The 112,955-nt window shown below is 43.7% G+C and overlaps 2 protein-coding genes across 18 annotated transcripts; both read right to left on the bottom strand.

Moving 5' to 3' along the window:
* Nucleotides 1–1,720: 1,720 nt before the first annotated feature.
* Nucleotides 1,721–75,722, bottom strand: AGBL2 (AGBL carboxypeptidase 2). Of its 13 annotated transcripts, none has more exons than XM_043973355.1 (22): nucleotides 75,588–75,722; nucleotides 74,815–74,904; nucleotides 73,699–73,762; nucleotides 66,972–67,106; nucleotides 64,425–64,523; nucleotides 60,559–60,744; nucleotides 59,398–59,505; nucleotides 53,192–53,342; nucleotides 50,468–51,250; nucleotides 48,902–49,058; nucleotides 46,690–46,816; nucleotides 45,600–45,700; nucleotides 35,440–35,558; nucleotides 32,066–32,132; nucleotides 19,736–19,855; nucleotides 18,892–18,987; nucleotides 16,105–16,248; nucleotides 15,004–15,076; nucleotides 10,024–10,239; nucleotides 6,316–6,358; nucleotides 4,615–4,698; nucleotides 1,721–2,830 (listed from the first exon to the last, which is right to left on the bottom strand). In XM_043973355.1, exons 2-22 carry the CDS (start codon nucleotides 74,845–74,847, stop codon nucleotides 2,698–2,700), a joined length of 3,039 nt encoding a protein of 1,012 aa, XP_043829290.1. In that variant the 5' UTR covers nucleotides 74,848–74,904; nucleotides 75,588–75,722; the 3' UTR covers nucleotides 1,721–2,697. The 13 variants fall into 13 exon arrangements, with proteins under 13 accessions (XP_043829290.1, XP_043829292.1, XP_043829291.1 ...); XM_043973357.1 differs by having other exon boundaries at nucleotides 10,024–10,236; XM_043973356.1 differs by having other exon boundaries at nucleotides 75,419–75,712.
* A 4,879-nt stretch (nucleotides 75,723–80,601) lies between these two features.
* Nucleotides 80,602–108,724, bottom strand: FNBP4 (formin binding protein 4). 5 transcript variants are annotated; one of them, XM_043969979.1, is made up of 18 exons: nucleotides 108,508–108,724; nucleotides 108,101–108,321; nucleotides 106,272–106,367; nucleotides 101,284–101,420; nucleotides 100,855–101,041; nucleotides 100,198–100,345; nucleotides 99,971–100,091; nucleotides 98,892–99,230; nucleotides 97,150–97,360; nucleotides 95,970–96,094; nucleotides 93,960–94,064; nucleotides 92,435–92,568; nucleotides 91,264–91,454; nucleotides 85,800–86,110; nucleotides 85,401–85,545; nucleotides 84,606–84,901; nucleotides 82,645–82,802; nucleotides 80,602–81,727 (listed from the first exon to the last, which is right to left on the bottom strand). In XM_043969979.1, exons 1-18 carry the CDS (start codon nucleotides 108,672–108,674, stop codon nucleotides 81,637–81,639), a joined length of 3,183 nt encoding a protein of 1,060 aa, XP_043825914.1. In that variant the 5' UTR covers nucleotides 108,675–108,724; the 3' UTR covers nucleotides 80,602–81,636. The 5 variants fall into 5 exon arrangements, with proteins under 5 accessions (XP_043825914.1, XP_043825913.1, XP_043825916.1 ...); XM_043969978.1 differs by lacking the exons at nucleotides 108,101–108,321; nucleotides 108,508–108,724 and adding exons at nucleotides 106,484–106,589; nucleotides 106,758–107,872; XM_043969981.1 differs by lacking the exon at nucleotides 108,101–108,321 and having other exon boundaries at nucleotides 106,272–106,395; nucleotides 108,459–108,723.
* Nucleotides 108,725–112,955: the final 4,231 nt, after the last annotated feature.

Below are 112,955 nucleotides of genomic sequence, written 5' to 3'. Positions count from 1 at the left end.
CAAGGCCAGTGCTTTTAGCCACTGGGCCAACTAGCTGCCCCCATGACTTAGCTATTTTGAGCAATACAGTGATTCAAGACTTCCAAAGGTCTTATGATGAAAAATGCTATCCACCTCCAGAGAAAGAACTGATGGAATCTGAATGTAGATTGAAGTATACTTTTTCACTTTATTTTTCTTGGGTGTTTTTTTTTTCTGTTTTCTTTTGCAACATGGCTAATATGGAAATATATTTTGCACGACGTCTTATTCATTTCAGCTGTCATTTTTTCAGTTGTCTGACTCTTCATGACCCCATTTGGGCTTTTCTTGGCAAAGCCACTGGAGTGGTTTGTCAGTTCCTTCTCCAGCTCATTTTACAGATGAAACTGAGGCAGACAGCGTGAAGTGACGTGCCCAGGGTCACCCAGCTAGTAAGTGTCTGAGTTAAGTGTCAGGAAGATGAGTCTTCCTGGCTTCAAGGCCCAGTGCTCTATCTGGTGCACTGTGCAGCACCAATATGTATCATCTCTATCAAATTGCTTGGCTTCTCAAGGAGTGTAGGGAATGAAAGGAGGGAGAGAATTTGTAACTCAACATTTTAAAAAATGAATGTTTAGAAAATCTTTTTACATGTAATTGAGAAAATTAAATTTTTTCATCTCTCATTCTTTTCCACTTTTTGTTTTGCTTTTTCCTCTTTCTCCAGTTTCTCCCCTTACATACTCTTTACTCTTCCTTTTATTTTATCTTTTTCCTCTTCTAATCTTCCCATCTCTCTTAAGTCTCTGTTTCTTCCCCCTTCCCTCCCTTCCATACTTGCAACTGGAGGTAATATTGGCACATAGGAAGGAGCCAAGTCCTTCTCTGGATAATTTTTTTTGGGGGGGGGGCAGGGCAATGAAGGTTAAGTGATTTGCCCAGGGTCACACAGCTAGTAAGTGTCAAGTGTCTGAGACAGGATTTGAACTCAGGTCCTCCTGACTCCAGGGCCAGTGCTTTATCCACTGCGCCACCTAGCTGCCCCACTGGATCATTCTTAGTGTTTCCTAAATACTGTGGGTTAATGACAATCCCAAGGCACACTGCAAGCCACTCTTCAGCTAAATGGCTAAATTTCCCATGCTGCCCTCTTAGAATTCACTTGTAAACTTTTTTTTTTTTAGTTAGTTGGGGTTAAGTGACTTGCCCAGGGTCACACAGCTATTAAGTGTTAAGTGTCTGAGGCCGGATTTGAACTCAGATACTCCTGACTCCAGGGCCGGTGCTCTATCCACTGCACCACCTAGCTGCCCCTCCCTTGTAAACATTTTACTTTACTAAAGACTCAGTTCTTTTGGGCAGTTGGGTGGTGCAGTGGATAGAGCACTAGGCCTAGAGTCAGGAAGACCTGAGTTCAAGCCCAGCCCCAGACACTTTCTAGCTGGACTTAACTCTGTTTCAGCTTCCTCATATGTAAAATGAGCTGGAGAAGGAAATGGTAACCCCCTCCAGTATCTTTTCCAAGAAAAGCCCAAATAGGGCTACGAAGAGTTACATAAAACCAAACAGCATTACACTTACTAGCTGTGTGACCTTGGGCAAGTCACTTAAGCCTCATTTTCCCCCCCAAAAAACCCAAACGGCAACAAAAATAATTGTTATTTAGTCCTTAGTACATTTTGGTACTTCACATTAAATAAGAATAATTGGTATTAGATTAACATAAAAACACTATGTATTCCCAAGCAAAACAGGACTTTATTAAAGAAAAAGGGAGTACAGTTAGAGATGGCTCACTTCCCTAGAGAAACAACTGTAATTAAAGGAAAAATGCAGTGTGATAAGAAAAATACATTTCCTGAACAGAGAGGAAAACAGTGTTTGTCAAAAACACAAAATGATGGACTGTCAAAGGAAAATGACTTCCTTGGTCATCTTTAATAACAGTTGTAGGAATTGGGTTGGCCTGGGAATAAAGAGGACAGGTTAATATAGAGTCAATTTATTTTGACATCATATTCTACTTTCAAATGATCCTTTTGTTTGCTTGGTTGGAAAAATGAAGTTCTTTATGAAAGTACTTGAAAAAAGTCCTATGCCCCACACCCTTACTTTAGGGGGAATGACACAAACACTGGTGATGAGAATGTTATGAAAGATACGTGAGGAAAAAACAAAAAGCAAAACATCTCAAAATACCACACTGACATTTTTTTGGATCAAGACCAAAGATTCCTGTAGAGAAGTGTTTTCCCCATCCTGCCTTCTCCACCTTGAATTCGAGGTTTTCAAAAACATTCCAATGTTAGGGGAAGATTACAAAATGGATCCTTTTTGTTTTATGTTAGCCCAAACCTGGTATCAAGTGAGAGAAGTTTTCAAGCAAGCTTTCGTTTCAACTTTGTCCAACCAGCAGTTCGAGTGACATTTGCCTTGCTTTCTCAATCCTTCACAACTTGCCTTCTGAGTGTTCGGATCTTGTGAACTGAAGCTTTTCCTCCAGAGGACATCCTTCTGCCAAGCTGTCAGTAATAGAGTCTTACTTCTGAGAAGTTACACAGAACCTTCCAGTAATACAGAGTCTTACTTCTAAGAAGTCAATGTTTTTCAAGGAATTTATTGTCCTTTTGAGGGGTTTGGGTTTTTTTTTTTGATATCACTGAAGATTTGAAGCCATATTTTCTGTTTGCATTGTTTCCTCCTTTCTCCAAGTAGACTGTGCCGATGTCTCTTAGGCTAGGCCTTGCAGAAGTTTCCATTTTTTTCTCTTTCCCTTTTTACAGGATTCTGAGGGATCTTAGGGGTCAGAGAGAAAGTTTTACCCAGCATCGTGGACATAGAAGTTACTTTTGGAATCCAGCACAGGGACCTGATAGAAAGGCACAAATAATTGTCCTTCAGCCTCATTCCTCATTGCCACTGTAGCTGCCCCATCTCCCATATAATACGAGGCCCCTTCCAAAGCTGCCTTTCAGGGGGGTGGGGGTAGGGGTGAGGATGGGGAGGGCTTTATCTTGATTGACGAGCAAAAGCTAACCTTCATACTTGCAGCCACAAGTATTTTTAAGGCCATATAAGGCTTCCCTTTTCCTCCTTTCCTAGTTCACAGACTGCTCTTGGAAACCTCAAAGGCTAACCTGATTTGGGCGTGTTAACTGTCTTTGTCACCTGGACACAATTTTATCAGAACATTTAGAACTAGAAGGAGTCTTAGAATTGACCTAGCCCAACCCCCTCATTTTCTAGATTAATAAATTGTGACCCAATGAGGTAAAGTAGTAGAGTATTATCAGAGCCCAGATCCCCTAAGTGCAAATTCACTGCTCTTTCCATTGGACTATGCAGTCTCATACGAAGTATCCATGTTTCTCAAGAGATCCTGCCTGATGGGAACATTTCAGCAGATTTCTAAAGTCCCCAGATAAGATTAGGACAGAAACAAAAATGACCTCTGCTAAGGAAGAGCCCTACGTGGTGCACAAATCAGGTTTTCATAATGTGAAATTCACATTGGCCAATTGAAAAAATGTGTTCAAGTCAGTGCTCACCTTCTTGTCAGGATCTACTTTTTAACTGTTCCTAAAGTCCTGTGGCTAAGTGTGAGAGTGCTAAACAGAGCACAGAAAGGAATGCTGCTACTGACTATTCCCTGCTTGGATTCTTAAAATGAAGATGAATGGGGGTAGGGCAGGGAGGGGAGGGGCAAGGAGGGTGGTTCCAGTAGCCAGCTGAGAGTGGTAAGAACCTGGCCAATATCAATCAACCCACTGATAATGCCTTAATTATTGAGCTGACCATATGAAACAGCCAACTGTTGGGCATTACTGGTGACTAGTGGACTGAGCAATACGACATCATACAACTGGACAGAAGGGATAAGCTACTGGAAAAGGGATGAATCACTTATTACTGAGAGCCTTTGGATGGCACACAATCCCAACCATGGATGTGTAGCGTCAATCTCCAGGAAAAGGACAAATCTCCATGGTGTAACTAAGGCAGTCATCTGGATAAAAAGTGTCTCTTGTCCCCAAGCCTGTGTTGTAACCCTTTCAGTGGAAGTAGCATGGAGGCTGGGCTGTAAGAAGAGAAGGTTGGGGTTAGGGTTCAAATCATACTTGGATAGTTCATTTCCCCTTATCCAGAACCCTGAGGTTTGGGGCAGCACTGCCAGCTAGATGGGGGGAAGGGGAGATGACCATGCCCTCTAAATCGAAGACAATGAAAGTATAGGACTCAGGAAGATAATGGAGGGATCTCTCAGGAACTGGTTTTGTTACCTGGTGCAACAAAAGCCCTTCAAGGCCTTTGGTACTGAATGGGGTTACTTTAAATTAGAAAGGAACCTAAGGTAAAAGTGACTAATAGCTATGAAAAAAAGCTTCTTGGAGGAAAATTTCAGATATGACAAAATACTCTTTTCTTCAATAACTCATATCAATAGAGGGTTAATTTTCTTGAAATGATCAAGGATTTTGAAGCATAGGAGACATTTCAATTTAATACTTGAACACATTAAAGGATGTAGGTTTAAGATGACAGACATATATATTAGTATCATGCTGAGTACACTAATATTTCGACATAGTCCAAATCAGAAAAGGTTTCTGGAATAAAGTCATTACCACAGAACCAATGAGAGTTAACACTCACTTTGTTGTTATATTCTTAAACTCCAGGACCCAGGTGCTCCATGAGCCTGGTTTTCCATCTCTGTTACTGGAAGATAAAGGCTTCCTACAGCAAATTAAAAAAAAAAAAAGGTGGGGGGGAACTTCTAAAGGACTGGTCTCTCCCACTGGAAACAAATGTTATGGGTCCACTTGGTATAGACTATGCAGAGGGGAACAACAAAGATTCTTATTCCCATTTACTGTTGAGAAAACTGAAGCACTTAGAGGGAAAATGACTTGTTTAGTATAGGAGCCCAGACTTGAAGTTACCCCCATTGCCTTTTTGCTTGGGGTACATACCCTCACAATGTTTTAGATGGAATAATTCTCTATGTACACAAGGCTTTGGAGAATGATAATAACTATTCTCAAATCACACAGACTCCTGGGTTCTTGATTCCAGAGTTGAGTGAATTTGAGTAGCAAGCCCCAGGAGAGGGAAAAGCCTTTCAAACACAGGTTCTAAAAAATCTGGAAACAAAGTCATCACAAAATAACTATAATTTATTGGCTGTCTCATACAGAAAATAGTAAACTCTTCTCCCACAACCCACCACCCCAGGACAGAAATATATATATATATATATATATATATTTTTTTTTTTAAACACATTTTACTCAATTGCCAGTAATTTAATTTGCCTCACTGGGATTTCTGGCTTCATTTTTTCTTCCTGTCTATTTGTGACTAGGAATATTCTAACATGGTAATAATGCCTGATTCTGCAAGTACTATCTCCCTCCTGCCACACATAAACATTTTCATGAACCACCATTCAGTTTCCTGTCATCTTTGTTAAGTCTCTGGTTAGCATCACATGTTCAGCATCACAAGCTCAGCTCAGATGGTGCCCACTGTGGTTTTTCCCTGTCTCACACGGATGATATTTGCATTACTGGATCATGCAGGAAAATCCCGAGGCTTGGATGCTGTGGGTTGCAATCCAGTATAATGATTATTAACCAGTAGAGATAGTAATTAGTACCCAGTATATCAACATAGATTTTGTAGTCTCATTCTTTCTTTCTTTCTTTCTTTTTTTTTTTTTTGGTGAGGCAATTGGAGTTAAGTGACTTGCCCAGGGTCACACAGCTAGTAAGTGTTAAGTATCTGAGGTCGCATTTGAACTCAGGTCCTCCTGAATCCAGGGCCACTGCTCTATCCACTGCGCCACCTAGCTGCCCCCAGATTTTGTAGTCTCATAAAAGGATATTGTTAAATAATGGTGGTAACTGATCACTTGTCTTCTACATAATACTTCATACTTTAATAGCACTTTCACGTACATCATTGAAAGTGACCCTCCTAAGCACCATGGGAGGCAGGGAGGGAGGGCATTCTCCTCCTCCTCTCACAGGTAAGGAAGCTAAAAACTAGTCGGCACAGCTACTTTGCAGTAGGGGTGTGTGTGACTGGAGTCTTTGTCTCCTGCCATAGCGCTCTTTCCACTGTGTCACTGGTGTTAATCTTGCACACATTTGGGTTAAGATCAAGAGCAATATTTGGAATATTTTTTCACCTGACCAGAAGCTAAATCACACTAACTCTCTGGGAGCTAGCATAGGGTCACACACATGGTAGACTCTGTTAAATGGAAGGAAGTAGGATAATTAGGCTATCCATGGGCAGTATTACTACTAGGGAATGCAAGTTTAATTTTCTCACATATCTCTGTAGTACCTGGATGTTATAGTAGATGAACCTTGTGATGGTATCCACTTGCCTGCATGGAGTTGAAGAGAGGAGACAGACTTAATTAACATGGAGAAACAACCCAAAACTTTGCATTGCCTCTTCTATAAAATACAGTGCACCATATGCTCCCAGTATAGTCCTTCAGACTATACTTGTGATGGGTGAGAAATTAAGATTCTTCTAATGATGAACATCATAATAGGTTGAAAGAAAAATATTTTATCCATAGACCTTTTTGAGACCATTCCAAAAGCGACATTTACTCCTTGCCATAGCACTTAATATACCGTGCTAGACATACAGTAGATGTTCAATATTTGTTTCATTCACTGAACAACCATTTATTATTCGCCTGCTATATGCAGAGCAGTATGCTAGGAACTGGTTGGGGGAATGAGGGGAGAAAGAATAAAATTATAATTAATAGTTGCTATCCCCAGGGAGGTTACAATGAATCTCATCCTAGGACTCTTGTCACTTTTTACATTATAGTTATTTAAATATTCAGGTTTTTGGCTTGATTATCAACAAGGTTCATACATCTTCACATTCCACCTTAGTGTATGGAGGGGAGAATTGAGCGCATTAATAATTTAGTATCACAGAACCATTTTATTTCCTAAATTTGTAGGGAGAACTGACAAACCAGTATCTTCCAATGGGTGCCCAATTATAATGAGGTACGGGCCCTAGTGAAGAATGTTAATATATCTCTGACACAAATACCCTTAGTAATACTAGGCACTGACACAGTACAGGGTTGGAGGAGGAGGAGAAAGATGCTTTTAAACTGGTATAATACCTATAATAAGTCCTATCTTCTCCAAGTTTGTTGTTTGTTTTTTGTTTTTTTTGGTGAGGCAATTGGGGTTAAGTGACTTGTCCAGGGTCACACAGCTAGTAAGTGTCAAGTGTCTGATCCCAGACTTGAACTCAGGTCCTCCTGAATCCAGGGCCAGTGCTCCATCCACTGCGCCCCCTACCTGCCCCTCCAAGAATTCTTGAAAGCTCTCTTTACTATGACAAACCATGGTTATCAATGGATTTAGAGCTGGCAGGAGCTTTAGAGATCTTATCCAACCCCTCATTTTAGAGATGAGGAAACATCTAGAAAAGTGAAGTGACTTTCCTTTGGTCACACGATTAGGAAGTAAGTAGAGGTGGAATTAAAACTCAGGCCTTTTCCTGCTCTGAAGGCCTATAGCACTAATGGTGACTATTTCCATGTAGTAGCCCCTCTCCCAATTATATATGAAAGGTCAAAATGATATTTCCTTTCACTGTAGTTATCTTGTACTGACATGTAAAAATAAGGCTATTTGTGAATACTACTTTAGAATTAGCCTGAAATCAACCTATAGGAGACAGTACATACACTAATGCTAAAGCCTGGGGCTGAGATGATTCAGGGCATTAAGTATGAACCAGCCAAGAGGTGACTAAAATAAGCCAGAGAAAAAGAAATGAGGTTATTAGCATTAGCATTTTTAGCCAAGGGAACTAGAAAGTAACTTGACTTAGCCAATATAAACTGACAGAACATGACCTAACTTGTGGGTCTGGAAAAGCGATTTCCTGTCAGAGAAGGCAGAGATTAAGATGCAGCCAGGCCAGATGGCTGTGGAGAAAATTATTTTGACCTGAACTTGGGAGTTTACGCAGAAAGGACTTCATTTTCCTTAAGAACCAAGAGTAGAAATTTTGAGAGAAGACAAGACTCAGTGTTAAGCACTGCATCAGCCTGGACACAATTGTTCTGTGTGAGTTGTCTATCTAGTTTTGTTTGCTTTTTATCTCAAAAACCCCATACTGTAGTGGTCTGTGCATGACAGACACTGGAGAATACAAGGTTCTGAGGGGTATGACACCGCCACCCAATCCCAGGCTCTGAAGAGTCATGAAAGATCTCTACTCTTGTAGACATCGGTTTAGCCTACCTAGTATTTTCCAAACCAATAGGCGATGTTCCACATGCTATGGCAAGGAGTTCATAAAAAAAAGATGCCAGTCCATTTCCCTTCTAAAATAGTAAATATGCAACTAGGGGTCTGTCTCAAAGGAGGCCGAGGAGGAGGGGTCCTGGGCCTGCTGTACAAGACTGGGTACGCAGGAAAAGAGAGGCAAGAAGGAGAAAGGAGCTCTAGGACAGCAAGCAGGGCCGGAGTGGGCTGATGTGCTGAGTGGTAAAGGAGATAGCCAGAGCAGACCAGAGCCGGGGCTGTGGATACGCATGCGTCCTGGCCAGCCAAGCCTGGCTGGGCGGGGGAATAGGAAAGAGGAGCTGGAGGGAGGCAGACTAGGGACTTGGGTCCTAAGCTCCTCTTCGTGTCCTCCCGCCAAACAGCCAGTGCTGCTTCTACCTTCACTTCAGGGTCACTTTGCAGAGAGGGAGATAATCCCCCCCTGTGCTGTGGGAGGTTCTGCTTCACTTCTGCTTTTCCCTTTAACCCGACCCTCTGTCCTCTCTCTCCTGACAAATGGGAGGGATCCCTGACAAGATGAGGGCAGCGAAGGAGCTATATGTTTGTTGCTTTCTTTCCCTCCTTCCTAGTCACACTCCCCACAAACTTCATTTAGAAAGGATTCCCCCACTCTGACCAGGGTGGAAACAAAGCAGGTATGGTCTACAGGCCCAAACAGCCTAAGCTGGAAATGAATCCTTTTTCTTTCAGTTACACTGGCTAGAAATGCCTTGTTTCCAAAAAACATCAGGTGCCTTGGTTAAGAACATTCTATTTCTCAAAATAGATAAGAATCAGCGTGTCAAGGGCAACCTATATATATATACCCTTTCCCCCCAATATTTATTTTTTTTTGGGGGGGGGCGAGGCAGTTGGGGTTAAGTGATTTGCCCAAGGTCACACAGTTAGTAAGTGTTAAGTGTCCGAGGCCAGATTTGAACTCAGGTCCTCCTGACTCCAGGGCTGGTGCTCTATTCACTGTACCACCTAGCTGCCCTTCCCCCCAATATTTTTAAGAGCAGACAATACAGTTCAAACTCAAATGTTTTATGTGACTAAATGACTTTGAGAAACACTGACCTAGTCTAACAGTCTCACAGGTTACACAGCCATTCAGGGCCAGCAATGATCCTTATACGAGTCAGACAGAAGAGGGCCATCCGAAGCTTAGCTTTAGAGGTGGAAAGATCCCTAAAGGCTGTCTAGTCCCACTGGGGCTCAGACTGCTGAAGCAACTTGTCCATGGGCACACAGCCACTTAATGGGTGCAGCACAACAAGAACCCAGCTCTTTCTGAGTCCCTGTTCCAAGAGCCAATTCATCTATCCTTCCACCGCTGCTGCCTCTGGAGGGGCAAAGCCTGCAGATCATCATCTAAAGAGATTCCTTAACTGGCGACTCTGGACAAGCCCCCTTTCAGCACTGGTCCTCTCTGGGGGTAGGTATCTTGTTCCTCCCTGTCCTTGTCACTTGTGGGGGGTTCAGTCTTGGGAAAGGACTCCTGGTGTGTGTATGGGTGCTTAGATACCGACAACAGTTCCATACTGACAACTTTGTGTTATTTAGAGTGTGAGCGAGCTGCCGGAGGCAACTGAGAGGTAAAGTAACTTACCTGAGGTCACACAGCTAGCAAATGCCAGGTCTCAGGCCAAAGCTTGCTGACTCCAAGATTGGCCCTCGGTCCACTACGCCATGAGCTCTCTCGTCCCTATCACGCATATGAAATAATTACCTTGCTGAATCAGACTACGTAAAGCGGCCTGTTTCTCACAGCCCTCTTGGCTCAGCTGTAGGTAGAGTGGAGGTGGATACTGTTTAATCACTATAGGAGTCTTGTTTCGTTCTGGAGGTACCGAGGTGATGAGTAAAGGCTGATGGTGGGTGAGGTCTTGCTGCATTAACAGACAGTTTTGGTACCTGCACATCTTTTCCTTCCATGGGTACACTGCTAAGAAACAAACAGAAATGTCACCTGTACCATTTACTGCTAATCTGGAACAAACCCCAGGGACATCGAGTTTGTCTTTGCAGTTCAGAGAATGGCCAGGTTGGTTTTGTTCTAAGACGCATCTCTCACACAAGGCCAACCTTTTGTGCACTGGAAACATATGTGTCCTTTGAGACAAGAAAACCATAATCTATGAGAGAAGCCTGGAAATTTCTCCCACAGCAATGCAAGAGCTTCCCAGGTTACAACTCCAACCAAAATCTGTGAGCAGACAGTTAAAGGCACTGTCACCTTTTTATGTTAGGCAAACTTCTTTGTTTGGTGTTTTGGTGTTTTTTTGTTTTGTTTTGGTGAGGCAATTGGGATTAAGTGACTTGCCCAGGGTCACACAGCTAGTAAGTGTCAAGTGTCTGAGGCTGGATTTGAACTCAGGTCCTCCTGAATCCAGGGCCGGTGCTCTATCCACTGCGCCACCTAGCTGCCCCAATAGGCAAACTTCTAACTGTTCCCTCCAAGAATATATCTGAATTGGAACACTAAATCTAAAGTTCCAGTCAAAAAGGTTTTCTTTTGTTATTACATTTGCTTTCATCGCTTCACACACACACACACACACACACACACACACAATTGGAGTTCACTCTAAAAAAATTATAATCATAACTTTTTGTTAAAAGCGAACTTAGGGCAGCTAGGTGGAGAAGCAGGTAAAGCACTGGCCTTGGATTCAGGAGGACCTGAGTTCAAATAGGGCCTCAGACACCTGACACTTACTAGCTGTGTGACCCTGGGCAAGTCACTTAACCCTCATTCCCCCCCCCCAAAAAAAGCAAATTTAAAGCAATATTATTAAGTACTGAATATAATGATGATATAGATGGAACAAGACATAAGGGTACAATTTAGAGCCTTTCATTCACACATGCATGCGTCCATTACTAAATAAAAACAAAGTCTAAGGTATAATTTGATCCTTTTCTCCCTCTGTGAACTTGGAGAAGTTCGTTAACTTCTCTAGCCCTCAGTTTTCTCATCAGTAAATGAGGAGACGCGATTAGAGCTGGGGCTCTTGACCCTTTCTTGTGTTATGGAGCTCTTAGGCAGTCTAATGAAGCCTATGGACTCCTCAGAATCGGGTTTGTAAACACAAAATACAGAGGATTACAAAGGAAAACAATTATATTGAAACAGAGTTATTGAAATAGGAAGAAAACAAGTCAATGGACCCCAAGTTAAAAAGCCTTAGACTAGATAATCCCCGAGGTTACCTTCTAGCTCTAAATTTTGTGATTCTATCCATCTTAACCTTTATCTAGTCAGTCTTACCCCTACACTTGCTTAGAATACTCTTCTCGGGGCAGCTAGGTGGCGCAGTGGATAGAGCACTGGCCCTGGAGTCAGGAGTACCTGAGTTCAAATCCAGCCTCAGACACTTAACCCTTACTAGCTGTTTGACCCTGGGCAAGTCACTTAACCCCAACTGCCTCACTAATAAATAAATAAATAAATTTTTAAAAAGATACTCTTCTCGGCTTTAGAGGCGCTAGGGGGCGCCACATTGCATAGAGTACTGGGCCTAGAATGAGGATGCTCTGAGTTCAAATCCAGATTCCGACACTAGCTGTGTGACCCTAGGCAAATCACCTACCCTCTGTTTGATTCAGTTTCCTCAGCCGTGAAGATCAAATGTTCAGTACAGCCTCTGGCTAGATAAATGCTTATTCCCTTCCCTTATTTATTGAATTCTTAATATAGAACTGAAAGCTTGTATGTTTAGTTTACCCTCAACATTCAGGCTCTTAGAAGTCAGACTATTCACATGCTGCTTTCCAGGACTGATGTGTTAGGGTTAATGAGACATAGGCCCTTTTTTTTCAGCTTCTATTTGAGTAAATGAGATTTTCTGACTAATAATAATGATAATGAAAGTGTTGTTGTTGTTGAGTTGTTTCTTTTGTGGCTGACTTTCTGTGACCCCATTTGGGATTTTCTTGGCAAAGATTCTGGAGTGGTTTGCCATTTCCTTTTCCAGCTCATTTTACAGATGAGGAAATTGAGTTAAGCAACTTGCCCAAGGTCACATAGCTAGTAAATGTCTGGGGCCGAATTTGAACTCAGGTCTTCCTGACTTTAGGCCCAGCACTCTGCACTGTGGTGATCCCTACCAGCTTCTCTAAAGCAGAGAAGAGTATTCTAATCAAGCGTTGGGATAAGACTAGCTAGATGAAGGTCAAGATGGTTAGAATCACAAACTTTAGAGTTAGAAGGTAACCTGGGGGCAGCATCTAGCATTCCCTCCAACGTGCCATATAACAGCCCTCAACAACAACAACAAAGAATTCTGGACCAATAATAAATAATAATGGCTTAAAAACCAGTTATTTACTATGAGAAATGTCAGGAAAAAAACAATGAAAATATGTAGTGTATTACAATAGGCTGAGAAAATGTTAGCAGCTATTGAATATCTAGAAAGATATGACCTGGTAGCTAGACTTAGGACATCAGAAGCTCATCAGCTTTCTTAAACTAAGAGATGACAAATACTAGCCCCAAATTACCTTTGAAAACTCAATAAAGGAACCACATTAGAGCAGCATTACTGGCAAAACGGTTTCTCATAGCTGCCCAGACATAATGTTGACCCATAAAAATTAAGAACAATGTTTTTTAATGGATGTTTTGCCATACCAAGTACTCAGTCTTCAAACAATGTGGATTGAAAAGTCTCAAAATATAGAGATCTTCTGGGAGAAAGCAAAACCATGTTGGAATAGGATGAAGTACATATCTTTGGTATCTTGGAGACTACTAGAACTGTCTCCAAGATCTTTCAGGGAGCCTACAGAAGAGGATTTTACCTCCCAATACTTTTGGGGGGCGGGACGTGACAATGAGGGTTAAGTGACTTGCCCAGGGTCACACAGCTAGTAAGTGTCAAGTATCTGAGGCTGGATTTGAACTCAGGTCCTCCTGAATCCAGGGCCGGTGCTTTATCCACTGCACCACCTAGCTGCCCCCCTCCCAATACTTTTATGCAATTAGGAAAATCATTTTACCCACCCTCACTCTAGTCTGTTCACTGAGCAGTAGGCATCAAAGAATAACATCACTTGTCCTATGGCCATTTCTATCTAAACTCCATTGAATGAGATTAAAATAATAATAATAATAATAATAGTTCTTTCTGTAGCCAAAATACAAAGAAAAAGATGGCGGTCTTAGAGGATGCCCCTTTCTAGGGCATGTTCTCTTATGGCTCTTTTTGCCTTATCACAAGGAATCCAATTTGTCCTTTTTAATGAAGAGTGAAACAGGTGGCACCTTCCCTGGTGTGGCTCATCGTGGCCATCCAATGATCCTTCAGCAACTCTAGCCCAGATTCCTTTCCAAAGTGCTTTAGGCCTAGTAGAATCATGGAGCAAGGAGTCTCGCAGGCCACTGCTGCTGCTCCGGCAGTGGTGGGGGCTCTCCATCCTTTGTGCCAAGAGCTGAAGGTCTCTTCCAGTGTTTGGAAGGCCACCCACCTCTAACCAGTGGGGAAGTGGTAGGGAGGGGTGGGGCAGAGAGGAGAGAGAGAGAGAAAGAAAAGAAGAGAAAGGAAGGGAAGAAAAAAGAAGAGGAAAGAAAAGGAGAGGAGTGAGAGAGAAGGAGAGGAGAGGAAAGGTGGGAGGGAGGGGGAGAGAGGGAGAGAGAGAGGGAGGGCAGGAGGAAAGGTGGGAGGGAGGGGGAGAGAGAGAGAGAGAGAGAGATTGAGCAAGAAGAATGAGAAGGAATTATATAATGCTCAATAGGTGTAGTAGGAAAACAAGGCAAACTAAATTTGGAGGAACGTGCATAGGTGGGTGATAATTTCTTACCCTGATTCTGGTGGTATTCTAACTCTGTATGATTATACTTGGAATACTTAAGAGGATATGCCCAAATGAAAGTAGTTTAATCTTTTCAATAGACGTACTATGCAATAGATAAAATACCAGCTTAAATAAATAGGAAATTACAAATATATGGTGTCAACAAACCAAAGACAACTACTAGGTAAGGGAATGAGTAAGCTGAACATAGAATTTTAATTGAGTCATAAAAGCAATTACATTATTTTCCAGCATAACAGAGGCAAGGTTCAAATTTGAATAGCATATGAGTTGCCTACTCTATCTAGAGGTCTACCTTGCTTTAAGCAAAGCTGTGCAGGATAACCTGATCTAGGAAAAAGAGGAACTCAGGAAGTGGGGTAATTATTAACTAGATAGGAGGATTCACCACAGGATTCTTTAAATAGCATACTTTCTAAATACATATGGCTTGATACACACAAACTGGATTTACACACTATTTTTAGGGAACACTTTATTACATAAAGCGAGGTAGACTTCTATTGGAGTTCAGTAAACATGTATTTCAATTCCCAAGAAGGAAATTTTTATGTACATCATGATCACATTTAGTTTGATGGAAAATAATCCATAAGCTATGATCTTAGGTAACATACAGATGGATTAAAAACAAAATGTAAAACAAGTGCATGATCCATACAGAATTGAGTCCACTGTAATACACGAGCATCATTCCTCCCAGGTTACATAATGTATCCAAAGACAAACCGATATATCTAGCAGGAAGCACCCATGGGCTGTTATTTGTGCCGCAAAACATCAGAATCCTGCGGGTATATGTGTATGTGAAAGGAAGTCTGGGACAGAGAGAAGACTTGATGGGTCTTGTTTGCAGGGTATCTGCCCTTACACCTCATTGGCTTCATACCTGAAGTTACCTCGTGACTGCTGCTTGGGCCCTTCCTCCGAGGGTCTGGGATTTTAAAACCTGGCTTCTTGCTCTGTATAAACAAAAGATTGAAAATTGAATTCATTCTATACTGAGGCCCCTCCTTGTCTTACAGGCTCCAGTCAGGCGCTGTCTGCCCCATTTCGTCCCTGACTCTTTTCCCCCCTGGCTGAAAGTGAGCTTTCCTTCCCAGATTCCCTTTAGCACTGACTGAACTCTTTCCCAAGATCCCTTGCTCTCCTTTGAATCACAGGTGTCCATGTTCTTACTGGTCTCATTAGACTGTGAATTCCTGGAAAGCAGAGCCTGTGTCTGCCTTTGGATCCCCGGAGCCTAGCACAGTAGGTTCTTAACTGATGACTGCTCAATTAAACTCACATAAATGGAGCAACTTCTAATGTCACACCTAGGGCTGGGAAGGGCTAACATCTAGTAACTGAGAAGTATTTGTATTTCTTTCAAGTATCTACTATTCAATATACTTGATAACATGTCTTAAGCCTTATGATTCCCCAATGAAAGACACATCAGGCGTTGGTCATTGGACCCTTCCATAGGTAAATGGAAAATCCTGGGTAGAATGTCATTCACAAGAACCAGAGAAGCCAGGCCTGAGATTCCCCTAAAATTAGCTACAAAAATGACAACAAAGAAGAAGAGAGGACAAATTTTCACCTATGTGAGGCAATTGGGATTAAATGACTTGCCCAGGGTCACACAGCTATTAAGTGTTAAGTGGCTGAGGGCAGATTTGAACTCAGGTCCTCCTGACTCCAGGGTCGGTGCTCTATCCACTACACCACCTAGCTGCCCCAGATGCAATCATTTAAAGATCCAAATATTTCTTATGGCACCACAGTAACCAAGAACACAAGAGGAAAACCAATGAGACAAAGACAACATTTTTTTTTAAGTGAGGCAATTGGGGTTAAGTGACTTGCCTAGGGTCACACAGCTAGTAAGTGTGAAGTGTCTGAGGTCTGATTTGAACTCAGGTACTCCTGACTCCAGGGCCGGTGCTCTATCCACTGTGCCACCTAGCTGCCCCTTCAAAGACAACATTTTTGCAACAGCACGAACCCATTCTGTAGCTCGTCGGTCCACTGAGGTGTTGCTGGCATTCACAGAGTCCTTTAAAGTTTGCACCATGCATAATTTACTGGGCCTCCCAACATCTGACCTTTCCACGCAGCGCTGGAGGGAAGTGCTGTGGTTTTTATCATCCTGTGGGAAGCAGTGTGTTGTGGTGGAAGAAAGGCGACATTTGGAGTCAGAGGATTTGGGTTAAAATCCTAGCAAGTATTACCTAGTATGACCTTGGACAAGTCACTTAACTTTTCTTCAGTGAAATTTTCTTCAGCTTCATCAAATGCAAAATAAGAAGGCTGGACTAGATGTCCTCAAAGACCCCTTCCATTTCTATGGGCTTGTGATTCCCCCTTTTACAGGTGAGGAAACAGGCTGGGAGCTATTAAGTGACTTTCCACAGCTAGTCAATGTCAGCAGTGGGATTTAAACCCAGGTCTCTGCTGGTTCCAGGTCCATTATTTTCCCTGCTCTACCACGCTCACCTCTAAGGAAGTGGGCCATTTCATAGCCTAATTTTGGGCAATACTTCAAGAATTTCGCTAATGACAAAGAGCAGACAGAACCCCTCTGTCTCTTTTTTGTTTGTTTCTGTTTTGCTGGGCAATGAGGGTTAAGTGACTTGCCCAGGGTCACACAGCTAGTAAGTGTCAAGTCTGATTTGAACTCAGGTCCTCCTGAATACAAGGCCAGCGCTTTTAGCCACTGTGCCACCTAGCTGACCCCACCTCTGTCTCTTTATAAACCATCTTCATGGGTTACTGTGGGCTTCCCCCGCCCCAATCTGTTCCCTCCTGGCCAGCTTTCTGGTGATGTGCCTTCCCATACTTAGGAAGACTGATCTTTGGATGGGTCATGGTCCAGTCCATTCTTGCTGCTCTAACCCAATCTTCTGCCACACAGCAGGGCTTACTAAGGCTTGTGCTTGGCTGACTTAGCCTTTGGAATCCCAGGCTCACTTCCTCAGCAGAAATTTTCAGAAGAAATCAGAGTAGGGCTGTTGTTAGTGTGTGTGTGTGTGTGTGTGTGTGTGTGTGTGTGTGTGTGTGAGAGAGAGAGAGAGAGAGAGAGAGAGAGAGAGAGAGAGAGAGAGAGAGAGAGAGAGAGAAGGACCATCCCCCCTGGGCTACATTATGAATAACATGGAATGCTAGGGTGTGAGTGCTGGAGCGGGTCAGAGACCTAGGCTTTGTCTTGCCTCTCTGACACTTAATGGGGACGACCGCATGACAAGCTACTGTCAATCAGTGCGATGGTGAGAACCTGCCTGTTGAATCTACTTAACAAAGTTCTTGTCAAGACTGAATAAGAAAACGTGTATCATCAATTTCAGGGCCTGGGAATTATCTGGTGCCCCTACTTCCTGCTTCCTACTGCCCCAGAGCACACTCCGAGGCTGGTTCCCTTCTCTGTCAGGTGGCCAGTGCTTAAGGAGTGCAAATCTATCTGACTGTAACATAATTTCTAACACACACCTAGCCCCCATTCCAAAATTTCCTTAAAAAGCCAAATGTAAACACATTTCGGCTTATCCATCTTTGGGGATAAAAGACGTGGGACTTTATCCTTAATCAGAGACATGACGAGCAATTTTGCTTGATTGAGGGGGGGCTGTTTCTTCCATTTAACTGCAGTGAAAAAAATGGTATCTAAAATAAAATAAATTACATGTTCCATTTAATCAAGTGTAATTAGCTTGAAAATACGGATGTGCCATTTAGAATGCAAATCAATCCTTTGCGATGATATAACATTGCAAAGAGGGTGAGATACAAAAACATGAGACCAGATGAGAGGTTCTCCAGGTGTTGTACATGGAGCCAGCCCGTCTGTCTTGGTCCCCTAAGGAGAAGGCAGCTTGGATTCTTGGAAAAGACTGCAATCTTGTTATGTTGCAGAGAGGAGGATTCAGCAAAGGATAGATCACCTTGGATTCTACTCAAGAAGGTCTAGTTACAACAGAAGTGAAAAAAATTAGCTATCCCTGTCCCTGGAAAAGAGACTTCCTTTCTTTGAGGTGGGGGGGAAGGAGGGGGGCAGAACTGTATTGATTAGTTTTGCTGAACTGTTTTTTTTTCTTCCTTTATTGCAAGGGAGGGCTGATAGGTTTGGGAGGAAAGGAGGATAAATATATAGAAATGAAGATGGGGCAGCTAGGTGGCACAGTGGATAAAGCACCAGCCCTGGATTCAGGAGGACCTGAGTTCAAATCCAGCCTCAGACACTTGACACTTACCAGCTGTGTGACCCTGGGCAAGTCACTTAACCTTCATTGCCCCATCCAAAGGGGAAAAAAAAAGAAATGAAGATGATGTGAAAAATAAATTATGAATAAGTTTCTTAAAAAAGAAAAAAGTAAAGGTAGCTACTAACTATAATGCCATGCCACAGATTCCCATGAACAGCATTCAAATGAGGTCCCAGTGTCTTATTGACCCATCTCTTGTTGCCCATACTTTTTTTTCCAGAATAAATTAATTTCCTGGCAGTCTTCCTTAGAAAGCAAACCAGTATTGTGTTTGGGACTGCCTCAGCTCTGCCCTTCCCTCGGTGGGGGATTCTGGGTAACTTCCTTTCTCCATCAGCGCCTGGGCCTTTTCCTGTGCCAAAGGAGCTACTGATGCTCACTCACACCCTGCCAGAGTGTGGTGAGGAAAGTGTTTAAAGCCCTAAAGATGTGGCTGAGATTCTCGGGAATTCTACCTGCTGGGGAGCTTTTCAAGGTGAACAGGTTTTGGGGTCTGCTGGTCTCATGGAGAAAAACTTGAACCCAAATCTTACCTCATTAAACTTTAAGTTCTCATTTTTCCCCCGAGTCTCTGGACCTTTGAAAAAGACGGGCTGTTTTTTCAGCATGGTGGTAAATTCTGTTTTTTCCTAGTACAATTGATTGGAAAGAGCACCTTTTTAATTAACCTAAAACACACACACAAATTCCTATCTCTGATATTTGAATCTCTGCAGTTTCGGTCATTGAAAAGTGAGATTTTTTAAAAAGGTGCAATGAGCCTTAGAGGCTCAGGCAAGGCTGTCTGGGCCTCAGTCTCCTGCACTTGTGGAAGGAAGACCTATGTTCCCCAGCCCCAGCCTTTATCAGAACAGTGTTCTTGGGGACCCGGACTGGAGCCAAAGGCCAAACTTGCCACACCCTGGGACCAACGCAGGCTGAAGTGAGGGAAGAAGTAAATCAAGGGGCTGTGGTGGAAATCTGATCTAGAGGTGCCAGGAGAATCCCCCAACCACGGCAGGGCTTCTGGGCCCAACAAAATCATCCCCAGAAGCCTATAGATGAGTTTGGATTCTACAACTGATTCTTTTTTTTTTTTTAAATACAAGGAAACCCCTTTATCCAAGTCAATGACAAAAAGCAGAAATTAGAGAAAGTATCTCTGTGAGAATAAGTACCAGACACTCCAGGTTGAAGGAACTCTCCCTCTGGGAATGATATAGCTGAGCTCAACTAAGAGAGGGAGTCTGGGATCTCACCTAAAGGGAAATTCCCTGCAGTCTCTGGCAGGTACAGCAAGTTGGGCATAGATCAGGACACGACTCTAGCCTGGAATTCCCTTTAGTACCCTTGCAACTAGGAAACTAGGTGGGAGCACCCACATTGTATTTTTCTTACTTGGCTGTCTTCTGTTAACTTAAACTCCTGAAGCAACTTGTTTTTCTGATGCATCTCATTTCTTTGCTTTCTGGTCTCCAGTGGTTTCTTTTTCTTCTTTGGTTTCTTCTTCTGTTCAAGCTACTCCAGAAAAGGAAAGAGAAACATCTTCAAACATTTACTGTCCCACAACTAAATGACATCTTCTGGGCATTACTTTCTGCTCAGGAGACTCATTCCAAGGGGGTATTGAATACCTTCTCCTTCCTCTCCACCACACCAACAGAAGAGACATCAAGGGGAGGTTAAGTAAACATTGTTCTGATGGTTTTGCTAACGCCTTTTCTCCTTAACAAAATGCAAATAGTTTATTTATGTGGTTTTGTTTCTCTTTTTTTAATTTGCTAAGTCTAAAGTTTATGTTTTTCTTGATTATAAACAGGAATTATCAACAAAAAACATTCAAATATACAAGGGAAATTTTTAAAAGGACTGAACATGAAACTAAACTTCATTATTTAGAGATTATTTAAAAAACAGTGTAATACTCAATTGGGCAGAGTAATCTCTCTAACCCTGCAGGAAAATAGGAGGGGAAGGGGATAAAGAGAGAGGGGCAAAAGAAGGAAGGGCAGAGTGGGGGAGGGGACAGACAGAAGCAAATCCCTTTTGAAGAGGGATAGGATGAAAGAAGATGGATAATAGAGTAAAAATCATGGGGAAGGGAATAGGATGGAAGGGAAACAGTTAACAATAGTAATCATGAAAAAGAGAAAAGGGGGGAAAATTGTACAAAAAATAGTTATAACAACTCTTTGTGGAGGCTAAGAATTGAGAATCAAGGGAATGTCCATCAATTGAGGAATGAGGGAAGAAGCTGTGGTATATGATTGTGGTGGAATGGTCTTGTGCTATAGGAGATGACAAACAGGATGATCCCAGAAAAACCTGGAAAGACTAATGAACATCGATGTATGGTAAAGTGAGCAGAGCTGGGAGGACATTGTGCATAGTGACAGCAGTATTGTTCAGTGAGCAATTGTGAATGACTGAACTACTCTCAGCAGTGCAATGATCCAAGACGATCCCAAGGGACTAATGAGGAAGCTTACTATGCACCCCCATAGAAAGAACTGATGAAAAGAGCACTTGTGGATTGTACATATATAACCTGGTTGCAGTCTTGTGGAGTGGGGAGGAAAGGGAGGGAGAAAAATTTGGAACTCTAAATCTTATGAAAATGAATGGGAACTCTTGACACGATCGCTCCAAAAAAATCCAAAGAACACCATAGGAAAACGCCCGGAGCAGCAGAACTCACAGAAGAATGTGCTGAAATCATCTTCTAACCAAGAACAGCTTGGAAGGTCAGAAGGCGGGAGCTGCTGTGCTGATACAGGAGTCAAGCCCAACTCCACAGTCACCCTGACACAGATCCAGTCCCAGGAAGGCCTCGCCAGAGAAGGAGACCCCCAGAGCCTCCGAATCAGCTGAAGGCCCAGTGTCGTCTAGAACTAAGCTCACAGTCTGGTGAGCCCTGGGCAGGGGGGAGACTACAGGGGTCTATGCTGGTGCTAAGGCAGAACTTGGATTTTACACCCCTGCTGAGAACCAGGAGGTAGGCTCGAGTAGCAGTGGCCCAGGTGGGGGAGGGGCACAGGCTCCTCGGAGCTGACAACCACAACACACAAAGCTGGTTGATTGGCAAGTTGGTCTGGGGTCATCTAGGACCAGGAAACAGGCCAGGTGAGTGAAGAACCTGATTCTCCTTAAATCATACCACCTGGAACTTCTTAAGCTTGGGATACTGCAGCCTGGAAACAGTGCCCCACTTTAAGGAGGTAAAAGTCTAGTAAAAGAAAGGCAAGATGAGACGACAGAGAAAGGTGAGGACCATAGAAAGTTTCTTCAGTAACAAGGAAGACCAAGGGGCCCCCTCAGAGGAAGATGTCAACATCAGGGCCCCTATAGCTAAAGCTTCCAAGAAAAATATGAATTGGTCTCAGGCCATAGAGGGGCTCAAAAAGGACTTTGAGGATAAAGTTAGAGAGGTAGAGGAAAAAATGGAAAGAGAAATAAGGGTGATGGAGGAAAGACATGAGAAAAAAGTCAACAGCTTTGAAAAGTCAAATTGGCCAAATGAATATGAATGTTAAAAACTACCCTTACATGTAACTGGAAAAAATAAATGTTTGTTGCTAAAAAACAAAAACAAGAAAAACAGTGTAATAAAATTAGTGTCAACTAATTTCTAAAATTGTTTTTTATAAACTTAACATTGAGCAGTAATAGAATTAAATTTGCCTAATAAATAAATGTACTTCAACATATAAAACGTAACGACTTAGTGCTTTACTCCAAGATTCTACCAGGATTCTTTGTACATTCTTTGTCATTTCTTTTTCTTCATTCAGGTCATTGTGAGTGTAGCCACACCATACTGATATAGAAATAAACTCTATGTTAATTAGGTCATATCTGTGCCTAGGCAGGCAAATGAGCTGCATGGCTAAAAGAATACATTAGTGGTCCTTATAGCATGTGAAATACAAGACTATTTTTTCCAGGTCCCTACAATATGGTGTGGCTATTCTGATGAGCTTCAGTAAATTTAGCAAAAAAAACCCTTTATCCCTGTATAATTTAATAAACAAGGTGGGGCAGTGGATGGAATGCTGGGCCTAGAGTCAGGAAGACCTGAATTCAAATGCAGCCTCAGACACTAGCTATGTGACCCTGGACAAGTCACTTAATCTCGTTTCCTCATCTGTTAAATGAGCAGGAGGAGGAAATGGCAAGCTAGTCCAGTATCTTTGCCAAAACACCAAAAGGGATCATAAAAGAGTTGGGCCAACTGAAAAATGACTAAACAACAAAAAAATGTAATTCCTGGGAAAATTCTAGAAGGTTTTATTAAAAGGATGGGTAGGGGCAGCTAGGCAGTACAGTGGATAAAGCACCAGCCCTGGATTCAGGAGGACCTGAATTCAAATCAAGCCTCAGATACTTGACACTTACTAGCTGTGTGACCCTGGGCAAGTCACTTAACCCTCATTGCCCTGGGGGGAAAAAGATGGGTAGTGAATCTCTAGAAAAAGACCCATGTCAGACTAAACTCATTTCTTTTTCTGAGAGTTAGTAGTCATAGAGGGTCTGCATGGTATGGTGAATGCTAGGATTCAGAGATGTCTTTGCAGTCAGGGAAACCTGTCAAGCCTTGACACTGACTGGCTTGGTAACCCTGGGAAAGTCATTTAACCAGTCAATGCCCTGGGCAACTTTCAGAGACAAAGTTACAGAGAAGCCTCCAACCTGGGTTGGAAGAGGGCAACTAGATCAACAAGTCAGAGGAAGCCTGTAGATAGAATTTACTGACATATTAACGCAGACTTTGAAAAAGTTTCTGATGCTTTTCTTGTCAATATGGAGAGATGTGGACCAGATGATAACATTGGTCAATTCAGAGCTAGTCAGTGGGAGTCATTAAAGGTTTGATACCAGTTTAGAAAAGGCCTCTGGTAGAGTGCCCGAGAGATCTGTGTTTGTCTGTGGGTAGATAACACAGTGAATTACAGAGTTGGAACCCAAAAAGATTGGCTAAAATGCTGGCTAAATCTGTTGTTTAGTCGTTCATTTGTGCCCAACTATTTGTGACCTCATGGAGCACAGAATCCCAGGCCCATCTATCCTTCTCTTTTTCTCAAGAGTCTGTCCAAGTTCATGTTTCTTGTTTCAATGACGTTATCCATCCATTTTAACCTCTGCTGTCTCCTTTTCCTTTTGCCTTCAATATTTCTCAACATCAGGGTCTTTTCCAGTGAATCCTGTCTTCTGATTATGTGGCCAAAGTATTGAAGCTATAGCTTCACCTTCTAGTGAATAGTCTGAATTAATTTCATTTATTTGATTTCCTTCATGTCCAAAAGACTCTGAAAAGTCTTCTCCAGCACGACAGTTCAAAAGCATTGATTCTTTGGCACTTAGTATTCTTTATAGTTCAACTCTCACAGCCATACGTTGCTATTAGAAAAATCATATCTTTGACTACTCGCCCTTTGTTGGCAAGGTGATGTCTTTGCTTTTTAGTCTGCTCTCCAAATTGACCATAGCTTTCCTTCCAAGGAGCAAACATCTTTTAATTTCATGGCTGCAGTTGCCATTTGCAGTGATCTTTGAGCCTAAGAATATAACATCTGACCCCACTTAAATTTCTTCTCCCTCTCTTTGCCAGGAAGTGCTGGGACCAGTTGCCAAGATCCTAATTTTTTTTTTTTTATGTTAAGCTATAAGATGGCTTTCACACTCTCCTCTTTCATCTTCATCAAGAGGCTTCTTAATTCCTTTTCACTTTCTGCCATCAGAGTGGAATCATCTGCATATCCAAGATTGCTGATAGTCTCCTGGCAACCTTGAGTATGGACTTTGTCCAGCCTGCCATTTCATGTTCTGTACTTGGCATCTAAGTTAAATAAGATACACTTGTAAGCCTTATTTATACATACAGACTCCTTTTCCAATCTTAAACCAATCAGCTGTTCCATGTTCAGTTCTAATTGTTGTTGCTTCTTCTTCTTCTTCTTCTTCTTCTTCTTCTTCTTCTTCTTCTTCTGCAGGGCAATGAGGGTTAAGTGACTTGCCCAGGGTCACACAGCTAGTAAGTGTCGTGTCTGAGGCCTGATTTGAAGTCAGGTCCTCCTGAATCCAGGACCACTGCTTTATCCACTGTGCCACCTAGCTGCCCCTCAGGTTGTTGCTTCTTGACCCGAATACAGGTTACTCAGGAGACAAGTAAGGTGATCTGGTACTCCCATCTTTTGTTGCAATCCACACAGTCAAAGGTTTTAGCAGACTCAATGAAACAGAAGTATATGTTTTTCTGGAACTCTGTCGCTTTCTCCATAATCCAGTGAATGTTGGTAATTTGGCCTCTAGTTCCTTTGTCTCTTCAAAAAACTAGCCTGCTCTTCTGATAATTCACAGTTCACATATTGCTGAAGCCTAGTTCACAGAATTTTAAGCATAACCTTGCTGACATATGAAATGAGTGCAACTGTTCAATAATTTGAACATTCTTTGGCATTTCTCTTTTGGGACATAAATGGATCTTTTCCAATCCAGTGCCCACTGTTGCGTTTCCCAAATTTGCTGGCATATTGAGTTCAGCACTTTAATAGCATCCTCTTTTAGGATTCTAAATAGCTCAGTTGGAATTCCATCACCTCCACTAGTTTTATTATTAGCAATGCTTCCCAAGGCCCACTTGACTTTGTTCTCTAGGATGTCTGGCTCTAGATCAGTAACCACAGCATCTGTGATGTTAACATCTTTCTCGTATAGTTCTTTTGTGTATCCTTGCCACCTCTTCTTAATTTCTTCTGCTTCTGTTAAGTCCCTACCATTTCTGTCTTTTAGCATGGCTATTTTTGCATGACACATTCCCTCAATATCTCTAATTTTCTCAAAGATATTTCTTGTCTTTCTCATTCAATTGTTTTCTTCTATTTCTTTGCATTGCTCATTTAAGAAAACCTTTTAATCTCTCCTTGCTATTCTCCAGAATTCTGCATTCACTTGATTATATCTTTCCCTTTCTCCTTTTCCATTTGCTTTCTTTCGTTCCTCAGCTATTTGTAAAGCCTCGTCACACAGCCATTTTGCTTTCTTGCTCTTCTTTTTCTTAGGAATTTTTTTGTTGCTGCCTCCTCCACAATATTGTGACATTGTCCACAGTTCTTCAAGCACTCTGTCTACCAGATCTAATCCCTTAAATCTATTCTTCATTTCCACTTCACATTCATAAGGGATGTTATTTAGGTCATTCCTATCTGGTCTGATGGTTTCCCCTACTTTATTCAATTTCAGTTTGAATTTTGCAGTAAGAAGCTCATGATCTGAACCACAGCCAGCTTCAGGTCTTGTTTTAACTGACTGTACAGAGCTTTTAACCACCTTTGGCGGAAAAGTATATAATCAATCTGATTTCTATATTGTCCATTCGGTGATGTCCATGTGTAGAGTTGCCTTTTGGGCTGCTGAAAAAGACTATTTGCTATGACCAGTGAATTAGCTTGACAGAATTCTTATTCAGCTTCATTTTGTACTCCAAAGCCAAACTTGCCTCTTATTCTAATTGTCTTTTTTTTTTTTTAAGTGAGGCAATTGGGGTTAAGTGATTTGCCCAGGGTCACACAGCTAGTAAGTGTTAAGTGTCTGAGGCTGTGGATTTGAACTCAGGTCCTCCTGACTCCAGGGCTGGCGTTCTATCCACTGTGCCACCTAGCTGCCCCCTCTAATTGTCTTTTAATTTCCTACTTTAGCATTCCAATCTCCTACAATGAATGTGACGTGTTTTGGGGTTGTATTTCTAGAAGATGTTGTAGGTCTTCATAGAACTGATCAGCTTTGGCCTCTTCAGCATCAGTGGTTGGAGCACAGACTTGTATTACTGTGATGCTGAAACATTTGCCTTGGATTCGAACAGATAACATTCTATCATTTTTGAGATTATCCCCAGTACTGCTTCCTCACCCTTTTATTGATTATAAGAGATTGAGACTTTTATTTTTATTGACTATTGAGATTGCATTTCTAGACACATTTTCTTCTAAGGAATTCTTGCCCACAGAAGTGTACGTAATGATCACCTGAATTAAAGTCACTTATTCTCATCCATTTAAGTTCACTGACACCTAAGGTGTCCATGTCTAGTCTTTCTATCTCCTGTTTGCCCACATCCCACTTCACTTGGCTCCCAGATCTTACATTCCAGGTTCCTGTATTGATCTTTACAGCATCAGACTTTCCTTTCATCACCAGAAGCATCTGCAGCTGAGCTTCCTTTCAGCTTCGGCCCAGCCGCTTCATTGGTACTGGAGCTACTTGTAGATAGATGCCCTCTGCTCTTCTCCGGTGGGATGTTGGACAGCTTTCAACCTGAGCGGCTCATCTTCCAGTGTCGTCTCTTTGATCATTTTAGTGCTGTCCATGGGGTTTCCTTGGCAAAGACACTGGAGTGGTTTGCCATTTCCTTCTCCAGGGGATCACCTTTCATCATCACTCTCCACTATGACCTTCCATCTTGGGTAACCCTGCATGGCACAGTTCATAGTTTCACTGAGCTACACACAAGCCCCTTCGATGTCACAGAGCAGTGATCCAGGAGGGGAGCCAAATCTAGATGAAATTTAGTCGTGCAGGTAGCAAAGGAAGCTAAAGCAATTCCATTTTGTCTGCACTTCCTCTATCTTGCCCCGATCCTGGTTTGTATAGCAACCCCATGCCCCTCCACTCTCTCTGTGCCCTTCCTGACTGCTAAAACAACAAGGACAGTCCTCTCTATTAAGCCAGGGTTACAAGAGATAGCCAACCTGAAGAAGAATCTTTTCTGTCACTGGCCCAGCAACAGGTCTGTCTGATCATGGGACAACACATACCCTATTCCTAGCCTATTAGCCCCTAGCAACAGGCCTTGTCCTATCCTAGGATAACCCCTATCCAATTTACCTCCTGTGGAAATTAAAACCCACATAAGCCTTTTCTTTTTATTCCTTTGAGGAGTCTCTGTGCTGTGGGTGGACTCCCTTGTTGGAGAACTTAATAAACCCTTGTTCTTAAATTTATGGTACTGGGTTTGGGTTCTGGTCTTGGTTTTGAGCTCATACTTCTGGTTCTGGTTTGTTGTGGCACCAACAATTTTACCCACAGTTTAGACATATGTAAAATCTTACATTTGACTTCAAAAACTTGCTACCATTAGTATAAGGTAGTAGCTGCATGGCAAATCTGAAAAAGATCTTGGGATGGGGGCAGCTAGGTGGTGCAGTGGATAAAGCACCGGCCCTGGATTCAGGAGCCAAATTTAAATATTTGAAGGGCTATCACATGGAGCAGGAATCACACCATTTTCTGCTTGGCCTCAGAGGTCAGGACTCAGAATAGTGGGTGGGGGTAATGACAAGGAAGTTTTTGGCTTGATGTCAGTGTTGGGAGTAAGGTGAGGCCATGGTGAGGTGCAGCTGCCCCTCACAGAAGGAAGGAAGGGCCCAAAAGGAGTGCATCCTTTCTGCAGCTCCACTCCCTGGTGTTATGGAAGGAAACAACTTCCCAACAGTTAGAATGACCCCAGAATGGAACATGCCACCTCTTACTCAAAGACTTTGGAGGGGGGGGCAATGAGAATTAAGTGATTTGCCCAGGGTCACACAGCTAGTAAGTGTCAAGTGTCTGAGGCTGAATTTGAACTCAGGTCCTCCTGAATCCAGGGCCAGTGCTTTATCCACTGTGCCACTTAGCTGCCCCCACTCAAAGACTTCTGACAAAGGCTGGATGACAGCTTGTGGGGAGTATTGTGAAGGGGAGTCTGAAGTACCTTCCAACTCTTGAAATTCTTTGATTCTGAGGAGACTATAGGTAAAGATATAACAGGGTTCTGAGATGTGGAGAAGGGGAGATGGCAGAACTCATGATCGATGGTCTCAATCTCAGGCAAGGAGTGAGATGAGGGATGGGCTGGCACCAGAGTTGGGGGCCTTAGGAGGAAAAGGTTTGGAATAATCTCTTTGGAGAGTGTAATAGAGAATTAATCAAGAGAAAAATAGAAGGCTTGCTGTGCTTCCCTCGGGGGCCTTATTAGAATGGCTACTTTTATTTTTTTTTTGAGGCAATTGGGGTTAAGTGACTTGCCCAGGGTCACACAGCTAGTAAGTGTTGAGTGTCTGAGGCCAGATTTTTGAACTTAGGTCCTCCTGACTCCAGGGCCAGTGCTCTATCCACTGTGCCACCTACCTGCCCCAGAAAGGTTACTTTTAGAGTCAAGACTATGAAGGGAGAAAAGGGAGACAAGAACAAAGGGGATGGTTTGGGAGAAGAGTAAGGAATATAATTTAGCCGTCAGGGTGAGTACAAAAGATAGGCAGAGGGAGAGCAGGGAGGACATGAGACTGTGATCAGACAGGAGATTTTCACAGACTAAGATGTTGGAGATGAAACAGTTTCAGGAGATGGTGAAATTTAAAGCACGCCCACTGGAAGTCATGGGAGAAGGCTCATCCCTGAATCCCAAGGCTGAGACAGGGTGGGATTGTTAATGGAGTTGGGGCAAAGACTATAGCTATGGACCGGGTATTGAGGAATGAAGAAGAGTAGCTTCCAGGTCCACAGATAAGAGCAATAAAGATCTGGATGGAGATAGGATCAGATGGTGTGAACTTCAAAGGAACAAAGCTGTGCTGAGAGATGATCACGGAGGAGGGCTAGAAGCAGGGAGTTTGACCTGTGGACTGCAGAGTGCTGTGGGCAGCAGTGAGCGCTGCAGAGGGCGGCCAGGGCTATAGCGCCTTCAGGAGAGAGTGAGGTTTCAGGGATGGTCAGATTCAAGGAGTATGAGAGGAAGAGGTTGAGCAGATGGGACACATCAGGCTTTTAGTAAACGTGAGCTGACTGACAGAACAGTACAAGGGTTCCACGTGGCCCAACGGAAAGGAAATGCAGTGGGAGGATGGCTGGCCAAGGTGGCTTGGATTGAGCATGCCAGGAGGGGAAGACGGGGAGAGGATTTTCACCAATGCCAACAGCAGCTCTGAACGACAGGGATTGGAAGAGCAGCAGGTCCGCATTTACTTGCTAGAGGGCAGATCAAGGATGGAAAAGTTTGTAGACTAAACCATTCCAAGGTTCTAATGGGAACAGATTATACGTGGGAAGAAGCATCTGTCTGAGCCAGCCCAGGCCAGTTTCATGGTCTGTTAAATGGAAACCAAACTTTCCTCAAAGAGAAGTTGGAAGAGGGGCAGCTAGGTGGCACAGTGGATAGAGCACTGGCCCTGGAGTCAGGAGCACCTGAGTTCAAATCTGGCCTCAGACACTTGACACTTACTATCTGTGTGACCTTGGGCAAGTCACTTAACCCCAGCTGCCTCCAAAGGAAAAAAGAGAGAGAGAGAGAAATTGGGAGAATAAACTGGGATGAGAGATGAGAGACGTGTTGGGGGGAGAGGGAGTTATTGGGGCCATCGGACCCACTGGGGTAGAATGGAAACCCCAAGAGGCCAAGGAGTGTTTGGGTTGTTCTTTGTGTTCCCTTTGCTCTGCACAGTGCCTTGTGCATAAAGGGAGTTTAATAAATGCTTCTTAAATTTGTTTGTTGAATTTCTTACCAACCAAGAGCTGGAGAAATAGAATCGCAGTGTTTCAGAACTGACAGGCAGGTTTCCAGTCCAACACATACTCAAACAAAAATCCCCTCTAGAACATAACTGACAAACAGTCCTTTGGTATTTGTCTGATGACCTCCAGGTAGGCCAAACTGACTACTCTCAAGGCTGCCCAGTTACTATGTGCCAGGCCCGAGCTAAGGCTGGGGAGTCAAAGGAGGGCAAGGAGCTCATGGTCTCATGGGGAGAATCCACACAAAACAACGCTATACCAATAAGCTCCAGACTGTGAGTGAGAGATGATCAATCAAAGGGGAGGCGTGAATATCAGGGGGCTGGGAAAGGCCTCTGGTATAAAGGGGGCTTGGCCCTGAGCCTTGTAGGGAAGCCAGGAGGGGAAGGCAGGCATTCCAGGCCTGGGGGCAGCCAGAGGGAGTGTTTTTCCCACTTCTGGAAAGCTTTTCCTCAGACCAGGCCTGGGGATCCACCTGTGCAGGTTTTATAGAACAGACAGTAATGGCCACATTCTTTCTGTATGGGGCTCTAGAGCTTACAAGGCTCAAGCCGAATCAGGTTGTCCTTGGTCCCAGAAGGTAGAAGTTATGGACAGACTGGCTTAGGCTGATGTGACAAAACACCTATTCACGATGAGCACCATCCCAGGGGGTGATGGGCAAGTGGGTTATTGGTCAGGTGTGTTGTCGAGGGGATGCTTGTTCAGGTACAGATTGGAGCAGGTGGCCTCGGACGGCCTCCTGTGATCTGGTGGGGCTCCACAGTGATGACTTTATTTGACTTTTGAACCATCTAATGCTGTAGTGTTTCAGAAACTATAAAGCTAGCCTGTTGCTCTCAGATCTCACTTTCCATGTGAAGAAGCATATTACAAAACATTTTAGTTCAAATGACAATATTAAGTAATAAACGTTTATCAAGTCTAAAGCTCTCTCCAGATTTTGCCCTCTTTCTCTCAGGCCTAACCTGTCTTTTAGGAAAGGATGACAAAGGTGACTCTAGAATGTCTTGTATTAGACATATCCAAAGACATGAGGGGACTCTGCTATTTTGGACATCTCTCTTTGTAAGTTAGAAATACTTGGATTTAAAATAAAGATCAATTAATGAAAATTATGCTGTTAGACTTGTACCTAAATGCAGAGTACAGTATTAAGATTTTCTTGATTATGTAAAAAATTTGAGGAAAGTCTACAAAAAAGCAAAACTATCTGAAAAGGCTAAAATTAAGCATTTAAAAATATAGATGGGGGGCAGCTGGCACAGTGGATAGAGCACCGGCCCTGGATTCAGGAGTTCCTGAGTTCAAATCCGGCCTCAGACACTTGACACTTACTAGCTGTGTGACCCTGGGCAAGTCACTTAACCCCCATTGCCCCGCCAAAAAAAAATATAGATATATAGATATATAGATGGAAAGAGTGAAGGCTTTAAAACAAATTCGGAAATGTGTCATTTTTTCATGGCTCATATCACAAAATAGAATTTCTTACTTCCCCTAAAATGTCCCCGTGGGACCAGAGATCATTTGGGAGGGCCTGGGTTTGGGACAAGGATCCCATCATCTTTGCTCCGTCCTTGTCCTTGGGACATGACCCCTTGGGGTCCCTCTCTCCTCCTCTGTGACACTGTTCTTTCTCATTCTCCTTTCCTACCTCCTCATCCATTCCCTTCCTCCCTGCCCCAGGTGTGGATGCTCTCCAAAGCCCCATGTCCCTGGCCATTCACCCTTCCTTCTATCTACCTGGCTCTTCTCATCCCTACCTGCCAGCTCGACATTTCCACCTGCCTGTGCCACAGGTGTTTAAAATTTTAAAGGTTCAAAATGAAACTCTGAATCCTCTCCCCAAACCCGCCTCTCTCACGAACTTCACTTATTTCTGAATGAATGAAAGGATGGAAGTGATAAGGTTGGAGCTGCCAACTTTGGGATCCAATAAGTCTGTACTTTCCTTGTGATAGGTGATGATGGATTCAAATATCGACTCTTATTGGCCTCCTGAATGTTTAAAAATAAATGGCAAAGCAAACTCTCTGTGTTCAGATTAGAAATAAGGGGATTATAATTTCTTCTCTTGTAAGTATGTCTTAGGAACATGAGGGAAAACCACTTCCAAAAGGTAGTCTCACACAGGCCTCGGGTCCAGTCTACAGCAGTGACTGATGCTATTACTGCGGCTCTTACCTTATCTGCCATATCCAGTAAATGAACAGGAAGCCCATCTGAGAGGGAGCTGTCTGAACCACTTGTGCTGTTTCAGAAAAAAAAATCACGAGCGTTATTTGTAATCTCCCCAGACAGAATAACACTTGCAGATTCTCTACAGTATGACTCCTTTACTGTTCATTGTTCTCCTCTCTTTTCTACTACTCAGGAATCTTCGAACACCCCAGAGACACAATCGGAACTTTGGGCCCTTCCAGGCTCATGGATGACAGAGCTGGAAGGGCCCAAGCAGAGCAGATGTGCCAAACTCCCTGCCAGCTGCTGTGACTGAAGAACTTCCCTGGTACTGTTACCCAAACCAGATGAAAATGTAATCGGGAAAAGTTTACAAAATAAATACAACATAGATAATGTTAATTTGTGGTTTTCCAAAAACTGAGGGGCACTGAAGAGAAGCCACCCAATTTGTAACTTGGTCCTCTGATTCCAAATGCAAAGCTTTTTCTACTGGCCACATCCCTTCATGCACAGATGCTGAGGGATGGACAGATCAGAATCTCATGCTGTGAACACTCCCTGTGAGGTGGTGTGTAGTGTGGCATAGCGCATTTAGAGAGGCAGAGGATATGGGACCCCAAGGCAGTGAAGCCAGGGGTGGACCTTCGGCAGGCCCTATTGCCCCGCCCCGCCAACATCTAGGTACTCTGGGGGTATCAGCTCCCTCTACCTGACGTCGACCAATCTGAATTCTCTTCAGTCACCTTTGCTACTCGCGGGGGTGGGGGTTTCCTAGGGATTCAGCTTATCTTCCCCTTAGCCTTTTACCCTGGGGCAGCAGCCTAAGAGTGAATCCCCAGGCTGCAGCATCCCCAGGTCCCTACCAGCCCTCTGGTCCTGGTGTCTTTTACAAATCCCGTGGCCCCAGGGGTATTGGAAAGAAGCTGAAGAAAGCTCATAAACAGCACAGACATGGCGAGCCTTCTCCTAGCACAGATTCTAAGTGAATCCTGGGCCCTCCTCCCCGCAAAGTCCCATCATTCCGGCTCTCCCAGCAAGCCTTGGCTGCTAAATTTTGCTGGAAGAAGACAGCCTATAGTCCCAACCCCAGCTCCTTCCAAATTGTGTGGTGAAGGTAAGAAAAGGATCCCCACTGACTGAAGAAGTCCCTTTCTCTACCTCCTAGATCCAGTCTCTGGAGAATACTCCTTTCTGAAGACGTCCTTTCAACTATATACTGATGATCATTTTAGGATCTGGAAAAGGCAATTTTAAAAAATGCCTTTTGGAATTTGGGTGGGAGAAGGGGAAGAACATAGTGTAGCATAACCATTGAAGCTAGGCTGGGAATGGTAGTCTGATAATAACAGAGCTTCATGGGGTGTGGGAACTACATTTCCCAGTAGACTTTGCAGTCTATTCATAATAATGTGAACATCATTTTGGAAGCTTGCCTCTTAGTGAGCTCTTTTCACCCCAGTCATTTTTAGGCATTATTCTGTTTCACTGTTTTTCTCCAGAAAGCTGTTTATCTCATTTAAGGGAAGAAAAAACCAAAACACTGCGCTTAAAAGTCACAGGAGGCCTGGGTTGGAATCCTGCCTCTGACACTGACTAGTTGTGTGACTATGAGCAAATCACAAAATTTCTTTGAAACTGTTTCCTCATCCATAAAATGGTACCCTAATAACTAACACCAATCTCAAGGAGTTGTTGGAAGGAACAAAGAAGCAGATGTGTGTAAAGTGCTTTATAAATCCTGATGTGCTCCATAACCGTTCTCTCTTCTCATTATTGCTGGCAACGCTACTGGGGCAGCAGATTGACCTAAGAAACATCTATGGCCCCAGAGACACATGGGTAATTTGGAATCAGGTTTCACCGGGGAGTTCCCCACGCCACAGGAACCCTCCAAAGGGAGCAGGAAGCCCCCTCAGGGCCCTGATAATCCTCAAGACAATGTTGGTCCCAATATTTCTTCAGTAACTAATGGTAATGCTGACAATTATAGCTCTTCTCTCTGTGGCTATCCTCCTGGATCCCTGGTGCACACAAACCTCTAGTAGTAGACCACCCTCTTTTCATTGCTTCTCCATTAAGAAGACAGATCCTTTCATTCTTGAGCAAGCCCCTAAGGTTTCTTCCATGAGACAGTCTGACTGTTTTTTCTCATTACAGATTAGAGAAAGAACATACTAAAACTAATTTCTAATCATGCCGATTCGTATTTGGATCCATTTAAAACCCTGCCATCCCCATTTCCTTCAGGATGTGAGTGAATTAGAATGCAAATATCCCTTCTGATCATTTCCTTTTTAGACCCCCCCCATTATGATTTTTGCTGAACTTACACATATCTTCCTATTTTCTTATTATGATTGGATAAAACTGAGAACTACGTCCCATACCCTACAGACCACTATCTTTAACATAACAACTCACATCTGTACAGTATTTATAAGTTGACCTAGCTCTTTTCTCACCACAGTCTCATGTTTTAGGTTATGTTTGAATGTTCTTCTCATCTGACAAGTGAGGGAACTGAGGATGAGAGGGATTCCACGTTTGGCCCAGTCCCTTAACCAGTGAGTGTTGGAGCTGGGGAATCCTGGTCTTTTCATTCTAATACCCGGAGAGTTGTTTCCACTTGCCCATGCTGATCTTATCAATGATAGAGTCATAAAATGAAAAAAACTAGCTCTTTCTTTTCTTATTTGTGAGAAGGGATTGGGATGGATGATGTTCAAAGTCCTTCCTAGTCTGACCATTCTAAGTTTCTATGATTCTCCTTTTTAGCTCCTCAGCAAGGCAATATAAGGAACATGGGAGGAAAACCTTTCCCATTCTCTTCCCTCTTCCCCACTGCCCCCAAGATTAAGCCCTTTGTTCCCTCAGCCATTGGCTGGCAGCCTGTGCAGCCTTGGTTAATGATTTTCTGAGCGCCTCTAGAAGAGGGAACATGGGAAGTGAACATTTGTGGCATTCTCTCAGAGAATGCCAACCCACACACTGCAAGCTCTGCCCCAGCTGGGATTGTGTCCAGCTGTGCTTGGGAACTTGTACATTTGCACCAAGGTGCTTTGCTAGGCAGAGAGGGGAGAGTAACATCTCCTTCTCGAATAAGTCTATGGAACAAGCCTTTGGGTGGTGATGGTGGTGGGAGTGGAGGTGGGGGGAGGTTTGAGGAAGTTTTACTCCTAATCTATAGGCTGAGGAACTTGGGTAATGAATTCTTAACAGCACCCTGGAATTCTCCAATTCTCCTTCCCCAATACATGTGAAATGGCTCCTTAGTGTTTTCTTGAATTCCAGGCTCCTATTTTGACTAAGAGTCAAGGTAATATGATAGAAATAGAAATAAATGCTCATTTGTTTCTGGTGATGGAATACATTACCTAGATTCGATGTCAGACAAGGAGATGTCACTCCAATTGCCATCCAAGTCCATTTCCTGTCCAAGTTCTGAGAATTTCTTATAGATTTCCTCTTTAAGCTCTGTTAAACACTTCATGAACTATGGGACAGAAGGCAATACAACTGAATGGGATGTGTGTAAGGCTCTTTGCAAACTTCAAAACACTAAAAATGCAAGTTATTATCATTATTATTATTTTCCAGGAGTTATAAAAAAGAGTTGTTTTTAGAAACTTGGAAAAATATCAGGGCTTCAATCAGCCCTTTGATGAATCCTTTCACAGGTTTTTCCTGGAAATAAAGTCATGCCAGCATTTTGGACCATGGTTATTCAGTTACTTATCAAACCAAGAGTACTAGAGTTACTGAAAAGGTAGCCAGAGTGAAAGAACAAAGGAAAGAGTGGCCAATCCAGATTTCATCAGATGACAAAACTATGTAGCTAATCTTCATTCAATACTTAATTTTGTTAATATTTTTACCAGCACCTTTCATACAGATCATAGCCTTGTCTGAACAGTCTTCAAGGGTCTCTGTGGACAAAAAATGCATTCCCCCTGATTCCGAGGTGGTCTTTTTTTCATTAGCTGGTATCTCAATTTCACTGCTATGACTCACCTAAGTTTGAGGTGCTGATGTATGAATTTCTAAATTAAAAAATAGGCTAGGGGACAGCTAGGTAGTGCAGTGGATAAAGCACTGGCCTTGGATTCAGGAGGACCTGAGTTCAAAGCCAGCCTCGGACACTTGACACTTACTAGCTGTGTGACCCTAGGCAAGTCACTTAACCCTCATTGCCCTGCAAAAAAAAACAAAACCAAAACCAAAAAACAGGCTAAGGAACAGTTCTATTATTATGTTTTGCATCACATTTATAGATGCCATACATTTATATATGTATATAATGGATTATAATGTACACATACATATAATGTAATATCATACATTTATATATGTATATAATGTATAACATACACATATATGTGTGTGTGCATACATGTATATATATTTGTGTATATGTGTGTGTATATATGTATATATGAGACATTTACAGAAAGTGAGGTGGCACAGCGAATAAAACACTGGGCCTACAGTCAGGAAGACCTGAGTTAAAAATATGGTCTCTGTGTGACCCTAGGCAAGTCACTTAACTTCTGTCTGCCTTCATATCCTTAACTGTAAAATGGAGATAATAGTTATTTCTTCCACATTGCAACTTTCCCCACCATGGTTTCAATATATCATGGGTTGGCATAAGAAATTAAATGGGATTTTTTTTGAGTTTTATGGAAATCTCAGACAACACGCAAAGGCCAGCAGACGACACAGAACCTATGACCATACACCTAATCTAAAGTTTATGATAAGGTACTGTAAATAACCCACAAAAGGAAATGAAAATCAGACTTCTTCTCTGGCACAAAGGTGGGGCCAAAAAATTTTACACAGATTTTCCAGATCACCAGGGTGGGGGTGGAGTGGTGGGGTAGTGCTGGTGTTGACGGGGTGGGTATGGGGGTGGGGTGTCATGCCCCTGACCCCTGTGATATGGAAGGGATAACGGTAATAGTACCTGCCTCTCAGGGTGGTTGTGAGGATGAACTAGATAATATCTGTAAAGCCCTTAGTACAGTGCCCAGCATATAGCAGATGCCTCATAAATGAGTATTCCCTTTCCATTTACTTATTTTATGATGGAAGTACAAGTACAACACCCATTTGGCGAACTTTCCTAGGCAGAAGAAACATTTGTATTGAGTATGTTTTCAGAAAGTTTTCATGGTATTATCATATCATGAGGCACTGACTCATCCGAGCGAGCAAATATTTGGACTGCACAAGCAGCTGCAGCTTTCCTCTTTGTTTCTTTGGGTCATTAGAACAATTAATTTATGAGTACGTTTTTTAAAAGGACACTTTTTGCATTATTTAGGCATTCTTTGGTGCAACACAAACTTCTCTTCTCAGATACAACTAGTCTGACTTCCAAACATCATGGACATCACCCAAACAGCGATGCCATCGCCATGGTATCCACCCACCATGGCCTTTCAGGCACGCGTGTGACACTTGGAATGTTTTTGATGTAGGAGGCCGAAAGGGGTTAACAGAAAAACCTAAAGTCCAAGCTCTAATTCAGATATCACCCCTGAAAGGGATTCAGACCCGTTAATGGATGCTAGGTTCTCTTACCCACATAAATCAGTACCCATAATGGGAACATAGGGAGCCAGGCTATGAAGACCTTAAACTATAACAATGATACACTGACAGGGTATAGAAATTCTAATGAAAAATGAAGATATTTTGAAACTAGCCATGGGAATCAGAAAGAGACATGTGTAGAAAAGGCCAAATTTATCCCCAGATTTACCTTATGACGTGTAAACCCCAAAAACACACCTCCACAGAAAAAGATACCTGCCTTGGGGGTTGGTTTAGAACCCCTGGAACTCCAAAGTAGGATAAGCCCTCCCCTGTACTTCCCTAAGGTGGAGATTATTATAATAAGACTGATAATCAATTTATCTATACCATAAATATAACTATTTTTCCTTTCACTATTTGAGAGATACCTCTCTACTATCCCTGTGTTCACTCATAGTATTGCAATAAAACTTGGGAAACTGAGTCACTGAGTCTTGTAATTCTTTTGGGACAACTCTCTATCAATTTGACCCTTAATTCCATTCCACATCATTTTGAGAGGATGAGGGAAAAGTTGAAGAGAAGGAAATGGGGCGGCTAGGTGGCGCAGTGGATAAAGCACCGGCCCTGGATTCAGGAGTTCCTGAGTTCAAATCCGGCTTCAGACACTTGACACTTACTGACTGTGTGACCCTGGGCAAGTCGCTTAACCCCCATTGCCCCGCCAAAAAAAAAAAAAAAAAGAGAGAGAGAGAAGGAAACAACGTGGGTGCCTTGAGAAGAGGGGGCTCGGCTAAAATTCTGCCTTTTTAGCCTGAACAGTAGTTGGTGTAGACCTCAGTGGTATTGATGTTCTTGAATGGAAACATCTGGTGGAATCCCCAATGGGGTCTTTATTAGCCTTTAGCCATCTCATGATCATACTGAGCATGTGGCTATGAGGGGTGGGCTGGGAGTCCTGTGTCATGATGCTGAGTTAAATTTTCTGGAATGGAAGGCCAGACAACTTCTCCGTGACGGCTGCTCTGACCCCCCCCCCATATTTGTATTTGTACATATGTACATGTGTATATATGTATATGTGTATGCATGTGTGTATCCACCCATCCTAATTGGTTCTGTCATGATCAAATAACCAATAATAATGTTGACCAAAGGTGGATCCAATTCAATTTGTTGTCATTCTGGTTTATCCAAGATCACAAACTGTAAGATAGAGGGTTGGATTAGATGATCTTCAAGGTCCTTTCCAGCTCATAAATTCTGTGATTATTCTATCCTATTGATACAGTAAGATCCAAAGTCCTCCCCACCTTCACTCCCCAAGGGTGTTCTATTGTAATCTGTCTTCCTTATCTGTTAGGAGTTAATGATTTCCTTTGACCCACAGTTGCTTGTAGCCTCATCAATTTGCTTGTCTCACATGGAACAAGTTTTGGGGTTTTTTCTTGTAACATTTGCAAATGTTTAGCGCCCTTCCCGGCCAAGATAATAGCAGCTTTTGTCAAGGTCATTCTCAGAATATTTCTTAGTGTCCAAGTTAACAGGCTGAGAATTGCTACTTCCCAATGCCACTGACCAATTTTCATCCTTAGATTATAGGAACTCGCCCATCACAGGTTTTGCCACAAACAGCCTTCTGAGGTCACTGAGAGTCATTACTGTCTACCAAGGCTGAGTTACCCCAAAGACCAAATATGAGTGTGTAAAAGACTATCTATGAGTTAGGCATGTGAGCCTTCAGAGACAGTGTCTATGAGCTTGGGCACAAGGCCAATCACCATGTGATTTTTAAGATCACTTGAAGAGGGCAGCTAGGTGGCTCAGTGGATAGAGCACCGGCCCTGGAGTCAGGAGTACCTGAGTTCAAATCTGGCCTCAGACACTTAACACTTACTAGCTGTGTGACCCTGGGCAAGTCACTTAACCCCAACTGCCTCACTAAAAAATAAAAATTAAAAAAAAAAAAAGATCACTTGAAGAAAGAGGGCCTTCCTGAAAAGGTCCTATGAGAAGCAGAGTCTATGTGATCTCTATATGGTCTATATGGTCCAGAGAGATACAGTCTACAATTTTCTTGCTGCCTTAGATTTGTTTTTTCACCCTAACCTGGAGAGTGGTATTTTATTAGTGTGGAGGAGGCTAGTGAAGGAACAGACTCCTCAACTGGAATGAAACCTGCTGAGGCGGCCTCAACAGCATTCCTCCCCCTGCCCTCGTTCTTCATCCAAGCCCTGGCTGGCCGTAATTCAAATCCTTCAAACCCCACTAAAATCTATGTGACTTGTGAGTCTGGTTTTATTTTCGTTTTATTTTTTTTGGGGGGGGGCGGGTCAATGAGGGTTAAGTGACTTGTCCAGGGTCACACAGCCCCTCCCCCACCTGGGCCACTGCTACTCAAGCCTACCTCCTGGTTCTCAGCAGGGGTGTAAAATCCAAGTTCTGACTAATCCATTGTTGGTGGAGCTATGAACTTATCCAACCGTTCTAGAGAGCAATTTGGAATTATGCCCAAAGGGCAATAAAGCTGTGCATACCCTTTGACCCAGCAATACCACTTTTGGGTCTTTTCCCCAAAGAAATCATGGAAAGGGGAAAGGGACCCACATGTACAAAAATATTTATAGCTGCTCTTTACGTGGTAGCAAGGAATTAGAAGTTGAGGGGGTGCCCATCAATTGGGGAATGGCTGGACAAGTTGTGGTATATGAATACAATGGAATACTATTGTGCTGTAAGAAATGATGAGCAGGAGGAGTTCAGAGAAACCTGGAGGGTCTTGCATGGGCTGATGATGAGTGAGATGAGCAGAACCAGAAGAACATTGTACACAGTATCATCAACATTGAGTGTTGATCTACTGTGATGGACTATATTCTTCTCACCAATGCAAAGGTACAGAAGAGTTCCAGGGAACTCATGATAGAAGAGGATCTCCAAATCCAAGAAAAAAAAAAAAAGAACTGTGGAGTATAGATGCTGAATGAACCATACTATTTCTTGTGTTTTTGATGCTGTTGTTTTTTTTCTATTTTGAGGTTTTTCATCATTGCTCTGATTTTTTCTCTTATAACATGACTAATGCAGACATATGTTTAATGTTATTATGTGTATATATATATATATATATATATATATAACCTATATCAGATTACCTGCTGTCTAGGGGAGGGGGGAAGGGAGGGGAGGGAGGGGGAAAAATCTGAAATTGTAAAGCTTGTATAAACAAAAGTTGAGAACTATCTTTACATGTAACAGAAAAAAATAAAATACTTTATTAATTAAAAAAAATCCAAGTTCTGCCATGACCATATTTTAATTATGCTGGTTTTTAGATTATAGACATTGAGTCCATTGGTGGGTTCATCCTCATAGCCTTTCTAGTTTGATTGTACCTGGCAGAGTTTGTATTCCACTGACAGAGTCTTCAAGAACCTAGGACCATGAAAATTAAAACACCAGCAAATTCTGAAAACAAAATTCCCCTCTAAGAATGATACCTTATGTCTTTAATACTTTTGGGGTGACTACACATGAAATTGGGAACTGTGGAACAGAAGAACTAGTGGGAAGAACACTGGACTTGGATTCGAAAAACCTTGGTTCAGATCTGTTTCCATCATGTCCTCCCTGTGGGATCTCTGGGATCGTCTTTTCTCATCTCTGGGGTTCAGTTTCCTCTTTTATTAACTGAGAGGGTTGAGCTTGACTTCTTTGGTCCAATCTAACTCTAAATTCTAGTGTGCATATAACAATACAAATCCTTTTTCTTTTTATGTACTTGATAACATCATGAAACACGATCGTTTCTACGTACACAGAAGAGAAAAAGCAGATTGTGCATGTGGTTGTGTCTCTGTTATGATGGCTTATATTTTTTTTTAAAAAGGACATACCACCTTCAACAGGTTAGTTTTAAAGCTGCCCTGCTTGTCTCTGTTATCTTCTTATATATGTTTTTTTTGTTGTTTTTTTGTTTTTAGTGAGGCAATTGGGGTTAAGTGACTTGCCCAGGGTCACACAGCTAGTAAGTGTTAAGTGTCTGAGGCCGGATTTGAACTCAGGTACTCCTGACTCCAGGGCCAGTGCTCTATCTACTGCGCCACCTAGCTGCCCCTTCTGTTATCTTCTTAACCTCCGGCTCGCTTCTGTACATTTTTTATTTGTATGAGCTCTATGATGGCCCTCTTTCATTCTCTCTTTCTCTTTGCTTAGCATTCCCATTGCTAGTCTCCCTCTCTGAATCCCCACTACTTTTCCCCAAGCTGATTTGTTTAAAAAAAAAAAATCCTCCATTACAACAAATAAGCACAATCACAAAATGAATCTGCACATTAGCCATGACCTCTCTGGCAGATGGTAGGAACAGGCTTCATCACAGGTTTCCTGGAGTCGTGGTTGGTTATTACATTAATTAGAGGCCCTAATTCTTTTAAAATTATTTTTCTTTACAGTGTTGTAGTTATTGTGTAAATTGTTTTTCTGGTATTGCTCACTTCATTCTTCATCAGTTCATATAAGTCTTTCCCCATTCTCTGAATCCATCTGCAATAATATCCCATTACATTCACATACTATAATTTGCTCAACCATTCCTCAATGGATGGGCATTCACTCAGTTTTTACTTTGTTGCTAGAACAAAAACTGCTACTATAAATATTTGTGCATATAATTCTTTTCCATCCGTCCTCAATCTCCTTGGGGTGTGGTGGTGGTGGATTGAATGGTATGCATAGTTCACTAACTTCTGGAGCATAGTTCCACATTGCTTTCCAGATCAGCCAGGCCAATTCATAGTACCACCAACACTATACAGCTCTATAGTATACAATATACACCAGCATTATACAGCTACTATTTTCATATAACGACAGCATAAATCCTCCTTGGATGCCTTGAAATGGTGAGGAGGTAACTCAGGTTTCTCATACCCATTCCAGAAGGCTACAAGCTCTGGTAGGGCCTATGAAGGTGAAAAGGCTGCTTCCACAGGCTCTATCCTATATGCGCCTTTACACCAAGGCAAGCCAAGCAGAATGATTCTGGCTGTGAGTGCTCAAAGCCTGCCTCCTAAGAGGTGAATGGGCTGACGTCTGTGTCAGTGCCGAGGACTTATGCTGAAGACATGACCCCAGGAACTCTGAGCGAAAATCGACCATGGCTCCACATGCTTTCCTCGCACTCTCTTCTTGATTCTGTAGACTGGCTTTTGAATTCATCACTCAGCTGCCCCAGGCAGTGGCCTCTTCTCAGTCATCATGCTGTCTGTCCTCTCCATCTACCCCTCTGTAGCCTTGGACACTAGAGGCCACCCTCTCCTCTCTAGGTTTCTGTGACCCTGCTCAGCCACGGCAGATGGCGGGCTTAGTTTTGGACATGGTGAGCTGTTGGAGTTAGAGAAACACTCACAAGGCAGTTGGAGATGTTCTACAGGCACAATGTGGGGCTGGAGAGAAAAATCTGAAGTCCGCTCTATTATAGCCATGAGAAGCAAAGCATTGGGAAGGGCTGGCAGAGAATGGGGGAGGGCCACAGACTGCCCTGAGACACACATGCTCATGATGGCAGAAGAAAGATGAACCAGGGAAAGAGACGAGCTAGAACAGCACCTGCCGTTTGGGAAATCCAATGCAAAATGAAATTTCCTGGTAACATATAATTCATCAAGTAGGGTGTGTGTTACCCAAGCCCTTTTGATTATGCAGTTTTCAGGTCTTTGGGGCCTAACAACTGTCCTGATCTGACACATGGTGAGCTGTGAAAAGCTTCCAGATGGGAGGGTGGGGTTTCATCATGGCGGGGGCAGCCTTGGGAATTGTTTTCCTTTTTCAAGAAATGGTAAGTAGGCATAGGCAACAGCCTGCCATCTTGCACCCAGTTACAGATGGAAGAGAGAAAAAAATCATGGAGCAGAGAAAGAGCTCACTTGGGGTTGCTCTCTGCAGTAGAAAAGCTATTCATAGGGAAATACTCTTCTTTGAAGTGAGAGAAGGGGAGGGACAGAGGATTGAACTTCCTCTGGGATGGATACCTCATCTTTCAATGACCCAGAGTGCTGATGATCATTACATAGAATTATGATTTTCATGGCAGTTTCTGGAGTTCCCTGTCTCCTCTACTCCTCTCTCAACAAGTCAGATAAACCAGGAAACAGTGTTCAGTAAACAGTGACCTTCCAGGTCATGGGCCTTAGAGTAAGAGGCCAAGATGGAACCCTGCCACTACTCATTACCACCAAGATGAGGAGCCCTTTCGCCTCCCTGTGCTCCAGTTTCCTCATCTGTAACCTAAGAATGTTGGACTAAAAGACCTGGATCCCAGGGTTTTGCTCCTTCTCACCTCTAGGCTTTCTTTCATCAAGATCCCCCTGCCTGGAGCGCCCTTCCTTTCCCAACTGACTCAGCCTTCCTTGCCCTCTCAGCTCCAGGGCATCTGACTTCCTCTTGAAAGTCATTCTAACCAACTCTGGTCTTCCCTTCTTCTGAATGCCCACAGCTCTAGCTATGAGAGAGGGAGAGAGAGAGAGAGGGAGGAAGGGAGGGGGAGAAAGAGGGAGGGAGGGAAGAAGGGAGGGGGAGAAAGAGGAAGGGAGGGAGGGGGAGAGAGAGGGAGGGAGGGAGGGAGGGAGGGAGGGAGGGGGAGAGAGGGAGGGAGGGAGGGGGAGAGAGAGAGGGAGGGATATTTAAGTGACTTTTCACATCACTGCCACTTGCCAACACTTACCCTAGAATCTCAGAATCTTCTTCTTCAACAAAGAAATACAGTGTGGGGAACCAAACCTGGGTGTGATGAGAGCGGCCTTCCTTCACACCCATGGCCCCGCTACCAATCACTTGTGGAGAGGCAAGAACAAGACTTCACTTGCTCCCGGCACTGACCAGAGTTCTGATATCCTTCAACGTCTCCATTATGTGATTATGGTCAGTGCGTGACTTGTTCTCTTGCTTCTTTCGAGTCACTCTGTCTCAGTTCATACGAGTCTCCCCAAATTTCTTTCAATTCTTCATAACTGTCTTTTCTCACAGTGCAATGATATTCTATCATGGCCAGACCCTACAATTTATTCAGCCATTCCCCAACTGAGGAGCAGCCCCCTTGTTTCAAATTTTTGCTTCTGAGAAAGTGCTGCTAACAATATTTCTGAGATCTTTTATTTTGACTTTGAGCAAATTGGGAGATGTATGTATGAATGTATGCACACATGCATGTACACACACACGTGCATGTGTGCACTAAGTACAAACAACACACATTTGTATTATATGTAATGTGTGTGTATGTGTGCCCAGGCACTTGTATCACTGCACAGTTCTAGGTTTGGTCAGCTAATTAAAGCACACTCCTAGGAGAGGTAAAACAGCACATAGTATCATAAACTTCTATTAAGTGTCTGGTGCAGGCACAGCACCGTGCTCAGTGCTGAAGGAGCTACTAGGTTGAGGCAAGATGTGGCTCCGCCCTTACTGAACTTAAAGTAATCAGTAATGGGGGTGGGGAGTGGGAGGGTATGAAAACAACATGGAGGGGCAGCTAGATGGTGCAGTGGATAGAGCACTGGCCCTGGATTCAGGAGTACCTGAGTTCAAATCTGACCTCAGACACTTAACACTTGCTAGCTGTGTGACCCTGGGCAAGTCACTTAACCCCAATTGCCTCACCAAAAAAACCCAAAAAAACCCAACATGGAGCCTCTCCCTACTTAAGTATCACTGGGTTTGAGTCTTTGGTTATATCGTGAGACTAATGTTTAGGATCATTTCATGGTTCAATGTTTGGAGTAAGCTTAGCATGAGATTTTCTCAATGCCTAGGCCTGTACGGAACAGCCTGAAGTTGGCTGCCTCAAAAGTGAGTCAGTGAAGAAAACAGAGATCTTTGGATTATGGGAACAGAAAGCAGCTCTAGTGAGCATTCTCACTGCTCATCAAAGCCTTTACGTTTAGAACCAGAGCCTCCCTTTCCGACTATGGACTGAATAAGAAGAGCTTTTTACCTTGGTGCGGTCAGGATCGCAGAAATCAAGGAGTGTGTCACAGACATGATAACCGAGGGATTTCAGGTCCTCAGTGTTAAAATGAGTATCCCTTTTCTTCCCTGGAGAAAACCATGAACATCCATGATAAGAAAAAAATTTTTTTTTAAAAATCTGGATGGTACAGAAGCAATCTGATAATTCCTCTTTTAAAATACTTTTCTCCCTATTTCTCCTGCCACCTATGTCACTGCTCGTTATCAGTCTCTTTTGTTGATTCAGAGAATTAAAATCAAACAGAAAGAGGGGATGTTAATGCATACAGAAAGATCTGTGTGGGCTGCAGACTGGGTTTTAAAAGGTGAAAATGCTTGTGTTTTGTTGCAATTTTGTTTATTTTGTTCATGATTTCCCAATTACATTTTCATCTGGATTGGGCTATACGAATGAGCCCTCAGATTGAGATCCTGGCCCCTCAGTGTGGCTGCTGTTTTCCTGTGCTCTGTCCCAGGCCCCTCACTCTTCTTCTTCCATACTCATTCTCCAGCTGATCCCAACATGACCCCATGAGTTTCATTATCATCTTGATGCCAATCACTCCCAAATCATTAAATCCACATCCAGTATCTCTCCTGAGTTTTAATCCTATTGCCAATTGCCTAGTAGACATTTCAAACTGGACATCCTTGGAACATCTTTTAAAAATACCACTGAGGGCAGCTAGGTGGCGCAGTGGATAAAGCACCAGCCCTGGATTCAGGAAGGCCTTAGTTCAAATCCAACCTCAGACACTTGACACTAGCTGTGTGACCCTGGGCAAGTCACTTAACCCTCATTGCCCCAAAGGGAAAAATACCACCCCTAAGTACAAAATATCATATTCTCCCAAAAATGCAGTATTTTTTTCACTTTGGATCAGGCCAAATATTACCTAAAATAGGAAGCCCGTGTTTCCTTGTTATTATCACTGTCAGTTCAAGTCACAGGCAGATGGTGAAGCATTTTTTTAGGTCAAAGTAACTGAATAACCTTGAAAAAATGAACATCTTTACAAAGTCTCTGACTTGGCCTGCCCTTGTACTGTTGGAATGCTGCCCAAAGGAGTTCTTACCTAATGTTGACCCTCCAAAGGTTGACTCCATAGTGTAGCTGTTCAGGATTCCCATACGCCACATCACAACCCGTCCAGTCCCTTCTTTGCATTTGTGGACTTTAAAATTACAGCTCCGGAAGGAGAACTGAGGAGAAATCCAACCCCTCGGTTAGTGGCCATCTAAATGTCAAGAAGACTCAGCACCAGTTGTTTTGGTCTTTCCATTTTGAATTCTGACATACTTATGGGAATACGGACCCTTCTAGGATATTCTGAAGATTTTTTTACATCACCAGAGATGTATCACTACTTTTTCTGCTTTGATTATGTGACTCCCCTTCCCCAAAAAGAAAGCTCCTTATTGTCATTCAAGACTCTCCTTGGGCTCCACTGTGTCTCCCAAGGCATCTGCCACCACTCCATACATGGCCTCACTGGTCAGCCCCTCTGGCCTACTCACATCTACCCCTGAGAGTGTCCTGTACGTAGCCACCATTGTGAATGACTTCTGCCCTTTCCCACCAACCTAATGCCATTCCACCCTAGCCCAACTCTGACTTCTTCAGTGACAGTGTTCCTGACTATGCCAGCCTTTGATGAGACCTTGTCTATAAGCTGTTCTATAGAATATTCTATATAATTAATTCTCTGTATCCACTGATTTGCTCAGCACAGTGTGTTGAACTCTGCATAGAATCATAGGACTTGGTACCATTTTATACCATGAAGAGACCATTGAAATTGTAGTCACAAGGGGCAGCTAGGTGGCGCAGTGGATAGAGCACCGGCCCTGGATTCAGGAGGACCTGAGTTCAAATCCGGCCTCAGACACTTAACACTTACTAGCTGTGTGACCCTGGGCAAGTCACTTAACCCCAATAGCCTTACCGAAAAAAACAAAACAAAACAAAACGAAATTGTAGTCACAGAATCCCAGAATCTTAGGGACCACAGCAGGCACTCAGTCCAATCTAGACCTGTAAACAATCATCACCATGAAATATGGGCCAAGTGGACACCTAGCCTCTTCTCCATGACTTCAAGGACGGGAAATCTGTCCCACCTTGAGGCAAGCCATTCGTCCTATTCCTCCCTAGCACTATTGGATCAGCTGAAAAGCTTCCCTGACATCAGGTCTGAATGAGCCTTTCTGTAGCATCTACCCATTGCCTCTGGTTCTGCCCTTTGGGGCAAAAAAGGGGAAGAAATCTCATGCTTCTCCGATGTGAGTACCTGTCGATTTCCCTGGTGAGAACAGCAGGCACTACGCCAGTTCACATGATGAGATAATTTTATATAGGAGGTCTATACCATTCAAAGGCATCTTCCATTCTAACCAGTTACTTGTCAAATATCTATTATTGTGGTTATTCCTTCAACTGACACAAACGACAGCCCCTCCAGAGACCTCAATAAGTGGCCTCCGTGAGAAGTGGTGGTCAAAAATCATGGGAACAAGCCCTGTCCAGGTCAGCTAGCCTGGGTCTTGGGTGACAGATACAGAATCCATTGCCAGGCCTGTTCTCTAGACCTTTTTGGACTTCTGGGCCTGCTCAAGTTTGTGGTACAACTGTGAAGGCTTCCAGGGGGTCACCTCACCAGGACAAAACATCAGATTGGGTATTTAGTAGAGGCTCAACCAAGTGTTTCCTTCTCCTCCCGGATATCCAGTGCAGATCCCGAGAAGCTCTAAAGAATTGGGCTCTCCCTTTCAAACTGTCATAGATTATGATCATGTGCACGCCCCTCAGCGGCAGAGTTGCTTCTAAAGCGCACTATGCATGTTTTATTTTCCAAAGCCTCTCTTGTCAAGCTTCTGAGCCACCTTTTCGTTCTTTGTGAGCTGGAGGCAGGTACCAGGGTGTTTCATGTTTTATGACCATATGAGGATTGTGGCTGATCTCTTGTGCTATCATCCCTTCTTCTGGTGCCATACAGAGGCTAGGTGTAAGGTCGGGCTCTTTACCTATGGAAAGGTTGAACATCTGGCCCAAGAGAAGTGGCCACTGTGATTCTTGGAAACTCACTTGGAAACCCTCTTCTAACCCCTAAAAAAGTTTTTGCTGGGACTTATACTTCTAACAGGATAGTCCATGAAATGTAGAAGCAGCAAGGTCAGAAACCCTGTGGAGGGAACAGAGTTTTCTTATCACAAGGCTTAAAGCTGAAAGGGGCCTCAAAAATCGCCTCGGTTCTAAGGAGGGAGCAGAAGAGTCATTCCCGTGCTTACCTTGTCTGGGGCGTTTTTGCTCAGCATTAAAGGGAAGACTCGCTCATGAAGCCACTGCTTGCGGTTGGTGCTGTTACAGCCGTACAGGAAGATGTTGTTTTTGCGACTGTGCCCATGGAAATCACAGTAGAGCAGGACCTCCCGCTCTTCAAGGACTCTAGGGAATCAAGGCCTCATCAGACGAAGGCCCGGGGCTCTCGACTTGGCCCCGGCCCCTTTTAGTATTGTGCATCTGTCAGAACGTGCCATCTGCCCACCTCCATCTCTAACTCTGGGGAACGCCTTGCACATTCTAGCCTCTTCATAAGTAATTACTGAATTAAATTGGGGTGGCCCTGATCACCTCCCTCACCTTTCCAGAAACTACCAGGGACTGACATGAGTCAATGACAAAAATACTTACTGAATTCTTTGTGCTGGATGCTATGTTAAGGGATAGTTAGACAACCATACAAAGAGAGACCATTCCTACCTTGAAGGAATTTACATCCTAATATGGAAGAGAGCACATATAAGAGAGCTGTGGCCAGGAAGGAAGTACTGGCCTAGGGTGTCACGAAGATGGTGAGTGGATTTATGTGACAGACCCTTTTCAGAAGTAATGATATGAACTTGAAGTCCTATGCTCTGAGCTAGAGTGGGAAGGAAGCTGAGAGGTGGGGTGGAGCTGGGGGAATGGCATATTAAATGCATTGATAACAAAAACGGAATAAGCATTTAATGTGTGCAAAGCATGGTGCTAGGTGCTATGGGAAGACATTAAAAAAAGGTAAGACTGGGTGGCTAGGTGGCGCAGTGGATAGAGCACTGGCCCTGGATTCAGGAGGACCCAAGTTCAAATCCGACCTCAGACACTTGACACTTACTAGCTGTGTGACCCTAGGCAAGTCACTTAACCCTCACTGTCCCACCAAAAAAAAAAAAAGATAAGATAATTGTTGCTCTCATGGAATTTACAATCCAGTCAGAGGTATGATTGTTACAGATACCTGCAGTGTGAAGGAATACACACTAAGCACATCAGGGAGATGGCGTATGCCTGGGCCCAAACGCCAATGACATACAAGGCAAACACATCTGCTAACTATCCCTGGTCCATGGCTGGCTCCTGCCCACCACTGAAGGCCATTCGTATGTCCCGTTCCCTCTGTCCGAAATGCTCACCTGCATCATGCCCATGAGTCCTTTCCACCCTCCCCAGACCCTGGACTGGCTAATGAGGCCGTCCACCTGACATGAGCACCACGTTCCCTCCATCCCTTCTCTACACATACAGTTGGTGTATAGGCATTCTCATTTCATCTGGCCACTTGATCACAGACACCCCGAGCAAAGGGACTTATAGGTATTGCTTCCTGGGCAAAACCAGAACTGCCCCATATGGTGTGCTCTGGGCAAGGCATAGCTCAGTAATTTTGGCCGACTACTCCATCGCCCCTGCTTGGGGCTCTCAGGGCACAATGTGGGGCAGGCTGACAGTGTCTCATCAAAGTCGGCTTTCTTTTATCCACCAATGGGATCGTTCTTACAACTGAGAGACCCACAGAAAACTCCTGTCCTCCTCACCTCTTGATCATATTCCTGGTGTGCCAAATACAAGGGAAAGACTCTTTCAGAATGGTCTTGTAATGTCTATTCAGGTCCCTGCCTGCCAACGAGCAGCGGTAATTGCCCACAATCACGCCATCGGGATTGAGCATGGGAACCACCTTAAAGATGAAGATGTCTCTGAGGAGATGGGCATCGGGGGAGTCTCCGAGGATGAAGTCTAGGAATCCCTTCATCATCCAGGAGCCATTGCTCTCCCCAGGGTGGACTCTGGCGCTCAGAATGACCGCTTTCTTGGCGGCAGCTATTTCCGAGTTCTTGGATGGGTTGGTGATGGTAAGCAGATAGACAGTATTGCCCGCAAGGCTTCTGCACAGAGTTCTGAGCTTGCAGAACTGAGACTGGATGGGATTGTTGGCCACTGTCAGCAAGTAGTACTGCAGATCTGTGTACGTGTAAGGGTAGAAGTGAGCAAAGTAGCAGGTGTCCTGGTCATGTGGAAACCGAACTGTCCATGTGAGGCAATAGAAGGTGGGATGCCCCTCCTCCGCACCTTTCTTGTAGTACTTGATCTCCTCTCCCGCTCGCCTCCAGCCGATGCTCTGGGTGCGGGCATCCACCTCGGAGTACAAGAGAGGCTTCATCCCAATGGTGTAAAGGCTCTTGGGCTTTAGCAGGTTGACGATGGTGAAGCGATACGTGATTTCTTTTCTGGTGTTCTGGACTCGGAAATAAAACCACTGTGTGTGCTTGTTGGTGTAGAGATCAGTTCGCAGAGTGAGTTCATACTCATAGGTGTCTCTGCAAGGGAAAAAACCAAAGAAGGTCTAACTCCAAGGGGGTTAGTTAGGTGACTTAACTATGGTCACACATCCAGGAAGGGGCAGGGGTGAGATCTGAACCCAAGTTTTCCTGACTCTAAGTCCTCTATTCTGGCTACTGCTCTACAAGTCCATCGATGGCCCTTGAGGACAGGGACTGTCTTGGTTTTATTTGTTCTAGTATCCTCAGGCATTATCCCGGTGCTCAGTAAATGACTGACTACTGACTGTCCTGCTTTTCTCTGCTTTGTGCTTTGTCTCTCAAGATATACTCATGTAGCTGTTATAGTAACAGTGTTTTTTAAAAGGTTTATTCTATAATACTGCCTGTCATTTAGACCATGTTTTATATTCAGTATCTCATTCAAAACTTCTAACAGCCTTTGAGGGCGGCTGCACATTTGTTGTCTCCACTTTACAGATGATGAAACTGAAGCATAGAAAAGTGACGTGACTTGTCCAAGAAGCGCAGCCTGGCCAACCTTGGCCCCTTGCTCTAAAGGGAGGATTGAGACCAGGGAGACTGAAATGGCCAGAAAGATGAGGAATGCTTAAGTAAGGCAGACCCTGGTCCATTTTATCCTTATCTGCCATGCTCCTGAATGGCACATGAAGCGCCTGGGTCTGCTCCCTCTAAGCTGGCGCATTTGTATGAGGCTCCAGGCTCCCTTTGTCTACCTCAGAACAAAACCCCAAAGGCCCTAACTCCTTTGGGTCACTCCAACTAGTCTAAAGCTCTGGGCAGGGCCAATTTCTTGTGCTGCAGTTATATGTGTGGCTTCATTCTGCAGGCCCAGAGAAAGGCCTGGGCTCCTGGTGAGGCAGAAGCACACGTCTCCTCCTTTGAGAGGAGTATGAATATCCCTACCTCAGTAACTACTGAGAGCCTGGACATTTGGGTTAAAACAGCCTAGCAAAGGCTTTATACCAGGTGTAAAAAGTCCTTGGGTGGTTGAATGGCCTTTGACTGCCTGGTTCAGGCAAGAAGTCCGGGCACTCTGTAATTCCTGAGGTAAGGTTATGGGAATGCTCCAGCCCCAATGCGCACACACACATACACACATACACACATACACACACACACACACACACACACAGAATTGTATCCCTTTTTAGTTTCAGTAGTGTTTTGCATGCTATTAGGAAAGTTTGTAGTTATATAAGAGGTGGGTGTGTTCATGTCTCCACTTACTGGGACACTAGCCTAGATTGACTCCCCAAGGTTACACAGTACATGGCAGAGTCAGGGTTCAACCCTAGGCATCTGGATGCCACATGTGGGGCCCTTTCAACTGCACCACAGTGCCTCCTTTCAAAATAGCTTCAAGGGGCGGCTAGGTGGTGCAGTGGATAAAGCACCAGCCCTGGATTCAGGACAACCTGAGTTTAAATCCAGCCTCAGACACTTGACATTTACTAGCTGTCTGACCCTGGGTAAGTCACTTAATTCTCATTGCCCCGCCGCCCCTCCAAAAAAAAGTCAAAACAGCTTCAAAACTTATGAACGAATCATTTACTTTGGAAATTGAAGACTGGTGTTATATAATTTTGATTTCTTAGGGATAACTGAGACTTATTCCTGGTTTGCTTCTATTTTTGTGAGGACAGATGGGGAAATGACTTATAGCATGTGGAAGTCTGGAATTAGAATATGAAAAAATATTGACCCTAAAGGTGGAAATTGAAGTGAGGGAAAAGCCAGATGCTGAATGAGGCGTGTATCTGTGGCTTGGTTGGGTTGGAGGGGAGGGCTCTTCTAATTTTGATAGAGGGAATGAGGAAGCTCAGTAGCATAACGCCCTTCAGAAGTGTGGCACCTAACAGCCTCTCCTTTTACTTCTAGCTTTCTTTCGATCGTGAATCCCAAATCTCAGCCTGCTCACAGCAGCCCCTTCAGAAATCCCTTTTCGTCCTTACTCACACTCTGACGGCTTTCTGCAAATTCCCACTCTCAAACCTCGACTCAAACAGCAGAGTATCATCTTCTGGTCCTTGTAAATTGACGGAAAGTTGTTTGATCAGTCCTCGCTTGCCTCCCACTCGTGAGCTGGTGAAATAGGAACCTGCAGGGGCTGAGAAAATGGACAGACTTAGAAGGTGAGCCGAGTCATCTTCTCTCCTTGCCCACTCATGCTGATGATTATCCTGGCCAGGGCCTTTGGCTATCAGGGTCAAACTTCAAGGAGCCAGGGTTTTGTTGGGGCGGGGTCGTCCCTCTGCCGACACAGCTCATGGCCTCCCTGTGACTTAGATGGTCTCGGAGTTCTTACTACTGAAAAACCCAGTGCTCTGCACCCAGGCTTGGTGACGAGCAATTCTGATATTGACGAGGCTGGTCCCCAAAAAAGTAACGGTCGGTGGCCAGGTGCACGCCCTCAACATCTTTCTAGCTTGGTAGAGTCTATCAGTTCATGCTCGGTTGGGAGCACAGGCTTTGAGAAGCCAGCTTATCTCTGGGCCATCAGAGAGGTCATTAGTAATAAGAACACCAAACATATTACTAGAAAGGACTGTATTCATAGAAAGCATTTATAGAGAACAAGAACATGGGACAGAAGACGGAGAGTTCATGTGATATACTGGTATCCCTGACCACTAAAAAAAAAGTGTGTATGCGTGCATGCATGCGTGTGCGTGTGCGTGTGCATGTGCATGTGCGTGTGCATGTGCGTGTGTGTGCGTGTCCTCCAGCACACTGGATGAAGTCTTCATGGAGGAGCTATAGGAAAACAGATGAGAACTGGACAGGATGAAAAGGCACAAAGGGGATGTATTCTGCATCAGTGAAAGGAGAATCTACACTGACAGATACACAGCCTGGAAGGTCACCTTCTCCCTAGATGCAGTTTATGGCAAGGGTTTGGAAGAGGAAGAAAAGAGAAGGGCTGCTGTATGAAAAGGACATCAAAGTAAGAAAGCAGGACTGTCAGAGGTAGGACAATAGAGCTGGGAAGAAAGTGGCATGATTAGGAGAGTGGGGGGTATATAAGAGAAGCCCTATGGAGTGGAATTGCCACCATCTCCCCCAAACCAGGAGACCCAGCAGGAACCCACTGACCCCAGAGCCGAGGGAAAGGGTTTCAAAGTTCAGCACTTGTCTCACATGCCCCAAGGCACTTTCTGCAGCACTGAACCATCAAGTTTGACCACTTGGTCATGAGGGCTAGAGCTACTGGGTCTGTCCCCTGATCTGCCGGGGATGGGGTTGGGGCAAGGGGGGGGGGATGAGATCACACTCTACCTGGAACCCTGAGTGGGGTTACACTTGTGTTGTGCCCTTTGGGAGTTATCCTTCCCAGCTGGACGCTCCTGGATTGGGCCCCTGAGGGAGGGCTACCTCAGATACTCTATGTGTTTGTACTCTTGGAATTAGAGCTCACAAGCACCCACCAGTAAGTGTGTTCACCTTTAATAGTCAGCCAGTTGACACAATTATGTCACAGCATTTATTAAGCTGGCCTGGCATAAACTGGAGCCCAAACATTCCCCCCCTGCAGGGGGGACACTCCTGCATGGATACACACAGCATCAGCGTGAAGAGCGGGCGCATGCACAGACTACACTAGTAGAGGGAACACATGGAGGGAACAAGTGTGGCCGAAGCAGCTCAGGCTCTCTCCTTCTGTGTTATCTTCCTGCCCCTCCTGCTGAGAACGTCGCTGCTGGACCTCCTCTCTCCTCCAGGCCCGGCCGCAGGACTCTCTGGGCCTGCTTTTTGCTGGGGGCGGCATCAACTACTGGGTGAGTCTCTCTGCTGTCGGACGCCATTTCTGACTGGCGGAGAGGGGAGGGAGGAGACAGACGTCCCTTCCTCTCTGGGGCAGTTGCTCCTGACCCCTCTGACTAGAGGGCCAGAAGGTGAAGCAAAAGTCCTCTCTCAGCCTCTGGTTACGGAAGGCTCAAAATCCAAGCCAGCTCCTCACTTCCCACCAGCTGCTCCGCCCTCAGAGTCCTCGCAGCGGCCTCCAGTCTGTCTCTTCTCTGGCCCTCTCCTCCTGCTGTGGGATTTCCCCATAAAATGGTCTTTTAGGCGAGAGTCTATTTGACATTTCAGCAGTGCGGCCAGCCCTTCAGACTCTCAGTGCTTAGCAGCTGAGTTAGAGAAAGGACCTCAGTGCCCAGCATCTTATCCTAAGACAATTCGAATGGAAGCGACTCTGTTTGCTGGCACAGAGTAGGTGCTACATAGATGTTCATCTTATCACATCCCTCTGTAGGAGGAACAAGAGTAAAAGCAGGAAGCAACTCCTTCTCCGGAGGCTTTTAGCATAGCTGGCTCTTTTCTCAAAGCCAGAAATGAACTTTTGTGCATCAATGAAACTTTTCTTTACTGACTCCTTGGAGGGTGAGGTCTAAGCAGAGGTGACTGGCTTTTTGAAGGTCCCCAGGGTGGTGCCTGATCCTTCAACCAGACCATGGCTGGCTGCCACTGCCAGAACTGTTAGAACTCCATCAAAGTAATGAAGGAGCTTCCTTCTTCATACCTCCTAATGGCAGACTAAAGGATGGATTCTTCTTTACGTGTCCTTTGCATGCTATCAAGTTTTGCACCATTACATGATATGTTTTACTTAGTGTGCAAAAAAATGGATTTTGGGGGACCCAGGGACCCCCCCTGCCTCACTCGAGGCCTCAACTCAGGAGCCTTGACTGATCTCTTTCAGAGTCGGCCCAGAGTCAGTAGAAATTCAAAAGAAATGTAGATCGATTTTTCTGACTACCTAAAGGAAGTCAACTTTCTTTGGCAAACCCCAAAATCATGTCAGTCAATGGACTTGAGTGTTACTGGCCAATTAGCTTGGATCAACATGCAGTGACCTGCCTCTACCTGGGAGAGAATAAAAATCTTTGGTGAGAGGGAGGGCGCCTTCTTCTTTTCTTGTCGTGCCTCTCCCGGACACTGACTTACCTTACCCTGGGGCTGGCTCTGCCCAGCCCTCCTTCCTGGGATTCTATGCTGGGTTTACACGAGGTCAAATTTATAATAAATGATAAATGGGGGGCAGCTAGGTGGTGCAGTGGATAGAGCACTGGCCCTGCATTCAGGAGGACCCGAGTTCAAATCCAGCCTCAGACACTTAACAATTATTAGCTGTGTGACCCTGGGCAAGTCACTTAACCCCAACTGCCTCACCAAAAAACAAAACAAAACAAAAAACAAAAAATAATAAATGTTAATGCCAAAGACTGTTACAATAGCCTCTAATTTATAAGCAGTAATATATTAGAAACTCCAGGGGCAACTAGGTGGCTCAGTGGATAGAGCACCTGCCCTGGATTCAGGAGCACCTGAGTTCAAATCTGGCCTCAGACACTTGACACTTACTAGCTGTGTGACCCTGGGCAAGTCACTTAACCCCAATTGCCTCACCCCAAAATAAATAAATAAATAAAATTTAAGAAACCCCATATAAGTTCCCCAATAGCTTAGAGCAGAAACAGGCACCTCCAATATATTTCAAATGACACATTAGAAAATCTTAAGGACTCAGCAAAGAAAATGATTAAGACTAAGCAGCAAAGGGTCAGCTAGGTGGCACAGTGGATAGAGCACCAGCCCTGGATTCAGGAGGATCTGAGTTCAAATCTGGCCTCAGACACTTAACACTTACTAGCTGTGTGACCCTGGGCAATGCATTTAACCCCAATTGCCCCACCAAAAAAAAAAAAAAAGACTAAGCAGCAAAGCTGAACAGGTTCTATAGAGTAATAACAAAACACAGGAGGCAAGAATCAAGAAGAAATCCTCATGCAAGATAACTAGTACGAGAGGGACTGAGACACACAGAGCTAGTGCATCAGTATGCTGGGCTGCTGCAAATCCCTGAGTGAGAAAGACTGGAAATTCTTTTTCCTGGAAAGCAGTGAAGATACCTAATAGAAGTGTCCTAGACAGACTCGGGAATGTGTGGACATGTTGTAATTGGTCCCGTCTTTCTGTCTATGTAGTTACAAGAAGCCCTTTTTTGATTGGATGTGTAGCCGGACCTGCATCTTAGGAAAATCATGTTGACGGCTGAATTGAGAATGGACTGGAGTAGCAAGAAACTTGAGACAGGCAGATGCGTTCTCCCCCTCCCTGAAGCCACTGCAGTAATCAAGGGGTCAGGTGATGAGGGCCTGGACCAGGGTGAGGGCAGTGTCTATCAGATTTAATCTTTCTAAAATTCTATTCACCTCTTTAACTTCTTTTTTATTTATTTTGTGGTTAGATTTATCTAGTTCTGAGAGGGGGAGGTTGGGGTCCCCCACTAATATAGTTTTGCTATTTCTTCCTGTAACTCACTTAACTTCTCTAAGAATTCAGATGCTGTACCACTTGGTGCATCTATGTTTAGTATTGTTATTACTTCATTGTCTATGGTACCTTTTAGTAAGATGTAGTTTCCCTCCTTATCTCTTTTAGAGGGCAATGCCAAAGAAGAGAAGGGGGCATATTCAAGAGATGCTTATAGTATGTCATTTTTATTTTGTCGCCGTGGCCCAGGGAAGGAGCACTCTGTAATAGGACCCATACAGGTAGCATGTGGGCTCTGGTTGGTAGGCTCCCAGACAGTTCACACACTTTGCAGTGTAGGGGCATGGTGGCTTAGTCTGGTTTTTGGCTGGATCCTGAGCTATTCTTACTCTAATGCTATGTGCCTTCAGGTCACAGAATGGCACAACCCCAGAAGAACCAAAACTGCAGGAGAACCACAGAAGACTAAGGCTGACTGCCACAGTGGGTGTAGGCCATACATAACATGTTATCAGCAACAAGATGTGAGCATGAGAAGTCTCCTCGTGGTCAGCAAAGGAGGAGGGTTGGTCTTGCTACAGCAAAGGACAGGAGATCCTGGTTGGATGGGCCACGTTCTGCTCTGTTGTGCGTGGAATGTTTTACAGCCTAAAGGGAGGTTTCCAAAGAGCTGGGTAGATCCCTGTGGAGGTTTTATGCAAAGCCAAGGACAGCAAGAATGAGAAGGCAGAGAGGCAGCCACCTGCACAGGAAGCAGATCCCCGAAAGCTCAGCTGGATCCTTTGGGCGCTGGCTAGGACTGAAACTCAGGGGGCATCCTCATCTCGCAAGCATCCAAACTGCATTTTTCCAAAAGATCGATGTTGATTCATATTAAATACCTGAGCCAACTGTAAACAGGCACAGAGAGCACCGGCTATGTCTGGCCCATCAGTTCTACATAAGCGTAGGGCTGCTATTAGCCACGAAGACTTTCCCACAAGGTATGGAAACATCAGGAAAATGTGACTGAAAAAGGAGGCAAGCAAGTCATGTAATAAGAGCAAGAGACAAGAGAAGGCCAGACCTAATGCTAGCCTGGAACCACCAGTGTGCTAAATGACTTCACAGAAGGCTCTAGTGTATTGGGTGTATCCTCTATGGGTTTCCATGGAAGATGACCATTCACAAGATGAGAATGTAGGAGAATGAGTTGCAATCTCCACCCCTGAAGGGAACAGTCCCAGCAGTGAAATCACAGCTCCAATGAAGTACGGATGGCTTTTATTTTTGTTTTTAAAATACATATTTTGTACATGTTCTCTTACAACAATAATCACTTCCTAACCATCTGCACCAATTATCTTCCCTTTAAAAATAGGTTAAGTAAAACCACATTGAAGTGTCTTACAAAAGCTCACAGAACACTGTGAAGTGGCCCGCAGAGAGAAGGGAGGAGGAAAGGCTATGTCAATGACTGTGGACAGGGGGAGAGAGCAGGTTCCCTGTAGGCAGCTCCAGTGAGCTTTGCTTCAGAGAAGAGGAAGCCACAATATGGGCTTATAACCAGAAAAAGGAACTACAATGGTGTTTTGCAGAATAGCGAAAGGACTGAGGGTGACCTTCCACAAACAGCAGCACTCTTGATCAATCTGGTCATCAAGAGATGCTTCATTGGGGCAGCTAGGTGGCGCAGTGGATAAAGCACCGGCCCTGGATTCAGGAGTACTTGAGTTCAAATCCGACCTCAGACATTTGACACTTACTAGCTGTGTGACCCTGGGCAAGTCACTTAAGCCCCATAGCCCCGCAAAAAAAAAGAAAAGGAAAAAAAAAGAGATGCTTCATGATCTTTTCATACATGTGCTACAGGCTTTTCAAACTGTCACAATGAAGGAAAAGGAGGATACCTGTTTCAATGTGATAGACCACTGTGCCTTTTCCCTCTCCCACAATTTCTGGCACCTTCTCATTTCCTGTAGGTTGGTAGAAATACTCAGGCTTGGGTGGGACCCATTCTGAAAGGAGACATCCAACAGGAGCATGCAGTCAATAACCCCATATGGGGATATCTCACAGCACACAGAGCAGGAGATATGCAAAACTCTACCAAAGTTACTCTGTTCATTTCTGCAAGGACCAAAACAAAGACTTCTCCCTTCCAAGTTCTCCCCTTGGTGGCCTGTACATGTGGTCTTATTTGTTCTCCTTCTGTAAAGGATGCTGGGACAGAAGGCTTTGAACGCTCACTTGTGATAACTGAGGGCAAGAACATAAATTAGTCTGGTCACAAGGACTGACTTTGAGAATGGAGGCTCAAAGTGCGTCCCCCAGGGAGTTTAGGGTCAGAGGCAGCCAGGACCAGAGTGCACAGGCGGTGTCAGTTTGGAAGTCTGGATTGTACAGAAGGTGAGCACTGCTTGAATGCCATGGGGAAGCACTGGTATCCCACCAGGCCTTCCAACTCTCCTGCTCTGCCTTCCCAGGTGACAAAGCAACTATCTGATCACTGGGAAAGGCAAGCGTTGTACAGCCAATATTAACATGAGCCTTTAGAAAGGCATATCCCCCTCTCTCAATGAATACATTTGCATTCTGGCTTATTATCAGTTACTTATGAACTGGGAATAACACGAATCAATTCTCCAGAACTTAGTCACACAAAAGGCATGAGAAAGTGGTCCAAGAACAAGCTTTGGAATCTGGAAGCCCTGGGTTCAAGTGCTGCCCCTGAAGAATGCTTCTGTGTGACCTCCCATTGCCCCAGGCTCCTCCCTGAAACAACTCCCTAAATTACTAGAGCCTATGGCCTTCATCAGGGGCGTGAGTTTCCACAGTAAGAGATTCCCACACCAATTAAGTCATGGGTCTTGACAAATACACACATTACCTCTGGATAAATGGTAGCCTTTTACTTTCTGAGCCTGAATGGTAAAGAACCACAGCACAGAGTTGTGGTGACCCCGCTAAGGGAGGAATACCCAGTCTGAAGACTCTTGCCAGTTCTCACCCCCACTCAACACAGCCCCATTGCTCCTGACTCACGGAAGCAGCAATAGGCATGAGATTACCAATATGGTGAACGTTTTCCTTGATGACTTCACACTCTATGGGCCATCGCGGAGCCTGCAGAAACCCATCGTTGGAAAAGAAAGCAAAGAGATTTCGCGGTTCTCGAAGGCGCGGGTTTCCTTCACCAAACTCATCAAAGAGCAGTTGGTTGCTCTTAAAAAGTGGGGTATCCAACAAAAGGGAACCTGTGAAAGAAAAGGGGCTGAGTGAAGGGTTTCCTCCCACTCTTGAGAGATCGAATCCCCGAATACCAGAAGTTTGCTGGCTTTTTCCTACAAAGGGCTGTGGAAGTCTAGCCTAGACATCTATTTCTAGGTCCCTTATTAGGGGAGTGAAGAAAATAACATGCACATGATGTCTGCTGTGCGCCAGGCACTGGGCTGAGCCTCACTGGGAGAGGGAGGGGCTGTCGTGAGTCCCATTGTACAATGGAGCAAACTGAAGCAGACAGGAGTTAAGTGACTGGTCCAAGGTCAGGGAGGTGGTGTCGGAGGCTGGATTTGGGTTCAGGTCTTCCTGACTCTGCCTTATTCTCTTCTTTATTCTTCAGAAGGGTGTCAAAAGTAGGCTTCTGGAAGAACATAAATGGGCTACATTTGATGTTATACAAATGTCCTACATGTACCCTTTGGTACCTCTCTCTCCCCAATCACTTAACTGTGACAAAAGAAAGTTCACAGAACTCTGAATGGTTCCCAGGAACTCACCCATTTCTCTTTGTTCTATCTAATATGGCGCAGGGTAGGAACTTAGCAAATGCTAATTAAATGGCTGACAGAATCTGCTCTGGTTTGGTGTAAGAGGATGTTAAAGGCCTTTCTAACACTTCAAGCATCCTTTCTCTTTTGCTAAAAATGTATCGTCTGCTGTCTACATGTTCTGCCAGATCTTACCCAAACTCTGAGTCCTCAGGGAAGAGGCGCTCTCTCTCTCTCTCTCTCTCTCTCTATATATATATATATATATATATATAATCTGTGGAACTGTGATTCACACATGTCCATCACTTATTGATGGGGTTTGTCCCACTAGTGAGTGGCTAAATAAACTGTAGTGGATCTGTCTGTCTGTCTATAACCCCTGCTGGCTTTTTCATGCAATTGTTAGTGAGAATCCTAAAAATTCTTACAACAGATGTTATTCCTCATCTATCTATCTATCTATTTTTTTTTGGAGGGGTGAGGGTTTGGGGGGGTGAGGCAATTGGGGTTAAGTGACTTGCCCAGGGGTCACACAGCTAGTAAGTGTCAAGTGTCTGAGGCCAGATTTGAACTCAGGTCCTCCTGACTACAGGGCCGGTGCTTTATCTACTGCGCCACCTAGCTGCCCCTCATCTATATATTTTTAAAATAAAATGCTGAACTACAACTCATTTATGAGCATCAAAAGGCAGAGGGGGGATTTTTTTTCCCTAATGAGAACATACATAAGTAAAAAGCAACTGAATTATTTCTTTAAAAGAGAACTCATTCATTTAAAAAAGAATCTATATCAAAAAAAAATAGGGGCAGCTAGGTGGCGCAGTGGATAGAGCACCGGCCCTGGAGTCAGGAGTACCTGGGTTCAAATCCGGCCTCAGACACTTACTAGCTGTGTGACCCTGGGCAAGTCACTTAACCCCCATTGCCTCACTAAAAAAAAAAAAAAAAAGAAAAAATTATATGGCTACCCACTTTCCCAGTCACACAGGCCACATCCTACAGTAACACCTCTCCTGCCTAAGCAGACCCAAAAGATAAAAGTACAGTGGAAGGAAGAATGGTACTGGAGTCAGAGGTGCTGGGTTTAAATCTCTCCTCAGACCTTTGCTCAAACTGTTTGACCTTGGGCATATCTCTTAATCCCTCTGGGCCTCAGTTTCCTCTTCCAATGTTCCTTCCAGCTTGATGTCTCTGATCCCAGGGTCCTTCATCTCTGGGGACCTCAGCTCCTCCCTGCTTTGTCCTTCCACATTCCCACATCAGGCACCCTGGGTCAGACCCGCTTCTGTCCTCATTTGCCACGTGCCAACTTGCTTGAGCAGAAGCTTCCTCTTCTGTACAAAGGGGATGATAATGCCTCGGGCCACCAGGGGTCACTGGGAGGGAAGGGTCCTATCTACTGCCCAGTCATGGCTCACAGACCCGAGGCCGGCCTTCTTTTCTAACCACTCTGACTGATTTTCTAGCTAATCACAATCTGGAAGGATAGCACTAACCTCAGGTATGCTTTGAATAAAACTGATTCACACTAATGTACACCTTCTTCCCCCCACTCCTCAGTTTACTCTCATATTTATCTTTTTAAGCCATCTTAATCATGGAATGAATATTTTTTGTCTGATAATAAAGACATCTCAGTTATCAGGAAGCAGATGGTGAAACTGTTGGGAGAGAAGGGAAGGGCCAATGATCTCCAAAAGAAATAAAGGAGGCCACTCTGATGAATACAATGATCCAAGACAATTCCAAGGGACTCATGATAAAAAAATGCAATCTGCCTCCAGAGAGAACTGATGGCTTCTGAGTGCAGAATGAAGCATAATTTCCCCACTTTCTTTATCATTTCTTGCTTTTTGGGGGGAAATTTGGCTGATATGGAGATACGTCTTACATGATCTCACATGTATAACTGATATATTGCTTGCCTTCTTTGTGAGTGTGGGAGGGGGTGGAAGAGGAGAGAATTTGGAACTCAAAATTTAAAAAGAAAAGAATGCTAAAAATAAATGAAAGTGTTTTTAAAGATTGCAGGATTGGGGGCAGCTGGGTGGTGAAGTGGATAAAGCATGGGACCTGGATTCAGGAGGACCTGAGTTCAAATCTGGCCTCAGACACTTGACACTTTCTAGCTATGTGACCTTGGGCAAGTCACTTGACCCTCATTGCCCTGGGGGGGGGGGAAGATCTCGGGATTGGAGGAGAAAGGAGGAACAAAGGATTTAGAGCTACAATGCCCTCATTTTACAGCTGAAGAAGCTGAAGTCCAGAGCAATATAAAGGCAGCACATCCCGGAGCCTGGCTTCTAACACGTGCCCTGCTCCAACCCCAGGGCTCTTTCTAGGGGGCCATGCTAGCGGTCTCTTATGTTCATGAACTTGGATATTGGAGACAGACCAGAAAAGTAACAAAGCTTTTGTTGCTAACAGATGCTCAGGTAGCTGACAAACCTTGCCTCATTTCCTTCTGGCTCAAATTCATTTGCATTTTGAAGCAGGGAGTGGTTGGGAATGTCTAACCCTAAGTGAGATAGTTGTCTGGAAGAGAGGGCTCTGATTCCCCTGATCTTAGACTGAGGCACTCTGGCTCAGTCTGGGTTAGAAGCCTTACAGAGATGGCCAGCAGGTGGCCCTTAAGAGAGGAGACTGGAAATACATACATCCAAGGAACAACATGAAGTCATGGGGAGTGAGCCCAGAGAGAACAGCAGTGACAGTCATGGGAGGCTAGCTCTCCATGTGTGTGCTCTGTAGTATAAACCCCAAGTCCACTCACTGCCACTGATGGTATCACTATTTGTTAGGGAGAGCACCCCATATTTATGGTGGAATTGGCCTATTACAAATCTCCTTACTATGCTATTTCATTCAGTGTCTTTCCTTTGAACTATGGGTGACTAGAGAAAAACAATAAACACTTGGCTGGAGAATTGGTAAACTATGGCTTTGAGTGGACAGGGGCCCAGAGAATATTCTGAATCTGAGGGAACTATTTGAGGGGCTGAACAGATGAGAGGGGGATGCCATAGCTGCTATCTATATAAATATCTGGCAGATTTGGGGAACAAAATCTAGATTATTGCAGTATCTACTCTAAGTTACGTGGGTAAATTTAAGTATTATACATTCAAGTCAAATTTTTCTTCTAGGTAAACGTTTCAACTTACTGTCTTGAGAAAATGAAGATGATCCAGATTTGAAGAACCAGGTATTGGTTGTCTCCATTTGGGACACAAGCCCAGTGGTGGGGGAGGCACATGAGTTCCCTGGCACAGATGAGACAAGACTGAGTCATTTTTAAAGAGCTCAAGAATGGCTACCTCATTCAACAGCTGCTCCAAAGCGGCATCCCCAGCACTTTCCTAAACCAAATGTAGCTCACATCCAGTAAAGTCATGACTACCCAGGCTAACAGTGGGGAATAATAACAAAGATAATCACTACTCAGTGGTTATCTGTCCTGGCCCCTTACCTGGGGCAATGAGGCCAGATTTGAACAGGTCCTCCTGAATCCAAAGCTGGTGCTTTATCCACTGCACCACCCAGATGCCCCCAAATACTACTTTCTATTTGATCCTAGAGGTACTAGGGAGCCACAAGAGCTTAGTGAGCAAAGGGTCTGTGTGTGTGTGTGTGTGTGTGTGTGTGTGAGACACTGTCAAACCTTGGTAGTGCAGTCAAGATTGGGGAGAGATTGGGTCAGCTAGGTGGTGCAGTGGATAGAGCACCGGCCCTGGAGTCAGGAATACCTGAGTTCAAATCTGGCCTCAGACACTTAACACTTACTAGCTGTGTGACCCTGGGCAAGTCACTTAACCCCAATTGCCTCACTAAAAAAAAAAAAAAAAGATTGGGGAGAGACTTAAGCCAGGAGACAGATCATAAGGCAGAAGTTCAAGAGAGAGGGAAGAGGGCCTGAGCCACCCTGAAGATCATGTAAGTGACATCCACGAGAGATGTTGTGAAAGTAGATGTGACAAGTTTTGGCAACAACCTGTAGATGTGGAATGAGAGTGAGGAGGACTCCAAGATCCTAAGCCTGGCTAACTGGACAATAAGAGGGAGATTTGGAACAGGGAAAGGTTTTGGGGAAAGAGAATGAGTTCTGTTTCGTATGTGTGGAGTGGAGTTTAAGATATCTGTGGGATATTTGTTGTCATTGTTCAGTCCTTTCAGTTGTATCTGACGCTTTGTGACCCCATTTGGGGTTTTCTTGGCAGACATAACTGCAGCGGTTTGCCATTTCCTTCTCCTGCTCATTTGACAGATGAGGGTCAAGTGACTTTCCCAGGGTCACATGGCTAGGAAGGGTCTGAAGCCAGATTTAAACTCAGGAAGATGAGTCTCCCTTCCAAACTATGAAAGATACTAAGCCGTGTATGTTCTTTGACCTAGTGATACCACAAATAGGACTGAAGTGTGAGAAAACAATGGGGTTTTGAGACTCCCAGAGGCCCCGACTCGAGGGCCTAGTCCAGAGAGCCTTGCCTGACCTTTCTTAAGGCCAGCCCAGAGTCAGAAGAATTTCAAAGGAAATGTAGAATGACCTTGCTGACTATCTACAAGAAGTTACTTCACTAAAAAGCAGACCTACTTGAAAACTTTTCCCCTCAGAGGGTCTGCCCTCTGTACTCTGATGTCAGCGTGTACTGCTCATGGACCACCCTCAAGTCCACTGAACCAGTAGATTTAAATGATGCTAGACAATTAGCTTTAAGTAGTGTCTAAGGGCTGCCTCTGCTCCTGACCGCAGGAAGCATCTGCTCTGACTCACTCTCTTGGCTTGGAATGGGCAAGAAGGCAGGAAGCAGATGATTCTCTCTCCCCTCTATCCCAGACAGGCCTTCTGATCTTCTGAGCAATGTGCTCTCTCTCTCTCTCTTTATATTTAATATGTTTAAATAAATGCTTACTGTCCCCAAACTGTTACAGTAGCTTCTAATTTAAAAAAATTTTTTTTTTTTTTGGTGAGGCAATTGGGGTTAAGTGACTTGCCCAGGGTCACACAGCTAGTAAGTGTTAAGTGTCTGAGGCCGGATTTGAACTCAGGTACTCCTGACTCCAGGGCCGGTGCTCTATCCACTGCGCCACCTAGCTGCCCCTAACCCCATATAATTTTAATCTCAACAGAAGAGATGAAAGAAAGAAGAAAAGGCCCCATACATACAAAAACAGTTATAGCTGCTATTTTTGTGGGACCAAAGAGCTGGAAACTAATGGGTTTTGCATCTTTGGAGAATGGCTGAACAAGTTACAGTACGTGAAAGACCTCTATGAACTGATATAGCCTGACATGAAGGGACCCAGGTGAAGAACTTACCCAATGACAATAACATTATAAAGAGAAACAATTTTGACTTAAGACAGAAAGTTGGTGAATTAATATGCAAAATGAGACAAATGTTTTTGAACGTGGTCAACATGGAAACTTGTTTTGCTTTGTAATTTGTATTATAAATGCTCCATAGTGTTCAAGAAGTCATTATTGCCTCTATGTGTTGAAGGGCTGGGAGAGATACAAAGATAAATAGCCCTTTTATGAACCCCACTCCCCAAATTCTTGGCAGTGGCGACCCACTGCTAAGTGGGACACTTGGGACAAGAGCCACGGTGGCAGGGCAGAGCAATTGGCCCTTAACTACCTCTCTGGGCCCCCTGGGCTTTTTCTGTCGGATAAGACAGCCTTTGGCTCACACTCACTCTCCAGTACTTACATATTAGCTTCTCCTCTTGCAAAGTATCCTGATTCAAATCGCTTCTCTTCCGGATATTCCCCTTGAACAGGTATTGAGGATGCCTCTCCCAAGTATCCTGATGTTTAGTAGCATTTGGCAAACCATCACCCTGAGCTAAAAGCAAACGCTTAATTAAGGGGGCTGAAACACTCATCACATGACAAACTTAAGCTTAGGACGATGGAAATAGCCCTACCATTGTGACCATTAGAATTCAAGCCTTGCCAACATTCCAAGTCGGTTTCATACTCTTTATGGAATTATCTGGTAGAAGACTAGGGGGAATAACATCTAAAGCTCACCCTCCACTCATTCTGGATGGCGGCCCTATAGGGAGGAGTTTAAATTAAAATATGGGTCACAAAACCAAAATGGGGCTCGCTCTGCCATCCCACAGAACAGAACCACAGGAACATGGAGATAACAGAGGTCAAACTTGTCTAACTTCGCTCCCCATGCTGAATTTCCTCTACAATGTGCCTCACAAATGGCACCTATTTTCATTCCCCACAGCAACTGCTCTTTCCTCCACTCCTCCACATAGTCCATATTCCCAGCTAAGAACCCAACTTCCTCTTCAGTGAGGAAATGGGGGCCATCTTACGGGTGCTCCCTCCACTCCCTCCTCCCACTTCTGAACTTGTCTGTACTTGGTCTCTCTTCCTTGCCAAGGTTCATTCTTCTACCAGTGTTTTTGCTTTAAACCCACTTCTTGCAGGATTTCTCTCCCGTGATTAATTACTCTCTCTTGTTTCTTCAATCTTTCCCCTGTTGGCTCCTTCCCATCTGCCTATAAGTGAATTTCCCAACCCTTTAAATAAAAGCCTTTCCCCTACACTATCTACCCCATCAAGACACCGTGCCACCTCTCCTTTTCACTGCCAAATCTGACGCCAGCAACTCCTCAATAACCACTCCTTCCCCCAACCTCCTTCACACTCAGGCTTTGGTAGCCATCACTCCATGGAAACTGCCCTCTCAAAGGGTAGTTATATACAGATAACTCAAACATCTATACCAACAGTCCTGACCTTTCTTCCAAGATGTAAAAAAGAATATCAAATTATATACAGAATCCTTCCACCTGAATCTCCCAGTGGCCTGTTCTCAGTCCTCACTTTCCTTGACATCTCTTCATTTTTGGGGGGGGGGGCAGGGCAATAAGCATTAAGTGACTTGCCCAGGGTCATACAGTGTCAAGTGTCTGAGACTGGATTTGAACTCAGGTCCTCCTGAATCCAGGGCTGATGCTTTATCCACTGCGCCACCTAGCTGCCCCCTATTTCTTCACTTTTGATGGCTTCTGAGACATCCTCTCCTAGTTCCTCTCCTACCTCTAACAATTCCTTCAGTCTCCTTTGCTGACTTCTCTTCCTCTTCACGACCCTTTAATATGGATATTGTCCAGAGTTTTATCTTCCTTTTCTTTATCTATACTCTTTTCCTAGTGATCACATTTACTCCTGTCTTCAACTATTATCTCTACACATATGAATGCTAAATCAACAGCTACAGCTCTAACTTTTGCCCTAAGTTTCAGACCAATATCTTAAAATGATGTAGGAGGCAAAGAAAGGGTTAACAGACAAACTTAAGACCCGAGCTCTAAGTTAGATCTGAACTCCAAGAGGGGCTATAACTTACAGGCACCAGCTCCAAAAGGGATCAGTGGATAATGTAAGACTTGGGCCTTCATTAATACAAGTCAGGGCCTAGGCTCTTGTTACCCACATTAATCACCATTCATAAGAACATAAAGAGGCAGGTCACAGAGACCTTAACTATAACAAAGACACAGAGAAAGGCTATAGAAATTCTAGTTGATAAATGAAAATATTCAGAAACTGGGCATAGGAATGAAAAGGTAACATGCACAAAAAAGGCCAAATTTGTCCCCAGATTCACTTTATGACATGTAAACCCCAAAAACACACCTCCAGGGAAAAAGGTACCTGCCTCAGGAGTTGGCTTAAGCACCCAGGAACTCCAAATCAGGATAAGCCCTCCCCTGTATTTCCCTAAAGTGGAGATTATTATAATGAGACTGATAATCAATTTATCCATACTATATATATAACTGTTTTTTCTTTCCCTATTCGAGACACACCTCCATGGTGCCCTCCCTGTGGTCACTCATAGTATTGCAATAAAACTTGGGAAACTGAGTCACTGAGTCTTGTAATTCTTTTGGGATGACTCACGATCAATTTGATCAATTAAACCCATCCCACATCAAAAGTGCCTACACCAGAAGAACATTGTACACAGTATCATCAACATTGAGTGTTGATTTACTGTGATGGACTATATTCTTCTCACCAATGCAATGGTACAGAAGAGTTCCAGGGAACTCATGATAGAAGAGGATCTCCAAATCCAGGAAAAAAAAAAAAAAGAACTGCGGAGTATAGATGCTGAATGAACCATACTATTTCTTTTGTTTTTGGTGCTGATGTTTTTTCTATTTTGAGGTTTTTCATCATTGCCCTGATTTTTCTCTTATAACATGACTAATGCAGAAATATGATTAATGTTATTATGTGTGTATATATATATATATAACCTATATCAGATTACCTGCTGTCTAGGGGAGGGGGGAGGGAGGGGAGGGAGGGAGAAAAATCTGAAATTGGAAAGCTTGTATAAACAAAAGTCGAGAACTATCTTTACATGTAACGGGGAAAAAAATAAAATGCTTTATTAATTAAAAAAAAAGTGCCTACAGGAATGTTCAATTGTTACTGAAAATCAACATTGTCCCAAATTGAACATAATTTTCTCCCAAAAAACCTGTTCTCCCCTTTTTAATTTACTGATTTAAAAAAAAATTTACATGTGGGGTGTTAAGTGATTTGCCTAGGGTCACACAACTAGTAAGTGTCAAATGTCGGAGGCTGGATTTGAACTCAGGTCATCCTGAATCCAAGGCTGGTGCTGTATCTACTGCACCACCTAGCTGCCTGACTTTATTGATTTTCTTAACGGCACCATCATTTCTCCTATCACCCATGTTCAGAATTGTGATAAATGACTATTTTTGTTTTGTTTTGGTTTGTTTTTTTGTGGGGCAATGAAGGTTAAGTGACTTGCCCAGGGTCACGTAGCTAGTAAGTGTCAAATATCTGAGCCTGGATTTGAACTCAGGTCCTCCTGAATCCAGGGCCAGTGCTTTATCCAGTGCACCACCTAGCTGCACTGACTTTACTGATTTTCTTAACGGCACCATCATTTCTCCTATCACCCATGTTTAGAATTGTGATAAATGACTATTAATAATAATTTCGGGGAGATTCAGAGTTCTTCCCTTCTTCCTACATACTGACTTAATCCAAGTTTTTGTTGAATTTCAATCACTAATAATGAGATTGCATTGACTCTCTTCAAACTAGGTCACACCTCAAGCAACCATTCAAGGAATTTAATCTAGGGTTCCAAAGCTTATTGTATTCTTAAGCTTGAGTGTAGACAGATCCTTTTGTCTATAAAGCAGAAGCCTATATAGATAAATATAGTCTCTGTCCTGGACAGGGTTACTGGGAGTGGGGGGAATTGAAGAGGGAATACATTATTTGAATTGATAGCCCAAGCCTGGGATAATCTGAGTGGAGATGATCTCTCTGTGCAGGGGGTCAACTCTTAGTCCCATTAACAACAGACAGTTTCAAGGTTTTAAAAACCATGAATCCCACCACCACCACCACCACCACCCCTGTCTTTGGTTTGAAAAAGATGGCCAAATGAACATCCTTTTATTAATAACCTATTGACTTTATTAATAAAATGATCAAATTACCCAGAAACTATGTCTCAACTTTTTAATCATCACAGAACTTAAGTGTTTTCTTTGATTTCCCCCCCTTGCCTTCTCCCTCCAATTAGTTGTCAGTCCTAAAGTTCTGACTTTGACAGTTTATCTTGCTCTCTCTTCCTAAATTACCCTTCTGGTTTAGGCCCTCATCTAGACTATACAGATAACCATATAACTGGCCTTGCTGCCTCTGCTCTTTTAGCCCTTCAATACATCTTTCAGACTTCTACTTGTTTAATATTCTCTATAGATATGAGTAAGTCACTATTCTGCTCAAAACAGTTTGATGGTTCCCTATCATTTATCAAATAGAAGATCAATTCCCCTGAATATGATGCCCCTCTACCTTTCTAGTTTTGTTTCCCACTACTCCTCTGTGCTATGCTCTAGTCAAACTTCCCTTGTCCCCCACACAGGTCCTATGCTATCCTACCTCTATGCCTTTGCTCATTATGTTCTATATACATGAAATGGCCTTACCATTCCTGCCTCTTAAAACCCCACTAATGATCAATAGAACTAATTAGATATATAACATACAGAAGCAAACAAGCATAGTAGAATAGTATTCAATAAATCCAAAGGTTCGAATCCGGCCTCAGACACTTGACACTTACTAGATGTGTGATCCTGGGCAAGTCACTTAACCCTCATTGCTCTGGAAAAAAAAAATCCAAAGATCCCCAACTCCTGAGATGAGGATTCATACTATTCAACAGAAATTTCTGACAAAACTAAAAAGAAGTCTGGCAGAAATTAGGTACAGACCAGCATCTCACACCATATACCAAGATAAGCTCCAAAGAGATATATGACTTAGACATAAAAGGTCATATCATTAACATAACAGAGAAGCAAAGAAGAAAATATCTTCTGCAACTATGGATGGGTTTATAACCAAACAAAGGATAGACAAAATCACAAAAGATAAAATAAACAATTCTGATGACCTAAAATTAAAATTTTTCTACACAAACAAAACCAATGAAGGGAAAATTTGAAGGAAGAGTTAATTAGGGAAATACATACATACATACATACACACACGCATAGTCAAAGGAAGAAATTAAAATTGTTTAGAACCATATAAAATGCTCCAAATCATTAATAATCAAGAAAATATAAATTAAAATTACTGACTTTCAACCTCATAACTATCCAATTGACAAAGATGACCAAAAATGACAATTATTGAGGAGAATTGCTGCAAAAAACCAGACATGTTAATACACTGTTGGTAAAGTTGTAAACTGGTACGTTCATTGGAATTGTCATTTTGGAAAACAACTTAGAATTAGCAAAATCATTAAAGCATATATATCTTTTGGCCCAGGCATACCATTAGTATGCTTATACCCCAAAAAGACTGAAGAAAAGAGAAAAGGGTACCTATGTATGAAAATATGGGAACTTTTTTTTATAGTAGCGAAGAACTGAAAACTAAGAGGGTAATCTTCAATTGGGGAATGAGCACAAAAATTATGGATATGAATGTAATACAATATTATTGTACTATAAGCAATACTGTGTGATAATCAGCTGTAATAACTTAGCTCTTCTTAGCAATACAATGATTCAAGACAATTCCCCATTCTTTTTTAACTTTTTTTTGGTGGGGAAATGAGGTTAAGTGACTTGCCCAGGGTCACACAGCTAGTAAGTGTCAAGTGTCTGAGGCTTGTGGAAATTTATTTTGATTTGGGGACCCTACCTTTAGGATGAGATTAGAAAGCCTTAGGCCCTCAGGGTCTCTCCCCCTCCTCCTCAGCTTCAGCTGAGGAGAAAAAGCCCCGTGGGCTATACAAGACACCAGGTCAGACAGCTGGGGGAGAAAAAAAAGCCCCAGCTCCCTCCGACCTGAGCGGAGCTATCTGAAGGATAGCCTGTGCTGAGGCATGAGGCTTGAGAGCACACCCCCCCAGCCGCAGCCCTGGCTGGCAGATTAGCTTGGTCTGTGGGGGCGAAGGAAGCCCCGAGATTTGAGTGGAGAGAAGAAAAGGTATATATAGACCTGGGAGGGAGACAGGAGTGGGGGGACGGACTAGATAGAGAGACGAGATTGGAGAGGGGTGACTAGAGGGGAGCAGGGACAAGGATGGAGAGACAGGGCTGACAAGGTTACAGGCCTTAATACAAACCAGGGAAAGTGTAACGTGCCCTGAGGCCGGAGGCAGCTAAGGCCCTTGTTGTATTCAAGAAGATCGAAGGGCAGCAGGTGGGAAAGAGACGCAGTGGAAAGAGACCACAGGAAAGCAGTCAGGTTGTACTTTATTTCCCTGTATTCTTAATTTTCAACAGTATCTCATAAATAAACTCTGCTTTGATTATTTGGTTAAGAGGCTTCTTAATCCTGTGCTTATCAGTTTGGGAGCAGTGTGGTGGAACTTTATAAACGGCCCATATTAAATTAACGAAGTCAGATAGCCAAATAGTCCAAAGTCCCCAGATTAGTCATCCACAGATTAGGCCCCCCAAAATTAGGCTAGTCAATTAAAAAATATTTCACAGGCTGGATTTGAACTCAGGTCCTCCTGAATCCAGGGCTGGTGCTTTATCCGCTATGTCACCTAGCTGCCCCGGATAGTGCTCTTTTGAAAATTGTTTGCAAGCAATGAACATTTGTAAGAATATTTTTGAATATAGAAAGGATGCACCATTGGCAGCCCTTTGGTCCCAGGCATACGGCAGGCACAAGAACAGCAGGCATCGGGCTTGTTGAGCTGAATTTCCAATAATTTTTGGAGCTGTGTCTTCACTTTTCAACTTTATTTGCTCATGAGAACCTTTGGCAAATCACTTGACCTTGCTTTCTTTTCTCCAGTTAATAGATAGGACTGCCACCTCCTGGACATATTTTGAATGAATAAGATTCGTTCCCTGATAAGCTTTATTTCTTACCTTTGAAGTATCCATAATATTGAAGATGGTGGTTCATAAAGGCATCATAAGGATCTTTGAAATTCTAGGGAAGGAAAGGATGCCTAGGTCAGGCAGTTCCCCTCTTTTTTTTTTTTTTTTTAGTGAGGCAATTGGGGTTAAGTGACTTGCCCAGGGTCACACAGCTAGTAAGTGTTAAGTGTCTGAGGCCAGATTTGAACTCAGGTACTCCTGACTCCAGGGCCAGTACTCTATCCACTGCGCCATCTAGCTGCCCCAAGGCAGTTCCCCTCTTAAAGCTATCATCTACTAAGTCAGACAGGGATGGTAAGTACAATGCTCCTGCAGCTGGGCCAAAGGATGGGGTTCCTGCTCTTTCACTCACATGGTAATTATCTTACATGGGCAGCTAGGTGGCATAGCGGATAGAGCAGTAGCCCTGAAGTTGGGAGGACCTGAGTTCAAATATCACCCCAGACACTTACTAGCTCTGCAACCCTGGGCAAGTCACTTAACCCCAGTGCCTTAAACATCCAAGGCCATCTCCAGTTGTCCTGACCTATATCTTGCCACTGGACCCAAATGGCTCTAGAGGAGAGAGCTTAGTGACCTTGCACAGCCCTCCCTCACTTAAATCCAATTCCCTGCAAGTGGTGACATCACCCTGATGTCATAGTCTTCTTCAGGAATGAAGGACAAACAAGTATCTGCCATGTAGGAGGAGCAGGGGACCTTAGATGGGGAGGAGAATGATAATAGTATATATGATTTTTGTTCATAGTACCTACCCCTCAGGGTGGCTGTGAGGATTAAATGACATTTGTAAAGGGCCTGGGGCAGCTAGATTGATCCTAGTGAATAGAGCACTGGGCCTGGAGTCAGGAAGACCTGAATACAAATACAGCCTAGGGCACTTATTAGCTATATGACAAGTCACTGAACCTCTTTGCCTCAATCCACCGGAGGAGGAAATGGCAAAGCCCGGCAGTATTTGGGGGGAGAAAATCCCTGGCCCTTCCATCAGAATGTACCATCTAGCACATTTCCCAGGCACCTCCTGGGATCTACTTTTTGGATGGGTGTTTGGGCACCACGGGGGGGGGGGGGAGGGGGGGGAGCGGGGAGAAGAATACTGACCTGCTTCAGCTCTGTGGCTAACACTGGATACATGTTATTCTCGGCTCACGGGCTGCAGACTAGTCATGTCAGGGGACCCAGCCTTGTATCCTAAGTTTGCAAACAGGCAGCTCCTTGTTTGAAAAAAGCTAAAAGATCGGAACATGACAACCCAAACCCACCCCGCTCCTCTTTCGGCGCCCCCCTTCCCCACCCTCCCCCCATTCCCACTGTTTAGGGAAATGCCTGCTGCCTTACCTAAACTCCCAGGAGGGTGGGAGGGAGGTTGGAAGATGGGGCCTGGGTGGGGCACCCCCTAAGGTGGGTGTGGTGTGGAAGAAGAGGACGTGCCTGGCTCCCCTCGGTTCCCTGAGCCCCCACCCATTTCCTCGCCTCACAAACTGGCTGGAGGTCCCTACTAGGCAGTGGATGGGGTGGGGGGCACAGAGGCGACAGAAGTGATGGGGAGGAGAGGAAGGCCCGAGGAGTCAGGCTGAAATCGACATCAGGACAGACCCTAGAAAGCTGGTGAAGAAGCTGGGAGAGACTGATGACCTCCCCCAACATCTGGAATTTGGACCCAGGGGCCCTGGGTTCGAATCCCGACTCTGCCACCACTTACTACCTGTGTAACCTTGGGCAAGTCCCTGGCCCTCTCTGGGCCTCAGTCTCCCCATCTGTAAATTGGGGGTGGGGGGCTGGACTAAGATGCTCTCTAAGCTCCCCTGCAGCCCTAACCCTTGGGCGGCCAAGGCTCTGCGAGGGCTTCGTGCAGGAGACCCCGAGCTCCGCACCTGGCACGGGAGGCTCCTGGAGCCCAGCGCTGACCCCTGAACGAACACCCGGGGGTTGCCTGGCAACGGCGCTGCGAACCCGGAAGCGCAACGTGTGGGACGCACGCGCCATTGCTGTGGGAACCTAGGGGCGCGTGCCCCGGAGCCCCGCCCCCTCTCGGCTGGGATCGGTAGGTGCTCAGGCTCGGGGCTGTACGCTTGCGGGCGGAGCATGTCGGGAGATTGGACTGAAGGGGGAAAAGGAGCGGTGTGCCACGTGACCAGCGCCCCGCAGAGGCTCCGCCCCTGGGCCGCCAGAAGCCAGTTTATACCTAACGGAAGCCGGGGTGCTAGGGGAGCTGCTCCGTCCCTTCGTCCGTCAATTCGTTCATTCACTCATTCACTCACTCGTTCACTTGTTCATTCGTTCGTTCGTTCGTTCATTCATTCATTCCCTAGCTCACAGCATCCAGGGGGCCGAGTCAGCCCCGTCCTCTCCTCTCACTATCTTCCAAACCCTCTGCCGCCTTCCTCCCATCCTCATCCTCTCTCCAAAGTTACCAGTGATCTCTCCATTTAATTGTTAAGTCACCAGTTACTGTCTTTAATGGCCAATTATCAAAGGAGGTAACGTTTGTAGAACTTGTGTCGGTCAGTTCCCGGCACATAGTAGATGCTTAATAAATGCTTGTTCTCCTCCCGAATTGTATGGCCTTTTCTCAGTTCTCATCCTTCTTGTCCTCTTTGTCCATCATCCTCTTGTTATCTGATGCTTTCTCTAGGTTTTTGTGACGCTGCTCTCTCCCGTTTGCTTCTTCTCAATCTCCTTTGCTGGGTGGGTCTTCATCCCTGATAATGAAGGGAGTTCCCCGAGATGTTGTCTTGGACCCTCTACTCTTTCTATTCCCTTTATACTATTTCACTGGGTGATCTCATCAGCTCCCATAGATTCAATGATCATCTTTATGCCCCCTGATTCTCAGATCTACTCATCTGGCCCTTAACTCCTAATCTCCACATCCTTATCTCCAACTGCCTATTGGAAATCTCAAACTGAACCCTCTTTCGCCTCAAACCCTCCCCACTCTCAGACTTCCTAATGGAGTTTGCAACCTGAGCATCATCCTAGACTTCTCACTCTGAGTTGACTGAATGACTCACCCCTCAAAGAGGGGAGTCAGACATTTCTTCTCTAAGCTTAGTTATACACCCCATCCCAGAATTCCAGGGGAAAGTTCTACAATGATGCTTAGGCCAAGCTTATCTTAGAGACTGAGGATCCCTTCTAGAACTATTGCCCAGTGTACCAAGTACTCAACTACATCAAGTATAGCATATCCTTTTATTTTCTCCAGCACAAAAAATATACTTAAAACACAAAAGATTCTTAAGCAAGTATGTTTTATTTTATAGAATTTTATTTTTTCTAATTATATGTGAAGACAAATTTTAACATACATTTAAAAATTTTGAGTTCCAATTTTCCCTTTTGCTCTCACCTCCCCCCTAAGACAGTAAACAATTCGATATAGGTTATATGTGTGCAAACATGTAAAACATATTTCCATGTTAGTTATGTTGCAAAGGAAACAGACCAAAAGGAAAAAAAACATGAAAAAATAAAGTGAAAATAGTATGCTTTGATCTGCACTCAGACTCCATCAGTTCTTTCTCTGGATGTGAATAGCATTTTTCATCATGAGCTCTTTGGAATTCTCTTGGATCATGTTGCTGGAAATAGCTAAGTCATTCATAGTTAATCATCATACAGTGTTGCTGTCACTGTGTACAATGTTCTCCTAGTTCTGCTCACATCAGTCGGCATCAGTTCACTTCAGCATCAGTTCCAGGTTTTTCTGAAGTTTGTCTGCTTGTCATTTCTTTTATTTTTATTAATTAAAATAAAGTATTTTATTTTTTCCCATTACATGTAAAGATAGTTCTCAACTTTTGTTTATACAAGCTTTCCAATTTCAGATTTTTCTCCCTCCCTCCCCCCTCCCCTAGACAGCAGGTAATCTGATATAGGTTTTTTATATATATAATATATATATACATAATAACATTAATCATATTTCTTTTGTTGTTGTTGTTGTTGTTGTTGGTTTTTTTGCGGGGCAATGGGGGTTAAGTGACTTGTCCAGGGTCACACAGCTAGTAAATGTCATGTGTCTGAGGCCAGACTTGAACTCGGGTACTCCTGAATCCAGGGCTGGTGCTTTATCCACTGCGCCACCTAGCTGCCCCCATTAATCATATTTCTGCATTATGCTTGTCATTTCTTATAGCACAATAGTATTCCATTTCATTCACATACCACAGCTTGTTCAGTCATTCCCCAATTGATGGATATCCCCTCAATGTCTAATTCTTTGCCACCACACAAAAAAGAACTGCTACATTTTTGTACATGAAGTTGTTGGGTCAAAGGGTATGTGCAGTTTGATTGCCCTTTGGGCCTAATTCCAAATTGCTCTCCAGAATGGTTGGATCAGTTCACAGCTCTATGAGCAGTGCTTTAACGTCTGCATTGGCCCACATGCTCAGCAACATTAATCATTTTTCTTTTCTGTCATATTAGCCAATCTGATAGGTGTGAGGTGGTACCTCAAAGTTGGTTTTTTTGTTTTTTGTTTTTAGTGAGGCAATTAGGGTTAAGTGACTTGCCCAGGGTCACACAACTAGTAAGTGTTAAGTGTCTGAGGCCAGACTTGAACTCAGGTCCTCCTGACTCCAGGGCCAGTGTTCTATCCACTGTGCCACCTAGCTGCCCCTCAAAGTTGTTTTAATGTGCATTTTTCTAATTAATAGTGATTTAGAGCATTTTTATATGGTAAGTCAAGCAATTATTAATGGATCCTTAAAACATAAAGCAACAATTTACTTGAGAAATAAGAACTTTGTGGGACTGCTGGCCAGATGTTTCATATTCATATTGTGCTTCTCTTAGCTTTTGTCTTAGATCTTTTGGTGGAAGCATCGTTGGAGGTACCTCCTACTGGCCTTCCAGCACCAGCTCAGGTACCCAGGAACTCGAGCTTGAGGTAGCCACCAAGGTTGGAAATGTCCATTATCTCTCGGGATCACTGTTGAGTTACCTGAGCTCAGAAACAGACACAAAGCCGGAGAGGCAGCCAGGCACATCTGGTCCAAGTGTATGCTCTTGATGACGTTTACATGGTGTTACTGGGGAACGGGGAAGGGGAGATTTTAAACCCCTGCCCCTGTCTGGAGGGAGACTGCCCAAGTCTCAAGCAACATGCTCAAAAAAGAGGTGGCTCCTTTCTATTGCATTTGTACCCAATGGAGTGGTGAGGCCCTTCCTGGGTCAGTGACTAGTCATCTTGGATAAGAGCCCCCAGATGTGGACAATCAAGGGATCAGCCCTGGCTGCTAGTGCCCTGTGTTCTTCAGCAATGGAGGGGCCTGAGTACATACACGCACAGCTCCAAGTAAACTCCTCCAGTTCGATCCATGCTACAGTTGTATATATTTCACATGTGTATGTAATATATATATACTCTTATCTGTGCAAGATGTTTCTCCCTAGAGTCTATGCTTTTTTGGGGGGCCACCAAGGGTAATGCTAATCTCAGGGACCCAGTTAAGTCCTTGGGAAGTGAGGGTATCATGATGAGTAGGAGCGGGTTGCCTGACTCTCTAGCAACCCTGATTTCTTTCTCCAGCTCTAGCTGGGCTAGTACCAGAAGACTGGAGTACTGTATGTTGTCTGGGATGGATAAGGAAAGAAGCAGCAGATTTGAGCGTTTATGGACAAAGTGCATCTTTTTCTCTCCTCCCTTTTTTGGGCTGGGTTATTTTGTTAGCATATATGCTCTTTAAAGAGGCAGTGGTGGCCATCAGCGTTGAGTGGAGAAAATGGAACTAAGAATCGACAGGACTGGCACTGATTGCATATGGTTGTTCAGAGTAAAAGGTGTCTTCAGCCTGGAGAAATGGTAATCTTTATGATGAAATACCTATTAAGGCCCACGGATTGCTGGTTGCTAAGTATAAGTGGAAAAAATAAAAGAAGTGAAAAACTTTAGGGTTGTATAAATGTAAAACTTTGCATTTACTTCTCTGGGCACAGGTTTTTTTTCCTCTGGTACACTCCAAGGCTGGGGACTGTTTTTCCCCCTTTCTATGCCCAGAGTATTAAGCATTAACTGAAGCGCCAAGGTTCTCACCACATGGGTCTAACAGAATTGTGCTCAGGATCTAAAAGGGTCCTTAAAAGCTATCTAGATCAGTACCCTCCTTTTGAGGCTCTGAGGCAGACTTGCCCCCAGGTGGTGATGGGGTATATTGTTCTAGTATGTTGATAAAACAAAAGCACTTTATTCAATGGAAGCCTCCTGCCAAACCTTCCTTACAAGGTGGGTTACTACAGTATCTCCATTTTACAAATATGTCTACATACAAACACACAAAAGACCTGAGGCTGAGGAAGGGGACTCTGTTGACAAAGGCAGATCTAAAGCTTGGCCTGTATGTCAAACTTCTTCTTTCTCATGAGCAACAGGTTCCCAATAGGATGCTCTACAGTGGTCCAGGGAAAGGCAAACAGGCTGGAATTGGGACATGGGGAGAGCCTGGAGCCCAAGAATTGTGAAGCTTGAGAAATATGGGGCTTGCCTCCCCTGCTCCCCAGTTCCATCACCAGGTGCCTATGGCGTTCCCAGCTGCTGTACAGTAGCAAGAGGCGGGTGACCTTTTATCTTTGGCACCTCAAGTTGGAAATAGGAAAACATTGTCCCTCTTGGTGGTTAGGATCCAAAGAACGATTAACGTAGCAGTGTACTAGACATCTTGTATTATGAATAGGCTTTAATTGGTCTGCCTGAGACTCCTAGTGACAGTATAAGAACATTGTTTCTATAGAGAAATGTGCTCCAAATGTAAACAACTGATAAAATGAACTGTTGCAAGTTAAAGTTTGCAAATTGGGAACTGCTTGTACTTAGAAGTTGATGTGTGACAACAGGCTAGTTACATAGTAATGGAATTCAGAGAGTCAGAAGGATTGCTTGGATCAGAAGTATAAAAAAGATTTTTTATTAGTGCATATATACAAATTTACAAAGTCAAAAACTGGAGAAATACAAACAGCTTTAAAACACAATTTGCTTTTCCTTCAGTTTAAAGAAAGTGACTTTTACCTGATTGTGATAAGATACAAAATACAGAAAGAACAGGGAACGGCTGTTTAAATACTGGAATCTTTACAGAGACTAAGTACAACGCAGAGACAGAAGGAAGGTGCACTGGAGATCTGGGTCAAATGGAGACACGGACACACAAATCTGGACTCAACTGCTCCTGACACTCATTCCGCTAAGAGCAAGGGATTAAAAACTCCACCTTTCTTCGCCCAAGATATCAAATGGCAAACATTGCTGCTTGTGTGCAATCCTGAACCCAGCCTCCACAAAAGAGTTCAATCGAGATGAGTACATTCAGCTCTAAAATCTCCGTGGACAATAACCACAGGGACCATTGCAGACACTTGTCAGCCTGGGAGAACTATTGGACCTTGGTATTGTAGAATACGGGCAGCAGGCAGCCCAAGGCTGGAAGCACAGACTATGATTACCAGGGTATAAGCAACAAGCTTTTGGGGACAAAGTAGAGTTGCTGCCTTCTGCTTAACTGCACAAGGGCTCCAAAGTGGAAACGTCAGAGATGTGGGCGAACCCTTAGGACCCCCTTCCCACCTGCCCTGCCTTCAGCCTGGTGAGCATTTCCTTCATATCCTGTTAAGGATGTGATCCCAATATTGTTCCTCAGCCTCAGCCTCAAACTGATGAAGTTGTCAGCCTACACAAAAAGTAGAACTGGCCAGCATTAGAAACAAAGGCAGCAGAGGAAGTCCAAGGACCTGGCCCTTTAAGAGCGGCCAGTATGATTCCAATCCTCAAAAGGGAGGAAGTCTGGTTTTGCATGTGCTCTTTCATCAATCCAGGAAATTCAATGCTCTCTCCCAAAACATTTACAGTTTATTTGACAACAGTAAAACCGGTAAGACTCTTAACTGTACATGAAAATAAAACACAAGGACCCAAATGAATTATGTGTTCGAAGCTGTTTTCCTCCTCTTTAGTCGAGCACGCCAGTCCTCAGGAAGGGCCTCAAAGTTAGCATTTCTCTCAGCCATGCCACTGTGGAGACAATGGACAAATAACTTCACCAGACGGAGAGAAAAAAGCATGAGGTTCATTTGTTCTCGGGCAATGGGAACTTCTCATAGACCCAGTATTTTACTCTGTGGCATGTCTGAGAAGTTGCATGTTTTCTTTTATGGGAAATAGGAAAGCTCCCATATATTCCTACCCTTTCAATCCAAGTGAACAAGATTATCAGAGGAATCTTGGATTTCCTCCCTGCCCTAATTCCAGCAATACAGATGTATTGAATAAGCTTTCTACTTGTCCAACACCACTGAGTGCTAGGTGCTGAGGACACTGAGATAAAAACCAGCAGTTCTTGTTCCCAAGGGACCTGAGGGTTGATTCCTTAGATCAGAGGAAGAGGAGGGCAGTGTCTCTAATAATTCCTGCTGGAGGAACAAAATCTGTTTGTGTCATAGTTTACTGGGTTTTTCACCTGAAGAATGCTCTTTGCATGTGACAGCTGAGGTCACATTTCAAGATACTTTTCATTATCCTGCAACAAGTATTTTGTATTAGTTCTCTATATGAGACGTGTGGGAGTTAATTCTCTTTACAAGATATGGCCCAAAGCCATTCAATCAGGTGCTCTTAAAAAAGGCCCATGGGGCAGCTAGATGGCGCAGTGGATAGAACACTGGCCCTGGAGTCAGGAGGACCTGAGTTCAAATCCGGCCTCAGACACTTAACACTTACTAGCTGTGTGACCCTGGGCAAGTCACTTAACCCCAATTGCCTCACTAAAAAAAAAAAGGCCCATGTGTGGATGAGACCTTGAATATCAGGTAAATATTCTTATGTGTGGATCTACTTATCCCAAATAGATAAAATTCAGACAGAGGTACAGGTAGAAAGATTAAAAACCCTCCTCTATAGCTAAAAACAAATAAATAAATAAATCTCTTTACCTGACTAATTGCTGTTGTTTCCATTCCTCAATTCGCTTTTGTGACGTCAATTCCCGGTCTTCATCACTGGAGCTAGAATGTTCCTCTTCATCCAGTTCCCGCTGGATGCTCTGCCATTTCTTTACCAGAGAGGGCATTTTTGTTTTACTCTTCTTCCCCTGCAAGAGTCCAATGGAAAATTTGGAAAAAATATTAAATATAAGAATGAAAGGAGATAATAAAAGCACTGACTCTAAGACTGAAATTTTCTCCCCTATTGATAAGGCAAGAAAGCTAAAAGAACAAGAGGAAGAATATCAGAAAATTGGTACAGCTAAAATGCCCATTGAGCTGCAGGTCTGTGTTAGTTATTCCCTTATTCAATAAAAGGTAGTCCCTGAACTCAGAGTTAAAAATATAGAAGACCCAGGGGCGGCTAGGTGGTGCAGTGGATAGAGCACTGGCCCTGGATTCAGGAGGACCTGAGTTCAACTCCGGCCTTAGACACTTAACACTTACTAGCTGTGTGACCCTGGGCAAGTCACTTAACCCCAATTGCCTCACCAAAAAAAACCCAAAAAAGACCCAAATGGAAATCAAAGATAAAAAAAAATGGGTGATTGATTGGGGGTTTGAAAGAGTCTGAGATAACTATCTGGATAGGATCAGGATAAGTTTTACTGAGAAAGTAACATGTAAACTGAACTTTGTAAAATTTTAGTAGTTAAGAGCTAGGGGGTAGAGAGAAAGAGAGAGAGAGAGAGAGAAAGAGAGAGAGAGAGAGAGAGAGAAAGAGAGACAGACAGACAGACAGACAGACACAGAAGGGTCCAGGAACCCGAAAAAGCTGAAAAACACAGGGTATGTTCCGGTAGTAAATACAGTTTGATGGGCAGAGGACACATGTTCATGTGCAGAGAAGAAATACGTAGCTTAGAAAGTTACTTTAAACTCATGACAGAAAATGTTCTCCACATCCAGAAAAAAGAACAGTGGTTTCTGAATGCAGGTTGAACCATAATGTTTCTACCTTTGGGCTGTTTTTTTCCCCTTTTTTGTTGAGGTTTTCCCCTTGTGCTGATTCTTCTTTCACAATATGACTAATGCAAAAATATGTTTAATGTGATTGTACATATATAACCTCTATCAGATTGCTTTCTGTCCTGGCGAGGGGGAAGGATAGGAAAAAAATTTGGAACTAAAAATCCAATAAAAACAAATGTTGAAAACTATCCTTACATGTAACTGGAAAATAATAAAATACTTTTATAAAATTAAAAAAAAAAAAGAAAGCTACTTTAGCTTTTGTCTTATTTCCTCAATAAAGTCTACAGTGGCAACTACAACTTATTTCCCTTGGGCTATATTCAGCCTATATCATTTAAATAAACATGATGTTCATGACAGTAAAATGATCTCAACAAATAGTGCACGCACGTGCATACATACTGTGATTAAATCCTCCAGGAAAATCTATCTTCTATTTTTTCCCCTCTTTCCACTGGTCCCACTGAACAGCCTCTTCAGAGTTGTTTGCTTCTCTGACTCCCCAATGTGGGAGACTTGGTCGTCTTCTTTTATTTACTACCCCCACCCTCCTACTAATTTATGCTGACTTCATCTCTGTAACATCTCTCTCCAATCCACTGCTCCCTACATCCCTACACTCTTGCTACTCTAATATGGGAGCTTACCCCTCTTCCCCCTACCATCATCCCCCAAAAGGTCTTTCTACCTTCTTCTACTGCTACCAACTCAAGTTCACATTACTTTCCCAATTTGGTATCATCCTTTCCAGCTTTATAATACATTCTATCCCCCACCAAAAGAGACTCCTCTCTGTCCACTGAAGCAGCCCTGTACCTTCCTATTTGTAAAGTTTCTCCCCTACGGAATTCCTCAGTCATACTCTAAGTCCCAACCCTTTATTTAGCACAGTTCTCTAACCAAAGTTAGTCGAGTTCTGAATACATGTCCTATACCTTGTCCTTCTTCCCCTTTCTGCTCTTCTCAGGTGGTGGCATTTTGGGAGCAGGTGGAGGTGGAGGCTCTGCAACACCAGCTGCACTCAGTACGCTTCGAGATGAGACTGGCTGTAACGTGGGAACAGTCATTCTAACTGGTAAAGAACACTCGGGGTAAGACATGACAGCAGGTGATGCTGCCAGTCCCAGATAACTCGTTTGGAGGCTGATGCCTGTGGCTTGATGACTGGTGCCTGTTGTCTGATGAATGACGTCTGAGGCTTGTTGGTGGCCGACATTTACGGTTTGGTGACCTAACAGAGAAACGCCATAAAAACCACATAAATGATGAACAACCACCCAAGTGATTAAGCAGGGAGTCTGAGCTTATTAGAGATTCTGGAAACAAATCTCTCTCTCTTCATATTCTCAGGCTGCCTTTCAGGGTGCTTCAGAATCAAGTACAAGATGAAAAGAAAAAGCTTTTTTCCTCTTGCCCTTTCCACTGCCTAGTAATACTGAGGATAGCTCACTGATTCCTCCACTTGAAAAACTAGTAACTAGACCATTTAGAGTCAGTTCATCAACAGTATCAACTGTATCTTTCTGTGTGGGAGAAATGGCTGAGGTTGCTATAGTCTGTATTCAAGGAGTCTTTGCTCCCGGCCACACCGCTGATGGCTGGCAAGGTCAGAAGTCACATCTAGGTCTCTCCTGACCTCTGTATACTATGCCAAAGCTGCTGATGCCAAGGGTCAGGAACCTAAGCTGGTCTAAAGAAGTCTCAAGCAGCAGCTCCAGCACACGACTCACCTGTAGTTAGAGCTGCCTGGCTGTACAGAACTGGCGAGCCACCAATGGTGGCTGATCTCTGGGCCACTCCAGCACTTGTGTCTGGAGCTTTCCTCTTCACTGCTCTAGTGGTAGTAGAGGTGGATGTGCTGGAATCAACTGAACTCTAAAACAGAAAAAACGAGTTGTGATGAGTTTGAGACAGAAGTTAAATAACTTCTAAAAACAAACAGCTGGGGCAGCTAGGTGGCCCAGTGGATAGAGCACTGGCCCTGGAGTCAGGAGGACCTGAGTTCAAATCCGGCCTCAGACACTTAACACTTACTAGCTGTGTGACCCTGGGCAAGTCACTTAACCCCAATTGCCTCACCAACAAACAAACAAACAAAAACCCGAACAGCTACGCCACTCCTCACTCACCTGGCTGCTGGTGACAGCTGGAGTTGAGGCAGAGGGCTTTAAAGGGGCATCTTCTTCGGTTCCTGGGGCAGGAGGCTCTTCATTTTCCTCATCTTCCATCTCTACCTCCTGGATCTCACCATCTTCTCCAGGAGGAGGTGGGGGTGGGGGAGGAGGTGACTCAGGGGGAGGTGGAGGTGGGGGTGGCATTTCTAAGGGTAATGGAGGCTGAAGCACAGGAACATTGGATTGAAGGAGGGTCCAAAATGGAGTAAGCGGCACGAGGGAGGCAGAAGAAACTTGACCAGAAAAGGGCTCTTTACAAAGAGAACCTAAGACAGATAGATACATGTTAGGAGGAAAAAAAAAAAGCACCAGTCTGAATGGATAGACAGCTGATTGTTGGCACCACAGATGGAAAAGCAGAGTATAAAGCCTACTTGGTTTATGATCCTGATACAGAGAAAACACCAGACTGATTTGTTCTCTTCCCACCTAAGCCAAGTCTATGCGCCTTACACACTTTTACTTTGCATTGCCCAGTTTAATGCACTCAAAAATGTTTTGGGTTTCTTAAAATCACCATTATTTCCAATCGGCACAGTTAAGTGACATTCCTAAGATTTAAAAGTTTTTGTTTTTCCAGAAGTTACGCTAGCTCAGTTCAATTTCTTACTGGGTCAGAGAGTGCATGGAGAACAGTGCAACTTGCAGTGGTGGGAGCAGTGGAAGACTGAGTTGATAACACTGAGTTTTGAGCTAAATGAAAGTCTGTGGGAAAAGGGTAGTAGTAAGAAGGAAGAGATGGCCTAGAGTAGCAAGGAGAGCTCCCACTTTGTCCCTTTAGCTTTCTCATCCGTTTCATGTAAGTTAAATAAGTTGCTAGCCAAGGGCCAATTAGATAGTACAATTAATCAAAGAATGTGAGTTTTTGATTAGGGTGGACATATTTTTAGAATATGGGGCATTATTGAGTCCCAAGTCTTTGGGATGTGGAAGCAGCTGAAAACAGGGCTCAGAAAGGGGAGTAGAAAGGCAATAAGCCTTTCTACTTTGTCTGGTGCCCTAGCAAAAAAACCAACACTGAAAACGGGTTGCCAATGCAAAAGATCTCAGGCCCAGTTTGTGAAGATGAACTTCCCCAAATTCAGTGTAAACTAGGCCCTCTAGTTCAGCAAGGCATCCACCCTTCAACTAATAATCTCCCTATTCTGAGAAGTGATGTAAGGAAGGAGCAAAAGGAAGAGAAACAAAACTTCTCTTCCACTTTATTTTAAATATAGGATTTTCTCTATTTCCTGGGAATTTTACAAAGGCAGAAAGTTGGGGCTGCCATAAAGATTTTTTTCCCCTTGAATTTAGAGAATGGTGACCCTGGAACAAACCACCTAGAGATTACTGAGTCAAACATTTGAGAAATGAGGGAAATGAGGTGAAGCCGAGGTCCAGCCTTCCACAACACATTTCCCTAGTTTAGCAAATGAAACAAGTCCCAGGGACCTAACAATCTCAGCCCAGCAAATCTCACCTCTCGGGGAGCAGATCCAGCTGCAGTCGCCTGTTAACAGGGTCACGGTCAAAAGCAGTGTTAAACATGAACTTACAAAAGAACTTAATGTAACTCAATAGAACATACAGGATGCATAAGCCTAGAAAACAGAGACTTCATTTGTAACTCCATAAACTCAAAGAGAACCATCGGCCAATGGTCAATTAACTTCTAGAGTTCTTGGTCCTTTGTTCTCCTGAGAGGACCAATGACATCCGAAAGGTAAGGTCTTGACTTGCAGTGAATGGATTTAAGTGAGGCAGGGCTGTGCTGTCACCAGCCTCACTATCTCCTCTGGAACATCTGGGTCCAGTAGCAAGACATATTTAGGACAACTGGAGATACTCCCAGATGCAGAGGAAGACCGTGGCCTTCTTAAGCTAAGGTCTTTTTGTCCGAGGCAACATCCTTTCAGTGATTAAGGCTAGGTAAGAAATGAGGCCAAAAAATGGCCTCTTTTACCTACTGAAAAAAATATCAATCCCTTCTAGAGTATTGCTATTTGGAAGGCAAAGATAGATATTAATGATACTATTTGAAAAGCTGCAAGTTCATAAAACTGTTTGGATATCCCACAGATCCTATGTAGCTTACCCAACTTTTGATCTTTTAGATGTTAAGAAACTTTGTGGATTAGATAAGAGCATCTGCTGTTTTCTAGGTTAGCAGACCACTATTAAAGTGTGGACCAAGGGCTCTCACCAACACATCACCATTTTGACTAAGCTAAAGCTTCACTATGGACTTACAGAGTGACCCACCCTGCAATGAACCTGTGGGCATGAGTCCAGCCATGTGGGAATCTAGAATGATGCACTTAGGCTTGCCTTAAGAGATCAGAACTAGGATAATCAATGGCAGCATTGATAGGCTTTTTAAGGGTTAACGACAATTCTATTCCTCTTACCAAAGTAACAACATACTACTGGCCCTACTGAAATACATGGCCAAGGTTGATGGCTTGATAACAGATGATGAATGACAAGTAAATTAGATGCTCAAATGATTGCAGGCTGGACCTGAGTGCATATGCTCAGAATAAATCAGTGTATCGAAAGCCCTGGTTGTGGTATGTATAGGACATTAAACCTAAGAAGAACTTGATTAGCTTTGTGTACATTACTTTGAAACAAATCAGATGCTAAATTAGAGCAGATACCAAGCATGTTACAGGTTATTATGTACTGGTAATTGACATAAGTAAATTAACTCAAAATCTAGTCTGGGCCTTAACAATGATAGTCTTTTTGAGCCTAAGACCTTTAAGGAATACCTTACATATTGGTTTGAACTGGGCTTATGTGTTAAAACTTGATTCAGCCCCCAGTTTGAGAGCACATGAACATCTAAGGCATATAGCTGTCATTTTTCTGGCTGCCCTGAAATAAATATGCCACTTTTTTAAGTGCTCAGGAAAGTCAGCCAGATTGAAGAGGCCCACGCTTGACTGACATAAAGAATAGCATTTCCATAGGTAATCTTATTGAACTAGAAGATGTGAAATCGCATCTTAAAGCTGAGAGCAATGTGAATGGAGAATCTTGAATCCGACAATTTTTCTTATGTGTATTTTCCCATACATGTGCCTTTTTTTTTTTTAAAGTGAGGCAACTGGGGTTAAGTGACTTGCCCAGGGTCACACAGCTAGTGTTAAGTGTCTGAGGCCGGATTTGAACTCAGGAACTCCTGACCCCAGGGCCGGTGCTCTATCCACTGCGCCACCTAGCTGCCCCCCATACATGTACTTTTAACATCCCTGCTACTGTATTCACAAATAACAACTAATCTGCTGGTACCATGGCTAGAGAAAAATGGCAGCAAGCAATAGTTAAATTAGGAATTATAATTTTATGCCTGAGGGATTAAAAACAGGTAATGTTCTGATGCTAAAATTGAATTATAGGTGACAAAACTTATGCAAAGTCAAGAGTTTCTGGGTATCCAGGAAACAAAGGAGCTAAACAAGAGATGTTAAACAGTATATTTAGAAATCTGCAAGTTCTTTTGCTTGAGAGACCACTTTTTCCCCATTAAGTGCTATTAAAGACACTACCTGCATGATTACACTCATTGGCCTTTTCTTCTTTCTTCAACAACCTGTCTTTAGCAGGCCTTTGAGTAACGTATGCTTTTTCCATAGCAGACATCTCATCTGTGCCAAGCATGAGAATAGTCTCTTTTAACTAACATGAGGCACCTGGCAAGAAGGGAGGCTTTATGCTCCCCACAACATGACTTGCTTTACCTCCTAGGAGGAGGCTAAGGAAGCTACTTTAAGAACAGTTCCACTGGGTGGAATGCCTTGGGATTTTCTTTCTGGATGACTAGAAAAAGGAGGAAATAAATCAATATGGGTATCAACTTTTAGTGTCTGTGGTGCCATTACTAGCAGGGTTAGTGATGCTAGAATTGCATTATGTGAGTAGAGAGAAAAAAGTGACAATAACTCATGACCTCACAGTTAGGCAGGGCTGAGATCTAAACATTATTCCATATGCCTCCTCAGACCTGAAATTAAGCCTCTTTACTCATTCACTATGTCCTAAAAAAAATCAGTACAATCAACCTGACATTTACATTTTACTACCCTGACTGTATAGTGAGGGGTCAAAAAAGAAAACTTCTTCACAAATATTTAAGAAGGAAGGTGCTTCAGTTCTACCAATCTAGATTAGAATGGGATTCTAGATTTACGTGGATAGTTCAGATGGAGAGAATGCTGATCTCAGGGCAGAGCTCTGCAAGGCAGTTTTCACACAAAGGAAATGTTTGTAGTTCTCAGAATAAATTCTGTAATTCACTCGCAAAATATGTGACTAACAGAGTTTCAAATAATTACTCTTCTTGGAGGTCCAAAAGAAAGCTGGAACACACATATTAAAAAAAAAATCACATGACTATAGTCTATTATGTAGGTGCTAGAGCCATAAGAAAACCTAAAGTTACTGCTTTCTCAGAGAAGGTAGAGGCTCCTGGGCACTAGGGCAAAAGCTTCTCAGCTGAGACTGAATTGTTTTCTACCCCTATGGTCAAATGCAACAACTGCTGTCACTCAAGGTTAGCAGAGCAAAACCAGTGAATGCCACAATCTTATCTTGATTCTGTCTTCATTTCTTCTTCTATAATTAAAAGAACAGCAGCAGCTAGAGACCTTCTCTTGCATACATATCAACTATTGCCTTTATGAGAGGAAACAATTCAGCTATTTTTGTGCGACTCTCCAAGCAAATACGCTGTGGCACTGTCATTTATTTATCCCTGAAGGTGAAATGATATTTTCTAGCCTGCAGAGAAAACATATACCTGAGGGGATCATGTGCAGACTTCAAGAACTACATACTGAAAAACCAACTGTACAATGTGAGTGACCATTTTTAGTAATGAGTCTCTCCTGTACCTGTGCCCCTAAACCCCTGGCTGTTGTATGGCATTTTTTCTGTTTGCCATGGTTCATAATGATCTCACTTCAACTCATACACAGTGCTAGTCTGGTCATGCCCAGTGTCTGTCACCTTCCTGTCCATCCAACAGGGAGAGGCATGAAAGATCCAATTACCATATTGGTAACACCTGGTTACCAGTCATCTGAATTCAATGCTCCCTTCTAACAAGTCACACAGCCTTATAGTTCATGGGAGACTCACAACTTGGTCTGACTGATTCAAGATAATTGTCAAATACAGTTATAAAGTTATTGATGCTCTGACAGCACAGTCGAACCACTCCAGGAGCAGGGCTACTTGATATTCAAGGGTTTAGCAACTGTTTTTCTCAGTGTTTTCTCTCTTTGGGTTTGAGCTACAATTTTTTAGTTAGTTAAAGCTATATCCTAAAAATAAATGTTTTCACAACCATCACTTCCTGTGTGTGTATTTGTGAGCGCTTGAGCCCAACCCACTCTTGCCTAATTATCAGATTGCAAACTGCCTTCTTTACCTGTGGAATTCTCAGTGGATTCCCCAGAGTTTGCATCAGCGCCAGTTTTCTCTTTCAAGATTTGTTTATGAAGAGTCTCTGTTCTATTTTCCTGGGCTTGCCCTTCTTCTTCTTCTTCTTCTTCACCATCTGGGAACTCCCACTGAGACTCGCCCGAGTGTTCGTTTACATAGAAATAACGTCTATGATCCCTAAATCACAAGAAAGAGAACACACGTTTTAAGACCTAACCTCCCGTAGTGACACTTCCACTTGGTCCTGTCCCAGGACAGCAGTCTGCTCTCACAGGGAAGAACCTCTTCTTAATGAACTGCTATTCACAAAGGCAACAAACAGCTTTGAGAATTGAGGAAGGAGAGCCAAGGATGATTCAAAGCTATTTGCACTGCCAGCAGCTCTGTGAATACAGCCCTGAGCCCTCCAACTCCAACAGATGACGGGCTTGCAAAGCATCTCAGTTTTTGCCAATGCTTAACAGGGTTTCAAGTTTCATTAACGAAGGGACTCAATCGCCTAGACCCTAATTCCCTTCCAAAGAAGAGAACAGCAGAGTTTGTGAAAGATGGCTCTTCCCCTCTTGGACCGTGGAATTCACATTTCATACTCTTGATATCAAACACAGTGAAAGCTAAAGAGAGGGAGAGGATCTGGGAGCTGAAAAATAAAAGAGCAAAGATTTCAAATAACGAAAAAAAAAAAAATCAAGAAAAGCCAAATATAAAAAGAAATATTTTCGTCTGACCTGCTGGCAGAAGATAGTAATCTTGTTCTTCCTTCACATCTTCCACCACGAAGCTTTCCTTAACTTCACCGAGGTTAATCAGGAGTAGTTGCTTCCAGAGGTCCTGTAAAGCGCACAGAGCTCTCGCATGCGCTTAACCCCCAAGCCCGCCCTACTCCGTGACATTACACTCTGGAGAGTAAAAACCAGCTTTGTCCAATCTTGGGAAAAAATCCGTTACATGGAACACTTTAAACATTTGCTTTTTGTTTCTCCAGTTTGTGGCTGGCCCAAACTCTCTAAGTGCCGGTGGCGTGCTGCCCGCCCAGCACCGCTAACCGCAGCTGCTCGCAGTCTCCAGGCAGGACGTCACGTCGTCAGGTGGTGATGATCACAAATCATGTCTGAGATGTCAAAGGTGAAAGGTGAAAAGGGGAGAAGAGTGCGTACCTGTCCCAGTGGCAGGACCAGCCTTTAGGAGTGGCGTTTATTTCATACTGTTTTAGTTGTTCTGCGGCATCCTGTAGTTTTCGTTTGAGGTAGTTTCCGTTGAGAGCGCCTTCTCGCCAGTCTGCAATCCGTGTCTAGCAACAAACACGTTCAGTTTATTATTCTAAGGAAGAACTTGGTTAGCCCTATGGAAATACATTCTAAAAGGCGAAGGCCCCCAAACTATGTGTTGGCTCCCCTCTCTGGCCAGGAGGGAGAGTCTCGGCCCCAAACCTGTGCTGCTCTAACATGGAATAATGACAATAACGTGTATCAACTGGCTCCCGTGAGGCTATGAGCGAGGTCTTGTAGTTCATGGGTAGGATCTGATGTTCATTGGTGGAAGGAACCATCCGGATGCACACATCACTCACTCACCTTCACCTTACATTCTGAGGATGGTTGGTTAAATGACCTGCTCAATAACACAGAGCTAACATGTCAAAGGCAGGACTTGAACCCAGGCCTTCCTGACTCCCCAGCCGGACTTGTCTGTGCCACATTGCTGCAGAGGTTAGCTCAATCACCCCATGACCTCCTTTACTCTAGGGGCGATTCATGCAACATGGGGTTCTAGTGGATCCTTAGGTAGTCTTATTTGGAATATCACCTGCCCATTATAATTTGTGCCAATGGGGAAGTGATCTAAGTTATCTAATTTCTTTTTCTACAAATAGGCCTGTTTATTGTTGGTTGGTTAAGCTTTCGAAGGCACTGGCCAGGGCCACAGGTTCCAATTCCTAGTGAACTTATTCCTTCAGTCGTGTCTGACAAGGAGAATGTCTTTATCACAAAGGAGGCAGGAGTGCATGGGGATTCCTCATCGGTCCATGAGCACTGGTGTGCGGTGCTGTCCGTCACACAGTCACAGAGTATTCACTACTTAGAGATCTGAATTGAGGCGATTTATTACACACGGTGCCAACAACAGGTCCTCACAATAATCCTGGGGTGGGTGGGATTATGATCTGCATTTTACAGATGAGGAAACTGAAGCTGAGAAAGGTGAGCTGACCTGCCCTGGATCCCAGAGCTAAACAGTGCTGGAGACAAGAGTTGAACTCAAGTTTTCCTAAGGCCAGCACGTACTCTATCCACTATGCCATCTGGCTAACATCATAATTATGTTTTTGCTTTAGTATTATTACTTCTGCTTCCTGAAATGGCAATTCAGAAATATACTGAGAGAAAAAACAACAACTACTCAAATAAAAAATTTAATACAATTTACCAAACAAATAATCACATAGAGAACTGATGGTATATACAAGACGGGCCAAAAGTCATGATATTTAAAAACTTTGTGAAAAATATTTTTTACTTTTAGCCATTTATAAGATTTGCTTTTTCACCCATAATATACATTCATTTTCTATGACGCTATGGTATTGTAAAATAAAAACAAAAAATATAAAGAAGTTATTAAATACTGAAACCCCTTCATGACTTTTGGCCCACCCTGTAGAGAACTAACAGTTGAACCTACCTCAGTCTGTAAGAGCAGCACATGAAAATTGGAGATGGATTGTCTGCTAATTCCTAGGAATTCCAGTTTACTGGTCAGAGTATTTGCCAGTTCTCCAATCTGAAACTGTTTCCCAAAGGGGACAAAAAGAAAAAGAACGCAAGAAGTCAACAGCGGCTCCCTTGAAATCTCTCTCCACTAACTTACAAAGACTTCCTAATATGCATCTGGAAGATTTTCTTCCTTAGGCAATCTCTTTGTCTCATAGTCTATAAATGCAGGGCTAGGTTTGGGGAGGACACTAAAAAAATTCTTTGAGAATGAGGATTATCAATATTTTTCATCTCCACACGTGAACCATGAAGTAGTCATGTAAAGAGAAGCATCTGTCAAAACCCACTAGACGCCAGGACATACCATCAGAATACATTTCTTTTTTTTTTAGCGAGGCAACTGGAGGTTAAGTGATTTGCCCAGGGTCACACAGCCGGTAAGTGTTAAGTGTCTGAGGCCGGACTTGAACTCAGGTCCTCTTGAATCCAGAGCCAGTGCTCTATCCACTGTGCCACCCAGCCGCCCCCAGAATACATTTCAAACACAACTTAAAATTATAACTTTTTGACCTAAAGACGGAGAACTATACATTTTAGGATATTTGTAACCCCAACCACTTGTTTCTAAATGACAGGCCTTTTCCATAGATACAAATGCGGGAGCCTAAAACATGAGCTAAATGCTCTCATTGTCCAGGCTCTACTTATAGTAATGTTGTTTCAATTCCAAATAAACAAGCTATCGAGCTATTGGCTGAGATGTTCTTCTGCTGCCGGGGCAACCACCACAACCACTTTGTAGAATGGTTGTTAGGTCAGGGCATGTTGCTGGTTATAGCTACAGAATCAGGCTGTTGTTTTTTTCCCTAGTCCAAACAAGGATTGCATTTGTGACTGTGCTCTTAGAATAATGCTCTAAATCAATTCATTTACCCCTTCACCCTTCAAGCAATTTTTCAAAATGTTCACTTAAAAGGAAACAGACCTATAGATTATTAGCTAGAAGAGTTCCTAGAATTCCTAAGTTCAACTCCTTCATTTTATAGATGAGGAAAGTGAAGCTCGGGGAAGGAAAATGACTTGCCCAAAGTCATACAGGTGGCAGGGCCAAGGTGTGACCCAAGCTCATTCTATTCCAAGGTAGGTAAATTACTGGTCTAAAAACAGGCAGCAACTCTCTAATGAAGTTTCTTTGAAAGAACATTTAAGTATACATTAAAAAAAAATCTATTTAGGCCAGAGGAGGCAAATAAAGTAGCCTGGCCAGATTAAAATGTAATTGGGAAATATTTAACAAAATAAGTAAAAAGCACAGTGCAGAGATAATGTTCATTTGTGGTTTTCTAAGTCATTGTGTGGCCCAGTAGGGCCTAATTCTATTTGAGTTTTAACATTGGTGATGTAAACCAAATGGTGGTTGAGGTACTATCAAACTACACTTTACACCATGTAGATGAATATATTCCTTTCTACCCAGGCCAGTTCAATTTGAGTCGCAAACAAGATTTTTGGTAGTTAAATTGTAATACGAAAATACATTAATAATATTACTAGAGGGGGGAAAAGCACAAATCTATGTGGCAAAGAACTTATTTTTATATAGGAAACATACCTAGCAATTTCTTTTTATTTTTTGCAGGGCAATGAGGGTTAAGTGACTTGCCCAGGGTCACACAGCTAATAAGTGTCAAGTGTCTGAGGCTAGACTTGAACTCGGGTACTCCTGAATCCAGGGCCAGTGCTTTATTCACTATGCCACCTAGCTGCCCCCTACCTAGCAATTTCTTAACCCTAACCCTCACTTGTGAAAAGAACCCACTAACTCATATTCTGTGTGAATGACCATTTATGCTTTCTAGATAGTAAGAATGGTTCATTCTGCTCCACTGCAGTCTTCTGACTGGCCAAAGCCCGACTAAAAACACCCCACACAAAGTTCTCTCGCTCGTTTGCAAAGCTAGTTAATTAGCACACATACTTTCAGATCCTGTTCTTCACCCAGCTTTGGCGCTGTCTGTGACTTTAGCTTTTCTGGAGAATCTTCTGCTTCTAGCTCTTTGTCTGAATTCTCATCTACTTTCTCTGAATTCTCAGTGCACGTCACTGGAAAAGAAAAACAGGTGAACTTTGCTGATCAAAATCCTGGCTCTCTTTAAGTAGTCCCTCCCTTCCCTTTTGTTAATGTCCATTCTTGGGCATGAAAAGACTGGGAAACCACAACCTCTCACTATTCCTTTATTCCTGAATAATTTTAAGCTCGTGATGGATGCTTTTTTCTTCCTAGTTGCTTGGTTTTCCATCTTTCTTAGAAGATTATAAGATGATAAGCTCTTCAAAGAGAATGACTATCTCCATGCTGTCTTCATATTCCTGGTGCCTGGTAGTTCTTTGGACACAGCAGGCACTTAATAAATGCAATTCTGTCTGGATTTTCACTAATACTTTCATGGATACTCCACTGGAAATTCTTTCCCAAACTGTCCCTTGTGAATGCCTTTCAAACTGCTCTGCTGATTCTATAAAACTCAGATGGCATGGACAAGAGTTGGGCCCAAAAGATGTGCTCTGGGCATTTTTAGCAAATCCTATAAACTTTGATGTCAGTGTCTATCAGCACTGGAATTCTCTGGTGGGGAATGGAAAATGGCACATGTCAACTCTAGGTCCACTCCACTCCTGACATACTGCCTCCAGTTCCTCTTACTTTAGATGTTTCAAGCTATTAACTTCAGTTCTACTTCTATCATTTTCATAGCTGTCAATACAGACACAACTTGAACAGGCATAGGAAACAATGAAATCCTCAAAGAAGAGGATTTTTGTAGACTTCTGAACAGAACACCAACAACATCGGGAAGTTTTACTGTGGACATTTTTCTTTAATAAATCTCCCTTTTTGCTTTCAAATATCCTACTACCACTAGCCTAAAGTTTTCATAACAAACTTTTATTGTTTGCTACTACATCCCCTCTGCTTCTGTGTTCTATATAAAAGGAGACAGATCTCTATTCAAAATGTCCCATTAATTAATTTATAATTCACTGATAAGCTATGAATATCAAGAGTGGAATAAACAAAATTGCACTTTACACCATTGCAAGAGGAAAGTAATAACCTAAAAGGTTCCTCCCCAAATGCTTCAAAATCCTTGAATTACCAATTTCTCCATTTTCGGGGGTCTCACGGCCAGTTTTACTAGAACTCCGGCTGGTAGATTCTGGACTGGTGGCTCGGACAAACATCTTCCATTTCCCTCTTTTAGACATAAGCCTACGAATTCCATCTTGAGATGCCGATTGACTGATATCAGAACGTGGACTAGACCCTGACACACTGCCATCTCCTTCCTCCAATGCCCGTAGTTCTGCCTAAAAAAAGAAATCCAATAATAAAGTTAAAGTTAAGTTAACTGTTCATTTTAAGAGTTGGAATAGAGGGGCAGCTAGGTGGCACAGTGGATAAAGCACCAACCCTGGATTCAGGAGGACTTGAGTTCAAATCTGACCTCAGACACTTGACATTTACTAGCCGTGTGACCCTGGACAAGTCACTTAACCCTCATTGACCCACAAAGAGTTGGAATAAGTGCCTAGAATATAGTACATGCTTTTTAAGTGCAGAAGAATACTCTCTATATAGCTCTACAACCTACCATTAATGTCCCAAGTATAATAGATGACCATTCTCCCCATATTCAAGGATAGTATCCAAAGGTCTCTGAATAGAAAAGTCCATGTCTTTGACAATTACCTGAGGCACTAGGATGGTAAATTAATTTCCCAGAACTACACAGATGGTAGAGGTTAGAAAAAGTGGGACCTGAACCCAGATTTTCTTGACCCTGGGGCCAGCTGTCTAACCATGCCTATCCACACATTCAGCCAACAGAGCAAAATTTATTAAGTGCCTACCGTGTGTCAGGCACAAGACAAGGCAAAAGACAGCCTCTGTTCTTAAGGAGCACACAGTCTAATGCAGGAGACAATGCACAAACAACTGTGTAAACAAACTACCGACAGAATAAATTAGAGATGATCCCTCTGGGGGCTGGGAAGCAAGGAGGCAGAGCATTCCAGACCTGGGGATAGGCAGAGAGAATGCCCAGAATGGCATGGGGCACTGTCTCTGTCTCCTGGGGGAAGGGCACTGGAAGTAGGGGAGAGAAAATATTTGGTCTAAGAATGGAAAGACTGGGAAAGTTTTAAAGGGCTCTGACCACTAAAGAGGATTTCATAGTTGATTCTGGAGGTGAACTGGGGGGGAAGTGTATGGGAAAGAGGGAGAAAGTCAGAGTGTGTGTGCATGTGCATGCACAGATGACATGGTCTGACCAGTATCTTAAGAGCAAAGTGACAGTTGAGTGAAGGATGAATTGAAGTGGGGAGACCCACTAGCAGGCTAATGGAATAGTACAGTCCTGAAAAGGTAAGGGCCTGCACCAGGGTGGTAGCAGAAGGTGAAGAGAGTATATGTGAATGATGCTATGAAGGTAAAATTGACAGGCCTTCACAATAGGCTGGTTATGGGGAATGAGAGAATAAGGCAGACGAGACCTTGGTTGTGAGCCTGGAGGACTGGGAAGATGGTGTTGCCCCTACAGTAATGGGGAAGTTCAGAAGAGGGGGGATTTGGGTGGCAGAGATAATGAGTTCTGTTTTGGACACGCTGACTCTAAGCCCCACACCACAAAGAAACACCACCAAAAGCAGTGACGATTTTAAACGGAGTATCAAAATTAAACAAATTTGGGCGTAGTAAGCCAAAGTCTCCAAGAGTTACTGTTGTCAGAAACTACAAAGAGGAAACCTAATTTCAATTACAGCTGAACTGTGGGCAACAGTGTCCTAACACAGCCATATTCTGTAAACAGGGCACACGGACCTATGAGCCCACACCTACCTTTCTTCTCTCCAATACAAGCTCCAGCTCGAGGGTGTCTTGTTCTTCCTCCTCCTCACTTTCCCCTGACTGCACAACACTACAAAGATCCTCCTGGGAGTTATCTTCTGGATTATCTCCCATGGCTTCTTGTGTTTTCCTTGTCCCTGACAATTCCTCTGCTGTCGCTGTCTCCTTGACCTCTGTTATGGGATCGACTTCTTGACAAATCACTTTTCTCCTCCATCTTTCTTCTTCCTCTTTTACACCTTCCGGCAATAAAGGCGCCAGCAAAGCAGCTGCCACCCCCTTCTTCTCCTCTTCACTATTGGAAAGGGCTTGGATACCTTCATTTACCTCCTGTAATGATATAGCGAATATTCTCAGTGACCCATTTTGCTTCTTGGGTTTACCACTTCTGCTTGGACAGTCAAGAAGCCCTGAAAAGGTTAGTTAGGGTAAATGGTGTCTGTCCTCTTTCAGCCACCTGAACAATGTTAATAAACATAAGCCTTTGTAGTCAGTGTCCCGACCAAAGAGGACTATAGTATCACTACTGGTAACACACAGTCTGGGAACACTGTGGTTTTCAGAAAGTCAAGATGTATTCCTTCTCAAGACTATCTTTATTCTGACTATAATAAGTAGAACTGGTAGAAGTATTAGGAGTCTGGAAAAAAAGATCAAAGCATCTTACTTCTATGTTCCAATAACTCAGTGAGTAACTTTAGATAAGCCGAGTCCAGTTCCATTTTTGTAAAATGAGAACCTCACAGGGATGCTGTAAAGTGATATGTTCCCTGCTTCTCCAGGAAACGAGAAATCAATTCAATAAAACTAATTGAATAGTAAAAAACTTCAATACAAAAGGTATATGAAAGTATTAACTTTTAGTATCCAGAGTAAGAGGAAAAGACTTTTTTTAATGATTTCAATAGAAATTTGGGAGAAGATTTGATCACAGAGGACCCTAACAAAAGATTCAGATAGGAGAATGAGTTAACAATCCAAAATTAGAGCCAATCTCATTTATAAAAAAAGCCTAACATTTTCAACCATTTGATCAATGTGAATAAATTACTCAAGCTTCTGGCACTGACCTTTTTAACTTCTCGCTTAACCAAGAGTGGCCCACTCTTATTAGTGGCAACAGAAAGAGCCTTTTCTTTGGAATACAGATCTGCTGGCACCAGGAAACCTGTCTCCGCACCTGTTAAAGAACTAAAAAGGAATACTCTTAGCAGGCAGCATGCAGGCAAGAAGAGAGGCTTGTGAATTATCATGAATTTCCAATTGGGGGGAAGACAGTTCCAAAGATCATTCTCACCTTTGCTGGTAATGCTGGACTCCTTGTACTTGGGTAGCCAGGTACTGTGGTAGTTCCCAAGTCACTTCATTTGTCTGTGTATTCCAATAGTAATAGCATCCTGTGTTCTCATCCCAAACTTCTTGCCAGTCACCCATCTCAATTCCCACTAAAAGAAAACAAGCAGATTTTAGGAAAGAGGAAGTGCCTTGCACGATTTTGTTATTAACCTTATGGCCAGTCAGCCCCCAAACCAGACTTCAAACAATAAACTGCCCACCTCTTTAGAATCTCCTGAAGAAATCAGCCCTACAACTCTAAGTATGGTTTAAAAAAAAAGTCACTAGTCCAAATGTGTCTTTATTATTACTCACCTAGCAGAGATACTTACTGGTCCTAATGAGACAGCACATAGGCATCTATTAGGGTAGATCTCAATGGTAAATAGCCATCATTACAAAACAAACACCTCAAGCACCTACCTTCCAAAAATACTTCCAAGTTCACAATCTTAAGGGTTGCTAGCAAATAATTACATCCTTTATCTTTGGTACTACCAACTAACAGAACTGAAAGTCATTTATAATTAGTGTGATCATGAAAATAATTAACAGTGAATATAATTTCCAATCCCTGTGCCCCCTTTGTAGGCTACAGGATTGTCAGAGCTGAGCTCACCTCCTGCCAAGGAACACTGAGTGTCATACTGCCACCCTGATGCTTGGGCCGGGTCTGCTCCATTCGTAGATGAAGAGGAAAGGGAGACTGTGCCAGACTCCTTGGGCTCTGGTCGAGGAGGAGTGGGAGGTGGTGCAGACGTGCTAGCAGCTGCTACAGGCTGGGGGGCTGTTATAGCATCAATTTCCTAAGGAAGTCATGACAAATTTATTACATTTAAAATCAATCAAGCTGGAGAAAATCTAGTCACTATTTTAAAAAAATTCAACTGTATGCAACCAACTCCCTAACCTCTTCCCCCAGAAATGCAGCTACTAATCTTAAAAATCTTAGGAAACTTTTTATAGATTTAGGTGCTTAATAAGTGCTTAATGGATTTTATTTGAGAATAAACTTTCAGTGGATACTGCCACTAAAACTATTACTAACCGCAAGGAAGTTGGCCAATGTGCTGTCGATGTCGGTGGGTTGGTTTCCATTTGCCTCCTTAGGCAAGGATGGTTTCTCAGCTATGTCACCCTCATCATCATCACTGTCTGCATAGGCACCAAGTAAGCACAAGCCTCCTGGTAACCAAACAAAAAGAAACCAAATTAGCGAGAATAAATGAGAACATTTTAGGAAAGGTGTCTGACGTAAGATTATCTGATAATTGCTATGCTCTAGTTAGTAAACTTTCAGTCCAAAAGCTGAGCTTCAGATTGGTCATCATAATGAATGAATATTTTCTTGAGAACAAGTTTTCCAAACAGTTACTGGGCCAAAGCAGTCAACATCTGTTTCATGCCCACTTGAAAATACAGATACCAAAAAATCATCCTAACAGCATCCTGCTGTGCTACAGTTTCTGCTATGAGTAACATGCCAATATCGATAAAAGGGACTAAAGGAGACTATAAAAGGTCACTGGTTATAATGTAACCACCAGGCAAGGCAAAATATTTTGATAATAGGCTTTCAAACACATAAAACATAAAAGCAAACTAGCCATTTTCAGGGCCATTCTTTCTAAATATTTATTGTTTGAGTAACCAAGTGTTAAGAAGTGAAATAATACTTGGAATTGATTGATGGTAATAATCATTAATATAACTCCCTCAATTCAAGTTAATCAGGTTCTGCTGTGCCACTTATTGCCTACTTAATTATGTCTGTCACAATTAAAATACTTAAAAAGCATTTCTGTATCTGTCAAGAAGTAAATTCTAGTTTTCTGAGATGTGTGTAAATAGCAAATCTTAAGCTACCTTGCTCCTGGATCCCATCTTTGTGGTACAGATATTCACTTTTAAATGCCTTTGCAAAGTTATGCCAACAGTTTCAGACACTGTATTAGAAATGTAGCCCTACTTATTTCTCAGCATGTTCATTTCTCCAAAGGGCAATATCACGTTGTTTGGAGCCTATATCTCCCTGTATCACACATGCTGAAAATGCAGCAGGCACTCACAGCCCACCTCTACTAGTGACAGATACAGAGCTTCCTCTGTTCCATGTCCAATTTAGGCTGGGTCACCCTCCTAAGGCAGCTGGGGGAGAAAGGGTTTCGGGGTACTGGTGCCTGGGAGGGACTCAACAGATTGGTGCTGGACACAGTGTGGGCACCAAACTGGTTGTTTCAGCTCAGAACTCCTGCAATTCAAGGTCTCTACCAGTGGCATAATTTTCAAAAATTTTATTTTAGATTTTTTTCACTGTTTCAAGTTAGCATACATTTTATTTAGAATTTTATTTCCCCAAATTACATATAAAATACAAATTTTGACATCAATTTAAAAAAACCTTTGTGTTCCAAACTCTCTTCTTCCCTCCTTCCCCACTTAGCATACATTTTAGTAACAAGAACAATTCATATCTCCAAAAGTATTTTAAAGTTTGTGAAGCACCTTTCCTCAGAAAAGTCCTGCAAAGCTGAGGTTTTAAATGGAGGATTGCAATTTCTGTCAGTTTTAATTTTTCATTCACTAACATTTTCATCGCTTCTTGCTATTCCTAAGGATTTCGGTAAGCTGCAATTTAAATCTAACTCCTTTGAATTTTCTGAATTTTAGAGATAAAATCCTCCTATATAATTAAGATTTAGGGGGAAAAAAGGACTTAACTAAGGCTATTGGCTTAGAAAATGTCTCCAGCCCAGAATACACGCTTTTAAAGTAATATTTACATAAATATTAATAATGGGAAAAATCTATCACATATAATATCTAAACCACTTAACATTGGATACATTTGTAAGTGGGAAAAGCTTGACTTTTTTATTTCTAAATTTAAAGAACTTTTTTTGGGGGGGGGCAATGAGGTTAAGGGACTTGCCCAGGGTTGCACAGTTAGTAAGTTGCACAGTTAGTAAGTGAGTGCCAAGTGTCTGAGGCCAAATTTGAACTCAGGTCCTCCTGAATCCAGGGCCAGTGCTTTATCTACTGAGTCACCTAGATGCCCTTTTGATTCCTAAATTTAACAAAAACAAAAATGAATATTTAATTGTATACAATTTCAAACAAAAAGCATTAATGACAAAGTCATTAAGAATATAAAATGATTAGTAAAGAATGTTAATTTTTAAGTACATCTAATGAGGACTAATAAGTAAAAAACAATACAATCTATTGTATCTAAATTATATTAAGGGGGCAGCTAGGTGGCGCAGTGTTGATAAAGCACTGGCCCTGGATTCAGGAGGACCTGAGTTCAAATCCTGCCCGAGACACTTGACACTTACCAGCTGTGTGACCCTGGGCAAGTCACTTAACCCCCATTGCCCCGCAAAAACAAAAAACAAACAAACAAGAGAATTTAAATTATATTAAAAATTCTCTACTAGTAAATGACAGTAGGTCCAAAGTCTGAATGGCTAAATGTGCTCTGAATTTAAAAAAAAAGGAGGGGGGGACCCAGCTAGATGGCGCAGTGGATGGAGCACTGGCCCTGGAGTCAGGAGGACCTGAGTTCAAATCCAGCCTCAGACACTTAACACTTACTAGCTGTGTGACCGACCTTGGGCAAGTCACTTAACCCCAACTGCCTCACAAAAAAATAAATAAATAAATAAAAATAATAAAAAAAATTTAAAAGGGGGGGGAGGGGAAGAAGGTGGGGAGAGGAAGGGCAGGAAGGAAGGAGAGAGGATGGGAACAGAAAAATGAACTGAATTGACAGCTTAATCTAAGTCATTAAATAGATATGGAATTAATGCTAAAAATATACTTTTACTTATGGATTAGTGGGGGGAAAAAAATCACCTAAAAAAGATGAGCAAGCAGCATCTTTTCTCCCTAGAGAAATCAACTCTTGCAACTCAAATGAAAGCACTCATTTAAACTTTTAAAATATTTCTATAGCACTTCAATACTAAGTGCTAATGCTTTATTTTGGGAGGTCCAGACCTAACTCAGTGTAAGAAAATCCTCCCTACCATGTAATTGTGTTTGAAAGTTGACTGTACCAATTGAGAAATTGCTGTGCCCACTGTCACACAGCCAGTAAGAGATATAACTTAAAATCTGCCTTCCAGGCCAGGACCCCCCCACTGCCTCTCCATTACCAAACTCTGAGGGAGTATGTCGATTTCAACCAAGTACTCCAATTATAGCCCTGGCCCATGGATACCACTTTTCTCTTACAGATCTGCACTATGCCTACCATTCCACCTGACAGTCCCTACACCTCCTAATCAAACGTCAATTGTTCACTGTACAATCAACGAGGGTTTATAGAAGAAGGTGGGACAGAACATAATGCATTGCATTTAGTAGCTTTTCCTGTAAGTGTTCACTGAGTGAGGAAGGAGAGCACTCTGGGTCACTGGATCAAGGAGCCTTTCAGGGACCCTGAAGAACAGTCAGGACTTAGATAAGCAGAGAAGGGCTCATGATGTGAACAACAGACTCAAACTTGGTTATGACAAAAAATGTGTAAGTTAAAGAATGGGAGTTAAGCTTGGAGGGGTAGTCAGACTAAGGGCCCTAAATTCTAAACTAAGAAATAGGGACTTTATGCTTTAGACACTTGGGAGCAATATCTGTAGACCTTAATTCAGCTGTGATCCATCCAATGGACTGGAGTGGGGAGAAGTTGGAGGGAATTAGATTAGTTGAGACAACTGCAATAGTAATGGCAAAGGGACTTGAGGCCCTAAGAGACCTGGAAACAAAATCCACCTGACATTTAGTAAGCAAGTCACTTTAGCTCTAGGACCCTCCATTTCTTCATCCCTTTATAAAAGAGGGATGTCTGTAGTACCTACAGTACGGGTAAGTTGAGGATAAAATGAGATACTGTATGTAACCCTTTATGAACATCCTGAGGGTGGTAGCAGTTCTCCAGAACACAATCCTTCACGATCCCTTTTTTATGAATGGGTTGGACCATTTTCCAGAGAAAGCCCAAGTTAGCAATTCTCTTCTCTAATCTCATGCCTATTTGGCATACATCTTACCTCATACAGTGAGTTATCTTTTAATGCACACATGCCCTACATTTTCAATCCTTTGGGGATAGAGATCAGGTCTGAGTCTTTTATCCATTTTCCCTACAGCATTAAGCACAGACCTTATCTACCTTGCAGAGTATATTCTGTGCTCAGTAAGTGTCTACTGAGCAAATGGATCTTTATGATAGAGGATACTGCTATGAATTGACTCCAGTGTGATCATTCCACTATGTTTTTATGAGGGTTCATTTTCCTTTGAATACCCTTTTTTTAAAAACACAAGCCCTGGAAAACTTTTTTTTAGCAGTGGATGAAATTTAGTAAATAAATAAAACATTAGGCTTGAACATCCCATTATATTTCAACAGTGTACCTCTGCTAACTGGTAAAATCTTATCCCTAAACTTAATATGAAATATGCTTCAATTCTGTGGACTGGAATTACAATTTTCCAGCTCTTTAACAGTACAAGAAAAATTAAGATCTGAGAGCGTAATTCCCCAAGGTACATTTAGCTAGTACTACCATGTTTTCTGGCAGCAGAATTTTAGCTTTTCCAATTACTTAAATTTTAAATAAGTATTAAATGAAAGAAAATATTTCATTATTTTGGGAGTTCTCTCAACATTAAATTTGCCTCAAACTGGTTGAGCTGTAGAAGTCAGTGATGAGTTGGAAAGAAAGCAAAGATTTTTGAATTTTTATTTTATAGGTAGTATTAAAACAGTAAGACAACTATAATCGACCAAACTTATTAGTTAATTCTTTTTTTTTTTTTTGCCGGGCAATGGGGGTTAAGTGACTTGCCCAGGGTCACACAGCTAATAAGTGTCAAGTGTCTGAAACTGGATTTGAACTCAGGTACTCCTGAATCCAGGGCCGGTGCTTTATCCACTGAGCCACCTAGCTGCCCCTACTAGTTAATTCTAATGGAGAATTATTCTAGAAAGATAAAAAGGGGAAAAAAGCCCAATAATCAAATCTGTACCTGTTGCTTTGACAGTGGTAGGTCGAGTCGGCATAACTGGTTTGGGGGGATTCTGAACAGTAACTTTCGGAACGTCCAGAACAACTTCCTGTACATCTGAAAGGAACAGTAAAGAAAACTCAGACTACAAAGGATGGCACCTAAAAATTCTGCCCCAAACCAAAGAAACCACTCAAATAACACGACTTAGGGCATAAAAATTAGTTCCTTACTTTTAAAAATTGTTTAAAATTTTGATCGTTATTGTTTTGACATCACCTTCATTTCTGAAGGTATCCCTCTTCTCTCTCCTACCCAGCAAGCCATCCCTTGCTAAAACTAAAAGAGGAAAATAAAGGAGTTATCAACAAAGTCTGATAGTATATGGCATGTTTCACACCCACAGTCCCAGCACACGATTCTAGAATAGAGCTCCTTACATTCATCATATTAACTTAGGGATTTCCAAATAAGAAGGAAAAAGCATTACAAATTTTTGATCCAAACCTGTTATCTCATCATTGTCTGGAAGCCCTAGAGTGCACAATTCTTTCCCAGATGCAGATCTCAGGTTGCCCGTAACTTTATAGTCTTAGAGAGCTGCCTGGAGCAGTGACAGATTAAGGGATCAGCCCATGATCACAAAACTAGTCAAGAGGCAAGACTTGAATCCAGAATTTTCCAACTGGCCCTTTACCCCACTCCCTCTCCCTCCACAGGCCAAGCTGCTTCTCATTTAAAAATTATGGCATTCAAAAATGTAAAAGTGTAATTAATTCTTTTAAGGGTTTCTCTCCATCGCAGCAGCTATTCCATCTCAAAAACAAGATAATCCATTTCTCAGAGTCATACACACCAAATCTAAAATCAGAGGTACCCCAGTTTGAATCTGTGACAAGCTACTTAACTCATCTGTAAAACGGGTGGGTCAGACTAAATAACTTCTGAAGTCTCTTTCCACCCTAAATCTACAGTTTTTAAAAGAATATTATTGTTTTCTAAGTAGCCTGGCAGGGAGTACGCCCAGCACCAAAGTTCATTAGTCGTCTAATATCGCCTGAGGGGGTGGGTGGCAGGTAGGCGCTGGCGACCCCCATCGGGAAATCAATTCCGCTTTTCTGGGAAGGTTCCATTTTTGACACTGCTGCCAATCAGGCTTTGGCTGAATCGGCCCCAACGAGCATTCGTCTGCTAGACGCTCGCACGAGGCGAGGTGCCGGGGTGCTGGGGTGGCCGGGGAGCCGAGGGCCAAAACACAAAACAGGCCTGGAAACAATCCTTGCGATCCACGGGCTGCAGGCCGGCGCCCCCAGTCATCCTCCGAGGACAGGCGAGGAGGCCCCGCGGAGCGACCTTGCCCGAGTCACTTCCCTCGGCCACACCAGAGCTCGGCCTAGCTCCCTCCCAGCCCTAGCTCGGGGCCCCAGACACGAGCAGCGCGGGCGGCAGAGCCGGCAGGGGCGGTCGGGGGCAGCCGGCTGTTGGTCCGGTCCTCGCGCACCCGCAGGACTCCCGGCGGGGGGCCGCGCTCCTTCCCAGGCCGTGATGGCGCCCCTGGGCTCGGCGACATCTGGCGAGTCCCTCGGGGAAGGCTCCTTCCTGGCCCGAGGCCAGCCGCGGGGCGGCTGCTGCTGCTGCTGCTGCTGCGGCGGCTTCTCCCTGCCCGCCCGGACCCCGGACGTCTTTCTTTCCCTCCCTCGCCCTCCACCCCTTCAGGCCCTGCCCTGGAGCTCCGGGCCGGACTAGGCCCCAAGCCCCGGACTCGAGTTTGAGGTGTCCCCGGTGGAAGCGCGCTCAAGGCGGGCTGTGACTCCTACTCGGGGCCGAGGCTTCGCGCGGCCTTTCCTTACCTTCCAAGGGCGAGTCCTCCAGGGAGGTCGCCACGGTGGCCGGCGTCACCGCTGCCGCCAGGGCAGGGGTCGGGGCCGGGACTGGAGCTGGAGCTGGAGCTGGGACCGGAGCAGGGGCCGAAGTCGAAGCCGGAGCCGGAGCCGGAGCCGGAGCCGGAACCGGAGTTGGGACCGGGGTCGGAGCTGGAGCCGGAGCCGGAGCCGGGGCCGGGGCCAGGGCCAGGGCCGGGGTCGGGGTCGGGGCCGGGGCCGGGGCCGGGGCCGAGGCCGGGGCCGGAGCCGGAGCCGGGGCCGGGGCCGGGGCCGGAGCCGGGGCCGGAGCCGGGGCCGGGGTCGGGGCCGGGGCCGGGGCCGGGGCCGGGGCCGGAGCCGGGGCCGGGGCCAGGACTAGAGCCGGCGCCGGGGCCGGGGCCGGGGTCGGGGTCGGGGTCGGAGCTGGGGCGGAAACGGCCGCGTCAGCCTCAACCTCAGCTTCGGGCTCCGCGTCGCGCCCAGCGGCGCCGCTGCGAGGTCCCGGCGGGGAGAGCTGCAGGATAGGCCTCCGGCCGGGGACCGCCCGCGACTTCTTCCCCATCGCGAGCCTCCGCGCGAGCCGCCACCCGCGTCAAGGCAGCCGGCAGGGGGAGGGCAGGCGGCGTTGGCACGTCCGCACGCGATCAATATTCATGACCTACTCCCCGCCCCCCAGGCCCGCCGCGCCTAACCGGCTCACCAGAGCGCACGCGCCAGCCCCAGGGGGCGGGGCCGGCCTCAGTCGAGTCAGCCATTGGCTGATGGAAGGAATCTCTGTTACGTAACACACTCCTCCTGCAATAGAGGGACCAATGACCTCTCCGAGTCCTTAAATTCCCTTATGTAAGTATTTTGGGTCCCTGTCTGCTTCTACTAGTTAGGTGCTGGTGTCTCTCCCTTTGGGTGTAAGCTCCTTGAGGGGGAAACGATTTCACTTCTACCTTTGTATTCTCAGGACCTAGAACCACCCCTGACACAAAATGGGGGACAAATATAAATGCTTGTCAATCAATCAAGCAAGTTATTAAGGTCCTACTATGTGCTGGGCGGTATCAAAGGCCTTGCTTGGTCAGATCAACGAACCAATGTTTCTGTTCCTGGCATTTCTCCCGGAGTTGGGGCAGCAAACACCCTATCAGCCTTTCCTCACTGTTTCAGAAGCCGTACTGGCTCTCATATAGATGACCAAATTCCAGTGGGATCAGCAGATTAAGGCAAGAATCTTGCCAGCAAGAAGAGGGAGCCCCCCCCCCACCCCACTACCTCAGGATTGTCACAGGACAACCTGTTTCCTTTTCCTTTATATAAGTGGACAGTGGAGGCATCCTTGCACTCTCTGGCCATATGACTGGGAAGGCAGACCCTGCCCTGCCCCCCCCCCCATTGTAAATCTCAGCTGGAATGGAACCAACACCAGGTGCTTTGCTACAGGAGAGGAGTCTCTCCTCTTCAGTTGGAAGTTCAGCTAGAAAAGGAACCTGAGGTATATAGTCAATGGCTTCAATGGTTGATGATGGTCTGTTGTTTTTAGCCCATCTCTCCAGGATCACATCCTTATCACTAACCACAGTGCCTCCATCAGCACCAAGTAGCTGAGATGCACCAGACATCTTTAGCCCATAAATAGTCTTCTGGCCTCAGACATTTACTACAGACATACACTCTTACTCCGGGCCAGGTCACTTCACCCAGTTTCCTCATCTGTAAAATGTTCTAGAGAAGGAAATGGCAAACTGATCCAGTACCTTTGCAGAGAAAACCCCAAATGGGGTCACTAAGAGTTGGACACAACTGCAAGAAATGAACTTGAGAAATAACATGGTAAAGTAAATGAAGAATCAGCCTCAGAATGAGGAAGGCCTGAGTTCAAGTCCTGCCTTGGACTCATAGCTACACCTTTCAGTACCCTAGGCAACCCACCAAGACTATAGATTTCAAATTCACAGTTGATTTGCAGTTGCTTTTCCCAAACCAATGAAATCACAAGTCTGGTACCACCAAAAAAAAAAGTACACCTGAGAAAACTGTCAGCGATATTGCTCCTGGTCCTAGAGCATCAGAGACAAAAGGTAACATTAAACAATAGATAACAGAGATCACATCAGAAACAGAATCCGAACAAAAGTAATGACTAGCATTTATAGTGTTTTATTTGAGGTTTGCAAAGTGTTTTACAAATGTTCTCTCATTTGATCTTTTTTTTTTTTTTTTTGTGGGGCAATGGGGGTTAAGTGACTTGCCCAGGGTCACACAGCTAGTAAGTGTCAAGTGTCTGAGGCCGGATTTGAACTCAGGTCCTCCTGACTCCAGAGCCGGTGCTTTATCCACTGCGCCACCTAGCTGCCCCATCATTTGATCTTTAGAACTCAGTTATTTTTCATTGTGCTGGAAGAGGACCAAAATGAAACCACTATGTCAGGGTTAAGGTACAGTGTGTCTGACTGTGGCTGATCAGACCGATGTGAGCTCAGAAGGCTCTCCCACCACAGGTCAGGCAGATAATCGGTTGGAGCATTTGGGATGGAGATGTCTCTAGATTTGTGCATCTCGTGTTTCTTTTGAGCTACTGCAGTTCTGCTTTGCTCTTAAGAGTACATTGGCTTTTCTGAGGCAGGAATGCCGTGCTGGATGGTCCTGTGCCAGTGTCCCCTATATGTCACAAACAATCCCAGAGCTCTTCAGAGAGACCTTGAGAGTGTCCTTGTGCCGATCCTTCTGATCTTTGTGTGAGTTCTCTGTGAAATAGTCTTTTAGGTAAAAGTGCATTTGGCATCTGAGCTTCGTGGCCAGCCCATAGGAGTTGCACCATTGGCAGTAGTTTGCATTCTTGGCAGTTCAGCTAGAGAGAGGATCCATGTATGGTACCTTATCTTGCTGGGTAATCTTCAGACTCTTCCTAAGACAATTAAAATGCAAATGATTCCGTTTCCTGGCATGGTGCTGGTAGACTGTCCAGGTTTCACAGACATGTAGTAATGAGGTTGGCACAATTGCTCTGTAGACCTTCTTTGTGTTAGGCAGTCTAACATCTCTTCTCTCCGGCACTTTCCTTCAGAGCTTCCCAAACATTGAACTAGCTCTGGCAATTCATCATCTACAACCTTGTGAGGAAGATGCTATTATTATTATCACCCCCATTTTACTGAGGAGAAAATGAGGTGAACAAAAGGTTCAGGCAGCTAGTAAATGTCTGAGGCCAGATTTAAATGTAGTGTTCTTAACTCCAAGCCCAATACTCTCTCCACTTCTCCACTTAGCAATCCTATTAACCCGCCACTCCACCAGCATTTGTTAAGTACCTTATGTTTCAGGAATGGAGCTAGGACCAGGGAATAAAAAAATAGTTTCTGTACTCAAAGTGCCGATATATGTTAATTTCAGGGTGGAGGAAGCATATGTACCTGTAGAGTACACTGAGGTTCATGTGATGTTTGAACTGAACTTTGAAGGAGACTGGTCATTCAAATCAGTGGAGATAAGGGGAAGTGCATTCCCAGCCAGAGGCACATCAAGTGGAAAGCCAGTCGATGGGAAATGGAATGTCATCCCAATTCCAAGTGCAGATGAACTCCAAGGTTTTCTTTGGCTCTACAATTCTGTATTCGGTGACAAAGACAAGAGGAGTCATACATAGCTGTTTGTTAGTCTCTCCAAACCAACCTTTACACAGCTGTCGTCACTGCTTGGTACATTCTGGATCTATCCAATGGCATGTAAACTCCTTTGAGGCAGCAATTATTGCCTTTTTGTCTTTAAACCAGCCTAGGACTGCATTGCAAAACGTAGGAATTTAAGTATTTGCTGAACTGAGACCATGGCAGATGAAGATCAGTTGAAGTAATTGGGGATATTTTGTTTCTCTTCAGTTGTTTCAGTCATGTTGAACATCTTTTCCTGGTTGACCTTTACAATAGGATCAATAGCATGGGGAGGCTTTTCCTAAGATAGAGCTGAGCCTGATTGGCTTCTGGCTTCCCTGACGCAACTTGCTGGCCATCTAATGGAATAAAAAGCCCTCTGCATGAAAATGGATGATTTTGATTACATTAAATTAAAAAGTTTTTGTACAAACAGAAGCAAGGCATCCAAAATTAGAAGGGAGGCAGGAAGCTGGGAAACAATTTTTATAGCTAGCACTTTTTTTTTTTGGTGAGGCAATTGGGGTTAAGCGACTTGCCAAGGGTCACACAGCTAGTGTTAAGTGTCTGAGGCTGGATTTGAACTCAGGTCTTCCTGACTCCAGGGCCGGTGCTCTATCCACTGCGCCACCTAGCTGCCCCGAGTACTTCTGATAAAGGCCTCATTTCTAAATTGTATCAGGAACTAAATCAAATTTATAAGAATCCAAGTCATTCCCCAATTGAGAAATGGTCAAAGGATATGAACAGGCAGTTTTCTCATGAAGAAATCAAAGCTCTCTATTGACATATGAAAAAATGCTCTAAATCACTACTGATTAGAGAAATGCAAATTAAAACAACTCTGAGGTACCACCTGACACCTATCAGATTAGCTAATATGACAAAAAGAAAATAAATATTGAAGAAACTGTAGAAAAATTGTAACACTAATGCCTTGTTGGTGGAGCTGTGAACTGATCCAGCCATTCTGGAGAGCAATTTGGAATTATGCCCAAAGGGCTATAAAGCTATGCATACCCTTTGACCCAGCAATACCACTATTCGTTTTTTTTTTTCCCAAAGAGATCATAAAAAAGGGAAAAGGATCCACATGTACAAAAATATTTATAGCTACACTTTTTGTGGTGGCAAGGAATTGGAAATTGAGGGGCTACCCATCAACTGGGGAATGGCCGAACAAGTTGTGGTATATGAATGTAATG

This window comes from Dromiciops gliroides, chromosome 6 (assembly GCF_019393635.1).
Source record: "Dromiciops gliroides isolate mDroGli1 chromosome 6, mDroGli1.pri, whole genome shotgun sequence".
In the NCBI taxonomy this organism is placed as follows: Eukaryota; Metazoa; Chordata; class Mammalia; order Microbiotheria; family Microbiotheriidae; genus Dromiciops; species Dromiciops gliroides.
Note: the sequence above shows the minus strand (reverse complement) of the source record. Positions and strands in the feature narration are given on the sequence as shown.

Excerpts from the sequence above, each read along its gene's own strand:
- AGBL2 (XM_043973355.1), bottom strand. The coding sequence starts at position 74,847 with ATGTATCCAGTGTTAGCCACAGAGCTGAAGCAG. Across the intron at positions 64,524-66,971 it reads GCAAGAGGAGAAGCTAATAT|GGAACTCATGTGCCTCCCCC; the intron begins GTAAGTACTGGA and ends CATCTGTGCCAG. Across the intron at positions 53,343-59,397 it reads GGTCTATCACATTGAAACAG|CCCCTGCAGGTTCCTATTTC; the intron begins GTATCCTCCTTT and ends CCATTTTCTCAG.
- FNBP4 (XM_043969979.1), bottom strand. The coding sequence starts at position 108,674 with ATGGGGAAGAAGTCGCGGGCGGTCCCCGGCCGGAGGCCTATCCTGCAG. Across the intron at positions 108,322-108,507 it reads CCGACCCCGACCCCGGCCCC|GGCCCTGGCCCCGGCCCCGG; the intron begins GGCCCCGGCGCC and ends GACCCCGGCCCT. Across the intron at positions 91,455-92,434 it reads TGGTCCTGCCACTGGGACAG|GGATCATAGACGTTATTTCT; the intron begins GTACGCACTCTT and ends CTTGTGATTTAG.